Here is a 144179-nt window from a genome sequence, read left to right as displayed (position 1 = left end):
TGGCAAGCAAAATATGCCCCGGGTAGTCAATGGAAAGATCTTATCAGAATCAGTTCCACAACCCAAGGATCACCAATATGGAACACCGCAAAGCACCATATCAAGTTCATTCAAGAGCACAGTTTCTGGGAAATTCACTCAGGTACGACGGCAAGGTTCTGGGAGGATTCATGGCAGCAACTCCCAAAGCTGGCAACTTTATTTCAAAAGCCTCTTTGGCAAATGCATATGCAGCAGGCGAACCTTACTTGCGTTCATCAATTCTGGAAACAATCCTCAAATCATGACTTCCGAATCTGGAAGCAGGCCAGCCTCTGGCAGATGGACTGGCAGGGAGAAACGTACTCTGACATAGATCAAGAACTTATCTACAGAAGAATTTGTTACTCCAACCAGAAGGACCGATTAAGATGGGGTCACACGCCCAAAGGAACATTCACCACTAAAGAAGCTCACCAATTGCGCTATTCAGAAATCCAGATAGACAAGGACCGAATATGGGAAAAAGTCTGGCAACCAGGACTATGGCCCAAAATTTCAACTTTCTTATGGCTTCTTAGTAAAAGGCGCATACTCACTTGGGACAACCTGTTAAAGCGCGGATTCATTGGGCCATCAAGATGCCCAAATTGTAATCTCCACTCTGAGACCATCAGTCATTTAATGGAAACATGTCAGCTAGCTACGCAACTCTGGAAGAAAGTTGAAAAATGCAACATGAGATCGGAAGCAAGGATGGAGGATGTAACAGAAAATATAAGGAAATGGACTAAGAACCCTTTTAAAAGCCCGCTTCTCAATTCTCTGTGGAGTCTAATACCAGGCTTTCTATACTGGATTCTCTTGAAGGAAAGAAACTATAGAATCTTCAATAACACCTTCGGGTCAATAGATGCTCTCTGGCTCATCTTCAAAAAAAATCTACAAGAAACTCTTGCTATCAGAAGCTGGTCTGCTACAGATCTGCCAGACTCTCCAAAGGAATGCAACATTCTGAAAGAATGGAATTTGGACCTCTCCTTTTTAGCAAAGGTCAGCACCCGTCCCACAATTAGTACCACCTCTCCAGCAAGCTGGTCCCCTCCGGCAAACAACTCCTACAAGCTGAATTTTGATGGGGCTGCCAAAGGAAATCCCGGGCCTACGGGCTTTGGAGGAATCTTCAGAAGCCACACGGGAGCAATACTGCATATATTCTATGGATCAATTGGCAAAGATACTAACAACGCAGCAAAACTAGAAGGACTCTGGGAAGGCATCTGCATAGCAGAACAAAAACATTTCTTCCCTCTAGAGGTTGAAGGAGACTCTCTTATTCTTATAGCTGCTGCAAAAAGAATACAGGCAGGTTCTTCAGCTGTCAAGGTCGCATCAAGCTGGAGATTGTTGAGCAGGCTGGAATCACTGGAGGAAAAGCTACAAAATCCCCTAAGCATAGCCTTCCAGCATGTAAGAAGGACAGCTAACCAAGTAGCAGACAGACTAGCTAACCAGGGTGTATCTCAGCTAATTCCATACTTCTCAGGTTCACTTGATATGGTAGATGATGACCAACTCAAAAAGCACTGCATTTCTTTGGTGCAGAAAGATCTCTCCCTCCCGGATGCGGGTGCTTAAGGTGAGCGGCGGACAGATGGGGAGTCACATGGGCAGGGGTCAGCCCATGTGTGACACGCAGTACCTCGCGGGATGTAAGAGAGGTTCGCATGCTGGAATATCAACGAGGGCATTAATGCTGGTCTTGTCTTCCATAATTCGTCTCCTGGCTAACTGTGCGATGGCGATTAATAAACCGGGAGCTCCTGCTACACTTGCGCATTCTTCTGCAATCGTCTGGCATTCCGCTGCAACACTGGCGCATTACTCGGTGGAGTGGGGGAATGAGCAAGGGCATTCATGCTCTGTGGCCAATTCAGGGACTGTCACAAGCTTGAGAGCAATTCCCAGGCGTTGTGAGCCAAATTCGGCGGCCCCCGTCCTAATTAATCCCTCCTCTCTGGGTTTCTGCAAGCGGGTTCTTCTTTATCTAGCAATGCGGGGTGAGAGACTGAGAATGTGCAGTAGACGCGGAGGCTCTCGCGGACGGGCTACCACTCAGAGGCCTGCCCCCATTTCTCCTTCCTCCTCCGTCGAAGTTATGTTTGAGCAGCAGCACCTCCATGGTAACAGAGCCGGACGAGGCAGAGGGCTGGGGAGCGAATGCATAATTGATTGTGGACATGAGGCGCATCCTACGGTCAGGTATCAGATACCCTGCACACTCGCCAATTATACTTTTATTGTCTCTATAACTTTTGAGCATTGTGATATTTTCAGAGATCAGGCAGATGCAACTCTGGAAAACCCACCTCAAGTTCAAGGGACAGTGCCTATAATTGCCCTGCAACACCCTGTTAGGGAAAGCTCCCCCTTAGCTACTCCAGCAGCTCTTGCGGGTCCAAGCGAGCCTGTTCAGGGTCTCCCTTCCAGCGCGGTCGCCCCTCTCTCCGATTTTGATGACTCTCTGCAATTTGGGTGCCGAGTTGAGGAAGCGCCCGACACCACGGACGATGAATGATCAAGTCAAGCAGTTCGCTCTCGGTAGCCTAGGCCGCAAGAGCATCACTCTGTCTTTGAATCCTGTGTTTATGTATTAGTTCGGCAGTATGGGTCTGTATGTCTATGTGTCGGTAGTATGGGTCTATATGTTAGTCAGTCCATGTTTAAGCGGTGCTCATCATCGCCATGTTTGTCTATCTCAGCATGTCCCTGTTACGTACTGTTTAGAGTCACTGTTTCGAGTCTTAGGAGAAGACACAACAGAAGATAGTAATCCAAATTTTGACTGTGTTCAATTTTGGAAGGTGTAAATCTGGGCAAACTGTCAATTTCTGGGCAGGATTTACAAGGCCATGGCCTTGTTGTAACTCTGATGTAATTTTTGACCTTTTTGTACTATAATAGAATTAGCCTTATTCAGAAAAAAAATAAAAAAAAATAAAAATAAAAATAAAAATAAAAAATAAAAAAATAAAAATAAAAAAATAAAAAAATAAAAATAAAAATAAAAAATAAAAAATAAAAAATAAAAAATAAAAAATAAATAAATAAATAAATAAATAATTATAATATGATATTTTTTGATGATATCATTCTTGTTTATACTTTTTGTGTTTCATATATTTATGGGCACTCCAACACTTCATATAGTGCATACTCATTTTTTTTATCATTTGATAGTAAAATGCTATACTTTTGGACTTTGTTTCTCAAACATATTTTGAGAAATGTAGGAAATGCATCTACATAATGTAAGTTTTTCATACTTTAATAAAATGTTACGATATTTCCTAAGAAAAAAAAATATTTTATTTCTAATTTTGTAAATAATATATATTTGATATTTGTATAAGATGAAATAATTTGATGTATCTTCTTTTGGATTTGATAATATATATGGTAAAATAAAAAACATTAGCTTCATTATTATTTTAAGTGCATATTGATCATTTTTAATTTACTTATTGATAATTTTTAATTTAGGATTACCAATAACCTTTTATGCACATAGCATGTGGAAGACTGAGCAGCCTAGTCATGGCTCTTGCCATTGGTAATGTTATGCTCTTGACCTACGAGAAGATGCTAGAATACCAAATATACGAAGAAATACAACCTAAAACATAGAACAATATGAGAAAAATAGCAAGTATTTTATTATTCAAAGATGAAAGCAATGTTCACTTGCCTCTTCAAGGGGGCAATCTCTAGCAAAGCAGAGCTCAATTACAAAATAAGGCACGATGCTCCTCCATGGGGAGTCTCTATCCTTTATATAGGATTCATACATGTAATACCATGGGTCAATATCATGGTTCTCTCAATACCATCTATTTAATACCATGGCCTATTTGCAACTAACTATGGTCCCTTTCTTAAATGCGGGTCAACCACTTACAATTATTAATACAACCTTTATTGACTCTTTAACTAACTATAACTATGACTCAACCCTATTACATAAATAAAGGGGTTAGGGTTGGACCCTAACATGCCCTCCCCCATAAAAAGCAGCCTTGTCCTCAAGGATGAAGCTGCGGAAACTGTTGAAGAATAGTGGTAGGTTCCCAGGTCGCATCTTCTAGAGAGGTGTCTTTCCACTTGACAAGGACTTCCTTGATCATGCAATTATGCAGATGTCATTCTCGCATGTCGAGGACCTATTCAGGTCGGAGCCAGAGTGAACCTTCTTCATCCAATTAAAGTAGACTGGTTTGAATGCTGCAATTGTTCCCCACCACTTTCTTGAGGCATGATACATGGAAGACGGGATGGATTTTTGAAGTTAGTGGCAAGGCTAGCTTGTAGGCTACTTCTCCAATGTGTTGAAGAATTTGATAAGGTCGATAGAATTTTGGAGCTAATTTCTGACATCCCTTGTCTTTGAGTTATGTTTTCTTGTATGGTTGCAGCCTCAGGAATACCTGATCCCCTTCTTGAAACGTGAGCTCTGGATGATGTTGGTCTACCTGTTGCTTCATGTGATTCTAAGCTTGATGGAGATTATCTTTGAGATAGGCTAGCATGGTTGCACAGTTTTGTAGGAGTTGATCCACTTCTTGCACCTTAGAGGATATAGGGAGATAAGAAGTAGGTGAAGGTGGGAGTTGACCATACACTGCTTCATATGGAGTCATCTTGGTGGTTTCATGATAGTTAGTATTATACCACCATTCAGCTAGAGGTAACCACTGTACCCATTAATGTTGCTTTTCTGAAGTGAAGCACCTTAGGTAGGTCTTCAAACATTTTTTGACTGCTTCAGTTTGACCATCAGTTTGGGGATGATAGGAAGTACTTAGTTGGAGTTTGGTGCCTTGTAGCTTGAAAAGTTCTTGCCAAAAGTTACTGGTGAAGGTCGGGTCACGATCAGACACAATGGAGGTGGGCATGCCATGTGTTAGGTAAACTTGACTTAGGATAGAGTCAAAGATGACGAGGTTAAACAGTGATGGTTTTGGGGCACATGGTATTGTGCACCCATAGTATTCTGCCCGTGGTATTCTATGTAATGGAGATTATAAAAGGCTGGAAGGACTTCATTGTAATGCAAGGCCTGGAGGTGAGCGGTGAAGGCTCACTTGGCCGGATTGGCTAGGGTTTTGGCTAAGGATAATGAAATTTCATTATAGTTGGGTTTTTCCCTGGATTTGGGGTTTTCCCAGATAAACATTTGTGTTTATGTGTTTATGGTTGTTGTTGGTTATTTTTATATTTATTTCTCTCAGTAATTCTTCGTAATTATTGATGTTATGCAGTAAATTTCTTAACAACTGGTATCGGAGCCAAATGTTGGCCTCAAAGGGACGCTTTTGTTGCCAAGGGTTTTATTGGCCTGGTGTATGAAAGAAATTTGTTTCACTACACTCATGGAGGTCTCGATCTAAAGATTTGAGGCAGCTATATTACTAGTGGTCGAGCTGTGATGCAATGCTCACGTATGAGAGATCGATGTTGATCTGGGCACAGTTCAAATATAGGCACAAGTGGATGGAGAGTAGATCCATCATGTGGCAGTGGTTCCACTGTATGTGGCTATGATATTGGCCTACAGTTCTGTGAAATGGTGGAAGATCTTCATGCCGGATCAGTGCTCGGGGATCAATCGTTTTGTTGCCATATTCTTGGTGCCGTTGCTCTCTTTTCATTTCATTTCCACCAATGACCCATACATCATGAACTTCAAGTTCATAGCTACAGACATGTTGCAGAAGCTGATAATGCTAGTGGTGCTAGGGCTGTGGACCAACTTCACCAAGAGCAGGACCACCGAGTGGATGATCACAATTTTCTCGGTGTCCATTTTGCCCAACATGCTGGTGATGGGAATATCGTTGCTCAAGGCCATGTATGGAGAGTTCTTAGGGAACTTGATGGTGCAGGTTGTGGTTCTGCAGTGCATAATATGGTATACATTGCTCTTGTTTCTTTTTGAGTACGGTGGCGCCACCGCTGTTGTTGTTTTTATATTTTTGCAGGCATGTAAAGAAAAGTACGATGTGTTGTGGAGGCGGTTTAATGGTCATGTTAGTGAGAGTCCTGAGAATTCGAATGACGAACGGAACATCGTGCTGCTGGAAGTTTTGAGGGCGTGCAGGATTGCACAGTTGAAGATGCAAGAGATTCTGCTCAAGAATGATTCAATTGGGTCGCCTGAATCCGAGTTATGGAGGCTTAAGGCTAGAGAAGATTCAAAGGCGGGTTCGGAGAGATCCAAGGATCGATCCTCGGTGGGTAGTTTTACTGAAGTGGCTCCAGATGGTGCTGAGATGGTGGCCTAGTGCTTGCCGGCTAAGCATTAACGAATCGAAACTGTCTGCAAGAGCAAGGGAATTCAGAGCGACTAGATAGGACGACAGGATTAGGAATCGAACCTGTCACCTGTTGAGAGACGATCCCCAAAGAGAGATCCAGATCAAGGCCTCCTGGTGAAGTCACCCCAGGCAAGGGTTTCAAGGACTCATCTCAGAAATTAAAGGCAATTAAACTTCGCAAGAAGGCAGCGAAGAAACAAAACAAGGATGCCCGGAATTAAGAGAGGATGGATCAAAATCACAGCAGCAATAAACAAAAAAAAAATTAATGAAGTCAAAATTATTGCATGTAAATGTGCATACTACTATAAAACCTGGTAAGGCATGTGTACCCCTCGGTGATCACCAGTAAAGTCTAGGTTAGACCTAGGTGATAGGGGGGATGTCGGGTTAACAATACCCCAGGTAAAAACTCTGAGGGGGGTAAGGGCTAGAGTGAGCGGGATTGTCTCACTTAGCAGGTTTGGCTAGAGTTAGTCAAGGAACCCCAAGTCAAGTTTAAGGGGGGAATTGTTAGGTAAAATTGACTCGGGATAGAGTCAAAGCTGACGAGGTTAAACAGTGATGGTTTTGGGGCACATGGTATTGTGCACCCATAGTATTCTGCCCATGGTATTCTACGTAATGGAGCTTATAAAAGGCTGGAAGGACTTCATTGTAATGCAAGGCCTGGAGGTGAGCGGTGAAGGCTCACTTGGCTAGATTGGCCAGGGTTTTGGCCAAGGATAATGAAATTTCATTATAGTTGGGTTTTTCCTTGGATTTGGGGTTTTCCCAGATAAACATTTGTGTTTATGTGTTTATGGTTGTTGCTGGTTATTTTTATATTTATTTCTCTCAGTAATTCTCCGTAATTATTGATGTTATGCAGTAAATTTCTTAACAACATGCAGTTTGAATATTTGGTACATGAAAGCTTGAGCCACCAAAGTGGGGTTAAATGGGTGGGGTAGGGCACAAAAATGAGCATATTTAGAAATTTTGTCCACAACCACCATGATGACTGACTTGTTTCCTAACTTCGGAAGACCAGTGATGAAATCCATAGAAACATCCGTCCAAATTGAGGCAAGGATGGGAAATGGTTGTAAGGTGCCTACGGACTTGACTATTTCTCCTTTGTGGCATTGACAGACATCACATTCAGCTACAAAAGTAAGAATGTAATTTTTCATGCATGTCCAAAAGAAAGAACGATGAGTGTGAGCATAAGTCTTCTGAAAGCCTGCATGGCCTGTAGTAGGAGATGAGTGCAACTCTGCCAAAATGCGCTTTTTGACGGTGGATGTCCGCGATATCACTACTCTATCCTTGTAGCGAAGAATCTCATCCTTCCAAGAGTAGCCCACTGTGGAATTAGGATCTACTCTTAATTTATTAATGAGTTGGGAGAGAGAGGGATGTGAAAACCATTCCTTACGGGATTCTTCAATCCAATTTGGTATGGGGAGAGAAATTGATAGCAGGGTGCTTTCATCCTCAAATTGGCATGATAAAGCATCCGCTACTACATTTTTGCACCATTTCTTGTAAATTATCTCATAAACATATCCCAAAATTTTTGTCAATCATTTATTTTGTTAGGGCGAGGATAGACGTTGCTCCAAAAAATATTTGAGGCTTTGATGGTCTATGCAGATTTGGAAATGCCGCCCCAATAAGTATGGTCCCCGGGTATCTAGTACATGTAAGATTACCATCATCTCCTTCTCATAGGTAGATTGTCCTAGATTTTTCCCACTTGGTTGTTGGTTGGTGAAAGCCAAGGGTCGACCTTCCTGCATTAAGACAACACCAATACCAGTACCTGAAGCATCACATTCAATCACAAAAGATTTGGTGAAGTCGAGTAGTGCTAATACGGGAGTGGAACACATGGCCTGTTTGAGAGCCATAAACGCCTGTTGTGCTTCATCATTCCAGAGGAATGAATATTTCTTGAGAAGGTTAGTGAGGGGTATAGCAATGTGACCATAATTGAGGAAAAATTTGTGGTAGTAGCCTGTGAGACCCAAGAATCCCCTCAAACCCTTCAATATCTTTGATTGGGGCTAATCCTACATTACCTGGATCTTTTTGGGATCCACCTAGACACCCTTACTGTTATCGGGAATTGTGTCTATGCAGAGCTGCTAATCCCACTAAGGCTGGTAGCTACCTTAAAACAAACACACTAAAAACTACTTTTGTTTTCCTTTATGAGAAATAGATAAGATAAGAATAAGGAGACCAACCTCTGTCTTGCTCTTGGTTCCTTGCTCGATTCCTCTCTCTTCTGGTAGGTCTTTGCCACTCACTTCCTTGTCTACCCAGCTTCAAAGAGTACCTATAGAATCAAAGCAGCATAACACTATCCAAGAACATAGATCTATTATCATAAACAATATAGGATCAGATGTACATTGACCACACAAATGCATAAATCATCAATCATACAAGAATATGGAGGAAAGCTTGAATAGCTTTATTGATAATCAAGAAAGAGAAAAGAGAATTAAAGCCGATTGTTCTGACCCAACATCATCCTCTCAGCAAGTAAGCCCTTCTTCACCTCATGAAAAGCTTAGATCACCCAACACTATGATATTGCACCAAGAAACTAACAACACTTCCTTACAAGATACAAAATTCCAGTCTCTGGATCTCTGGGATGAGGGATCCATATATAGATGTCTGCAAGGGAGGTGAGTTAGCTTTTGAGATTTGATTAGTGTCTTCCCTCTAATAGTTCTTGATTCCACTTGGATATTGATGATCTCTTACTCATCCCTGGTCGAATTCAAAGAGGCAAGTGTCACAGGAGAAGTTTCTGGAAGATTCCATGCTTCTCCACCTTGTGGATTGACCCTGCCATTTGTGCCTTCTCACCCATCGCATCCCATAGAAGGGCTTTTTGACATGCATCACACCTACTATGTGTATTTAGGTGGGATGCAACACACTTTTCCTATGGAGCAGGTGAAATGGTCCAGTTTTGACCAGTTCTGAGTAGTTTTTCATGGAGAACTTCTAGGAGATGCTGTAATCAGTTGACCTTCTTTTTTTAGGGGTTGGAACAACACCTTTAGGGACTTAGGAGCCCTTGGTTTATGGACATTTATGCTTGGGGTTGCAGTGCCCAAAAATGTCTATAACAGTTGCCCCCTAAAGCATGAGGTCATTAATCTTTTGATGTCGGGTGAAATGCTTTATCATGAGGATCCGAAGTTTTTTCGAGCTTAAAGGCGACTTGTAATAAGATACAATACAACACATTATCTTCATTTTATTTTCATGATCTAGCTGAGGCGGGCATTCCCATGCTCAGCTTTATAAATTTATTTTCATGTACATAGGACAGACAATCGTCTGAGTGTAGCCTGATGATTCTGGTAGAGCCATCATCCCTTAGATTGGATGATTATCTGTGCAGCAATGATGTACATTTGATGTCTTTATTTTCCTGAATATATATCGCAGCCCGGATAGATGAAACTAGATCAGGGGTCTTCAATCTCGTTCGATCTTTACTCAAAGTACAAGTCGATCCATGTGAGAGATGTTCTGGAGTCGAACATGGAAAGACATCACCTGATTACCAGCCACTGATGTAAGCTGTTAACAGGAGCGAGAGGAATCACTGGTAATGATAATGATCCTCAAGGTACTGTTGTAAAATTCACGTGGTGTGAATAAGGGACTTGGCATCGAACACCATGCAAAATCTTTCGATCGAAGGCCATTGATGTAAACCTGTCACCGAAAGTGAGAAACTTGCCATTGAGGCATGCAAGCTTCAAAGTACTGAAAGGGCTGTTCCTAGATCGACTTCTTGGATAATGAGCTGATGTCGAAAAAAAGTGATCTGTCATAGGAGGGCCTTAGTGAATCCAACATCAATGAAACGGAACGGAGCAAATGATTTTAATGGAGGTGAAAACAATCTGGTGATATACGGTTCAGGGTGGCGGTCATGAAAGAATGGAGCGAAAATGTATTATAATGGGTGAGACATAGGTGAATTCTCTGAGTGACTTCTCTTGAACATATCAGCGACACTGACATGATGGATTGGTAGAATTAACCCCAAATGTGGATGGTGTGATGGAACCATGGTGATGTGACCAGTGAATGGAACAACCCAACCCGACTCAGATGCAGAGTGAAAGTGTCATGTTCAAGAGCGACTTGCTACCAACAAAGTTTCTTCAAGTTTTCTTCCCAATTTTTTCCCCAGTCATTGCTGACCAGTACCTCTTTATTTTTGTCAACCTTGAGGAGGATAACATATGCTTGTTCTATAATTTTCCCTTCGGGCAAACCCATCGCTATGTTTTAACGAGCCTAGCGATAGTGAAACACGTTCTTGTCTGTTATGGACAAGTTTTTCGCTATTAGGTTTTAACGAGTTTAACGACAAAGATAACTCGGTCCTTTTAAATTTTAGAGAGTCTGAAAAGGAACGTAAAGGAAACTCCAAAAATCCTTTTTCGTCATCTAATCCCTTAATTCCGAAAAAGTATAAAATAATACGAAAGGATGAATTTTCGGTAATTTTAACGAGCCGAACAAGACAAGCTCTCGATCTTTTTGTTTAATAATCCCTCAGGTCAAAAAAGATTAAAATCTAAAGAAGCGATAGCACTTCCAGTCACTTTAGCAAGCTAGAGAGGCCAATGGCTCGGCAATCTTTTCATATTTTACGAGTCAGTTGAAAAGAGCTTAAAGGAGACTTGTCTTTGAGGAACGAGTGATAAATTCGGGTAGCAGCTGATTCCAGGTAAGGTTTAGAATTTTCCAATCACGACAGTGTCACAAGGATGGCTAACAAGATCACTCTTCGCAACTGTTCCTCAAAAGGGGTAAACAATCAAGTGGAGGTGAATGATCAGCCAATACAGAGTGGAGGTGATGATGAGAACATGACCAAGGCTTGAAAGGCTGAAGTAATACATTCACGATGGTTATTTACCAGAAATTGGTTCATTTTTTAATGAGCTTAAACGTTGGGGAAAACACTTGCTCATTGCTTATGTTTATTTTTTAACGAGCTTGAATTTCGCGTTAAAACTACTCGACATAATGGTCATTTCTTGACTCTACCATTGATGACTTTGTTCCCTCAAAGGTTGCGCTACATGCTCAATTGCTTCATCAAACTAGTTAGAAATGAACAATACATGTTTGGAAAATGAGTTAAGACACTAATATTTTACTTGAATTACGTAAAAAGTAATTTAAAAGTGATTTTACCCCTCATTTTACCATTTCATTTGAACTTTGGCTTGTTGGAGCTTTGGAGGTGCTTTCCCCCTTGATTTTCACCAGCAGATTCCGGGAGATTATGTGGATGATTTTTGGCACCGTCTGGACCAGGTAGGAGCTAAACCTGAGCTCTTCCATTTCATCCTTTCCATTTTTCATTCTGAGCTTGATTTCTGGTTTTTCTGGTATGGACTTCCGGGGTGACCCAAATTTGGTACTGCCATCTGGCGAGCAGTGGGGTGCCATTGGTAAATTCTTTGACCATTTTTTTGTTTATCGTTTCTCTTTATAATGTCCTTGTGCTTTATTCGGTCAAGACTAATCAAAACTCATGTGCTCATGTAGATGTTGGTCCCGTCCGGCCAGTAGTACGCCTAAGAGTGCTAGTCGCCGCTCCAGCACGAGAGGCTGCGGGAAGGGCTATCCTTCGCGACCTCGATGTGGCCGAGACTCTTTCAACATTACAGGATTAGGTCGAGGGCCTCACTCTCGGTATTCCAGATGTGAGGACTGACGAGCTGCCTCTGAGGTTGCAGCGACATACCACTGGCATGCCAAGTCGATGGACTAGGCTTTTACGCATGATTGCACAGGCGGTGACTTGTTATCACCAGCATCATTAGACTAGGGTGCCCCCTAGCGTTTTGAGTTTTGGGTCATTTGACCAATTTTGTCTTGGTTACAGAACATTATGTGTAAACCATAAACAGTTATATATATATATATATTTTGATTTTCGGAGTTTTATTTTGGTTAAGTTACATGATCCGAATGCAAATATTGATGAAATGCTTCTTTTTATAAATGTTGCAAATGTCTATCTAACACATAATTTGCCAATGAGTCAGTTAATGTGTTTAAGCTTCTGGAAATATGCTGATATTGAATAAAATCAAATTGCCTTTCCAAAATCTTGACCCTTAGGAACATGCGATAGATAGCTGGATTTCGGACGGAGTAGATACTAGTGAGTTGTAGTATGACGAGCTGTGAGTCTAGCCTGATGACAAGTCGGCGTATGCCATGTGTGATGGCATCAGAGAGAATTTCTATCAACGCGCTATATTCAGCGATGTTATTCGTTTATCGACCAATACATACCCCTCTGAAACTTACTAACTCGCCGCTTGGATCAAAAATGGCCCAGGCCGCAGAAGATAGGTTCCGCGAACTACGACTTGCTCCGTCGGCATATCCAACAAAAGATTCCAATAGGTTCGACATCTACGACAAATGTAAAAAGTGGATTTACTTGACCAAAACGATTACCCTTAGTGAAAACAAAAATGCAACAAAAGCATATAGGTTACCATACTGAATTATGCATAGTAACGCTTAAGGTACAACCCGTTACGGGGTTGTGCCAGTGGAATTCCGTCGTAATCCATTAACTCGTAGGCTCCTTTTGCTAATACACGTTTAACAATATAGGGGCCCATCCATAAAGACTTGAATTTACCTGCTCCCAATTTATCTAATGCTTGGTCGTAAAGTAAGACCAGGTCACCTTCTGAGAAGACACGGGGTTTTACATTCTTGTCGAACTGCACCTTGACTCATTTCTTATGGGCTTCGTTAGCCAAAGCGGCATCACGACGGGTTTCATCCAATTGGATTAGTTCCAAGAAACGAGCCTCCTCTTCTGAAGTTCCAGGGAGAAGGTCGATTGCGAGTTTGAGGGACAAGATTTCACACTAAACTGGTAAGATTGCTTCTAGGCCATACACCAGTTGGAAGGGTGTAAACCCGGTTGCATTCCTTACCGACGTTTGGTATGCCCACAAGGCTGAGTACAGGATCAGGTGCCAACTCCTTTTGTGGACTCCAATCATCCTTTGCAGCATGCGCTTCAGGACTTTGTTGATTGCTTCAACTTGTCCGTTGGCCTGCGGGTAGTATGGAGTAGAGTTGTCGTGGGACAACCCTAATTTGGCAGCTAATTCGGCCATCATGTGATTACGAAAATGTGATCCATGATCTGTCACTATAGCCTGTGGAACGCCGAATCTGGCGACTACATGATTGAAAAGGAAAAGGGCAGCTGTTTCACCAGTGTTATCTAATATAGGCATCACCTCGGCCCATTTGGTAAAATAGTCCACTGTGACTATGATATATCCATGCCCCTCGGTCGAGGTGGGGTCACATGTCATGAAATTGATGCCCCATTTGGCGAATGGCCCAACAGCAACTATCGGCTATAGAGGTGCGGGTGGTCTTCTGGTTTTGCTATCGAAAATTTGACAGGCATGGCAACTTCTGACTGCGGTTATGCAATCTTTGAACATTGTTGGCCAGAAGTATCCTGCTCGTAAAAAATTTCGCATCGTAGCATAACCGAATTGATGCCCCCCACACGCGCCTGAATGGCAATCATTCAGGAATTTTTCGGCTTCCTCATGGGTGAGGCACCTCTTCAGAACTGTATCGACACCACGACGGTAAAGCGTGTCACCGACGATCATGTAGTCTTTTGATTGGTATCGAATACGTTTTTGTTTGGAGCGGGAGGTATTAGGCCTATATTTTTGGGTTTGGAGATAGATGATTATATCTCCATACCACGGATTGAAGATATCAGAAACAAAGATTCATCCACGATTGTTTCTTCGGATGTTTCATCGTTGGACGACGATGGGAGATCGCATAATAATTCTGCAAAAACCAGGGTTTTCTTTGACTTGGATTTTACAAATTCCATATCAAACTCTTGTAGAATTGCTATCCATTTTGAATATTTCCCCCCTAGCAACTGTCGCGAAAATATATAAGTCATGGGGTTGCAATATGACAGAATGGTAGTTTTTCGAAAGACGACATAGTGTCGAAATCTCTATATCGCTTGAATAGCTGCGAGCGCTAGCTTTTCAACATAGGAATATTTGCTCTCTGTATCATTTAAGTTTCTACTTAAATAATATATAGGATTTTCAATTCCATTGTCTTCTTGAACTAAAACCATTGCGATGGTTGTATCCGCTGCAACCAGATACAGGTTAAAGTCTTTTTGATAATCAGGAGCATACATTAATGATGCTTTCATTAGTGATTCTTTTAAGGCATCAAAGGAGGCTTGCACGACCTGATCCCAGATGAAGGGCACTTCCTTTTTCAATAGACGTGTATAACCTTTAGCAATTTTGGCATAATTTGGAATGAACCTCCTCAGAAAGTTTGCTTTCCCTTGGAGTTTCTGAATCTGAAGCAAATTTGAAGGCGGAGGCAAATTTATGATTGCCTAAACCTTACATGGGTCGAGACGAATCCCGTCCTTTGAGACTACAAAGCCAAGTAAACGACCAGAACTGACACAGAACACACATTTGTGTGGATTGAGTTGTATCTTGTAGTGTCGGCAACGTAGAAATATCGCTCTCAAATGTTGCAGATGATCAGTCCGCTTTCACAAATGAGCCGGAAGGTCGTCGAGATATGGTTGAATGATTCTTTTGATGTCATGGAAGGCATAATTCATTGCCCTCTTAAATGTTGCCCTTGCGTTCTTTAAACCAAAGGGTAATTTGCGATATGCGAATGTGCCCCACGGACAAATAAATGCAGTCTTTGACTGGTCCTGTGGGCGGATATTTATTTGATTATACTCGGAGAATCCATCCATGAATGAAAAGATTTCGCATCCGGTGCATTCATCAATTATCTGGTCAATAAAAGGTGTAGGGTAGTTGTCTTTTGGACAAGCTTGATTTACATCCCTATAATTGACGCACACTCTAATCGTTCCTTGCTTTTTCATAACAGGGACAATGTTCGATACCCAATCAGTTAGAGGAACCGAGTAAATGAAACTAGCATGGAGAAGCTTTTCAACTTCTGCCTTGATGGCAACGACTTTCTTTGGGTGCACCTGCCATAGCCGTTGTCGTACTGCTTTGACATCTGGATACATCTTGATATCGTGTTCAACTATACTCGAGTCAATGCCTGGCATTTCATCATATGACCTGTTATCTCAAAATCAGGCCCTGGAAGGCTGCTGACCAGGAAGACTTCAAGTAACTATTTCAGACCTACTTTAGGTTGAGGCTTAGCCTCCTCAACCTGAGAGGGCTCTCTCTAGAGGGGTTTATGATTTTGATTAAGATAAGATGGCTAACTCTTTGTGAAATAACTGTGACAAAAATGAATGCTGGAAATATATTAAACAAGTTTCCATTGGGCCTATGGAGTCACTAACATTTCAAGGTAACAGTGAACTTAATCTTACATGGCAGTCAGGGCATTCTACATTTGAAGTTCAGAACATAACACATATGGAACCACAGTTTATAGATGCATACAGGAAATCAGAGCACAATCAGTGAATTCTGAGTGATTATACATCTACACCACTGCAAAAAACATTAAGGGAAGGATAAAATCACACATTCTGAACATAGAAATCCTTCATGAATCCTGAGAAGTAAAATTGAAATTATATTACTGAAATGAGTGTTTACATAAGCCAAATACAAGCTGTGTCATAAAATTTTCCAACCCTCATTACATTGCTGTTTCAGCTATATATAGAGTCCTTATTCTAACTAATTCGAGCTTCCTCCTCCAGCATGAGGGGAATTTGATAACTACCTCTAATGACACCTATCAGCTATTTAACTAACTAATAAATACAATAAAGTACTGACTGGAGTTTTATAAGAGTTCTAAATTAAATATGACTCTAACTCCATTTTCCATGCATAATGGTTTCTCCTTGTTCTTTGACACCTGGTCCTCTTTCGATTTGGCTGAGCTGGATGTTTAATGCTCCATATTGACCTTGAACATTGAATCTTTTAACTGCTCAGAAGTATTAGGAGATTTCCCTTGCTTCTCGGCTTCAGTTTTCCTCAAAATGCTCGAATGTACAGAAGCATGTCTTCTATCCTTTAATAACCCAAAACATGGAACACTGCCACGTTCTTGATGTGTTGTAAGCTTCATCGATGGACATGTGTGCAAGAAAAATCTCATTGTATACAAATCGTTTGATACCTCTTGAACGGTGATAAAGGGGCTTTACAGCAGAAATTTGAGATTGGGTTGAAATATTCCACCTTTTTTAGAGCATCCACCTGTCTTGATCTGATTGAATATTGTTGCTCCAGCTGATGTCTTGCATACCATTTAGGTGTTTCTCTTTCAAAATTCCCTCTCATAATTCAAAACTGCCTATTTGCGTTAAAATCATCGCCTACAGCAGTTTTAGCGCGCTACGAAACTGCTGAATTATTTAAAACAGTTTGTCTCTGAACCGAGATCTTTATCACCCAAACATTTGATTGCCAAAAACTCCTTTCGACTTTTCATATGTAGAACAGGGATTTATATTTCTTCAGAACCATAAGACTAAGCAAATTTGACAAAAATTTGAAACAAAATCTTACTTGGCCTCAAAACTCATTTAGCAGGTAGCTGACCTAGCTGTGCCTTCAGATCTTCAATTTGTCTCTTCATAGCTTTATTCCCAGCTCTCAGTTGCATATTGATCCTTCTGATATACCTGGCCTCTCTGATTGCTGGTACTGTCCATGTGTGAAATTGTGCATGGCCATCAACCACTGAATTCAACTGGTTTTCTAGGGTTTCACTTCCTTTCCATAGAGCTTTACGATACTTTGCGTATATGACTGCATGCTTTCTAGCAGCTTTCTTCAATTTGGCAATCTCATATTTAGCTGCTTCTAATTAGCTCTTTATGACTGCTATATTATCTCCTTGAGATGTGATGACTGTTTTGCTTATGTCCTTTTGCGTTCCTTTCCCTGTTTCCTCTGTTCTTGGTAGTGCTTCCTTTACTTTCTGGAATTTCCTTGTTATAGGTCTTCTGGGCTTAAAAATGAATCCTTCAGCTGGCTCATCGAATTTAAGCCTTTTTGAGGCCTTAGACTTCTTGGTACCTTCTTGCGGTGACTGTGTCAAATCAATTGGACTAGTTCAGACTGCTCGAATTCAATGGCCTGTAATAAATCATTCAAACTTGCCTTAGACACTGGGCTGTCTTCAACTGCTATGGCTTTACCTTTTTCCTTATTTATCTGACTTCTTGTCCTTACCCTTGAAACTGCTTCAGATGTGCTTGTTTCAGGTATAGTCTTCTTATCATGAGTTTTTTCCTTTGTTGATTGCTGTGGTTGGTCTTGAATGATTAGTGGCTTCACTGGTTTTCTTAGCTGTGACTTGGTTTGCTTTTTAGCTTTTGCTTCTTTTTGGAGCTCAGCTATTGTGAATTCTCTGGCTGGTTGTGGAGTGAGGCCAGTCTTGCTTTGGAATCCAGCCATGAAAATAAAAGAATTCCAGTCTCTGTTTATCTTCTGGAGGCCATCTAAAACCAGCAATTTAATCAAACCATGATGAAACAAAGAGGTTTCACAGTCCTCTTTCCTCAGCTGCACCTTATCACACATCTTACTCAAGCTGCGAAACAAATAAAAAGGAAGGTCTATGGAGACTTTCCCAGTGAAATGCAGAAGCAGTTTGAAATGGTAAGAATAAACCTTGTTGTACCTTCCTTCACAAGTCAGATATTTTTGTATGCAGGTGAGTAGAAGAGCATAATGTTCCTTGACATAACTCCTAGGCACTGCTTTAGTTAAATCTTCATTTACATACGCCTCCTTTAAAAACTCCTTACAAGGATTCAGGTCAAACTTAAAATTTTTAAACCACTCCTCTCGTCCTCTTGGGATCTCTGTCACAGCAGATATTGCTTCTGGAGAAACCTGCACTTCTAACATGGCTATCTTTGAATTTAAACCAGTGAAGTTTAGCGCAAATTCTTTAGTTACCTACGCATGTCCTCCTTGTAGCTTCTTGCAAAAGTTCCAGCATCCAGCATCTTTAAATGCTTTCTTCACCCCTTCATCTCTCAGCGTTATGTCCAGGCCCTCAGGTTCAGTCCTCTGACATTTACCAGATCTGTGCTCTTTTTTCTCCATTCTTTCTTCGAGATCTTCACACACAAAGACTAACAGTTCCGGTTAAAACTGTGATTCAACTTCTTTTTAAGTCAGCCTCGCTTGAAATCAGCCTCGCTTGAAATATCAGCCTCGCTTGAAATTTAAACTCTTTCATTTAAAACCTTTCAATACATAATCCTGCGGATTTGTCACTCATGCAGAACTTATGACCATCATTAAGGTTTATGCACAGTATGATTTTTTGGAATGATACTTCATGCATATCAATCGATTTAGTGGTGGTGATAGTGGCAAGTGAGCGTTCAAACGTGATACGAGAGGTACATAAACTGACATGAGAGGACATAACTGATGACTCACCTAACGGACTTGACATTTCGGGAAAGATTTGCTGCGAAATGCACGAATCCATGATTTCGCAGCGCTGTTAGTTTTAAATTCTAATGATGCGCTGCGAAACTGCCTAATCATGACGCGCTGCGAAATTGCTTAACCATGATTGCGCTGCGAAACTGGCGAATGGGATTACGCTGCGAAATTACTAAAAGACACGGTGACTCAAATAAGACGAGATATGACTATAGAACAATGATGGTGGAGGAGAACCAATGGGAGTTGAGTATGGTTTGGATTAAAAACTTTTGAAAACTCCAAATCCTAAGTGAGAAAAAAAAATAAAACGAAATCAACTGAACACAGACCTTTGTCATCGGACTAGGACAGACAATGATAGGCATCAAATTTTTAGTTCTGAGTGATAACATGACCAAGCAAAGACATCTCTGAATTTGCGAAAAAGAGCGTTATATATTTCCAGTTTCGAAGGAGAACAACGTTTGCCAACATAAATATTCTCTACAACATCTATTTTTGTCGAGATATTTATGGCGATAGTCTCTTCAATGTTGGACAAGTTTCGCTCGGAATCCACCGTGTTTACAGTATTTGATAGGAAATCAAAAACCGATGGATGATGAAGGTCATCAGGAGTATCTTCTTTACAATTCGGAAGATGGGAACGATGGTGGTAATCTTCCCATGGCGCCCCTTCAATTACCATTGATTGAACAATTCCTTCGTCGGTGTAATGCACTTGCAACCAAGGATCTGAAGGGGTGCCATATTCCTTAGACCTATCTATCCAAACGCTTGATGAGCGTTGATTCTAGTCTGCCTCCCATGCTAAAAAAATTGATTGCTACAATATTTCTATTGGGCTTGGAGGCAATACCTGCGTATGATCCATGCTTATATCGTTTTATGAGATCTTTTGAATCAAAGATATCATATTGCAGGTTCCTACCGACGCTACTTCCGCCATATTGATTGGAGGCGGAAGGGTAAAAGGCCCCATTAATATAGGGTCTTTTAGTAGGCCTACTCCGATATTTTGAAGCGTATGGGGACTTCCATGGATCATCGGAATGCTTCCCGTAACTTGGGAACTATTCGGAAGAAATGTTTGTTGGTCGATGATCGTAATTCCTCCTTGAAAAGGAAATGCAATCTTCCTAAAGTAGGTCGACACAACTGCAGCCATAGCATATATCCACGATCTTCCCAGTAGGATGTTGTAATCGAGGTTTCTGTCGATTACTTCGACATCTATTTCTACTGTTTTCCCTCCTAGCTCAACTTGCAAGTTACTTAGAAGACCATATGGGGTATATGCTCATCTGTCAAATGCTTTTAATGTTGTCGAAGATCGTGACAAGGTTGGAGATCCTAAAGTTTTCCAGCAACTCATTGACATAATACATGTAGATGCTCCCTCATCAATAATTATTCGATGAACAGTTTTGTTGAGGGCTTTCACTTGAATGAGGAAAGCTAGTTGAGCTGGTAACTAAGGATCGTATCCTTTATGATTAAAGGACACAAGATTTGAATCCTTTGGGTCTATCCCACCGATAGCTGATAATAAAGCCTGCTTTTGGGATGGGCAATTCTGTAGTACCTCAAGTGTCGACATAGCGGATGGCGATTGGGCCAGATCTTCCACTATATTATAATGTTGTGCTGCTCTGGCACGAGGATTAAATGTCGACTTGTGTACTACTCCATTTGGCGGTTTTATTGTTAGCTCAAGAATGATGGGCGGCGCAACTTCTGTCGAAGTTGTTGTTGAACTACTAGGTTGATCTTTATCCTTGTTGTTCGACAGCTGTGGATTCCCGTAATCTTTGTTCCTTGTCGATATCAAAGCATCATTTTGCTGTTTCGAAACCAAAAAAATTAGTACTTGGGATGGGGAAGCATTTTCACTAGCAACCAGATTTGTTCCTGGATTTGGAAATGGATCAGTCAATACTGCCGAGGTTTTTGAATTCTTGATGAATCTTTTAAGCTCAGCCTTATGTGGACAATCTCTTGTCCAATGATCCTCATCACATATTACGCATGGATTTTTTGGTTTCCTATCTCCAGGAGGGTTTGCAGAAGATTTTTTAGGTGATGATTCCTCCTGTTTCTTCTCCTTCCCTTTGTTTTTCTTCTTGCCTCCCAGTTGCTTGGTTTCTTTGCCTTTATCTATTGAGATGGCATTTACTTCCGAGGCAAGAAGTTCTTCTTTTGCATTTTGACTGGAAATATTATAGGTCTTTTTAGATGTAGCCTTTGTCGATTTCATGTTTGTCATACCAATCACGCCATCGCCGACATGAGAGTCATTGTTCGATTTAGGAGGAGGGGGGACAGAAAATTCCGGTCTGGGAGCGTCAGGGATTTTATCGTAGAGCATGCCAGACTGAGTATAAATCAAGTCTAAATATTGTGCATGAGCAATAACTTGCTCTTCAGTGATGACTCCTCCTTTTGCCACATCTTCTGTAATGGAAGGTAATAAAGACTTAATAAACCATTCAGCTAAAAGCTGATCAGGAACATACATTTTTACCATTCTACGACGACGTCGCCACTCATGAATATGATTGGATATGTGAGTGGCCATTGTTTGCTTGAAGTTGGTAAGAAGTTCTGTTCCCGTTTCGTACCTTATCGATAACTAAAAATGGGTTAAAAAGGTTGTGGCTAGGGTACCAAAGTTGTCAAACGAAGCCCTGGGTAACTCGATATACCATTTTGCTACCGGACCAGTTAACGTCCTCTGGAAAAGGCGAAGTCTAATCGAATCATCATTTAGGGTGTTTGATGAACACCACAGATGAAATTTCATCACATGATTCGATGGGTCTTCACCTGGATTTCCATTAAATTTAGGAATATCTAACGGAAGTTTATGTGGAATCACTGGCCACCAAGGGGCGTAAGCAATTGGATCGTTTGTTAACCTATTTAGATCCGGTAACTCCAAAGTTGCCACGAAGGGTAACTGTTGATTCAGGTTTGGCGAAGCATACCCAGGATATGACGGAATTTCCTGAGCAGTTGGTCTTTGCATACCAGCATAATGCATTTGATGTTGGTAACTTTGGTAAGGTTGATGGGCATAACCATTGTAGAACAGTTGATTTTGACCGTTTTGAGTATATGATTGCCCACTATTTGCAAAGATTTGTTGCTCCGATCCTTGGCATATTTGTTGGAATTGCGGTTGTTGGTATTGCACCAGCCATGGTTGCGAAGCCATATGCTGTTGTCCAATACTGAGTGTTTGACCAAAATGAGGGGTAATTGTACCCGTCTGTGCCTGTGTCATCCCACCAGTTGGCGATTGTGGTTGAGTCGTAGGGACATGAGGCTGTTGCATTACCACCTGAGAAACCTGAGGTTGGCATACAACAGGCATCGCTTGTACTTGCGACACTGTCACAATAGCTAGCGTAGTCGGTATATTTGTCATAGGTAAGCATTGTTGCATCGAATATACAACTCTTGGTTGTTGAGGTAGTATTGGTACCCAACCGCTAGATGTAATTCCAGCATAACCGGAATTTTGTTGTGAACTCTCGTATGGTTGTCCTCTCGGAGGAGACAATGAAAGGGTATACTGCCCCCTATACGGCGGTAATCCGGTACATAAAGGAATTGTCTTCCCTTGAGGACCGGACTGCCCAAATTGACACCCTGAAGGATCAATCTGTTGAGACTCAACATAAGGGCTTGCAGATACTATTCCAGATGAACAAACAGGAGCGGACCATACTGTCGAAATAGCCCCTGAGTGTGCCCCGTCTAGCAATTGAGAGCTAGTTGGGACAGATGGTATGCCAGTGAATATTGTTGGAGTGATAGCAGGGAGTTCTGTCATCGTTGTGTCAGATGACACAGTCCTTGATGTCGATGGTTGTTCAGACATTTCTAGTCTATCCAAAATACTGCCTAGCGATTCTACAGGAGCTTCTGATGGCGGTAGACTAATTTCTGACGAAGAAGGATATAGAGTGATCCCAACTCCAAATCATGATGGAGTACTCGATGGAGGATCCTCCAAAATCTCTTCTATAGCAATCAGACCAGGTGGAAGAGGTAGACCGTCAGGTCCGTAAAATATTTCTGGTGCCGAAGAAGGTATAGAATCTGCAGCGACAGATGTTTGGGGAATAACACCTTCCGAATCAGCTGTAGATGGAGCTGGCTCAGTAAAACAGGTGTTTACCTTCACACTAGGATCAGTTCTACTGTCCTTTTGTGGCAGTTGAACTTCTTCTGTAAAGGCAGGGATATCAGAAATGTTTGGGGTAACTGGAGTCTTTGATGGTGTTGGAACACTTGTTATAACTTTACTAGGGGATTTGGAACCGGTTAAACGAGTTCACTTTGTCTGTAACAGTTTCCACTCTGGAGACAAAGACGGTTGACTCGTAAGCCTCTGTGAACGACGCGGTTTCAATTGAATTTCTTCCATGGTTGCGGATTACTCGATCAACTAAAAATCAAAGGGAAAGTATGTTTCCGAATTAGATGAATTTTAGATGCTTTGACACAACTTGTTTTTTCAATTTTTAAGAGTCGAGAAAAAACAAAAGATGACTCTAGTCACCTTCGATTTTTAATGAGCCTGAAGTGGCAAGTGCTCAGATGGACCTTTTCCGTTAAGGAGTCTGAAAAGGAAGGAAAGGGACTACTCTAGAAATCTAGACAGAGGGATTACCAAACCAATCGCAAAAATGCAGAATACTTTTTACGGTACGGCAGTCAATCTTCCTGAATGCTGTGTTCAGTGCATTGCGATCGATAGGGTGACAGACACGGCTTCCTATGGATAAAGGATAAAGCCTATTGTGGTCTCCCAAAATATACTTGACGGTACGTGGGAGCACAAGTTCGTACTGGCACTTATCGTCTCAAAGTGGAGGAATCACCCAACCAACAGTGAAAACAACAGTTACCAAGCTTTACGACGCCGGAGTACGTCTCTAACCTAGACTTCTATATGTTGTGCGTTAGGCTCCAAAGCATTTTTAGATTCATTAAATTTATTTTATAGTTGATCTAGCTTAAGAAATTTTCCTTTCAGGTTCACCGCGTGATGTAGATGTACAATTCCTAAAATGCAATCTAAGATGATAAGCAGTCGTTTAATATTCTTTCTACAATGAAAATCCTAGCTACTAAGGAAAGAGAGATGACGTTCTTTCAACAAAGATATAGAGCACACACTATGTGCACTGTCCTAAATCAAACCAAAAAACAGTCTAAATGCAAATGCACATGCATGTATTTGTTTTCAGCCTTCTTAATGTGTGAATGATAAAAAGAAAGCTAAGTGCAAATATGAATTATTTTCCAAAGCGACAATTACTAACAAGTTTATTTTCAAAACAAAATGAGGACAATGACAACACTTTGCAATTTGGAATTGAAAACTTGCTTTCGAAACTAGAAAAAACTACTAATTCAGATCAAATACAAGAGTAACAGTGTAATCGACTATCAAGAACAATCAGCTTCTCTTCTATGACTGAAAACGACACTTGCGACACTTTCAAATCAAGAAACGACAGTATAATTACGCTACTTCTTTGTAAAGGAGAACCGAAAATGACTCAAAAATACATAGAAACATTTACAGTTCTTTGCACAATGGAGGCGGAATAACAACAAGGAAAGGGGTTTCAAATAGAGGTGTACTGACTATAGGTAGCAAAACTCCTGAATAGAGCTGAAAAGAGTGAACATAGAAACCAAAATTTAGGAACAAGGCCTTGTCTGAACAGTGCACCTGTAACACAGTGAAATTGAAATGCAACGCACCTACTACACTCGGGAAGTGCGTTGCATTTGAAGTTCACAGAACAAACAATGCGCTGGACCTGGGATGAGACTTTGATTGGATTCTGGGTCATAGTTTGCAGTTCAGTTCAGGGATTTAGGCCAAGCAAGTGGTAATCAGTAAATCAATCACAGGGGTAGATCTAAGGAGGTTACTAGAGCCACCACGAGGGCAATTAGAAAGCTTGTAAATCAATCGTTTAATTCATAAACAAAACCCGGAGATTGACTGAAGCAGTGTTGATCTACTTTGTACTTGCATAGCAAATGCAGTTCGAAGGCTAGCTGGCTTGACTTCAAGCTCCATCTGTAAGTTTATAAAGTAAACAAATGTAGATGAACAAACAATCTACTTGCTCCCCAACGGAGTCGCCATTTTTGTTATCGGGAATAGTGTCTATGCAGAGCTGCTAATCCCACTAAGGCTGGTAGCTACCTTAGAAACAAACACACTAAAAACTACTTTCGTTTTCCTTTATGAGAAATAGATAATAGAAGAATAAGGAGACCAACCTCTGTCTTGCACTTGGTTCCTTGCTCGATTCCTCTCTCTTCTGGTAGGTCTTTGACACTCGCTTCCTTGTCTACCCAGCTTCAAAGAGTACCTGTAGAATCAAAGCAGCGTAACACTATCCAAGAACATAGATCTATTATCATAAACAATATAGGATCAGATGTACATTGACCACACAAATGCATAAATCATCAATCATACAAGAATATGGAGGAAAACTTGAATAGCTTTATTGATAATCAAGAAAGAGCAAAGAGAATTACAATCGATTGTTCTAACCCAACATCATCCTCTCAGCAAGTAAGCCCTTCTTCACCTCATGAAAAGCTTAGATCACCCAACACTATGATATTGCACCAAGAAACTAACAGCACTTCCTTACAAGATACAAAATTCCAGCCTCTAGATCTCTGGGATGAGGGATCCATATATAGATGTCTGCAAGGGAGGTGAGTCAGCTTTTGAGATTTGATTAGTGTCTTCCCTCTGATAATTCTTGATTCCACTTGAAGATTGATGATTTCTTACTCATCCCTGGTCAAATTCAGAGAGGCAAGTGTCACAGGAGAAGTTTCTGGAAGATTCCATGCTTCTCCACCTTGCGGATTGACCCTGCCATTTGTCCCTTCTCACCCATCGAACCCCATAGAAGGACTTTTTGACATGCATCGCACCTACTGTGTGTATTTAGGTGGGATGCAACGCACTTTGCCTATGGAGCAGGTGAAATGGTCCAGTTTTGACCAGTTCTGAGTAGTTTTTCATGGAGAACTTATGGGAGATGTTGTAATCAGTTGACCTTGTTCTTTTAGGGGTTGGAACAACACCTTTAGGGACTTAGGAGCCCTTGGTTTATGGACATTTATGCTTGGGGTTGCAGTGCCCAAAAATGTCTATAACACTTACGACCCACAATGTGGCCCAAATACTTGACTTCTTCCATGCCAAAAGAGCACTTGGACAATTTGACAAATAATTTATGCTTCCGGAGCAGTTGCAAGAGCAAGTCTATATATTGAATATGTTTTTCCCAAGTGAGGTTGTGGATGAGAATGCCATCAAAGAAAATGAGGACAAATTTTCTGAGATATGGTTTGAGCAGGTGATTCATGAGGCTTTGAAAAGTGGATGGGGCATTACCGAGACCAAATGGAATGACCAAGAATTCATAATGGCCTTCATGAGTTCGGAAAGCAGTCTTGGGAATGTCTACTTCATTCATGCATATTTGGTGATAGCCTGAGTGAAGATCTAGCTTAGTAAATAATTGAGCACCATGTAGTTCATCCAGCAAATCATCAACAACCGGGATAGGGAATTTGTCTTTGACCGTGAGTTTGTTGAGGGACCTAAAGTCTAGACACATGCATCATTCCCCATAATTCTTGAGCACCATGACCACTGGTGATGAATAAGGACTGAAGCTATGGCGAATGACACTGGATTCCAGGAGTTCCTTGATTATTTTTTCAATTTCATTCTTTTGGGCGAAAGGATATCTATATGGGCGCACATTCGGCGGTTGTGCCCTTGGGACCAAAGTGATGCTATGATCATGGTCCCCTTTAGAGTGTGGAAGCTCTTTGGTTTTTCAAAGATCTGTTGGTGGAATTTTAAGACCTGTTGCATCTTAGGATGAATTTGAAGAGCATTGGGCTCAATTCCCTATATGGCATTAAATTGGGCGATAACTCCATGATGGCCCTTTTTCAACAACTTTTCCATTCAATGTGAGTTGATGATAGAAGGAACACCTGCCAAAAGTCCACGAAGGGTATGCATGTGGTCATGCTACTTAAAACTCATATATAACTCCTGGAAATCCATTGTCATTGGGCCTAGTGTGCGAAGCCATTCAACACCCAAGACAATGTCACACCCATGTTGATTGCAAACATGTGGGTTTTTAGGTGGTAATCTCCCATCTAAAGTTGGATATTTTCGCAGCGGCCTTCACATTTCATTGTCCCCCCATCAACAATCTAAACCTGGAAATCAAAGACTTCCCTGACAAAACAATGAACAACTTCGGCGACTTTTTCTAATGGATAAAGTTATGAGTGCTTCCACTTGTTGAGTTACGAAATGGTTATGTATTTACTCTTAATTCCATCACCTTTTTCCTCTTTTCTTATCTCTTTCATATCTTGATACGCTATCATATTTATAGATTATGATAAGAAATGGATGAACTACTCTCGATTAAGATTTATCCACCGTAACTAACTCTTATTCCTTTTTATGCAGAGAAATGATGAAAGGGACAGTTGTTGTTCCCTAGAGACGGAACAACATAAACCAACAAAGGAATAATGGGGCGCGTCGGTTGCGAATAGATCGGAGGACGAATCAGGAGGATCAATGTTAAATATGAAGGGTGTCAAAAGATAGCATTCAATTGCGAATCCCTCAGGATCTCCTGATCCTGAGGGATCACATTTATCTTTTACCTCTTTCCGACTATAAAAGAAAAATTCTATAGGAGGAAAGGGGGATCGATCTTTGTTTATTTCCAATTGTAATTTTAATTTACAGACTCGTGTTGTTGGAGGAATAGAGTGTATTGTAATGAGACTTGATTTCAGCGGTTAATATATAATTTGCATTGTTGTTCATTCGTATTCTCTGAAGTAGCTCAATAGTATTCGTTGGTGGCTAAGGGCCCGATCTCTGGTGGATTAAACTGCTATCCTTTGTGTTATATATTTCTGATTCTCACAAGTTTGATTGGTTTGATATTTTCCCATTTTCTGTGAGTCTATCTTATTTGCTATTTACCGATTTCCTATATTGGAGTAGTACATTTTCTTTACATGTTTTGCAGCATTTTCATTTGATTCTATTTATGCTTATTGTAGATTAAATTAATTGGTCGTTAATACAACGAATCTTATTTATTTAATCAGTTGAAAGAGTTTGGTTACCACAATTGAAATCTCGGTTGACAACATTTCCATTTGGATTGCTTAATTGAGATTGAGTGTGATTTAGATAGAATCAGCTAGAAGAGATTGGTTAATGCTACTACGCTCTCAGTTGATGCTATTGTCAATTGAATTGCTTGTGTGAGATTTGATTACGATTTCAGCAGAGGATTAAGTTTTGATTATTAGATGTAATATTCCCTTTAACAGTTGCAATTTGAGTTGTATAAATGCATCCATTTACTCTTGTATCAAAGGTTTATACTTCATTCTAAGAAACATTACTCTCTAGATTCATATCATTCACATATTGTGTACACTCTTGGAATAAAAGGACTTGCCCGGGTTGATGATTAATGTGAGGTAATTAGGAGTTTTAAAAGACACCTTTTATCACCCAACATTTTGGCGCCGTTGCTGGGGAGAATGCCGCAATTTTACAAAGAGTGATGTATATCTGGTAATTGTTGTTGGGAAAGAATTGGGTATTAAAAACGGAAGGTAAGAACGTACATAACAAGCAAGTAAAGTTCTTACTCCTCTGCCCGCTTTTCAACACAATTACAGAAAAGTGAAGTAGGTGTTTGATGTTTGTCTATTGAGAGAGAACTGGGTATTAAAAACAGAAGTTAAGAACCTACGTATGGAGCAAGTAAAATGCCTGCTCCCCTGCCCGCTTTCTAGCAAAATTGCTAGGAATTTAAGGTAGAAATAAACATTTGAATTTTTGCATGAATGACTAAGAAGAAAAGACCAGAAAACAATACAATCCCACACCCCAAACCTAAAAAATCTAAGGGACCGATGACCCTTGGATAATCAACTTTTATCGACGACATCTTAAGAAAAGCTAAATCTCAGCCATCAGTAGGTCCCCGAACCGTTGCTTCTAGACAACCTACTGTCTCCCTTCGAGCCACAGGCTCACCATCTATAGCCTACGTTGAGGTCCACAGTAAAACTGAAGGGACTGAATAGAATTTTCAAGATATTGAAAATTCGTGACCAATTCCCTCACAAGAAGGAATTATTCCAACATTCGTGAAGGAGAAGGAGAAATAGGGGAATCCAAGGAACCAAGATCCCCTAAGGTAGTAATTAAGCAGAGGACACCCAGTGTCCCAGATCAAGGGAGTGTTGTTACGATCATTCTCACCTCTTCTAGACATCCTAGGGATAACTCTCTAGCTCCAGAGATCCCGGAAGGGTACTGGCATATCTTTGATCAAATGGCCAATAATCCACAAACACCCCAAACCTCTACATTACAGTATCCTATTGTTGACATAGCTGTCAACGCCCCCATGAAAGCTATCCCTCTACAAAATATTCCCACCTTTCATGGACTCACTTCAGAAGATCCAGATGCGTTCCTGTTTGAGTTCGACGTCCTATGTCAGGGTTATGATTACACCACCAACCCCCAAAAACTGAAGTTGTTTCCCTCCACTTTAAAGGGAGCAACCCTGTGTTGGTTTATGGGACTAGGTGGAGGCACCATCAATGATTGGGACCAAATGAAAACTGTCTTCCTTAAAAAATATCAAGATTATTGCAAATCTAGAGAACTAAAAGATGAGATATTCCAAATGGTAGCAAGGCCCAGTGAAACTTTGGAAGAGTATGTGGAGTGTTTCCAATATAACCTCCAAAGGTCTCCCTACGTAAATCTTCTTGATAATGTGCTAAAAACCACGATGATTAAGGGGATGAAAGACCAGTGGATAGAGACATTAAATATCATGGGTAAAGGTGATATCTATCAAGAAGACTATGCTAACATTATTGATTTGTGTATCAGGTGCTCGAGGGGCAGTACAAGACTGAAACCAGCTGAACATGATATGATCACCAGGGACAAAAAAATCTATGGCAGAAGCATTACTCGTACTGAAATCGACAACCTACTAGAAGATTTCAAAATGGATACCCTGGGAACCTTAACAAGACAATTAGACATCATGCAAGCCAAGCAGAAGCAGGTCGAAGCAGAACAGAACCTGCCTATTTTTTACCCTCGATGTAGGAAGAAACATAGTAATAAAGAATGCCCACTGGATATGGTATAGATCTATGCCATATGCACTAAAGAAAATTCCATAGAAAATTTCCCATCACTCCCAAGATTAAAAGCGGTCTTCAAAGAGGCAGAGGAAGAGGCAGAACCAGTCTACCTATTAAAACAACGTCGCCAATGGCAAGCACGACAAACAGGTATGCCTACCGACCCATCTTCATTCTTTCAACCTTCACAATATAATTCTCAGCAATATACAAGAGTTACATGGCAGAACTAGCCACCTTTTCCTAATTGGGCACCATAAGCATTTTCTATGCCACTTTGGTCCAATCATTCAAATCCGAACAATAGTTGGCCAAATTCCTCTTATTTTCCATCATTCTGGCAGAACAATCCATATCCATCTCAAAGGTCCCCCTCCACTTCACAAAACCGAAACTGGCAATCAAGCTAGCAAAGACCTATGAACCAACTAGCAGGGACAATCCCCCTACCTCAACCTATGCTACTAGTACCTTACACATTGTAGCAGAATCCTCAACCCAATCTATGACCGTAACTCCTAGCCTAGCCCAACCCAACCTAAATCCTAACAACAGACCAGTCCATTCGGTACAAATTATTGAAGGTATGGATCCAGAGACTGAGTTGAGAAAATGTAATAAACTCAAATTGAGGTCTGGACAAATAATCGAGCCAGGGGATGATAAAAATATACAATTGGAAGAATCACTACCTGTAGAACAAACACCTCAGAGGGAGAATATAGTCAAGCAGAAAAGCCACGAACAAACTATTACCTCTTCCCCACCATTCCCAGAAAGATTGATTATACCTCACCCAATCGAATATCCCGACTTTGATCTCCTGGGAGAATTAAAAAATCTTTGTGTAAAAATACCCCTCCTCCAGGTTATTCAGGACATTCCAATCTATGCAAAAACCATTAAGGAATTGTGTACCAAAAGGCCTACAAGGAAAATAAAAGTAACAGCAACTATCCACGCAGTCGGAACATTGTCTGATTTATTATTAGGTAGAGAGATATCGTGAAATATGAGGACCCAGGAAACCCTATTGTCACAGTGCAAATAAATGGATGCTCCTTTCCCAATGCGTTAGTCGATCTAAGGGCAGCCATTAATATTCTCACAACAACAACCTGTCAGAGACTTGGCATCACAGCCTTAGATCCAACTACAAACTTGCTAGAACTTATTGACCATTTAGTTATTAAACCAGAAGGGACATTACAGGATGTAATGATGTCTGTATATTCTTGGGAGTACCCAATAGATTTCTTGATTATTAATCCTAGAAACTGGCTAGATGGACATCCTCTAATATTAGGAAGACCTTGGCTAGAAACCGTAGATGCTTATATAAGTTATCGAACAGGCAGTATGACTATAGCGAGAGGAATTAATGTGAAGAACCTAGCTTTATATCCTCCAGCTAAACCGAGCCTAACTATAATAAAAACTAGGAAGCAACCTGTAACATATTTAACCAAAAATATTCGATCACCACTAACTGTAACAGATGCTCTTGAATTTAAGAATCAAACAAAAGATGACATTATTAACAATTACATTAACCACCCAGTTGACGTATCTCATCTAAAATGTCACATGATTAAAGCAACCCTAGATAACGAAATTGAAGAAGATCCTTTAAAAGATATCAATGACCAAACAATACCAACAACAACTGTCTATAACAACAAACCCATTGAAATTGAGCCAGGGAAAGTCCTTAACATTAACAAAAACCTGAGTGATGACCAACAACGGAAGCTTATTCAAATCCTTAGGAAATATAAAGGGGATTTTGCTTAGGATTACCCAGATATGAAAGGGATTGACCCCCAATTATGTCTGCACCACATCTACACTGAGAAAGATGCCAGACCCATTCGACAACCTCAATGAAGATTAAACCCTCACCTAAAGGATGTTGTTTAAGACGAACTATAGAAACTGTTAGATGTAAATTTCATCTATCCTATATCTGATAGCAAATGGGTTTCTCCATTAGTTGTGGTTCGTAAAAAGAATGGGAAATGGCGTATATGTGTCGATTACAGAGAGCTTAACAAAGCAACGCAAAAAGATCATTTTCCCTTTTGTTTATCGACCAGGTTCTAGACACATTGGCAGGTAAAAAATTCTTCTCTTTCCTGGATGGCTTCAGTGGCTACAACCAAATCCAAATTGCCCCTGAAGACCAAGATAAGACTACCTTCACCTACCCCTGGGGGACGTTTGCTTACAGGGTATTACCTTTCGGACTGTGCAATGCACCTGCTACATTCTAGAGAGCCATACTTAGAATTTTTGCGGACTTGATAAACAAGGGATTAGAGGTGTACATGGACGATTTTACACCCTATGGAGATGACTTAGAACAGGCATTACAGACATTGGAGAAAGTCCTGGAAAGATGCATTGCTACTAGGCTTTGCTTAAGCCACGAGAAATGACACATGATGATGACCGAAGGCCTAATCCTGGGTCATTACATCTCAACAGCTGGAATTCAGGTAGATCTAGTAAAAATTCAGGTAATCCTGTTACTACCTACCCCCTGCACTCAAACAGAGGTATGTAGCTTTTTGGAATTTTCTGGATATTATCGAAGATTTATAAAAAAACTTCTCCCAAATTATTGCACCATTATATGCTTTGACAGGAAATATTGATTTTATATGGATTGAAAAATGTGACATTGCCTTTGTAGAATTAAAATGGCTAGTATCAACAGCCCCAGTACTACGGGGCCAGAACTGGGATTTACCATTCCAGATTTCATCCGATGCATCAGATACGGCCATTGGAGCAGTTCTTGGCCAAGAGGAAGACAAGAAACCCTATGTGATATATTACATCAACAAAAATTTAACTCATGATGAGTTGAATTACACAGTGACTGAGAAAGAGTTTCTAGTTGTAATCTATGTTATTAATAAATTCAGACACTATATAACAGGATACCTTGTGGTCTTATATACTGATCACTCTACTATCAAATATTTAGCTAATAAACCTATTACGAATGGAAGAGTGACACAATGGTTAATCCTTTCGCAGGAATTTGACATAATGATCAAGGATAGACCAGGAAAGGAAAATCTGGTGGCAAACTTCCTCTCACGTGTGCCAAGAATAGACGATGCAGTGGTGGTAGAAGACCAGTTCCCCAATGAGAGCCTATTTACTGTGACTGTGAAAACATCGTGGTACATAGATGTTGCAAATTACCTAACAGTGGGAGAACTACCCAAACACCTGACACCCAGAGAAAGAAAATTAATAGTGCAACACAACACTCGGTTCTCTTGGATCGGAGGATACATCTTTCAAAAAGGAGCTGATATGCATATCTGCAGGTGTATCAGGGAAGACGAAATCTACAATATCCTAAAAGCTTGCCACGATGGACCTTGCGGTGGACACTTTGTAGACTGTAATATTGGACATAAAATCTTATAGATGAGCTATTATTGGCCCACAATTTTTAAGGATTTGTCTAGGCATGTGACAGTTGCCAAAGAATGGGCCGCCCTGGCCAGTCTGACGAGATGCCCCTACATTCACAGTTAGTAATCGAACCTTTTGAGCGTTGGGCATTAGATTTCATTGGCCCAATAAATCCATCATCTAATCAAAAGTCATATATACTGGTTGCAACAGAATATGTGAATAAATGGGTGGAGGCAGAAGCATTACCAAAGGCAACAGAGGACACAATAATCCACTTTCTTTTCCAAATTTTCGTGTAGTATGGCTTGCCCAGAGAAATAATTACGGATGGAGGGCCACAATTTGTAGGCCATAATATTGATGCTACACTAAAAAATCATCACATTTTGCATAGAATCACATCTCCATACCACCCGCAAGAAAACGGCCAGGTAGAAAGTACCAAGTAATCAAGGCCATTCTAATAAAGACAATCACCTCACATAGACGCGATTGGGCTACCCAATTGCTAGAAGCCCTGTGGGCATATCGCACGACTTGGAGGAATACCACAGGATACTCCCCATATCATCTAGTGTTTGGCAAGGAACCTATATTCCCCATAGAATTTGAAATTCAGACATTGAGGATAGCCCAAGAAGTAGGGCTGGATTTGAATGAAGCACAAATTAACAGATTACAACAAATAAATGAATTGGATGAAATTTGACTCTCAGCTCTTTAGCATACTGCACTTATTCAACAACAAAGAGCAAAATGGCATGATGCCCTCATCAAGAAAAAGATATTCCATGAAGGTGACTAGGCACTTCTGTACAATTCTAGGTTCCAGGATTTCCCGGGCAAACTCCAGACTAGATGGTTAGGTCCCTACGAGATAAAAGAGGTGCATGATAATGGCACCCTTACATTAGCCACCATTGATGGGTCTGGCTACTCTTTTAAAGCAAATGGGCATCGGGTATGCCTCTACCACAAATCGCTTACAAGGGAATCCTTTTGCAAACAGATACACAAAGATTCTACGATATAAATTCTCGTTGAAGAAGGCAACTCTTCGACAGCACTAGTCCAGTAAAGAATTTATTTTTGAAACCTGTACATAAAATTACTTTTCTATTTTCTTTCTATTCAATTGTATTTGCTTAGAACATTAGAGATGATTGTTTTTTGGTTTTTATTTGCTATTTTCCTTTGTTGTTCCCTACAGGGAATAACTGTTGTTCCCTATAGGGACCAACACTTTTCGTGTGCATTTTTCTTTTTTGTTCCCTACAAGGAACAGCTGTTGTTTCCTATAGGGAACAACACTTTTCGTGTGCATGTTTTTTGTTTACTGTTCCCTACAGGGAACAGCTGCTGTTCCTTATAGGGAACAATAGTTTTCATGTGTATTTTTCTTTGTTGTTCCCTACGGGGAACAGTTGTTGTTCCCTACAGGGAACAACACTTTTTTCATATATTTTTTCGTTTTTGTTCCCTACAGGGAACATCTACTGTTCCCTATAGGGAACAACACTTTTTGCGTGTTTTTCTTTGTTGTTCCCTCCAGGGAACAACACTTTTTGCATGTGTTTTTCTTTTGTTGTTCCCTTCCCTACAGGGAACATCTACTGTTCCCTATAGGGAACAACACTTTTTGCGTGTTTTTCTTTGTTGTTCCCTCCAAGGAACAACACTTTTTGCATGTGTTTTTCTTTTGTTGTTCCCTTTAGGGAAAAACGCCTTGTGAGTATTTTTGAGAACACCCTTCCTCCCCCTTGCATGATCATTCCTAGGCCATCCTAGTTCACTCTTTATGATCCTCTTTATGGCATAAAAGTACAATACATATCTAAGGACAACAAGTATGGAGTCTACTGAAGTAGGAAAATATCTTGAATATTATCATCTTTAACAAGATTTCTTTGTGATGATCGAAAAAGAAAGGACACAATTATCTATATCACTTCAGTGTCCTCATTTCCGTTATAAATGAAACTGATTGATTATCTTTACCATGCTGGTTCTCCCCCATCTCGTATAATTCTCTCTGTTTATTGTCAATAATATTATGGGTATATTCTTTTCTATTGATATGTTCAAACTTCTTCCGCCATCCCTACTCTTAAGGAGTACTGAGCCACCCTCTATATAAAAAATGGGGAGTGTTTTAAAAAAAGAATATATATATATATCTATATATATATATATATATATATATTCACTAACAATTTTATGATTTTTTTCCACAAATGGAGGATAGGGGGTCTCATCACGAGCCAACCTACCATGATCATAAGGAAGGAGCAAAGTGGCATTTCCACTATGGCCACCACACCAGGGATATGATCTAATTGATGCATCAAGAAACAAAGTCCTTGGAACAGGAGGTTTCATTACGAGTTGGCCTGACCACTTTTGCTACTTCCCAGTGAATGGCAATGTGTTCATCTGGTTACCATGCCAGCACATTGGTCTCTACTATGGACATCATAATGTACTTCCCCAATTATACATAGAGTACCATGGCTCCCAAGGGTTAGAAAGCAACTCTTTCGAGGCTATGGATGCCTGCAGGCAACAAAAGCTCTACCTATGGTATTGAAGTTTTATTTTCTACATCAATAATTATTATAATGCCCTCTTCTTATGTTTCTATTTTTTCTACGGAGAGATTATGTCCCTAACTTACCTTGAACCTTTTATGCGTGAGTTAATCTTTTAAAATCGATCACAACATTTTTAAGTGGAATAACAACTGTAAAGTATTATCTCTTGCGCACGCTGTCCTTTTTATTTATCGCATCACCTCACAGCATCTTATCACTTATTAATAATTCTCGTTACATGCCTTGTATTCATTACTCCAATATCCTTTATGATCCTTTCATTAATATACATACCTTTCCACTTTCATTACCCAATCCATCACCCCTGTACTTCACCACCAGCCCGTCATCTTTTCATCCATTTGGTCATAGGCATCATTCCAAGAGGGGGCGAGGACCTCCAGTATACTCATGCATGCATTGTCATCTTTTCATTTGATTTTGTAGAATAATATGACATCCCATAATCACAGAGTGTGTGGCATTATAATAGTCCTCGATAATGGTATTTATATTTATAAAGCATCACTTGATAGAGCCATTACAACCATTCGTTGTTCCATCTCTCAGCTCTTCTCGTTGCTGTGCTTTCTCCACTGCACTAATCATTTGCAGGAGTCAAGCATCATGGGAGGAAGAATAGTGCACCGAGAACCTTTAACACTGGCTGTCTCTGATGAAGCTAGGGAAATTCTAGCTCACACAGGATGGACAACATATTTTACAAGATTTCAACCCCCCAATGAGGAAATCGCCATTGAATTTTTACAGCATCTACAGAATGGAAAATTCTTGGTAAGAGGTAGAAAATAATTGTAATATATGTTGTGATAGCAGAAGTGTCTGAGTTGCTAGCAGAAGGACCAGTATGGGCTAACAAATGATTAAGGTTGCATGATGCTATGGAGGTTTTTAGGGACGAAGGACAAGAGCTAATCAAGAAGGGTAAAGGCATTCGACCATCTTCCCTCAGAGAGCCATGGGGAGAATTGGCACAAATTGTCTAGCACTATATTACCTGCGATGGGCGTAGAGATGTGGTAAGGCCATTACAACTCAAACTTTTAGCAGTTTTAAAACAAAAATTCTCTGTTAATTTGTCTGCACTGTTGAATTCTTGCATGACACTACCAAGAGGCTGAGACGGTCTCAACATCTAGAAACAGTAGTTAGCCACCATTGTCTGATCAGGTTAATAGTTAGTCACAACCTTGCCCAACAACAATCAACCTGGGATGATATCATATCAGCCCTCGAAAGAGGTGAAAACCTTCCAGCACCTAACCCTATTCCAAAAAGAAATATGACTACCCTTTCAGGAAGCATACCTCACAAACACAGACGATCTACAAGGTTGAAGTCAAAATAAGGAACGTTTGAAAATCCTCAAGGTAGTGCTAGTCAACCCATAGAAGTATCCAGCCCAGTAAATGAACAAGACTTGCAACTAGAGTCAGGAGGACAAGATAACCTTGAACCAAAACCTGAGGAAGGAGCAGGTTCATTCTGACGATGAACAAAGAAACGAGGTGGGACCTCCTCCAACACCAAATATGAGTTCTCAAGATGATCTGTTGCACAATTTTGAGACAGGGATGGCCCAGGTCCTAGCCAACTTGAAAGTTTACATGCAGCCTAAAGGACCGCTTAATCTTAACTTAGGAGAAACCCAATCTCTAGGGAATTCTGGCTATACCAGAGTTCTGTCTTCCTCAAAAGACACAAACTGTGAAGCAGAAATAGATACAGAGGCTATTCAGAAATTAGAGAACCAATCCGGTGACACACTCCTAGTGGAAAACATTCATGAAGGTCTAGATACAGAAAACATAGGCCAAGAAAAGGAAACAGAGATAGAGATTATTCGGGAGTCTGATAATAAATTTGGAGACACAGTCTTATTGGAACAAAGCTAGGGTGAAAAACCGGGCTCTTTAGAGACAGAAGCTATTAACAAGACTATTAGCAGACCAGTTACTCCTCAGAAAATGTATAGAGCGAGAACGAAATTGAAGAAGCTAAGAAAAGAACACCAGAAGCTTCATAAGATAGTCAAGAGGCTCTGAAGAAAAATAAAAGAAATCACAATGGGAAAGGTTCCGAACAATACCCCTGAGGTAGTAAATGTGGCCGTGCAAACGGAATTATATGAAGGCAGGGCTACAAGAACTCAAACTGAGCTCATACCTACTCAGACAATCATCACTCAAGAAGGACCGCATGCAGATTTAGTAGATGTAGCTACTTAGATGGAGGTTTGGACCTCCTACAATAAAGAAGTACAGACAGAAGATATCCCCTCTTATAGCATAGGCACTCAGACAGACATACAAGCCAAAGACATTATGATGCACCATGACCCCATTCTACTAAATCTTCAGGAGGAATTGGCACAAGCCCGGCTCGCATTGGAACGATTTGAACAAGAAACTGTTTCCCGACAGAAATATCAAGAGCTGCAGAAACAGCTTCGAGAAACGAATACAATAGAGAGCAAGACTTTTGATAGATGTAGAAAGGCAGAAGAAAAAATGGAGAAGATCAAGTTCAAGCTAGAAAGAGTCATAAGCTAGACAAACACCATCTACTCAATGTATTCGGATGTCCTGGCATGCAGGTCTCCCGCAACCAATTATGCCTTGTTTTCATTAGAATGGTACCTATTATTAAAAATCAAAGTCGTAAGAGCTGGTAAACCAATTGAATTAGGAACAATTGAAGATTTTATAAATTGTTGCAAGCAACATGGTGTACAGGTCCAAAGGCTTCTTTATGAGTTTTATCTACACAATTTTATATTAGAGAATGAGGTGGAAAAAAACCCTAACCATTTTGTAGGAGATGTTCAATTCCAAGCTTTTATTTCGTTTGCGGTTAACCAACTCAAATGGTTTAAAGCTTATAATGCATTTCAAAGACAGGAACATGGATTGGATCTTTGGGTGAGAAGTGAACTTAAGAAGTGAACCTAAGCACCCCTTACAAATGTTTGCCAACCATAAGAGTCTGATGACACGAGAAGGGGTCATTAAAACTTTAGGGCCCATACATAAGGAGATTGTGCAGAAAGGAATATCATATTTCCTCTCCATTAAAGAAAGATCTCTGACCGCATCTAAGCTCAGATGGGCAATCTCCACTAATAGTGTGAAAGATAGGGAACCTTTTAATTATAGAAATTTTAAAGTAGCTGTTATAGCTCCAAATCTCACTCTTATGGTTTGTGATGCTGCACTCATGGCCTAGGGCAACCCCTCCTTCCAGACCTGGTCCTAAAATTTAAAAAACAGTGTTTTATCCCCTATACGCGACATTGCCCTGAGTTAAACGCGTGTACACGCGGGTCTGTGTATACCCAACCCGCGTGTATGTATTAAAACACTTAAAAAAAATAAATAATTCCTTATTTTCGGGCGGAGATCGCGGGTTTTACCTGATGATCACCTGTTAGTGCCCGTGGCCCAATTGTTCCCAACCAACTCCTAACTAAAAAACTACTTTGGAGATGGTATAAAAAGACATCAAAGGGAAGGCCTAAGGGGAGAGAAAAGAAGAGCAAGATTATTATGCTGAGATTTTCCCCTTAGACCAGGTCTGAAGTCCTTGGTGCCTTCTGCACTTCCCCCATTTTGCATAGGAAACCCTTGTTTCCATGTGTATTGGTGATCATTCATCCTTTATATCACCATTGAGTAAGACTTGGAAGGAGCTCTTGTTGGAGGCTTGAGGCTGGAACGAATCCAGGAGGAAGCTTTTCTTGGAGCCTGTTGAAGGTGTTTCAGGTGAAATCTTTCCGTTATATGTACTTTACTTGCCTTTATATAAAGAAACACGTCTTGGTTCCCGAAACAATCTTTCTTTATGCTTATGAGATTCTTGTCTTGAATTCTTATGCAAGTAGTTACTTAAAGATTTTTATAACTAACTTTATAGCATGAAGATGGTTTTCATATAAGTATTTGTCCATGTACTGTTGTGTTCTTTGATTTGTTTGTTTTACAGGTCAAAGGAGAAGAAGGGAACTCCAAGAAGGGTTTGGACCCTAAAGGCCTTCTCGAACGTAGGACCTTAGGTACGTACCCTAAACATTAGAATTTGCTTACAGTAAAGATAATGGCTGTGTGTGTGTTTCTTTGAATAAGCAATTTTCAGTTTGGTAGAATCTTAACCCAAAGGACCCTAGGGGTACTTTCCCCTCAACCAGAATTGGCGACTCCACTGGGGAGCAACACTCTTGTTGTTCCTAGTTTGGGTAGTCTTCAAGCCAATCAAGGCTCAGCCTCTCTGTTTGCTGGCTCTGACTGTCTGATCTATTCTTGAACTCTAAGCTTTTCCAGTTTTTCAGTCTGTATTTTTTTATTTTTCTTGAAAATCTTCAGATACGTTGTTTTTCTGGATTATAGAAGCGTATATACGCAAGTTTAACTAAGTGAACCCGTGTATACGCAGGTTTCCTCAGTTACAGTCGCGTGTACACGCACTCTGCACATCACTGCAGGCGCGTACATTATATAATTTTCAAGATTTATAAATTTTCTTTTTGCTGAATGTTTGTCTGGTGGTTTGGGTCAGTTTGAAGCAGTCATTTTCCAGTAACAGTCCTCTATTTAACAGGGGGCATCTTGTTCTGAACTCTCTCTAGTTATAAGGAGTATTAGTCTTGTTTTCGTTGATTGCAAGCGTCATTGTTTTTTGACACACAAGATTTTCGGTTAAGAGTCTTGATTGCTCTGTTTTGGCAGAGTAGGAAGATTGGATTCAATCTTTGTGTTCATTTTGCTTTGGTGACCCTTTTTGTTTGCTTAACGAAACCATTTTTGTGACCATTTGCTCCTTCGTTTCGGGAAAGTTGTTTGTTATCGCTTTCTTGAGACTTGTCTTTTGATATTTTGGACTTTCATTGCTGCTTTTGATTGTCAAGAGCGATTTCAAACACATTTATTTTGGTTGGGTTTTCATCATTTGAAAGGTGTCAATTCGCAAAAGTGTTTGGTTGCCTATTCTTCAATCATTAGTGTCAGTATTTTTGAGAGCATTCTTTGAAAAAGACTTCTTTGCTTGTTGTTTGAAAGAAAATCTTTTGAAAGTTTTGAGTTTCGCTTTCTTAAACTTGCTTTTCATTTGATTTCCTTTTTTGCGAAGTGAAAGTTCTTTGTGTTTATCTTAGAACTTGTTTTTATTGTTTGGGCGAAATGATTGGTAACACATCATATTCTATCTAAGCATTTTAGTGGCAAGACAAATTTGATAAGTGAGCAACTTTCCTTCTTTGTTTGCAGAGTAGTCTTAAAACTTTGCATTCACATATAGTTGTTGCATTAGGATAGATTTGCATCCATTTTTATGCATACATAGCTTTGTTAGCTTTTGTGAGTGTGGAGTCTGAAAAGAAAGAAAAAAACTTTGTTTTATTTGAAGTTCCTCTAAACCCTGTAGAAATTGCTTTTCATCGAAAAACAAAAAGTGCATGTGCATGTAGCTAAGTTTTTTTGCGTCCATAAAAACACCACAAGTTTCATCTCCATTACCTTGTGACTTAAAGAACAGCCTAATAAAATCAAGCGCTAATTAAAATCCACTAGAACTTTTTGTTTTAGTCAGTTACACCAACAAGTTTAGGATTTTAGGGCCTTGGATTAGGCGAGTGGAGAGTTAACTCTCCAAGGCCACATAAAACGTCAAACATAAGAGTCTGAATAACGAGAGAAAATCCTATAGCGTTAGGAAGACCAGGAAAGCTCTGGATCTGGGAGTTAAGCACGAGGGTCTGTGAAGATAGGGGAGAGAGATACCCCCTCTCCTACTTGTCCAAATTTACCTCACGACTGTTCCGCCTAGCTTCTGCGACGAGTTGGTACCCATAGTTGCCTCTCCTAGGGATCTACACAGGTGGCTGCGGAGGGGAATCCTGTGGCACCTGAGGTTGACGTTGTATCACTCTCGACAGTACTACTGGAGGACACCCTTCGAAGCTTGGGGGCTTGCACCGGTGCAGGCTGTTGTTAGGAGGTCAGCGTAACTTCCTCTGTTACCTTCACTGATAGGACTGGGCCGTCATTATCCCAGACTATCTTCGGAAGGCCCCTGACTCCACTTTCTTGTATTTTGGTGTCCGGTCCTTATCACCTGGAGCAGAAATACTTGGAAGTTGTTTGATTGGTTGTATCTTTAGGGACTTTATAGTGTGTGCTCTTTGTTCCGTGTATATAGTTGGCTTTAGGTATTTTTGTCTAGTCGCGTTTGGACTTTGTGTTCTGAGTGACTGGCTTACCACTCTACCAATCTTGAAAGGCTTTTGGTCGTTCTTTCAGAAGTTGTAGAGTTGCCTCCTCAAGGGCAAAGGTTTTGATTGCTTATCCATATTCCTTGAAGAGTTATTTCTATATTCCCATAGGGGAAGGGTCTTTGGAACAGTTAGATATGGCTAATATTCCTGTGGAAACCAACCAAGGTGCCCTCCCAAAAGGGGATCCTTGTGCTTTTCCTTTCTTTGGAAACGTTGGTACTCCCTTGATGGCCACTTTGAATATTCCTGGGTTGAATGTTGGACTACCCGTTTGGCTGTGGTCCACTCCGAATATTCCAAATGCTCTTGAAGCCTCTCAGTTGAATGCTTTATTTCAAGGGCATCACATGGGTGCTAATTGTTCATCTTCTTTCAAAGAGAAATCTGGGGTTCCTTCTTCTCCTCCTTCTTGTCACAAGAAATCTAAGAAGAGGAGAAAAAAGAATTCAAAGAAGAAGAATAACACTAGCACTTCATCTTCAACCTCTGCGAGTCATGTTGGAGATGAGTCTTCAGCCACTGCAAGTCATGCTGGGGGCACAAGTCTAGTCACTCCAAGTCACACTAGCACTTCATCACCGACCTCTGCAAGTCATGTTGGAGATGAGCCTTCAGTCGCTGCTAGTCATGCTGGGGGCACAAGTCTAGTCACTACGAGTCACCATAACACTTCATCATCAACCTCTGCGAGTCATGTTGAACATGAGTCTTCAGCCGCTGCAAGTCATGCTGGGGGCATGAGTCTAGTCACTGCAAGTCATACTAGCAAAGACTCTCTGCAAACCACTGCTAGTCATGTTGGCGAAATGGAGGTTGGTAAGAAACCTGGACGTAGAAGTTTTAAACCTAAGTTCCCTTGTAAGATATGCAAGGGAGACCATCTTACTCATTTATGCCCTGGTATTCCAGAGGTTCAAAGGATATGGTTTGAGTCTGAAAGTACTTCTACTCCTACACTTGATATGGTTTCTCATCAATCCCATCAACCATTAGTTGATAATGTGGTAGAGCCAGTGAAATTGCTGGTCGATTACACTCCTCTTTTGGGGGGTGAAGTGCCCAATAAAAGAGTCTGTTTGATCTCTAGTACAGAGTCTTCTAGTATAGGGGGCATTCCGGTTATTTCGAATGTTCCCCCTCCAAGTTCTAAGAGTGTTTCCTTTGATTGGGATAGTCTTGTTGAGCCTCGTCTTCCTTCCGCTGCACCTTTCCAAATAAAGGTCAGGGTTAATTCCACAAATGTCTATCGATGTATGGTGGATGAAGGATCCTCTGCAAGTATTATATCCTCTTTGACTTGGAAAGCTTTGGGTTCCCCAACGTTGTTGACAGCTCAGAGTCAGTTGTTAGCCTATGATAGAAGGCCTGGTGAATCTATGGGTGTTCTTCCTCAAGTACCTATCACTTTAGGTGGAAAGACTGTCTTAATCGATATGATGGTGGTTGATAGCCCTTTAGACTTTAATATGCTACTTGGGCGTGATTATGTCTATGCTATGAATGCTGTGGTGTCTTCACTCTTTCGAGTAATGTGCTTTCCTCATAACGGGAATATTGTCACTATTGATCAACTTGCATCTGATAATCACCACCCTAATTCGACTTTACTGCAGAATGCCCCTTGGTTTGTTCCAAGTGTTCAAGTAGACTCTACCCCGCCACGGGTCAATTATGTGGCATTGAATCCTCAATGTTCAATCGCTTCTAAGAAGGATCCTTTGACTTATTATTCTCCTTCTTGGGACTTGGTCCCGGCAGTTGACCGAGAGATTCTTCCTATAGGGACATGGGACCCTTTAATTCCCTCTTTTAATCCTTGTAGTTCTCATGATTTCTCAGATCTTGCTTTGCCTTCACAGGAGGAACTCTTTGAAGCCATGAGTTATGACTACCAAAGGAGTCCTTGGTCCGATCGCTACAAAGGGTTTGTCCAGAAGAACTATTATGCGTAAGCCACAAGGCTGCGTGGTCCCTTGTACCATATTGTATATATGAGGTACACATTTTCAAGTTTCGTATTCTATAACACAAAGATTTTATATGAAGTTTATACGTGGGAAGTATTAACTTTGTGTCTAGTGTTCCTATTTATGTTCACAGAACTTGGAAGATTTCTCCTTTGGAAGTTTATGGTTGGTCCGTTCTGACAGGTATTGGTTCTCGAAACTGGCATATAGGTTAGGTTTTTCCGCCTGCATTGTGCATTTATCAGTTTCCTTTCCCATTTGGCCTTAGGATCGACCCCACCAAGTTATGGTGTGGAACCTTCTCATTGCTTAGAAGTATCATGACTTGTGTGGTAGAGCCTACCTTATCATGGGTGCCCTAGTTAGTACCTTTTTTTTGTTGCTTGGCACTCATGCTGATTTTTCATTCCTAGGCTCGGGAGTCCTCTGTAGTCCTGCCATGACTTATGCGTTGAATACTCATTCCTCTTAGCTTCTCCGCTTTGTTCTGGCCTTATACCCTAGAGGCTCCTATGTGTGTTGAGTTGTACTTCTGCATTGCATGTTGACCATTTGCACCTTTTGGCCTAGAGCCGGCTTCACTTGGACTCGTGTTTAAGCCAACTTTTGACCATGACATCTGCAAAATCAACCTTGCATACCTTTGACTTCTGCAGCTTGACATACCCTGATCCATGGAAGGAACATACCTCTGAGTGTCACTGACTAGTTTTCACCTCCCTGCATTGAGCATAGGAACGTTCCTTTCCCAGGAACTAGATCATCTGTTTCACCGACACTTGTTCTTTCCACTGTACCATAGCATTCTTTTATTCTTTTTCCGGCTTAACAGAAAAAGACAAAAAAATTAAATATTCCAAAAAAGAGCGGGAACAGGGACATTATTTCCATTTATTGTTGGCAGCTAGAGTCAGTCGTGTCGCCCTTGAACAAAGCACTCAAAACAAAGTCTCCTCCGCATGGGTGGGATTTAGTTTGACTTAGGTATGCCATAACCTTGTTATTGAGTCAGTTCTCCCCCGATTGGTTATCTCTTCCAATCATATGGAGGGTTCGTTCGTGCTTCCTGCATGGCGAACTTATACAGAGTCATCATATGCTGCCATATAGTCACATTGAGTCGTGCTTTTGTTCAAGGGAAGTTAGCCTGAGTCAGCCTTTCTGCGGTGTCTCTTAACTCATTTTTCAGTCGGCCATCCCTGGTTGTCAGTATCATGTCTATCATCACATCAGCTATATTGGTCCTTTACTCGTGCCGGTTTGAGAAGGTCCCCATTGACTTCTTACTGGCGGGTCTTGTCCTTATCGACGACGACACCTTGCTCTGAGGACAGGCCTAGAGCCGCACCCTGGCCCTATTTTCATTATTGATAGGTCACCTTGTGCTCAGCATCGATCAGTATCATGGGTCTTTGACTGAGTGGTTTCCCTTGTGTTCGACATCAGCATACATTATCACACATTGGGATTCGTGCAGTACCTTGGTTTCCATTTGACCCTATTGGTGGATACCTCGCCTCTGTGTCAGCTTTCATTATTGGTTGGTTCAGAGGGTTTCTGCCGTGCGCTAGCCACATCTTGTGTACGCCGGAAACGTGCTTCGGTTGGTTTACTACATCTTTTTCGTCCGATTCCTTCCACATTATTGGCCTACGGGTTACACTCGCGCTAGATTGATGGAGGATGCCTTAATGCCTTTCTTCTAGCGGATCTTTCCCTATCGACTCCGACTCATTGCTCTGGGGCAAATATCTAGAGTCCATTTGGCAGTACCTTGGGGTTTGCAGTCATTAGTGGCAGATTCCTCACTATCGACAGTGGGAAACCATCATTGTCTCCTGATCGATAGATTCTTACAGGTGTTCGACTTCAGCTCATCTATTCACACTTGTTAGATTGTACTAGGTACCTTGACGCTCATTATCATTATCGGTGAGTAGTCTCGCGTTTGTTAACGGTATACATCAATGACCGGTAATCAAACGATTTCTCGCATGGTCGACTTCAGATCATTTATTCCCATGGTGTAGACATGTACCACGGCAGTCGGTGAAGACCTCAGGTTGTATCAGCATTCATTGGTTCACTTGACAGTTGCTCCTGTTGCTGCTAGTTGACACCACTCCACCTTATATGTTGCAGTCAGTCATGGCGACATTCTATATGCTGGCACCTGAGTTTGCAGTGTAGTACCATCCTATTCCATCATGTTCAATTGGTACCTTTTGGGATCAGTCTTTGATATCAGTGATCCGTTGCATCTTTCAGCATCATTGACAGTCTTATATGTAATATTCAGACATGTACTTGCTCCTTATGATCAGATGATCCATTATGTATCTTCCAGTCATTTATACTTGTATATTTAGTGGATCCACTTGTACTTGATATGCGGACATGCTTTACTTTTTCTGAGCATGGGTATGCCCGCCTCAGACAGTGTTTCTTTCTGATCTCCTTTTGGTGGCTTGGCAGGCTGAATTTTGGTGAAGTCCTCCTCGGTTTCTCGACAAGACTTCCTTTCCATGTTCTTACATAATATATTTCGGCCATCATGTTCCCCTTCTGACCTCATACATTAGGGGGCATCTGTTATAGCTCCAAATCTCACTCTTATGGTTTGTGATGCTGCACTCATGGCCTAGGGCAACCCCTCCTTCCAGACCTGGTCCTAAAATTTAAAAAACAGTGTTTTATCCCCTAGACGCGACATTGCCCTGAGTTAAACATGTGTACACGCGGGTCTGTGTATACCCAACCTGCGTGTATGTATTAAAACACTTAAAAAAAATAAATAATTCCTTATTTTCAGGCGGAGATCGCGGGTTTTACCTGCTGATCACCTGTTAGTGCCCGTGGCCCAACTGTTCCCAACCAACTCCTAACTAAAAAACTACTTTGGAGATGGTATAAAAAGACATCAAAGGGAAGGCCTAAGGGGAGAGAAAAGAAGAGCAAGATTATTATGCTGAGATTTTCCCCTTAGACTAGGTCTGAAGTCCTTGGTGCCTTCTGCACTTCCCCCATTTTGCATAGGAAACCCTTGTTTCCATGTGTATTGGTGATCATTCATCCTTTATATCACCATTGAGTAAGACTTGGAAGGAGCTCTTGTTGGAGGCTTGAGGCTGGAACGAATCCGGGAGGAAGCTTTGCTTGGAGCCTGCTGAAGGTGTTTCAAGTGAAATCTTTCCGTTATATGTACTTTACTTGCCTTTATATAAAGAAACACGTCTTGGTTCCCGAAACAATCTTTCTTTATGCTTATGAGATTCTTGTCTTGAATTCTTATGCAAGTAGTTACTTAAAGATTTTTATAACTAACTTTATAGCATGAAGATGGTTTTCATATAAGTATTTGTCCATGTACTGTTGTGTTCTTTGATTTGTTTGTTTTACAGGTCAAAGGAGAAGAAGGGAACTCCAAGAAGGGTTTGGACCCTAAAGGCCTTCTCGAACATAGGACCTTAGGTACGTACCCTAAACATTAGAATTTGCTTACAGTAAAGATAATGGCTGTGTGTGTGTTTCTTTGAATAAGCAATTTTTAGTCTGGTAGAGTCTTAACCCAAAGGACCCTAGGGGTACTTTCCCCTCAACCAGAAGCTGCAGCCCGTATGGTCACCTATAGAAATCTTATTTTGAGAGAAGGACCTTATTGGTTAGGATGTCTGTTTCGGAGCCCCATTATTTGGTATCCCCCTGAAGGTTATCGGGTTGACTACGAATTGCCTAAAGGAAAGGAAGGGCCTGTCTTTGTGCTCCTGGCTCAACATCATGGTTTTAGACCAATTTTTGACACTTTCTCTCCAGCGTACTCTTTAACTGCACTACATAAGAACTACTTACTTTCGATGAGGACATGAAACAGGGTAAGCAGGGGAGTATGTTGAGTTACGAAATGGGTATGTATTTACTCTTAATTCCATCACCTTTTTCCTCTTTTCTTATCTCTTTCATATCTTGATACGCTAACATATTAATGGATTATGATAAGAAACATATGAACTACTCTCGATTAAGATTTAGCCACCATAACTAACTCTTATTCCTTTTTATGTAGAGAAACAACGAAAGGAATAATTTTTTTTCCCTAGAGACAGAATAGCATAAACCAACAAAGGAATAATGGGTTGCGTCGGTTGCGGACAAATCGAAGGATGAATCAGGAGGATCAACGCTAAATATGAAGGTGTCAGAAGATAGCATTAAGTTGTGAATCCCTTAGGATCTCCCAATCCTAAGGGATCACATTTATCTTTTACCTCTTTCCGACTATAAAAGCAAAAGGCTGTAGGAGGAAAGGGGGATCGATCTTTGTTTATTTCCAATTGTAATTTTAATTTACAGACTCATGCTGTTGGAGGAACAGAGCATATTGTAATGAGACTTGAGTTCAACGGTTAATATATAATTTACATTGCTGTTAATTCGTATTCTCTGAAGTAGCTCAACAGTATTTGCTAGTGGCTAAAGGCCCGGCCTTTGGTGGATTAAACTGCTATCCCTTGTGTTATATATTTTTTATTCTCACAAGTTTGATTGGTTTGATATTTTTCCCATTTTCTGTGAGTCTATATTATTTGCTATTTACCGATTTCCTATATTGAAGTAGTACATTTTCTTTACATGTTTTTCAGCATTGTCATTTGATTGTATTTACGCTTATTGTAGATTAAATTAATTAGCTATTAAGACAGTGAATCTTATTGATTTAATCAGCTGAAAGAGTTTGGTTACCGCTATTGAACTCTCGGTTGACATCATTTCCATTTGGATTGCTTAATTGAGATTGAGTGTAATTTAGATAGAATCAACTAGAAGAGATTGGTTAATGCTACTACACTCTCAGTTAATGCTATTCTCAATTGAATTGCTTGTGTGAGATTTGATTACGATTTCAGCAGAGGATTAAGTCTTGATGCTTATATGTAATATTTCCTTTAATAGTTGCAATTTGAGTTGTATAAATGCATTTGTTTACTCTTGTATCAAAGGTTTATACTTCATTCTAAGAAACATTACTCTATGGATTCATAGTGTGCACATATTGTGTACACTCTTGGAATAAAAGGACTTGCCTGGGTTGATGATTAATGTGAGGTAATTAGGAGTTTTAAAAGACACCTTTTATCACCCAACACCACTATCAATCAATACTACTATAGGGGCGATGTTTAATAAAACCTCTGATTTTGAGAGTTTGGGGCACATAAATGCCTGCCAAAGCATGTAGCAAGATAACTGGTTATTTTGGCATAGCTAGGAGCTCATTGTCCTATTGGGTGTCCTCATCTTCCTCATCTAGTCTCGCAAGGGGTGGGGCTTCCTCAGATGAGCTGTGAACAGTAACAACAATTTGAAAGAATTTGGGTTCCTTGCATTTATGCCCCGGGAGTATTTTTCATCACAGTAGTAGCACAATCCTTGTTTTCTTCTTTTGACCATTTCTGTTGGTGACACCTTTTGAAACTTAAGTGTTTGGGTAGTGCCCTAAGCTTGGGTGGGTCGTCCCTTGGCTATGAAATTTGGACGAGGTGACTGGGCAGCTAAAGCGCGTTCCACTTCGATAGCCTTTTTGCAAGTGTCCATCCATGTAGGTGGGTGGTGCATCCGGACATGGGCTTGGATGGCTTCTTTGAGACCACCTATAAAACATTCCAAGTAGAATTCATCTCCCAGACCTTCTGTACGGATGACCAATGTCTCAAAGGCTGAAATGTAGTCTTTTACTATGCCTATCTATCGGAGCTTGGTAAGATGACCCAAAAAATTAGATTCGTGGTCAAAGCGGTCACAAATGGATTTTGAGAACACATACCAAGTAATTTTCTCGGGTTAGCATTTCTGATGCCACTACCACCATTGCCATCTCTGTTGGTCCAAGTAAATGCCTCCCACATGTAGTTTAGTATCATCATCTAGGATATCATTCAAAGTGAAATATTGGTCCATTTGTGCTACCCATATTGTTGGATTAGAGCCATCAAATTTATACATGTCTAACTTGGGTGGTCAAGGGTGGGAATATTGGTGATTTCCATGGAAGTGAATATGATGGCTAGGTTCTCCTTCAAGGCCTTAATTAAAACCATGTGCCTTTGAATGCAACCCCAACGAGCTCCTTTCGAATGTGTCCAAGAATTTATGCATCTGAGCCGCTAAGCTCTGGAAAGAAGCCAACTATTTTTCAAGGCTCTCGATCTTCTCGTTGGCCATGGCTTGAGCTCTAGTTTCTACCATACATAGATCCTAGTCACCTCTTGTCACTTTGAAAAAATTTGGGACTGCCTGAAAATTGAAGTTGACAAGTGAATGGTACCACCGTGATTAGCTCATTGTCCTGATTCTTATGGGCTAAGCCTCTTATAAGCATCCCGAGAAGGCTTTAGACCTTTTTTTTTTACTCCGAATGGAGTTTTACTCCTCGCTTATCAATACTGCAGTGGCCAATTCCCAGAAAACGTAATCCTGCCCAATACCCTATGAGAATCGCCCCAGGGTATAGGAGCCACAAGCCTCACTGCAAAAATGGCTAGATCTACTTGCAAAACTCCCAACTGTTGATGTGAATTGGACTGTGACTGTGACAGAACCCCAGCTACTAGATCTGAATGGTACTGTGGAGATAGAACCTTAACTGGTGGATCGGATTGTTGTGGCGATGATAGAACCCCAACTGCTAGATCTGATCTGGAAAAGAAGATAATGGGCGATCTTCAGAGAGACGAGTGAACTATGGTCTCAAGGAGTGTCAGGTGCTATAGATCGCAATATACATAAGGGTCCAATAGTAGTACTTGGCCCAATCTTTCAGGGCACTAAGTAAGGAGGATCAATTGTACCCTTAGCCATATTACCCGACTACCCTATCATATGCATGAGTAATCTCCCAGAGTGTTGTTCTCGGTGTACTATAGTAGAAAGACGACCGACGGTTTATCTAAGGCGAGGTTTTAGGTGAGCCTAGGGGGCTTCTGATATACCCCAAGAGTATGTCGAAGATAGTGCGTGCACAGTTTTGTCTAATGTGCTACTAGTCGAAGGGGTACCCATAGGGGTTACAAGGGAGTCCAACAAGCGTGACCACCTCTTGTATTTCATGCATCCATGCCTCCCCAAATCTGCAGATTTATGCGCTCAACGACAGACACGGTGGTTTAAAGACACTGAAACACGTCTCTAGCCTAACAAAAAATTTTGCCCAAAAATGGAGATAGCACCGGGCCTGGAAAGCGCTCTGATACCACTTGTTATGCTCTTGACCTGCGAGAAGATGCCAGAATACCAAATATATGAAGAAATACAACCCAGAACACAGAACAATATGAGAAAAATAGCAAGTATTTTATTATTTAGATATGAAAGCAATGTTCACTTGCCTCTTTGAAGGGGCAACCTCCAGCAGAGTAGAGCTCAATTACAAAATAAGACACGATGCTCCTCCATAGGTGTTATAGATCCATTTGGGCATATCACTCCCCTCATCAAGATCAATGTTTTATGGCTCATCAAACCATAATTTCAGTTGCTACACGCCCTAAAGAAGTCAACCTTTTGAATGACTCCTTCCCAGATAGTTTCATGACTTGAAGACATCCTAAAATGATCTTTAAAGGGACCAGTGCAGGTAGGCCCATGTAAGGGTGCGCTGCAGAGTAGTTAAGTCCATGCCAGGGTGCTCTGCAGAGCACTTAGGCCCTCTTTAACCTGCGCTAGGCAAGATTGAGTGAAATTCACATAGAGTTTGGCGAATATTCTTATCTCTTGGAGTCTTCTAGAAGTTTCCCTCACTTATCAACTCTTATAAGCTTGAAAATGGATGAGGAATGAGTTAAGATGCATCCTATCCTCTCATCCCTTCCTCCATGGAACTAATTCTAAGTATGGAAGGCCATTCAATACATCCATTTATGACATAACGTTCTCCTTCTTCCTATAAATTGAGCACTCATCTAAGTGATCAAGGGCTAGACTTTGATGAATTGTAAGGAGATAATGTTGCTATGAGAATTGACTCTGAGACAAGTATTATTATGTTGCTGAAGTGTCATGCTTTTGATTTGATGTGGATGGGATCAAAGCTAGAGGAGTGACTTCGAATCAAACTTCATGGTTGTAATTCTTCCTTCTATTCAATAAAGTATTTGAACCTTTTTCCATATGCTTATCTTATTATATAATGCTTATATGTGTGAATGTATCTGATTCCATTTACTTGTAATCAATAGATCTTTTGCTTTGATTGGTTCTTTGTCTTCTGTTGATGTTTACAGGTACTTCTCGAGTGTGTTAAGTATGGGAAGGAGCGACATGACTGATACAAAGGAGATAAGAGGAAAGCGAAACTACAAGTTGGTCTTCTAATTCTCTTTGTCTTAGCTATTTCTTATAGGAAAAGGCTAAAGTGCTTTAAACTATTGTTTTAGATATGGCTACTTATCTAGGGAATTATTATCTATCCGTAGAGACCAAATTATCCAAAACAAATTATCGACCATACTAGGGAATGATCATCATTCCAAGTAGCTTACCTTCATCATAGTACACTCTAGTAAGCTTTGCTCACCTTCATTGATCTTATTTCATCATTTTGAAGTGCTTTTTGGTCAAAAAATTGAGGTTAGATGACTCTTGAGTGGCCTCTCAGGAATCAACGCAGGCTTGGTCAAGGGATAATGCTATGCAAAGAACCCTTGAGTGAGAGAAAGTGCTCTATAGCACAATTAGGCCCTCTATGACCTGCACTGATCCACCTTAGGTCAAATTTTTACCTTTGGATTGGGTTTTTTCTCCAAATTTCCTTCTGTTTATGCTTGCTGAAAGATCAATGATTGTAGTATCTCTGAAATCAACTTGTATTTCCTCTTTCCAACCCTACTTTGGCTTGATTGATTAATGTTTCTTAAATGATTTCTTTATCATTATCATTTCATTGCCAAAGTTAGATTATAGTTGATTAATCTTTGTTCAAAAGAAAGTGTCGTAAAATTCTTCATCTCTTTCGAAAAGGAACTGTCGTAAAGTCTTAATTCTTGCAAAAAGATTGATTGATTGTATGTGCATTAGTTTCCTTTTGTTCATTTTAACATTAAGGAAATTGAAAAGAAAAACATGCATTGTGCATATTAAAGTTTGTGAATGCTTGATAGGAATAGCTAGGGAAATTGCATTAGGTGTGCTCTTTGCTCTTTGTCAAAGGTCTGATTGCTCTATCCCTACTAGCTAAGGTTTTCATTGTTCAACTAAATGAAAATAATGCTTATCATATTAGTTGCATTCTAGGAATTGAAAACATACATCACGTGGTGAACCTTGAAAGGAAAATTGTTAAGAAGATCAACTTAAAATTCATCTGAATTAACCTAATGGAGCATTGTCACCTAATGGAAAACATTTAGAGGTTCTAGGCTAGAGACATGTTTCGACGTCATAAAACAAAGCAGTTGTCGCTAACTTGTCTGCAATACATCCTGAGTGTGATACCTCATTCCATGTACGTGAGTATATCATAGCTCGTCCATGTACCTTTGGGTATATAGGGCGGTGTTACAATACATAAAGTATATGGGAATGCTCTCACTGTGTGGTTTTGCATTAGACAATGCTTATATGGATTGGGCCTCCACGTACTTTCGAGTATATTTGGGAGGAAAACACTAGGTTGCTATCCATCCTTAGGTAACCGAGTCAGCTGCTTTGTACACTCTGGTACACTGAACACAACATTTGGGGAGATTGCCTTCCCATACTTCTCGGTTCGCCGGGAGGTATTCTACAGTTCGCAATTCCTTGGTAATCCTTTTTCCTAGATCATCCCTCTTTTGTTTTGATATGTTATTTTGATTAAAATAAAATTAATTGACCTCGGATAACATCCTCCATGCTCACTCCTTAGTTGATCTTAGGTTGAGACATATGGCGACAAATCTTGAGTTCACCGATCAAGGAATTCCTCTTGATGGGAATCCTAGTTCTTTTTCTCCTTTTGGAAATATTGGTGCTCCTTATATGGCTACATTGTCCCTTCTAGGACTTACCATTGGCTTGTTAGTATGGTTTTTTTCAACCTCCTTGGTTCAAAATGTCGTGATTTCTCCACAATCAAGGACTCCTCCAACTAGACAAAATCAACCTCCAGTTGATCCTAAAGTTGACCCTTTGCCTTCTTCCTCGGTTGTTTCTTCCTCGCCTTCTTCCTCTTCGCCTGGTGAAAGTATTGGTACTAGTAACCAAGTGGCTAAGAAGAAGAAGAAAATTCAATAGGGGGGAAACCAAGCAACCATTTCTTTGAATGCAACTTTTGATGAGAAACCATCCCATAAGCCTCACAAAGTTTGATATCCATGAAAAATTTGTACCGGAGACCATCTTCTTCAAAATTTTCCTGATATTCCTCAGATCTTAGAAGAATGGTCTTCTCGTTCACATCGTCCTGTGTCATCAACTTCTGGAGATCATGTTGGTGACACACCATCAACGAGTGGTAGTAAAGTTCATGGAAAGAAGGGTAAAGTTAAGTTTCCCTATAGGTTATGTGAAGGGAATCACCCCATTCACCTTTGTCCCTATCTGGATGAAGCCAAAAAAGTGTTGGATAACCATCTTGCTTCACCACAATGACTTCCATCTAGTTATAGGAGACTATCTCTTAATCCTTCACTAGTTGATAAAGTGACTGACCCAGATCAACCGTCGGTAAAACGCACTCTCTATAAATATGAATCCCATGAGTCTATACCTGAATAATCACAGGTCGAGGAAACAGTTGACCCGATTTCACCTTCAGTTAATCGTACCTTTCCCGAAGAGAGTGAGTATGATACCACTCAGGTTCTTTTCGTTTCTTCATATTCCAATGAGCTTGGGGGAAATCCTCCTATTCCATCAAGACAGGAGGAAAATCCCCCATTCTTGTAACTCAAGGGGTTAATTCTCCCATTTCTATGTTACCCCCTCCAAGTAGTCTGGTCACTTCCTTTGATTGGAATCAACGGACATAATTTTGTCTTCCTTCTTATGTGCATTTCTAGATCATAGTACAGGTTTGTAATATGATTGTATCTGGCACTATTATAGATGAAGGTGCATCTGTGAGTATCCTTTCCTCCACTGCTTGGAAAGCACTCAGCTCACCGCCACTTGTGCCTGTTACCCAGAATCTGTTGGCTTTTAACAGAGGAGCCAGTCAACCATTAGGGATCCTTCCTCAGTTGCCTATTACTTTGGGAGGAAAAATTGTTTATATCAATGTGATGGTAGTCCTAGGCCCTTTAGATTACAATTTAATTCCTGGGCACGACTATGTTTATGACATGGGAGATATTGTTTCAACACTCTTTTGAGTGATGTGTTTCCCGCATGAAGGAAGAATTGTCACCATTGACCAGCTTTCATTTCCCGATCCAAATATGGCTTCCAGTCAACCATATTCCATAAATGGTCCTTTTGTCCCATTGGTATCTTCCCTGCCACGGGTCAATTATGTGGCAACCCGTTCCATGCCTACATCAATTAATGATCAATTCCGTGATGTTGTGCATTATGTACTGAGGGCATTAGAACCAGATCTTGGATTCCTTACTACAAATCCCTTCCAGAGCATTTTTCTCCCATCTGATGAGAACCTCTTGGAAGTCATGACCTCTTATCCATCATGAACAAGGAATACGAGGATAGTTCCTGGTCTTTGTGTCAACCTTGTTAGAAAATGAAACAAAGGGCATGAACATAGTTCGTTGTCTTGAGTCAAGCTCATTAAAAAATGAAACAAGGAATATGAGCATAGTTCCTTGTCTTGAGTCAAGCTCGTTAAAAAATGAAACGAGGAATATGAGCATAGTTCCTTGTCTTGTGTCATGCTCGTTAAAAAATGAAACAAGGAATCTCAACAAAGGTCCTTGTCTTGTGTCAAGCTCATTAAAGAATGAAACAAGGTCCCCTAGAGAAAAGTTCCAAGTCAAGTCTTTGAGTAGATCTCATAAAATTCCAGTCGATTATTTCACTTGATCTCGTAAATGAAACTTCATTTCATCTACCGGATAGCCACGAGTAATCTACTTAGGTGAATGTAATGAAGCTTGGGGGGCATGCACCTAGAATCGAGTCATCATGCTGGGGGCATGTAAACCAGTTCCAAGCATAGTTTTTTGTTTCAAGCTTGAGTAAAAATGAAACTAAATTCAAGCATAGTTTTTCATTTCAAGCTTGTGTAAAAATGAAACTGAATTCAAGCATAGTTTTTCGTTTCAAGCTTGTGTAAAAATAAAACTAAATCCAAGCATATTTTTTCATTTCAAGCTTGTGTAAACATGAAAGTGAATCCAAGCATAGTTTTTGATGATTCAAGCTTGTGTAAAAATGAACCCATCTCCATTTTAACCCTCGTTATTTCCAAGCTATCAGCCTCTTTCGTCATATGAGCCTTGGTTTTTTTTCCTCCTTCCATCGTCACTATCTGCTTGGCTGATCATACGTTTTCACTTGGTTGCTTTACCCCTTTTTGAGGAACAGTTGCAATGAGTGGTCTTATTAGCCAACCTCTTCACATAAATCAACATTTTTTTAGAATTTCCAACATTACCGGAACTAGTTGCTATCCTAGACACCACTCGTTCCTCAAAGTGGAGTCCTCTTTAAGCTCTTTTCAGACTCTCTAAATATGAAAATATTGGCGAGTGCTTGTCCTTTTCAGCTTGTTAACGGATTGGAAACAACATCTACTCAGTATAAGTTTAACCATTTTTGAGTTGAGATAGATTATTTATGAAAAAGGAATACGTTGACTGAACATGGTCAGTAGGTTCTCTCTCGTATTGTTTTATGCTTTTTTGGACTTGAGAGACAAATCTACAAAAAATAACTTGTGGAGTTTTCTTTTTGTCCCTTTTCAAACTCTCTAAACATAAAAATGACCAAGTTATCTTTGTCGTTAAACTTGTTAAAACATCAAATAGCGATAAACTTGTCCATCTAGACAAGACCGAGTTTCACCTTCACTAGACTCGTTAAAACATCACATAGCGATGGATTCACCCGAAGGGTGGAATTATACAACAAGCATATGTTATCCTCCTCAAGCTTGATAAAAAATAAAGAGGTACTGGTCAGCAATGACTGGGGAAAATGGAAAAAGGGGTAAACCACTTTATGGTAGCAGGTCGCTCTTGAACATGACACTTTCACTTCATCACTGTGACTACTTGGGTTGGGTTATCAGCTTGATGGTTATCATACCATTGGTCTATCATACCATCCATCACTTTGTTTTGGGTCAATGCTACCAATTCATTTAAGTGTCGCTGACATGTTCATGATAAGTCATCTAGTAAAAATTCATCCTTTGCAATACCATAAACCTTCATTTTCATGACCACCATTCCTGAACCTTGTGTCGTCAGTCAAATTTCGTCTCCAAAATCATTACACTCGTTTCGTGTTATTGATGTGGGATACATCAAGGCCTTCCTGCGATGAGTTGCTTCTTGTCGAAATCAACGCATTATCCAAAAAGTTGACTTAGAAACACCCTTCTAGTACCTTTAGGCTTGCATACATCAATGGCAAGTTTCTCACTTCCGACGAAAGGTTGAAATCATTGGCCTTTGACCGAAAGAATTTGTATGGTGTTAGACTTCAAAACATAAATTCACACCATGCAAAATGTACTGCAGTACCTTAAGGATCATTATCATTATCGGTGATTTCTCTCATGTCTATTAACAATTTACATCATTGGCTGGTAATCAGATGATGTCTTCCCATGTTCGACTTCAGATCACATATTCACATGGTTAGACTCGTACTTGAGTGAATGATTGAGAGAGATAGAAGACCTCAGATCTAGTTTCATCCATCCAGGCTGTGATTTCAGGAGTACTAAATCATATGTGCAATGGCCTTACACTAATGGTTATCCATTCATGGGTCTATATCTATAGACGACTATCTATGTACATGTAACAAAAGTTTATATGTCGAGCATGGGTATGCCTTCCCTTAGTGATTCATGAATACAATCAAAATATCATGATATATGTATTGTAATTGATGCAAGTCACCTTCCACTTCGAAACGTCCTCATCACATCGTAAAGCATTTCATTCAACATTTACATTTTTTGACTTCATGCTTTAGGGGGCAGCTATTACAGATCCATTTGGGCATATCAATCCCATCATCCAGATCAATGTTTAGAGCTCATCAAACCCTAATTTCAGTTGCTACATGCCCTAAACAAGTCAACCTTTTGAATGCCTCCTTCCCAGACAGTTTCATGACTTGAAGACATCTTGAAATGATCTCTAAAGGGACTAGCACAGGTAGGCCCATGTAAGGGTGCACTACAGAGCAGTTAAGTCCATGCCAGGGTGCTCTGTAGAGCACTTAGGTCGTCTTTGACCTGCGTTGGGTGATATTGAGTGAAATTAACATAGTGTTTGGGGAATATTCTTATCTCCTGGAGTCTTCTAGAAGTTTCCCTCACTTATCAACTCCTAGGAGCTCAAAAATGGATGAGAAATGAGTTAAGATGCATCTTATCCTCTCATCCCTTCCTCCATGGAACTAATTCTAAGTATGGAAGGCCATTCAATACCCCCATTTATGACATAACCTTCTCCATCTTCCCATAAATTGAGCACTCATCTAAGTGATCAAGGGCTAGACTTTGATGAATTGTAAGGAGATAATGTTGCTATGAGAATTGAATTTGAGACAAGTATTGTTATGCTATCAGAGTTTCATGCTTTTGATGTGATGTGGATGGGATCAAAGTTGGAGGAGTGACTTCGAATCAGACTTAATGGTTGTAATTCTTCCTTCTATTCAATAAAGTATTTGAACCTTTTTCCATATGCTTATCTTGTTATATGTTGCTTATATGTGTGAATGTATCTGATTCCATTTACTTGTAATCAATAGATATTTTGCTTTGCTTGGTTCTTTATCTTCTATTGATGTTTACAGGTACTTCTCAAGCATGTTAAGTATGGGAAGGAGCGACAAGACAGATACAAAGGAGACAAGAGGAAAGAGAAATTACAAGTAGGTCTTCTCAATCTCTTTGTCCTATCTATTGCTAATAGGAAAAGGATAAAGTGCTTTAAACTATTGTTCTAGATATGGCTACTTATCTAGGGAATTAGTATTTATCCGTAGATACCAAATTCTCCAAAACAATGGGGAGTCTCTATCCTTTATATAGGATTCATACATGCAATGCCATGTGTCAGTACCATGGTTCTCTCAATACCATCTATCTAATACCATGTCCTGTTTGCAACTAACTGTGGTCCCTTTCTTAAATGCGGGTCAACCACTTACAAATATTAATACGGGCTTTATTGACTCTTTAACTAACTATAACTATGACTCGACCATATTACATAAATAAAGGGGTTAGGGTTGGACCCTAACAGGTAAATTATACACATTTTTTCTTTGTTCTTGGCCATAAATATCACACTGAACCCTCATTTCCAAACTACCCATGATCTTCTTTCATCATGTGTGGAGCAGATGGCAGGTCACTCAACCTTCCCCACCATGAGAGTCCTGACTAGGATGGTAAGCCTTAACCACTATTAGAGTTCCAATAAATATTGAAACTTGTAAGATTATGCAGTGATCTTATCAGCTGCATTTTCATTCTTATCCTTATCTATTGAGTCATCAACCTTATCTTCTAGCTATCGTTAGAAGCCTCTATTGTACCTATAAATTGGACTCATGTATAACTCATTTTCTCAAGCAATGAAGTGTGTTTATCTTCGTTCTTTATCTTGTGATCTCCTTGCAGAATGATTTTTTAGCTTTTCAGTTTGATCCTTGAGTATTTTAATACTCTTTCATTCTATCAGAGCTATAATGCGAGCTCCCTTATCATCTTTTTTGAGATCTATTTTAAGGTTTTTAAGATCAGGTTTTGGATCTAGATCTGTTGGGGTTTGAAGTTTGTTGTTCACTCGAAGATGCTAGAGAAGATCATGGAAGTTTTTGAGGCTTTGTTCAATGAATATATGAATTTACCATAATTTCTCAAAGGATCCATTCATATTTGACAGAATTTTCCATAATTAATTTTCCCATTTTTTAATTTTGCCTGCGATTTTCTTTAAAGAATAAAGGGTATTTAGAAGCGGAGAAAGGAATTTATGAATGCGTTGTTTTGGCTTTCAAAAGAGAAGAAATTTTGCCCTCAAATTTTAAAGGAGGAAATCCTATGGGTAAATTTCTTTTAAAAAGGTTTAATTTGCTTGGGCCCTCATTAAAATTATTTTGAAATTATTTGGATTTTTTTGGGCAAATCTTTCTAGGTTAAAAAAACCTCAAAATTATTGGAATTTTTTTCCCCTGGGTAAAGGAAGAATTGGGAAAAAATTATTGACTGGGGTAAAAAGGAGAATCTAGGAAAATATTATTAGCATTTCTTGGCATTTGTTTTATTGGTGTAAAAGGAAGTTTGGGAAAAAAAATGCCATTTTGCAGTAGTTGTAAAATTTTGAGTTTTGAAATTATGGCTTAGTTAAGGATAATAGATTACTTACTCTATACTACAATCTAAGGGGATGTGGCAAATGTTAAGTGAAAACCAACTGTATTTTACAAAAGAAGTTGAAATTTTTTCCTACAAGAACAAAGTAGATGAAGTAATGGGGTTGATTGGGTTGCATGTTTTAGACAACCTTTTATTTAATCTTGGAGAATGTGAGACTCCCAAAGAAAGTTGGGAAAAACTAGCTTCTCTATTTGGAGGTATCAATGAGTTCCATGCATAAGAATTGGAAACTAAATTATTAGCCCTAGTACCTGATGAGTATGCCTCTATTGAGGAGTATATTGCTCAATTCAAGTCTTTGTTGTCTTAGTTAAAAGCATGTAGCAAGGAGAAAATATATGTTGAGTGTATTTTCTTGACTTGATTTTGTCAAAATTAAAGGGTCCTTTTCAGGTTTTTGCATCTACCTTTTATGCATCAAGGGATGCCCTTGGTGACAAATTTCAAATGCCCAGCTTTGAGATATTTTGTGATAATCTCATACAAGAACAATCTAAGCTCAAGCAATTAGATGTTCTCTCTAGCTCTTCACATCAAGCTTTGGTGGCTCATAACTCCAAAGGTAAGCACAAAGCTTAGTTTCAACGAAAGAAAAATATGCACAAGCCCGTGAGTCTCCCTCCAAGTCTAAGCGGAATACTAAGTCTTCTCCTCCAATTTCTAAAAATGAAGGATCCTCCTCAAAGACAAACAAAAAATAGGAAAAGAAGAATACCCATACAAATGAAATTTGTACTTTTTGTGGCAAACAGGGGCATATTCAAGAAAGTTGTTAGATGAAGTTGAATGCCTTATAAGAGGCCATGAAGAAGCACACTATTTCAATAGGCAAGTGACATGCTCTGTCATCCCAAGCCATACGTAAATGTATAGACAATTGGATACTTGATTCAAGATCTTAACATCATATGACTCCTTGTTAAGACCTCCTTCCCTCTACATCTCATAGCAACATCTCACAAATTGTAGTTGGTGACTCTCCAGAGCTTGAAGTCTTGGAATCATGAACTGTATAGATGACTGCACTAAAAATGTGCTCATAGTCCCTGAAATTTCCACAAATTTATTGTCCATTTATCAGATTTGTCATTCTGTTGATGGGAAAACTATAGAATTTTATCCAAATGAAGTAGTCATTAGAGCTCTTCATGATCTTGCAGTTGTTGTTTCTATTGGAAAAGTTTATCATGCTTCTATAGTATATAAGTTTATCTTCTTCAAGCCTTACTCTGCTTCTTCTTTTATAGCTCATGCTGCTTCATTGAGTAAGCTTTCAAATGAAAGATTTGGTCATCTTAATTATAGATATTTGTAGCAAATGTACACTCAAAATTTGGTTTCAGTACTTCCTAAGGTTTCATGCATTGATGGAGTGTGTGCAGGTTGCTCCCTTGGCAAACAACACCAAGATCACTTTCCTAAAGGGAAAGACCCAAGGGAAAAATCACCCCTTGATTTGGTGCATAGTGATCTAATGACATTTTTGACTCCTCCTTTTTCAGGGGCCAAATATGCATTAACTTTTATTGATGACTTTTCACGGTACTCTTGGGTGTAGTTTCTCAAATACAAGAGTGAATTTTTTGCAACCTTCAAGACATTTAAAGATCTTGTTGTGAAATAATCTTCATGCTCCATTAAAAAGCTACGAATAGATAATGGGGGGGAATATGTCAGCAAGGCATTTCATTTTTTTTACAAAGAACATGGCATTCTTCATCAACATTTTGTTCCCTACGCCCCTTGGCAAAATAGCATAGTTGAACGAAAGAATAGAACACTTAAGGATATGGCTAATTGCATGATTCATTCCAAGAACTTGGCACCTACTTTTTGGGCTAAATCAATTAATTGTGCTAATTACATTCAAAATAGGATGCCTCATAAGACAATTCAAAATATGACTCCAATGGAAGCTTAGACACATGAGAAGCCTGATGTAACTTCTCTAAGAGTATTTAGTAGTCTTTCTTAGGCATTAATTTTAGATGAAAAATGCATAGCCATGGAAAGGAAAAGTCAACGATTGATATTTGTTGGTTATTGTGAGGACATGAAAGCTTATCGACTCTTTGATCCTAACTCTAAGGAAGTTTTGTTTTGAAGAGATGTTCATTTTGATGAAAATATCAGTCCAAGATCATCTTCCTCCCCTACTACCTCATCTTCAATTGTTGATTATGGTTCTAATAATTGTGATGCTTTTATAATTTACAAGAAGAAGAAAGCTCTACTGAAGTTCCTCAGCCAGAAGAAAATCTTCCATAAACACCACCAAAATCCATATAGGAGTAGTCTGTTCTGGATAATTCCTTAAGGATGAGTCTTTGTAAGAGAAAGCATCCTGGTAGACTTTCCTATGATGCAATTGATTTTAGTGATCTAGACTCAAATCAACCATCGTTTAAAGGAATCTCTCTTTTGAGTCATGCCATTTCAGAGGATCCATAACAATTTTCTGAGCTTGGAGTTTCCATCCCTTATCATTAGATCTCATCTTCCCATTAAGAGTGGATCTCAATCCTAAGATTGTTAAAAGGATAAGAACTCCCAACTTACCTCACTCCTCTATATAATTAGAGCCTTCCATATCCAAGGGGTTGGCTTTTGGAGAGTGATTCGACCCTTATGTTTTTGTTGTGAGAGTTATCCTTTCATGCATTTGGGGTGATTGGAGGTGATTGGAGGTACCATGAAAGAAGAGTATTCTTATTTGATGAAGAATCATACTTGGGATCTTGATCCTCTTCCAAAGGGACGCAATTTGGTTTGTTGCAAGTGTGTCTATAGAACCAAATGTGTAACAGATGGATTTGTAGACAAACATAAGGCGCTTCTTGTGGCTAAGGGATTTTCATAGGTTGAAGGAATTGACTATTTTGAGACTTTCGCTCCTGTCGCCAAAATGGATTCTATTTGTCTTGCAATTTCTCTTGTAGCCTCCCAAGGCTAGTCAATTTACCATATGGATGTTAAGAGTTCTTTTCTACATGGTGATCTACATGAGGAGATTTACATGGAGAAACCTCTTGGTTTTGTGCAGGATCCTTCACTTGTATACAGGCTTAGGTGATCTTTGTATGGTCTCAAACAAGATCCTAGATCTTGGTATGAGAAGATGGATAGTTTTTTGCTTTCCTCAAGGTTCAATCATTTTCACTCTAATCCAACAATCTACACTAAAAGACAGGGCTCTAATTTATTAATTCTAGTTTTGTATGTGGATGATCTGATCCTCATAGGAAGTTCTTCATCTATGATTCAGAATGTTAAGGAAGCATTGATGGGATAATTTTCTATGATAGATCTTGGTCTTCTACACTACTTTCTTGGCTTGCAGGTTCACCAATATTCAAATGGAATCACCATATTCCAATAGAAATATGCTCTTGATTTACTCCAATGTTTTGGCATGGCTAATTGTAAGCCTTCACCTACTCATTTTTAGTCTGGTGTTATTCTTACTGCTAGTTGCACCACTCCCAGGGTGGATCCTACATTGTATTGCCAACTTGTTGGCAGTCTACTTTATTTGACACACACCCGACCTAACATTTCTTATGTAGTTGGGTTGGTCTCTAGATTTTTTCAGGATCCTCATCAGAGTCATTGGAAAGCAACAAAGCATATTCTCAGATATATTCAAGGAACTTCCAATTTTGGCATTCAATATACTATTGGTTCTCCTGAGCTTGTAGGTTTCACTGATTCTGACTGGGCTGGATCAGTGGATGATCAGAAATCCACCTCTGGATTTGTTTTATGTCTTGGATCTGCTCCAATTACTTGGTTCTGCACGAAATAGTCAACAGTTGCATTATCTACAACAAAAGTTGAGTATAGAACTGCAATTCTTGCAAGTTAAGAAGTTCTTTGGCTGCAACAGTTATTGCTTGAGTTTGGCATTCAACAGGATCAACCTACTCTCTTATGGTGTGATAATCAAAGTGCAATACAAATTTCTAGCAATTCTGTGGAGCATCAATGGACAAAATACATTGAGATTCGTATGCACTTCATTCGTCAACTTATTCAAGATGTATGTACCAGGTATTGAAGAAAAAATAGCAGATATTTCTACAAAGTCCTTGGCATCACCAAGGTTTCTTCAGTTACGACATATGCTTCGAGTCAAGGAAGTTGACCTTGGGGGGTCATCTTGAGTCATCCTTCCTTTATCTCTTCATTTTCTTTCTTTCTTTCTTTCAGACGACATATGCTTGGAGTAAAGGAAGTTGACCATGGGGGGTCATCTTCAGTCATCCTTCCTTTATCTCTTCATTTTCTTTCTTTCTTCCTTTCAAATAAAACACTGTACATGGGTATCTAAAAAGGCCTGGTTTTCAGGACCCATTTTGTGTTCTTTTTTCTTTATTTTCCTTCCTAAGTTTCATTTATGGGGGGTGCTATAGTTTTATAAATATTTAAACTTGTAAGCTGCGTTGTCTTATACTTATCTATTGAGTCATTGATCTTATCTTCAAGCTATCATTAAAAGCCTCTATTGTTCCTATAAATCGGGCTCATGTATAGCTCATTTTCTTAAGCAATGAAGTGTGTTTCTCTTTGTTCTTCATCTTGTGATCTCTTGGTAGAAGGGTTGTTTAGATTTGCAATCTAATCCTTGGGTATTTGAATACTCTTTCAACCACCTTGTCTAAAGCAACAACATGAATGAACCTCAAAAGGGAGTTGATAGCGATCCTCGAGTATGAACATGGAAAGGGAGTTGATAGTGATCCTCTCGTTTGAAGAAATCAAGAATTAAACAGATATCAACTTTACTCAATGTTACTAGGTTTTTTAGAAGAACTAAGGAAGGATCATGCATTACCAACTTCTTTGTTACTAGTTTTGTTTTTGTTTAAACTTTGTTGTTTTCAAGTGTAGATTTTAGAATATTTTGGAAATTTGACCTACAATGAAAGGTTGACTTTACTCATGTTCAATTTGAAATAGAGCTAAAAATATTTTTTTATCAGTAACAAAATTCAATCAAAATAGAAGAAAAAAATGTCCATTAAATTTCAAGAATATTAAGGATATTCTCCAATCTATAATAGAATTAAGAACAACTTTTTATCAATACCAAAAGTAACTCAAAATACAACAAAGCAAAAGTTAATCAAAGTAGAAGAAAAAGTTGAAGTATTTGAGCTCAAGCTCAAAAAGTAGAGGCACAGATTGTGTTTCTAGTGTGGTGGGTTCAAATCTACATAAACATGTTTTACTTAGTGAAAAATGTAGGAAAAATTATATAAACAAATTCTATTGAGTAGTCCCATTTATTGAAAAGAAATTATCGCTATAGTCTAACCAGACTATTTTTTTGCCTTGAAAATCATGGAGATTCTAGTCATATTTTGATAAAATCCAGCAGAAATTTTTCTAAAACTTATTTATGGCTATCAATCATCAATATTTTGGATACCTTAAAGGTTTTTGATGGTGCTGAATCCATTTCCACCATCAAAAACATGATTCAAACACTACCACTGCATAATTTTTTGAAAATTTTTAAACTAGATTCTAACCACTTTTGACTATCATCTAGTCAATTCTTCCACCTCCATATACTAATTAAAAAAAAATTATATATAAAAAAGAAAATGAATGTGGAAGTATGAAAATAAATAAAAACTGCGAGCGGTGTAAGCGACTCTACGGTACTATAGGCCTTGATTTCATCGAGTATTGAATCATGAATCTTTGGGGTTGAATTCTCCATTTGGAAATCATTCACCCGATTTCCTCATTGCTTAAATCTGCGTCTCCATGCAAGCAGTTTTCCCCGCTGCTTCCTCCACTTGTGGCCTTTTCCACCCGGAAATCGTATTGGTAACGTGTCGTTACTGTACTCATTGAATTAATTGAATCTGGACTGCCTTTCCTAATGCGATTTGCTTTTTCCTTTGCACTTTCTTTCATAGTTGAAATTGGGATTCTTGACGACAAGAACGACGGCGACGGCGACGGCTGCGGTTACGGCAAACAGTTTTCGGTAGGTGTTTTTTAAGGAGTATAAATAAAATAAAATAAAAGGGCGTTGGTGGTTTCAAATTGACAGTTTTTTATATAGGTGGTATAGGTTGAGCAGTATACAAAGTTAACAGTTTCATGAGTATAAATAAAAAAATAGATAGCCTTTTTAAACAGGTGATATAGGTTGATCAATCTTGGAAAACAGGCCGGAAAAATTCTCTTCGTAATATGTATGATAAATGGTTTATAACTATTTAAGATTTTTAAATCAGCACCCTTTGATATTCATTTTAAAAATGGTTATCATATATATTCCAAAAAGTTATTTAGTATATATTATATAAGATTTAATTTAAAATAAATCTATATATTTTTATATAAAATTTAGATCTCTATACATTTTTTATCTCTAATTAAATATATCAATACAATTTTTTATGAAGTTGTTTTAAGTGCAATTTTTTAGAAGCTTTTCGTCAAATTTCTCTAAATCTGGTCAACAATTTATTGAAATCACAAGCTTGATGGGTAATCTCTGCACAATCAAAGTGTCTTAGGGGTTTTTCAGGGTGCTTAATCCAAATATGCAGTTAAAAAACCAGTTTAAATAATGCAACTCAAGATTTAACCTCACTTTTTTCAATTCTCTAAATCTGGTCAACAATTTATTGAAATCACAAGCTTGATGGGTAATCTCTGCACAATCAAAGCGTCTTAGGGGTTTTTCAGGGTGCTTAATCCAAATATGCAGTTAAAAAACCAGTTTAAATAATGCAACTCAAGATTTAACCTCAATTTTTTCAACCGGATTCCGGCCGGCACCAGAAAGTCCAATAAATCCACTAAAAACAACTCCTTTTTTATTCACAAACATATTAAAACCAATCCAATATTTAAATATTAAAAAACTTCATATTTATAACTAACTATACAAATACAAATCCTTTATTTAGAATTACATTAAATATATCAATACAAATTTTTTTATCCACAAACACATCAAAACCAATCCAATATTTAAATATTAAAACACTTCATATTTATAACTAACTATACAAATACAAATCCTTTATTCAAAATTACATTAACTATACAAATACAAATCCTTTATTCAAAATTACATTAAAATCAATGTAGTAAGTGCACAACGACCCTAAAATGTCATTTTATTTCTTATATATAATTATTATTTATAAATTTATAAAAATTAATATAATTTACATATAGCTCTAAAAAAAATTAGACTACATTAAAAAAATTATAAACATAATTTTTTTAATAATATCTTTAATATATAAACGTCAAAATGTACCAACATTAATAAAACTTATACACAACATTCCAAAAATTTATATCAACGTCATTACAAGGTTGTGGAAATATACAAATACAAAATAACTTCCTTAGTAATACAGTTAGATTATCAAAATAATTTGGTTTATATTTTCAAAACACTGATTTTGTAACTAATGAATGATAAAAATAAAGAATAAACCACATACAAATGTTTTCAAAAACATTAAAAGATGCAGAAATGTTTCTAACACTTTTTTTTAAAGCTAGGGTCATAGGGATTATGATTCAATTACGTATTAGGTTAATTTTCAAGAATTACTTTATTTTACTTTACTTTACCACAATCAAACTAGGATAAAGACTTGATTTATTGGTGTATTGTCAATATAAAATTAGTTATAAAGTTTTGTGAAAAGAAGTCAGCCATGAGTCGGGATAGAATGGAAAGAAAAGATTTCATACATGGAAATAGTTAGAAAAGAAACAATTGTGGATTGGCAGTTATTTGCCCAACTTCTGTTTCAAGAAAGAAAATTTTTGGAAAAAGAGGAAAGCCAAAACGGTAAGTGGAACATGAGGTGATGAAGAGAAGGACGGAAGGAAAACCTAGAGAAAACACGGTAAAGATTGATGTTATTGTACCAAGCTTTGAGTCTTTGCGCTGGTTGGTCAGTGGGACTCATTGAAAAACCTATGATTAAAGTTGGTTGGGACCAGGTCTAGGAATCAAAAGAAGCATAGTAAAATTGTTTCTTAGTATGAAATCAGTTCGGGGAAGTACCAAGGGTGATTCTAGTTCTCGTAGGTTAGGAGGAATGTTCGATTCCCCGTAATTTTGCGGTTGGTGACTCAAGAGAGTACATATAAGTATATGTTTTGTTGGTTATTTTGCTAGTTAGTAAGGAATTAAATGAATTCTGGTTTTAATAATGGAATGTCTGTAAGATGCTTGTTGAAGTATTGTAATCTTGTGAAAGTTGGTTGTATATGTGCAACAACCAGTAAATAAGACAGGGTACTGTAAAAATAAAAAAATAATTGATGAAGATGATGATGATGATGGTTAACATCCACTGAGACCAAATTGGTCTATTGGACCTATAATTTTCTTAGTTTTTAATTATCTAGCTCCTCGTCTTTCTTGGCGAGATTGGTGTTGTAGCTTTCTTTTTTTTCTCTACGGTCTTCCAACTTCCTTTATCTTGCATCCCCTTCATCTCTTCTGGTTCTTGGGACATTGGTGTCTTAGCTTGACGATCTATTGTGTTCATCGTGTTCATCCTTTTGAAGATATTCGAAGAAGAAGTTTGGTCTAGGAAATCTGCTTTGCTGTTAAATGAAGATTTATTTTGTGCGGTCGAATCCTCATAACTGTTGATTTGTTGGACGGGGCTTTCTCCCTGCCTGTCTTGAGAGTTGTTTCTTTCCTGCCCAATTTCTTGTGATTCAGAGTTTTCTCTAGAGTATTCTTCTTTGATGACATTGTAGTGTTCTTTTTGTGCTCCTTCCCACCATATAGATCTGTTGTGGTTGTTTCTAGCAGAATTTTTCTAGGAGGCTTTTGGGCAATTTTTGGCTAGATGCCCTCTCTCAAAACAGGATTGACATCTGAAAAGGACACTTTCGTAATCGAGTTTCTGGTTCCACACATAGTCTTTACTTGTTAGGTTTATTTCAGCTGGGAATCTGGCGCTGAAATCCATTTCCACACAGATGAGTGCATAGGTGGTTCTTGCATATTCCTCTGTTTTTGGACACCTGCAGTAAAATTTCCCAATTACATTTCCAATGGCTTTTAGCGAGGAGAGATTAAAGAACCCTTTGATAAACTCTATTAGTACATAAACTAGATATTCCAAACACTTAAAAATATTCGTTTATGGAAGGATTGAATTATTTTAAGAGTCGAAATAATTATTTCATTGACGAACAAGAAATGGTTCAAAGCAAAGAAAAAAAGAAGATAAAAATGAATTCTGTAATGGCAAAGGAAAAGGAAGTCACGACCTAAAGAAGTCAGGTTAGCTATGAGGGAGTCGGGTATGGCCACCCGTAAGCAGTCCCGCTCTTTTCTAGTAGTGATATACTTTTATATTCAAACCTTTGGTTTTGGGAGTAAATATAGACAAATTATAACAATAACAGGGTTGGAAAATTTTGTGAATAGAGATTTATTTCTTAGGCAAACTGAAAACGAAACAAAGAGAACAAACAAGTCTGTGGGTACTCTCATTCTGTAACCAGAGAAAACACAAAATTTCGAACACTGCATATTAAATAATTGCAAGATAATAATTCAACTAAAGGAACAAGTTTTGAATTATTTATAAAAATTCTGAGTTCTTTATGTAACCTCTGAGTTCTTCATACAAAATTTGAACAGTAGCTTAATTTGCAGAACACCCAAGAAAATTCATCACAACTGTAAACAACTACCAGCGCCATTGTTTGCACAAATATACCAACAAAATTAAACATGCTCGATTGCGCAAATTCTAAATATTAATCCAACAATAATAATATCAAAGGGTAAATATAAACTCATAAACAGGCAAGGAACTGCATGTACGCCATTAATACTAGTAAATAATTGTTGTAGAAGCTCAGCCAGGAGGAATTCCTTTCCTTCAGCAAGTTTTTCTTGTATGTTATCGTAGTGCCAATTAGGAAACTTAAAACCGAGAAGGGAAACCACACCTGGAAGCTGAAGATACGGTGGAAAAACCTTCAACATGTTGAATTTTTCAAAAAGATATGTAACACCATCCTCTCAGATCTACACAAGCAACCAACCATATAGGGTAAACATGTGATGAGATGCTACTATGATTAGATTCAGCCTCCTATGTGACCTCTAATGAAGTGGAATTGACAAAAACACAACATACAGACCTTCCACATCAGCGATAGGACTCCCAAGAACGATCCCAACCACTTAGGTAGCTAGCCCCTAGGTCCCACTGAGGTTTTAGACCACTTTACCCCTGGAAGCTCCCATGATATGGATCTGACCGCATCTAGGAGGCTTTGGACACTCTCATGCTAGCATCTAGGGACTATTTTTCCCAGTTTGTGCCAGCATCCCCAGGATTTGAGCGAATTTTAGGCCCAGATCCTAGGTCATTGCCCAGAATTGAATGACACCTTTAGAATAGAAAGATAACAGAAAAACAATGATGTAAATATAAATACTTGAACAAGCCCTTAACTAGACCCCTACTAGCCATGACAGACATTTCGTCAAACATGTCACAAATATGTAATCTACATGTGTAAACAAGAAATTTAAGCATAGGGGTCTCATACTTATATGAGAATTTCCATGAAGCATTGTTCCCTTATATCATTTGTTGCATTATCACTTATTAGGTCATAGATACAATGTTCATTCATTTACAAGTAAAAACGTGATGAGAGCCATATATAGCCACTATCAGAATACATATACATAACCAGCATAATAACAACATAAATAGAAAGGAAATCACAACCATATGATGCACATATAAACCAACGTAATACTCATAGAATAACAAGGAGAAATAACCTCACATTAATGGTGAAAAATCTAAACTCGGGATAGGACTACGACGTTCTACCTGACCATAGAATGGTTGAGCCAAATCTCTCTTTGATCATTTACCCTCGTGCCATATACCAAGCATGAATGTGGGACTCAAACCAAAAGAACCAATCAGGGCACCCAGAAGCTAAACCAACTCGCCCTCATCAATAGAAACCAAGCTTTACCATAAAACATCCTGGATCACTAGGCCAACGTAATGAATATGTAATAGCAATATTTGCAATGATCTCCACCTAATCACTAGGCCAAACAAACATGGATGCCACTGGATTTCTCCACCTACATCGTGAGGAATTTTCCTATCTCCTAGTCTCTCATGCTTTACCCCAATCCACACCAGATCACTAGGCCCTAAACTGAGACCCACTCTCTAGGTTTTATTGCATATCCCAACCCAAGATTATTAGGCCCAACGGAGAGAAATCCTTCTCTTGGCTTTATCGTATATCTTGCCATTCAACGGTAAGGATTCCTAGGGCCACTTGGGCAACACAATCCTAGCTTTACAACAACACATTGTCTGTCTCAGGGGTTACTAGGCTAGTGGCTTTACCATGATCCATAGTCTCGTTCAGGGACCACTAGGCCATGTGCTCTATCATTCGGAGATCCACCTCACCTAGTTTCAAATCCATCAAGCAATCCAGCTCAACCAAAACATGAGAACCCCATCACACCATGGCTATCCAGAAATGACAAGGCTAGGCTTAAACACTATCACACCTGGAAAAACCCATGACATAACAACAAAAGAACCACATGCAATACTATGCATGCAAAATCTAGCAAGAAAAATAGACATGCAAATTGATACCTACAAAGAATATTGTTGTAGTTTCTTGATCCTGCTCTTCCTTGCTTGATCTCTGCTTCCTCTTGCCTTCTCTGGCTTTCTTGATCCAAGCCAAAATGCTCCAAGAAAACTCTAAGTGTCCAAGAGTGAAAGAGAGAGAGAGACAGAATAATGAGAGAGCTCCAAAATTGAACTGACAAAAGGTTACAAACTTAACCTCAGAAGCCTTTTTATCAATTAGACCTCTATTTTCTTTCATTTTCCCCTATTTTCCTTCATTTTCCTCTTGACATGCAACCTGTGACCTTTCACCTTCATTTTCTCATAATTTCCATTATTTTCATAAATAAATGTGCCAAAAATGTGATTTTGCCTTTCCAAATCCTTAGCCATTGCCTTCGCTAATTTCCTTTAGTCATACTAAACCGATGAACACCTACACTATTGGGTTGTGTTATATTATTTCCATGAATAGCTCCTCTAGTTAACTCACGGCTTAGAGGGGGCGGTTAGCCCCCCTCTACGAGGTCTGGGCAACGCCTCGGGGAAATTTTTTTGGAACCTATATTAGGTGGGCGAACCTACCTATGGTTTTGTGCATGGTTTTCACACATGGTTTTGGGAGCGATGGTTTTTGGTCCATGGTATTGGATGCTTCGGCATTGTATATATATGTATTGTAACATTGAAAGGAACATAATTAAAAATCAATCTGGTAGTCCTGGTTTTGGGATCTAGGGGAAAATCTCTGTGTATATTTGTTTTATGTGTTATTATCTTGCTATTGTTTATTTCCTCTGTTTTAGAATTCGTATGCAGGTAATTTCTGTATGGGGTTAAAACCTACATTTGGTATGAGAGTTATTTTGGCTTCAAGAGGATTCCTTTGTTTCTGAGGCGTTTTGCTCAAGCCTGTGGTAGAACCTATTCAGTGGGAGATCTGCGGGATCAATTGTGGTGGTGAAAGAAGATGGAAAGTAGTGAAAAGATAAAGATTGAGAAATTTAATGGTCAAAATTTTGAGCTGTGGAAACTCAAGATGGAGGATCTGTTGGTGGATAAAGATCAGTGGTTCGCAGTAAATCTGGCTACTAAACCAATGGGAGTGTCCGATGAATAATGGAAGAAGTTGGATCAAAAGGAAAAGAGCACAATATGATTGTGTGTCTCATATTCAGTATTGTTGAACGTATCACGGAAAGCTACGACGAAGGCTTCATGGGACAAGTTAGGGACTTTGTATCAATCTAAGTCGCTGGTGAATAAACTGTTCCTACAAAAAAAGCTATATAACCTGAGGATGAAAGATGGATACTCAGTGACAGAGCATCTAAATGCATTTAATACCATGGCAAGTTAGTTATTACCTGTTGATATTAAAATTTCAAATGAAGATAAGTGCATCAGTTTGTTGTGTACTCTACCAGATTCGCGGGATAGTCTGGTTATTGCAATATGTAGCAATGCAACTGCCTTGCAGCTTGATGAAATACTCTCATCCTTACTGATAGAGGAGATGAGATGGAAAAATATGGAAAGACAGAATGGTGATGCCTTGTCTATATGAGGAGGTCATAGAACAAAAACAAAAATAAGTCATCGAGTGGAAGATCTAAATCTCTAGGAAAACCTGTAAAGGTGTTTTGGAAATGCGGAAAGGAAGGGCACTACAAAAGGGATTGTAAATCTAAAGCTCTTGACAAAGGAAAGGGATTTGATGATGCTCCCTCTGCAGAGGTGAAAACCACCTCAGATGAAGGTGGGGATGTGTACTTGGCTTCTTCAAGTACACATGTAGATCATGAGGCATGGTTTATTAACTCAGGCGCATCCTTTCACTTCACTCCCCATAGAGAGTGGTTCTGTGAGTATGATAAATATGATGGTGGTGATGTATTATTGGGGGATGACAAGAAGACTAAAATCATTGATCACGGAAAAGTTAAGTTGAATTTGCAAGGTTGAAAGATTAGAACACTTCTGGGTGTTCTGCATATTCCTGCATTAGCCAAAAATCTGATTTCTGTAAGAAAGCTAGATGACGCAAGTGTAAAAACAATGTTCGAGAAGGATACCAGCAAGATGGTTTGGGGAGCACTCGTATTGATGCGGGTAGTTTGGATTGGAACTGTGTACAAGCTGCAACGTAGCACTGTTGTTGATGGGTGCAACAGTTCTGTGGTTCTTGAAAGTGGAGCAGAAAATCTAGTGGTCTCTGGAGAAAATACCATGCTATGACATCAAAGGTTTGGACATATTGGAGAGAAGGGCCTTCAAGTACTTCATGGTAAAGGTATGGTAGAAGGTATGACTAATAGCTCTGTGGATTTTGATTTCTATGAAAATTCTGTATATGGGAAGCAGAATCGAGTGAGTTTCCCCTCTGGTGGTAAGAGGGAAAAACAAATATTAGAGTTTATGCATAGTGATGTGTTTGGACCTGTGAAGGTTCCATCAAAGGGTAAGTCTGTGTATTATGTATCATTTATAGATGACCTCTCAAGGAATATATGGATATATTTCTTTAATAAGAATCTAAAGTCTTTGACAGGTTTAAAGAATTTAAGGCTCTGGTGGAAAACCAGACAGAGAAGAAGACAAAGGTGCTGAGGACAGATAATGGTGGAGAGTTTTGCAAGAATGAATTTGAAGAATTCTGTAAGAAGTGTGGTATAGCATGGAAGAAGACTACTCCATACACACCTGATCAAAATGGAGTTGCAGAAAGAATGAACAATATGTTGATGGAAAAGGAAAGAAGCATGCTCAGTGGTGCTGAGATAGGATAGGAATTCTCGGTAGAGGCGGTGGAGACTACATGTTCCCTGGTCAACAGATCACCTTCATCAGCGTTGGAGGATAAGACTCCACAAGAGGTATGGACTGGTAAGAAACCCTCTCTTTCACATCTGAGGGTATTTGGATGTGATGCATATGTACATGTTCCAAAGGAGAAAATAACAAAGTTGGATAGTAAATCTAAAAAGTGCGTCTTTATTGGGTATAAGGATGGTTTAAGAGGTCATAAGCTTTGGAAACCAGGTATAAGGAAGGTTTTGTACAGCTAAGATGTGGTGTTCAGAGATGTGAAAGATGTTATTAAACATGAAGTCCCTTCAAAAAAACCTGAGAAGATAGAGTTTGAGCTAAAGGAGGAAGTATCAAACTCTACAGCAGAAGAGGAATCAAAAGATGAAGAGGCAAAAACTCCAGTTGTAAGAAGATCAGTTCGAGAAATAACGCAGCTAGAAAGGTATAGTCCATCTGCTTTCTGTTCAAATTTTGTTGTATCTATTACTGATGATGATCCCAGAACTGTGAAAGAAGCAATAGATTTAGAGGATGACAAACTCTGGAAAGAAGCCATGGTTGATGAAATGGCATCTTTGCACAAAAATGAGGCTTGGGATTTGGTGGCGTTGCCAGCTAGAAGGTAACCCATTGGAAGAAAATGGTTGTTCAAGAAGAAGATAAATGCAAAAGGAAAGGTGGAGAAATACAAAGCTCGGTTGGTAGAAAAAGGTTATTCCGAGGTGCTGGATATTGATTTTGGTGATATTTTTTCTCCTGTTTTCAAGGTAGCTTCTATTAGATTAGTTTTATCTATTGCTACTTATTTTGATTTTGAGGTAGAATAGATGGATGTGAAGACAACATTTCTTCATGGGGATCTAGAAGAAGAGATCTACATGAAGCAACTTGAAGGATTTGTGGTGAAGGATAAGAAAGAACTGGTATGCAAGTTAAAAAAGTCTCTGCATGGGTTAGAATAGTCACCAAGAATGTGGTATCAGAAATTTGATACATTTATATGGGGACTTGGCTTCACTAGAAGAAAAGCAGATCACTGTTTGTATTTTAAATTAATTGGTGACCATGTTATTTATCTGATCTTGTATGTGGATGATATATTGTTGGTTGAAAATGACAAAGAAATTATCCAGGATTTGAAGATCCAATTGCCCTCCAAATTCGACATGAAAGGTCTTGGTGCTACAAACTATATTTTGAGCATGGAAATTAAGAGAGATCAGGCAAAGAGGAAGCTTTGGTTAAACCAGAGGAAGTATGTGAAGGCAATACTGCAGAGGTTTAATATGCAGGATAGTAAACAGGTGAAGGTTCCTATTCTTGTAGGTGTAAATTTATCTGTTGAACAGTGTCCCAAGGCACAAGAAAAAGAAGAGGACATGTCCTATGTTCCATATGCAAGTGCATTCAGTAGGCTGATGTATGCGATGGTCTGTACTAGACCAGACATTGCACATGCAGTGGGAGTATTGAGTAGGTTTATGTCAAAAACCATGGAAGGAGCATTGGATAGCATTGAAGTGAGTTTTCAAGTATTTGCGTGACACTAGTGATTATGGTTTGTGCTACTAAGGAAGACCAGGATTGGACATAGTTTTGGACATCCATGGCTTTGTAGATGCAGACTGGGCTACACATCTAGATCAGAGAAGATCTAAAAGTGGGTATGTGTTTAACCTATTTGGAATTGCAGTCAGTTGGATGAGTAAGAAACAATCTATAGTGGAACTATCAACTACAGAGGCAGAATACATGGCAGCCACTCATGCAAGCAAGGAAGAATTTTGGTTGTAGAGATTGTGTTCAAGCATGGGGTTAGTACAGGGAACTATAAGGATAGAATGTGACAGCCAAAGTGCAATTTTCTTGGCAAAGAACCCTACTTACCATTCAAAGACAAAGCACATTGATGTTCAGTATCACTTTGTGAGGGATATGATAGAAGACAAAAAGGTATTGCTGGTAAAGGTGGACACTTTGAAGAATACTGCAAATGCATTGAAAAAAATTGTGAGCTTTGAGAAGTTCTATTGGTGTAGAGAAACAATGGGCGTTTCAGGGCTGAATAAATGAGTAAGCTCTCCTGGAAAGAAAACAACAAGTGGGAGAATATTGGGTTGTGTTATTTTCTTTCCATGACTAGCTCCTTTAGTTAACTAGGGGGTTAGAGGGGGGCCAGGGCCCCCCCTTCATTGCGCCGACTGCGCAGCCGGGGGGGTGTCATAGCGGGTTTGAGGGGGGTGATTAGCCCCCCTCTACAGGGTCTAGGGTAGCACCCCGAGGAAATTCTTTTTGGACCCTATATTACGTGGGCGAACCTACCTATGGTTTTGTGCATGGTTTTCGATCCATGGTATTGGATGCTTCGACATGTATATATATGTATTGTAACATTGAAAGGAACATAATGAAAAATCAATCTGGTAGTCCTGGTTTTGGGATCTAGGGGAAAATATCTGTGTATATTTGTTTTATGTGTTATGCTCTCGCTATTGTTTATTTCCTGTGTTTTAGAATTCGTATGCAGGTAATTGTTATACGGGGTTAAATCCTACATTCTATGATTTTTTTCCCAACATTCAGCTTGGAATAAGTGTCCCATCAACTGTAATAATTATTTTTTCCTTTATTAACTTTTATTACATGGAATTTTGACCAGGGCTATTACAGAACCCCCCCCCTCCCGCCCTTGAGAGACACTGTCCTCGGTGTTCAACCACACCTATACCTCAATAAAAATGTTGAAAACAAACATATTTCCCATGTAGCTTTATAGCATAGCTCGATACATTATTTACAATGATCACCCTACTGAGAAGCAAACCAACATGGCAACATAACAAGCACAACATCATAATGACATGCCACCCATACCACTTATTGAAGCTTTATAACATAGCTCATGGTGGTATTTACATCCATATACATATGTACATATACCAAAACATCACCAAACATGTACTAAAACATATACCAAAGACATATACCAAAACACCATACCAAAAATGTTTTCCCTCAACTAGAAAACAATCAAGGATACATAGCCAGTATCTAATCTACCATCTCCCATGTAGATTCATCGAGCCCAAAGTGCTTCCACTGCAATTTAACCTACTCGTTTGTTGAGTTCCGGAGCATGAGCACCTTTTTCTGCAATATAAACTAAGACTCTGGCTTAAATTCTCCATTTGGTTCCACCTGCAATACAAACTAGTAAATCACATGATCAAAATCTTTAACATACTTCTTAAGTAATGGCACATGGAAAACATGATAGGCTTTCACTATCGGAAGCAGTGCAAGTCAATAGGCTATTGGCCCAATCCTCTCAAAAATACTGAAGGGTCCACAAAACCATGGTTCCAGCTTGGCACATGATCCAATCTGTAAGGAGCCCTTCTTTGGTTTGATGCGCAAGTACACTTGTCCCCCAACCTAGAACCCCTTGAATAACCTGTTCTAACTTTCATAGCTCTTTTGCCTATCTTTTGTTGCCTATAGATTCTTCTTTATAACCTGCATTTCTTGTTCCATGTCCGCCAACATGTCTGGTCCAATCAACACCCTATTAATTGGATCGCTCCAACTGATGGGAGTATTGCAACTCTACCCATACAATGCCTCAAATGGAATCATCCCCAAATATTCCTGATACCCATTGTTGTAAGAGAACTCTACCAGTGGAAGATACTCTTCCCACTTGTATTGTTGATGCATCATGTACATCCTCAACATGTCCTCCAATATCCTGTTGACCCTCTCAGTCTATCCATCTGTATGTGGATGATAAGTTGTACTAAAGACCAACTTTGTGCCCAAACCTACAAACAATGCCATCCAAAACTTGGAAGTGAACTTTGCATCCCTGTCTGACACAATTTTCTTTGGAACACCATGCAATCTAACCACATCTCTAATGAATACCTGTGCTACATCGCTAGTTGAGAATGTAGACTTCACTATAATGAAGTGTGCAACATTTGTCAACCTATCCACAACAACCATGATGGAATCATATTGTCTCACTATCCTCGGAAACCATCTGATAAAGTCTATGGAAATGACCTCCCATTTCCACTCTAGAATCACAATCGGCTATAGCAGTCCACCTGGATGCTTACACTTTTCCTTCACACACTAATAATCGAAACACCTAGCCACAAACTCTGCCACATACTTCTTCAGATTTGGCCAATAATAAAATTTCTTCACTGTGTTCAACATATTCTGGTAGCCTCTGTGACCTGAATATGGTTTCACATGAAACTCCCTCAAGATCCCCTTCTTTAGCTCACTACTATCTGGCACATATATCCAATCTTTGAATCTAAACAATACTTCTATTGTAAGACATTAGTCCACATCCTATGCACTTGCACCTGTACCTGTATCTGTATCACTACCTGTACCTATACATGTACTACTACTTGTACCTATACCTGTACTACTATATGTACTTGTACTCTACTGCAACCTGTGCATAATCTCCATGTACCCGACATCCTGCTAACCTACCTACAAGATCCTATCTTGTAAGTCTATCCCATAGGAGCTCATAGCTGTTGAATGATTTACTTGTACCCGCTTGCTAAAAGAATCTTCCACCCTATTCTCTTTTTATTTGATGTACCTGATCTCAAAGTTAAACTCACCGAGTGTGGCCAACCATCTAGCATGTCGGGCATTCAGATTTGGCTGGTTAAACAAATACCTCAACCCAATGTGATCACTCATTAGCACAAACTTCTTGCCAAGAAGATAGTGCCTCCACATCTTCAATGCATGTATGCTCCCTGCTAACTCAAGATCATGTGTCAGGTAGTTATGCTCATGCTTGTATAGTTTTCGTGGTTCATAGCATACCACTTATCCATCCTACATAAGGACTCCACCAAGTCCTCTCTTGCAAGTATTTGTACATACTAAAAATTCCTTGTCTAGATCTGCAATCTTTAACACTAGGGCATGAGTCAACAACTACTTAATCTGCTCAAAACTAGCTACACACTCCCCTGCCCATTCAAAGTTCTTATATTGTCTCTGCAACTATGTAATAGGAAAGCAATATGCTAGAAGTTCTTGATGAACCTCCTATAATAGCCTACCAACCCCATGAAAGATCTCACCTCATCCACATTTTAGGAGCTGCCTGTTGATTTGGGGTATCATTGGATGTACTTTAAGCCTCACATTTGCAGGGAGGCTTGGGCACATGTATTCCAAAGAACCTAGAATTTTTTTTGGGAAATTCCACCCAGAAATTTTTGTATTAAAATAATTAATATTTTTTAATGGGACCCTAAGTCTAAACTTAGAAAATTAAAAATATTAACGGGTATTAATCTAATTGTGGGTGTAACTTCTAGAAGAAGACGAGGATGAAGATAAAATGATCTTAGCTATTGATTAGCTTTTAATATGGACCATTGAATGTCAACGAGAAAATTATTTAAGGGGGCTTGACGATCATTTGGAAAACACACAAAGATCAAGAGATAGAATTTATGAAGTGAGAAGTTCTCAGGAGGAAATTCTGATCGAGGATATTTCTTGTAGTTAATAGGCAGTGATAGCATCCAGAGAGAGACAAAGATTTTCTCAGCGAGAGAATCATCATCGGGGAGAGGCAAAGAGTGATCGAGCAACTCTGAAGCAGAGTTTGATGCAGGTTCATGCAAAGGCAGTGCAGAGTGTAAGAGAGAGTCAGGAATTTTGCAGTCGAGTCAATTTTAGAAGTCGGGAGTCCTGAGTCGAGGTGTGAGACCGGGAGGCTAAGAACAGTGACTCTGAGAAGCAAATCGATTAGTTGGCTGGGTAACACAGTGTCTAGAGGGGCTGACGCAAGGACTACATGAGGACTGCAGAGAGGTAGCATAGGGATTGCTAGAGGCACTACATCCAGTCTCTAGATCAACATGGATTTTTCTTAGTGATTGTGTGAGGTAATGTCACAAATATTTCTGCCAGTATTTCTCTCTCTATAACTGAATAACTCGAGAGGTATTCAGAGATGTATTTAGAATTTTCTACTACTTAATAATAACAAACCCTCAGATCTGTTGCACTGATTTTCCCGCATTGGGTTTTTTCGGGGACATTTGTCCAAAAATAACGATGTCATTTGTGTTGTATTTTATTTCTTGCTCAGCCTCCTGTTTCTTCATAATATTTAATTAAGTGAAGGTTGCAATGTATATGTTTCGATATTTTTCGTAGGAAACTACAAATAATTTGGTTGATTAATTTAACAAATAGAAGAAACATTATCAGTTTTTGCAGTGGGGATTTTGGTTGAGGAATTTTCACATGGTATTAGAGGTGCAGTTGAAGCAAGAAGAGCAGAGCCGGTAGATCCAATGCTGAGCAAAAGAGGGAAATCAAAAAGCTGCAGGAGGTAGCATTTCGAAGCCCCAGGGGGTTTGTGTAGTTCTTAGTCGGAGGGCTAAGATTTCGAGGTAGTCTCTCGCTGAGTGAGTCGACGGAGAGAAGTAATCCCATTTCGATTTCTTTTCGGGATAGACAGAGTAGCACTGAAGCCTCAGTGTGAGGAGAGATGGTGGGACGCAGATTTTTTCTGTAGGCAGTTTGTTGGTCAAAATATCATTAGAAGAGAGAAAATAAGCACGAATTAGGGAATTTATTCCTCACAGAATTCCTAGCCAAGGAATTCGAATTCTCTAGAGTTAAGAAACAGTAAGGGGCAAAAGTTTTACCAACTCCAGTAGGGAGTGTGTAGGTTAGCCTAGCAGCAGCATAGATGAGAGGAGATTTTCAACATTCGTAATAGAAATGGAAACCAGTGGCTTGAGGGATCAGGACAGGTTGGATGGATCATCCAACTATGTCATCTGGAAGGCTAGAATGTCATTCCTTCTAGATGATCATGCCCTAAAGACATATGTCAACAACGTGGTGGTTGTGCATGTAGATCCAGATCCATTGAATAAGTACTAAACAGAAAGGGAAAAGGCCAAGAGGATGATCCTAGATTGAGTAAATGATCGCGTGGTTTTTCAAATTACTAGTAGAGGGACTGCTAAGGAGATGTGGAATGCCTTGGCTACGTTATATCATGGATCTTTCGAGTAGCGGAAGATGTACTTGGAGCAGAAGTTGAGATCCGCTTAGATACAAAAGGGAGAGTGTGTAGATCCATTCCTCACAAAGCTTAAGGAGACCTATGATGAGTTGTCTATTGCGGGGCATACGCCTCAAAATTCAAAGTTGGTTAGATTGGCCCTCAATTCTATCTCAGATGAGTGGCAAGTTTTTGTCCAAAGTATCCTAGGTAGAGCAGCATTGCCAAATTGGGATGAGATGTGGGTAGCTCTAAAACAAGAGGAGTTGAGGAGAGACTTAGTCAAGGTTAAACTTGATGAAAACAACAGCAATCGGTCGAAGCCCAAGGAGGAGGAGGATAATGCAACCCTTACATCAAAGGGATAGTAGGAGCAACAAAGATGTAAAAAGGATGTCTCCAAGATCAAGTGTTTCAGGTGTGGTGAGATGGGTCACTACGCTATTGAGTGTCCTCTCAAGAAGAAGGAAAAGGATGAGAAGCATGATCCAAAGGATTGGCCCATGAAGATCAAGGAAGAGGAGTTTGCCATGACAACCTAGATACCTCTAAGAGGGAGGTGGGTTGATTTGGAGTTGTAGTTTGAAAGAGCTACAGATGGGCAGGATCCTTGAGGAGTCCACCTCTAGGATCATTTCCTTGCTACGAGAGCCGAGATCAGAAGTAGCAAGATAGACTAGCGTTGGATGGTGCCAAGGAGTGTTGGGGAGACAGTTGCAGTGGCTAGGAGTGCTAGAGACTAAACAACATAGAGTAGAGTTAGCAATAGTGCATATGACACAAAGTAGAGGTCAACAACAATGCAATAGATTCAGAGGGTTAGTTCAAATACTAGGAGCAGTCAGGCTCCAACATTCACATAGTATCATACTGAACACAGTTAGTTCAATAATTTTGGGTGTTTTTTTGTTGATGATAGAGTAGCAGCAACAGTTTGTAGTGCAGTGGGAATTGATAGTGGTAGTACTAGCAACAAAACAAATGCAGCACTTGAGAGGGAGATGTAGTACATATGCAGTGTTGATAGTGGCAATGTCAGCAACAGTACAATTGCAGCATCAACGCATTAGTTGGTGGAAAACATGTTAGACATTAACATAGAGGATGATGCTTCATAGTGACAGCAGTATGCAACAATATATATTGGTAGAGCACATTCCTCGCTAAGAGGGAGTATTGATTTGGGGTAACATCATATGTGCTCTAGGCCTAAAATTTTGTAGGGAGGCTTGGGAACATGTATTCCAAAGAAATCAGAAAGAATTTTGGGAAATTCCACTCAAAAATAGTTTTATTAAAATAATTAATATTTGTTAATGGGACCCTATGTCTAAACTTAGGAAATTTAAAATATTAATGGGTATTAATCTAATTATGTGTGTAAGTTATAAAGAAGACAAGGATCAAGCTAAAATGATCTTAACCATTGATTATCTTTTAATCTGGGTCATTGAACATGAACGAGAAGATTATTTAAGGGAGCTTGAGGGTCATTTGGAAAACACACCAAGAGATCAAGAGATCGAATTTCTGAATGAGAAGTTCTCAGGAGGAAATTTTGATAGAGGAGATTTCTTGCAGTTGAGAGGTGGGGATAGAATCCACAAAGAGAGAGATATTTCCTCAACCAGAGAATCATAATCATAGAGAGACAGATAGTGATCTAGCATCTATCAAGGGGAGGTTAACGCAAGGCCACGTAGAGGCAGTGCAAAGGGTAAGAGAGAGTCTGAAATTTTGTAGCAGAGTCAGTTTCAGAAGTTGGGAGCCTGGGTGTGAGACTAGGAGGCTGAGACCAGTGACTCTAGACAGAAAATTGATTAGCTGACTGGGTGACGTAGTTTCTAGAGGGGTTGATGCAGGGATTGTGTGAGGACTGTGCACAGGCAACGGAGGGCCTATGAGAGGCACTCCATCTAGTGTCTGGATTAGCCGGGATTTTTCTCAGTGATTGTGTGAGGTAATCTCATAAATATTTCTACCAGTATTTCTCTCTCTATAACTGAATAAACAAAGAGGTATTTAGAGATGTATTCAGAATTTGTTATTGCTTAATAATAATAAACCCTCAGATCTGCTACACCGGTTTTCTCGCATTGGATTTTCTGGGGACATTTGACCAAAAATAACTGTGTCATTTGTGTTGTATATTCTTTCCTACTCAGTCTCTTGTTTCCTCATAATATTTAATTAAGTGAAGACCGTAGTGTATATCTTTCTATATTTTCCATAGGAAACTACAAATAATTTGGTTGATTAATTTAACAATTAGAAGAAACATTATCAGTTGTTGCAGTAGGGATTTCAGTTAAGGAATTTTCACACTACCCACTCCATGATGGCCCTTATCTTTTCTGGATTTACTACAATTCCCTCCTTGAAGACAACATGTCCCAAGTAATGTACCTTAATCTGAAAGAAATTTCACTTGCTGAGCTTAGCATACAATTGATTCTCTCTCAACAACCTCAACATTGTTGCTAAATGCTCGTCATTCTCTTCCTCATTTTTAGAATATACCAATATGTCATCAATGAACACAATAAAAAAATTATCCAAATACAGACGTAACACATTATTCATCAATCACATAAATTTATTTGAAGCATTAGTCAAACCGAGTGGAACTACAACAAACTCATAATGCCCAGACCTGGTTCAGAAAGTTGTCTTGTAAATGTCCTCTTCTTTGATGTGTACCTGATAGTATCTAAATCTCAAGTCAATCTTTGAGAACACTATTTCTCCCTTCAACTGATCGAACAAGTCATCAATCCTCGACAATGAATATCTATTGTTGATAGTCAGTTTGTTCATTGACTGCATGTAGTCAATGCATAATATGAGAGTACCATCTTTCTTCACATACCGATGCGCCCCATGGCGATACAATTGGCCTAATGTATCCCTTGTCCAACATTTCCTTCAATTGCAAGTTCAACTCTACCAACACAAGTGTGCTAATGTTATAAGGTGATTTTGATGTTGGAGTTGCCCCTGGCATTAAATGAATAGAAAATTCTACTTCCCTTTGAGGTGGAAACTCTAAAATCTCCTCGGGAAACACATCCTGAAATTTCTATAGAAACGAGTACCTGCTCAAAACATCTGCACCCTCAACATCCTTACCTTTGTCACTAGAAATTTTTATGGCAAATAACATACACCCTTTCCTACGACTATGCTTTGCCTACATAACTGTCACCATCCTAACTAATGTGGCTTTCTTCTTTCTCTGCAAGACTCTTGGTTCCCCATTGTCATCCACACACTTAATTGCTTTGTCATAACAATCCACCTTGGTTCTATGAAGATACAACCAATCCATGCCCAACAACATATTGTATGATCCCAATGGTAATACATTCAAATGTGTTGAGGTAGGCATACTATTATCATGAAAAATTGATCATCTAGACATAATTTACTAGATGGATCGAAGTACACCATGTAGGGCCAATTTTACCATAGTAAAATTGCTTTCACTGCGAGAAATTACTTAATAAACCACATTTGTTAAGTGATTCATAATTAAACCCATGAAGAATAATTAAATAAATCACTATTTATTTAATTATCTTCTAGGAATAATTAATTAAACTATTGTTCAATTAATATTCCTTGTCACATTTGACCCAGTTATGATAAATAAATAGATAAATCATTAATTATCTTATTTTTCTCTAGGAATAATTAATTAATCACTAATTAGTTATTATTCCTTGTCAAGTTTGACTAAATCCCTTAGGAATAATTAAATAAATCATTATTTTTTTATTATTCCTTAACCATATTTTTTGAGATGATAAATAAATCATTTATTTATTTATTATTTCTAAATAAAATTTTAAATACTTTTTCCCTCCAAACCAAATATAATAAAATATTCCAAATGGTTAATTCTAGAATGGGGTTAATAATATTTTATTATTTCTCATTATTCGAGGATAACCTAATATTTTGTTATAAATAGAAGGGTTTTACATTCATTCTTCACTTTTGATTATTTTCATTGTTGCACTCATTGTTGTAACTCTGATTATTATCACTATTGCACACCATTTTTCTTTTCCATTTGAGTTCTCATTGAGCTCAAACATTTTGTTTACTAGGTTTTACACATTATAGAGGAGAGAGACTCTACAAAAGCTGAAGACATTGAGGATAGCCAAGAACCCATCCCATAGAAGGGGATTGGTAACATTATTTGTTCGCTTCACAGGTGTCATTTATAAAATATATTCTTTATATATCTGGTTTCCATTGGATTATTGGAGTTATTTGTGCTTATTTTACTATTCCATTCTGTTGTCTAACTATTTCTGTTGCATAGATAAGGGCTTCGGTAGATTTTGTTTATATCTTTTGTTGCAGATCTACATTGTTTAATAGCCATTTTTATTGTTAGGGTTGCTTTTCATCCACAGCCTAAAGTAGTTTCTTTTCGTACACCTTCAAGAAGAATTCTACATAACAAATTGGTGACTCCACTAGGGAATTAGTTACGCATTTGTCGTCTAACAAATTGGCGACTCCATTGTGTTTTAATTCTGATTCAGAAACCTGGGTGACCTTCAGTTATCAACGTATGGTTTTTCTTTTTCAGTCTCTTAATGTTGTTTACTATCATTCTAACCCTAGATCAGTCAAATTTCTAACTTTCGTAAGTTTTTTCGTCATTTCCATAGGTCACAGGAACCAGCCATGACAAAGACGACAATTTTTTCTGAGACTTTCCATCTGATAACTGAGGAGCAGAAATCACACTTTTCTACCCCAAAGGTGTGATCTGGAGGTCCAAAATGCACTTTCTGGCCCAAAAAGTACGATATCCCCTTAAACAAGTCAATACCTGCAATTTTGGGCTTTCTGGGACTTTTTCTAATCTGTTTCGGGGTTTTGCTGACAACTGTCTGCTAGGTTGGTTGACCACTATCTTAGCCCACTTAGGCCTTCATCTACTATGTTTCACTCGTTGAAGTGGAATTTAGCCCCTTGGGTCTTCTAGTACACTTCCACCTTTATAGGAGGACTTTGGCTGAGTAAGAAGTCTGAGTTTTTGCAAAGCTTTCAGCCATATTTTCGAGATCTATACCTTCCTTTGTCAAATCTTCATAGATAGATTGTTTCCATCCAAAGTTCCATCTTGAACCTTGTATTGTAGCAGCTACAACACCCTCCAAAATTTTGGCCTGCATTTAATTTCAGAGCCTCCCTTGAGTTTTAACTTGATGTTTGCACGTGCTTGGGCTCACTCTGTGGGCTCGTGTGAGTCTTTGCATCCACCTTGCTTGACCATTCAACAGGTAGATTTTGCATGGTGGTAACAATGTCTCGCTTGCGACCATGTTCTGGTCGTACACGAGGTCTTCACTTTGTGTGTACATGTTGTGTTCGCTATGTAAACATCCTTCGTGCTCACACACAAAGTCGTATACAATGTCGTGCAAGTGTCATCGTGGTCATCCAACGATTCATCACAAGCATCGCGCTTGTCAACTCGCACCATCGATCAGTCATGTTGAGCATGTTTGTTTGGATGGGTTGATTCGTCTCGTCGTCAAGTCATGTGAGTGTGTGTTTGCAAGGTCGCGTATGCACATTTTCACTCACTCACACACTTAGTCTTTTTACGGAAGTTCTAATGACCATATCTCCCTCTAACAATTGGACCTTCACCCCTCCATTGACTCGACCATGTCACCTAGAACAACGCAGAAGCACCAAGCAAGCGATTTCAAGTTGTGCTGCCTACAAGCTGATCAAACAACCATCCTGCTAGTCAACTAAAGAATTTTATTGGGCAGTCCCCTGGGACTGACTCCCCTCAAAAATTGCACAAAGGATGCAAACCATTGATCTGAATGTTGGGCAAACTTGTTAATGCTATGCAATCTCCCTCATCAGTATTAAAAATATGTGTTTAGGATTGTCTCAAATTAACCAATATGTGAAGGATTATGTGTCAAGTATTGAGTGTCTTTTATAAGAATTTTATGAGATTAATTAGTTGTTTAAAACACATATAAAACAAGTAAATTGTAGAGAAATAAAACATAGCAAACTCATAACACAAAGTTGATAAAGGAGTTCACCCCTCCTCGGCTACATCTCCTTGGACCTGCTTAAGTGGCTAGGCCCTCTTTGGATTAATGGTAAATTATTTGATTACATGCACCTAAAGTGCTCCAATGGCTTTGAAACCTACTCCATTAGATTCAGAAGACCCAAAAACCCCAAAAATGACCTTCCAAGCTCTGCAATTGGACTTCAACTGATCTAGGCTTGACCTCCTATCCTGGTGGCCCTAAGCTTCCTTAAAATTCAACGTAGAAAAATCACGTAAAAAAGTGCCTTTTTGCCTCTGAAACCTATTTCATTATTTCCAAAGCATCCAATTCATCTAGGAATGACTCTTTCTGAGCCAAAATTGGTCGAAATATGCCAAAGTTATGGCCTCTTACCAAATATGGAGAAACTCCGCCAAAAATGGAGGAATTGCCAAATTTATCAGACCTGCCAAACTTCCACCAAGTTAAACTGTGGGCTAATTAATGGATAAGTATGGATTAATTAATTTTAATCCTTCTTAATCCGCGCGGTTAGCATTAATGCTGGTGGCTGATTTGCAGTGTTGGTCACATGCTAATGGTTAATGCTAGCCTTACCTCCCAACTTCGTCAGCATAAAATTTAAATACAACATGTGACCATTGTATGGTAAGAGACATGTTGTGTTATAGAGGTAAAGTGTTGGTCTTGTGCAGGCAAGATCATGGGTTTGACTCCCCGGCCTACCAATAGAATTTTATATGAACTTTGAGAGGGCACGTGGCAGCCTCTCATTGGTCCACCCAAAATTCCATAGACCAATCCGATGTTGACAAGTGTCAAAATCCCCATTGAGCCTTATGTCAGAATATTCTAGGAATATTATTTAAAATATTCTTTTTGCTGACTGGGCTGTATAGAGCCTAGTCAAGATCCTAGTCACAAAATTTTGCCTATTTAACAAAACGAACTTTTTTTTGAGTGAAATGAGTTTCTTTGGGATCGTATCATAGATACGGACGCGGTCATTTAGGTTTTGAGCAATCTTGAGCACTTTTATTTTTGAGCAATTTTTTTGCCCCTAATCCATATTCTAATCGCTCCTTCCCACTGACAGGATTTTGGACCCATAGAAGTTTGTTATCTTATGAGAGCTCAATACTCTTCTCCTTCCCAAGTTCTATCAATTGATTCTACTTGGAAAAATATCCATGATAACCACTTTGGTTCACTAACATGCCTTGCCTTGCAAATGGTTTGGCACTTCAATGTTCTCCTTTTGCTGCTGACCCAATCCAAAACTTGCTGGCTACTTGCTGATTAAACACCCTGTTGTACCAAAGTGATCCCTCGGTGATTGGAAAGCTAACTAATGGACTTCCCACTGAAAATCATGTTCCTCCTTTGCAACGTATGCATTCGATGCATGGAAACCACCTTTCCAAGCTAAGCCCATCTGAGAGAACTACATCAACGAGTTCCAATATCAGTAATAACAAGAAAAGAAATGACCATTCTTTTACCTCCATGTTTCCAAATTCCACATTTGGAAGAATGCATTTGCCATCTCTTTCATTTCTTGGCATCAACACATCAAATCACATTGTAGACCATTTGATATTTTACAAGGGCTGCAATTTTTTTTTGGCATTTTTGTCCACTTTCACTTCTTGATTCCATCATCCTCCAGTATTAACATTCTTCTCATTTCATGATTTGAGAATGAAGGCTAATCATGAGCCTCTTTCTCAAGCGTGGTCCTTCCAAAATCCTTTGACATCTTGTCACAAGAAACACCATTAACCTTGAAAAATACTCATGCAAGAATATAACTTGATGACCTCTTCCTTTTGCTTCTTCAAAGCAACAAATGTCACATCATGTGAACATTTCCATTTACTCTTACATCTTAGTGCATAAACCATCGACTAAAAACAATTTGACAAAAGATGTTTCTTCAAACAACTGACTTTCAAGTCAAGCAAAACCATGAACAACAGCTTGACAATTTACAACAAGAATTCCACATTCTCATGAAACAATTCGTCACATATCCCTTTCATGTTTGGAGACAAAATCAACTCTTCCCAGACGATATAACATACATGTAACAATCAATGAACCACATAAGACGACACTCATGCATATGCAAATGATCAACATTCTTAGGTTGACTAGATACATGTTAACAAAGAAATCAACCAACACAAGTCAATCACTCATACATGTTCAAACACAATGAAACTATTAAAAATTCCATTGTTCACACACACAAACTCTCATGCATGTATAACAATTCTCAATTCTCTCACAATTACAAGAACCCCATTAGGATGTACGAGTAATTAAAGAGCTGAAATGAACAAATTTGTTGCAATAAAGTGAGTCAACATACTCCACTTTCGAACACCTTCCTAGAGTAATCATGCAAGCTCAAGAATGCAACATGCATGAAAATTTGTAGTTGCAAGTTGTCATCTTTGTTGCATCTAAGTGAGTCAACATAACTCTACTTTTCTAACATCTTGCTTCATGCAATATGTAACATACTTTTAGGAGAAAGAAATGCATCCAAATAACAACTAAATGCATCAATAAGGTAATATTTGCATCAATTATCAAAAGAAATGCAAGGCCTTAATTGGTTAAGAAATCTAACCATCTCTTTCTAAACCATTTCAATGGTTCTTCTTTCAACTACACTTCATCATGTGTATCATCCTGACCCACATCAATTATGGAATCCTCTTTTCCATTCTTGCCAAAAACATTCTCCACCTTCTTCAAATGTCGTGGATGACTTGTTGGATGCAAAGTCCAACACTTGTCTACAAGATGGCCCTGCTTATGGCAATGAGTACAAAATAATTGCATCTTCTTTTCAACATGGTTTCCATTATCCAATGAACCTTTGGCTTTCTGTCTCTTTTGTTTTGAAAGTTTCCTGTGTATGGCTATCCTCTTCCAACACCTCGAAGATAATTCTCATCTTTCAGCTGCCTGTTAGCATCCTAGTCACAAAATTTTGCCTGTTCGACAAAACAGACAGGAGGTTCTAACTTTCTCATGTGAACTCTATTTTGAGTGAAACGAGTTGCGTTGGGATCATATTGTTGAGATGGATGTGGTCGTTCTAGTTTTGAGTGATTCCAAAAACTTTTATTTTTGACCAAATGTTTTGCCCCTAATCCAAATTACGATCAACCATGCCCACTCTGTTGATTGAAAAAATTGCATAGACAGGTCGAACAGACACCCAGTGCCCGTCCCTGTCTCCCTTAGAAAATTGCGCAGTTTTCCTAGTCAACCCACCAGTTAGCTGACCAACTACTCACCTGGAAAACTATGCAGATTTCATGAGCATGCCCTCTACTGCCCAATAGTATGCTTAGCTCAGAAACTACGTAGAGGTGGTCAACAGCTCATCCTCCTAGCATCAGCGCAGTTTTTCTCACCATCTTCCTCGAGGAATTACACAGTTTTTGCTGCCAAGTTGCCAGTAGCTCGCTCCCTCCAGAAATTATGCAAATTTTATCTGCTTAGACTTCCTGTAGCATGGACTGCTCCTCCCAAAATTTGTGCAGATTTTTCCTCCAGTCGAGCTAGATCCCACGGACAGTCACTGCCAATCTAGATTTCCCATCACGATCTCCTAGTGACTTCTATGCAGTTTTCACCAGCAGTGCCCAGAGCCCATATCCCAATTCGAAACTTGCCTCGTGTAGTTTTGTAACCTTGTCTTCTCTCCTGATCACCTGCATCTGAAAGGATCATGCATCATGGTAGAGTAGAAGATTTTATGGATTTCAAGACATCTCGTCTTGACTGACTACAGATACAGGAACACGAATGAGCATGGCGTGACAATGAATGGGATGAACAAGGGGAGTAAATGGAAAAAGACATGTTCGCGGATGGATGAAAAAACGATGCATGAAAAGAGATGTGTTGGCAAGTGAGCGATCGTGCAAAGATGTGTTCACGAATGGACAGACGAACGAACATGCGAAGATGTGTTTGCGGACAGATTGACGGATGAACACACACTTTTTTAGAATGGTCGAACCTGTCAAGCATGCAAACATACAAGTAAGGAGAAACATGTGAATGAAACATCAAGTGAATCCAACAACCATTGAAGACACAACGCACTTTGCCATGCGGAGGTGAAGCTGTGACACACCATGATGACATCCATCACCCTGCATCACTGTAGCTCGAAATGCACACCAGTAGCAGCATGAATGTACCAGCATTGTCATGTTGAGTCTTGCCATCAGTCATGTCATCCACATCACTACTGTCAGCCATATTGTTGATCAATGTAATGTAATGTGGAAGTCCAAGAGACCCACTTGTAATCTTAAGAGTCAAGAAATTTGAAAATTCATGGAAGTCAAATGGTCATGAGGGAAGTCGAATAGTCACAAAGGCTAGTTTCACCCTTGGCTATAAATACCCCCTCATTTGTACATACAAAATGACTTTTCACCTTAGCTCCTCCCACATAGCCTTGAGAGTTTGTAATCTTTTCTTTGAGGAGTAAGCAATGGCTCCAACACCCCTTCCATGTGGTTAGTGATGTATGATGTATCGATGTGTCTTGGAACTTTCTCTTAATTCAGAAGCCTACTAACAAGCCAACACATTTTCACACATGTGTTGTAATTGTTTGTAAGATTCATCTTGAACACTTGTAATACATGTTGCTTTAACCTGTGTTTAACACTTGGATTCATTCAACTGTTCTAATACATATATATTAATGAAAATGTGTTGTATAAGCTGTTAAAATTGTCTTTCCCTTGTTGGTTAACTCCTAGAAATCAGATAGAACCATTCACTTAAACTTGCTATAATGATCGTCGCGTTCGTGCAGATTTCCCACTGCTTGTTGTACGTGTTATCTTCCCTTCTGTGTTGTGACTACTGCATCTGTGTGGATTCCCCCTCTAAAAGTTGTGCATGTCCTATTGTGTTCTATGTTCCTAACAGAGTTGGGTTTCCTCCCATTCGACTTGGGACTCACTCCCACCCTCTATCTTTGCGGCGAAAGAGCCTTGACACAAGTAACAATATCAATCACTAGGCATGCGAACCTCCCTACTCGAAGAAAAAGTAGACCGCTCTCCTATGCAGAAAGGCAAGAGATAAGGAAAACATTTAAGATAATGGCAATCGGGCCATACCAGATGGGACTCCCACAACAAATGGTGTGAGGTCTAGTTGGGACTTCATATAGGGGTGATCCTCTAAATGTTGGCAGGTCCAGAATGGTCAACATTTCTAGTGCTAGAAGGAGGGCCACCAGTTGTTTATGGTTGAACGTCCTCTCACACTCACTCATCAACCATCTAGTCAAGGCAGTAACTCACACTCCCTCTCACCTACATGCGACTCTGAAGTTGGTTACTCCTCACCCTCGCATGTGAACACGAAATTCCATATCACCACCTTTACTCTGTCCATCCCATCACCTGTCAGTTTGTGAAATCAGTCGAACTGATTCCAGGAATACAACATCTTCCATACACATCAAGGAAGCAAAAAACCACTCCCACAGAGGTTGTTGTATCATCAGTGGAAGAATCAGTTCTTGCCACACTTGAAGGTCTGGTAGAAGTTTTTGAAGATAGAGAGGAGTCTCCAATCTTCCGACAGGGAGAAAGAGACACCCTCATGATCTTGGGCTCAGACTCCGGTACAAGAGGCTGAGGGGAAGGTAGTGGAGGAGGTGGAGGCAAAGACGAACCAACATACTCAGAGCCATAACCATCAAATTATGAAGAAGAGGAGGAGGATGAAGAAGAAGAAGACATAGCTGACCAAAATATAGAATGGATGACTCAAGGACCATTGGCCCTCCCGGGTGCTTTGCATAATATGCAAAAGTTGTCGAAGAGGATGATCACAAAGTTAGACCCTGATAACACAGTGAAGGTAGAAGATAATTTGGAAAATTTCTACCTACATTTGCAAACCCTTGAGGTACAGTACAACGACATAGCATGTAGATTGTTTCCATGTACCTTAGAGGGTCACGCATTTGCATGGTATCATAGCCTTCTGGCCAACTAGTCCGGATAGCTGAGGAAGACAAAAGGAAAACGACTTTCACGATAGATTGCGGGTCGTACGCCTATAATGTAATGCCATTCGGATTAAAGAATGCACCAACAGTCTTCTCAAGGATTGTAATAGCCACATTCTAGGATTACATTCACAAATTCATAGAAGTTTACATGGACTACTTGATAGTATAGAGCCTACTAAAAAAGCATACCAGCTTATTGAGAGTGATGTTGGAGAGGTGCAGACAGCTGCAGATCTCCTTAAATTTAAAAAAATATATTTTTGCAGTCCCCTTTGGAACTCTACTAGGCCATATTGTCTACAAAGATGGAGTCTGCATGGACCCCACCAAGGTAGCAGAAATTTTCCACATGGAACCACCATGCAACGTGAAACAACTAAGGGAAACTCTGGGCCACACAGGGTACTACAGATGATTCATCAGGAACTACGCAGCCATAACAGCCCCAATGGAGAAATTACTAAGGAAGACGGAAGAATTTATCTAGACTATAGACTATCAAGAAGCACTGAATAAATTGAAAGAAAGGTTAGTAAGTGCCCCCATATTAGTGTACCCCGACTGGAACAAAATGTTCCACGTACACATCGACACGTTTGGAATAGCACTAGGAGTAGTTTTAGCGCAATCGGGAGAAAAGATGGACCATCTAGTATACTATGCTAGTAGAAAGCTTTCTATGGCAGAAAAGAACTACACACCAATAGAATGAGAAGCTCTAGCAATGGTCTAATCTCTCCAAAATTTCAGGCACTACCTACTAGGTGCACAATTCAAATTCTTTACAGACCATTCGGCTTTGAAGTACTTAGTAAACAAACCGGTACTAGAAGGAAGAATATGCAGGTGGTTGTTACTATTTAAAAATTCACGTTTGAAGTGGTTGTTAAGCCAGGAAGATTGAATATAGGGCCAGATCACCTGTCACACTTGGAAACAGGGGAGAATGACAGAGCAATAGATGATTGGTTGCTCGATGCTGACCTATTCGGGATAGAAGCCATTACCAATCACCTAGAAGAGATTGCTACTTTGCTAACAATAGGTCGTTTCCCAGAGGGATACATGGCAACACAGAGGCGGTACTTAGTGGTTAGAGCAGCAGATTACCAGCTCATCGCGGGAAACCTTTACAAAATGGGTTTGGATCAAATACTTAGACGTTGTGTCATGCGGCATGAAAGAAAGGTCGTCCTATGGGAGTGCCACATAGGGGTCACGGGAGGCCATGTAGGAGGCAAGGCCACCACAATGAAGATACTACACGCGGGATTATGGTGGCCCACTATCCATAAGGGTTTTAAATAATTTTCCAAACAATGTGACATCTATCAGAGAGTCGGTAAGCCTTCCTGATGCGATGAGCTACCACTACACCTGGTCCATTCAGTGCAGATCTTTGATAAGTGGGTAGTAGACTTCATTGGGCCTATTTCTCCACTAGCAAGACACTCATGAGCCCAATACATAATCACAGTGACAAAATACCTCACAAGATGGGCAGAGGCTATGCCAGTAAAAGATTGCACTGCAGAAACAGTGGCAAGATTCATTTTTGAAAATATTATTTCAAGGTTTGGATGCCCAAGGAGCCTCACAAGTGACTAGGGCACCCACTTTTTGAATGAAACAATTGAAGCTCTGCTAACGACTTTTATGGTCCAGCATAATAAGAGTAGTCCTTATCATCCACAAGCAAATGGTGCAGTAGAAGCATTTAACAAAATACTGGAGAAAGGGCTAATAAAAGTCGTATCTGCCAACCGACACGACTGGGACGAAAGAATTCCAGCGAGTTTGTGGGGATACATGAAAATAGTAAAATGACTCCACAAACAAACTCCATTTTAGCTCGTGTACAGTAGAGAGGCAGTGGTACTAGCGGAATTTACACTGCCCATCATACTAATCTCGGAGGCTACAGGAATGATGAATAGCAGTGCCTTGCAAAACAGGCTGAGCCAGCTGATGGAACTCGATGAAACCTGGTTCCTAGCAGAATTCCATCAATCAGTCAAGCAACGAAGACAAAAGGCTTGGCACGATAGGCACATCAAGAAGAAATCGTTTGAAGTCGGAGACTAAGTGCTCCTTTATGACAGCAAGTTCCTGAAGTTCCCAGGAAAACTACAGATGCACTGGTTAGGCCCATTCATAATCACAAAAATAAAAGAATCAAGCACGGTAAGACTCGTGCAACTAGATGGACTCCTACTGCAGGGATGGGTGAATGGCATACGCTTGAAACTCTTCCGCAAGTAAAAAAAAAAATATATTAGTTCAAATAATAAGGTTGCGGCCATGTTTGGAATACCGCAACCCATTTGTGGTCGGGGGGGTAGTGTTCAGCGGTCATATAAGGAGGCCAAGTCACCAGAGGGTGGATAGTGCCAGGGGTCACATTGGTAGGCCTAGTCAGCGAGACAATAGCCACACATGTCACCCTCGTCAGCAGAAGACACGTAGGCCCGAACATTTTCCATAATTGATGGCTGCACAAGTACCTATTCCATCCACCATACCAGTACTTATTTCCTGATTAAGTAATCAATAAGGCAATTGTCAAGATAGGGTAGCAAAATCTTTCCCGTTAAGCATAGAATTAGTTAATAAATAAACCCATCACGGCCAAATAAAGACACCATGTAGCCCACTCTGTACCTTCTAGACCACGTCATAGTTGTCACGTACCAGTCGGCCGACGGCAGAAAAATATAGCTAGAATACATGGAAAGGTCACTAGAGTAATTAGTTGATTAAAGCCTCATCAGTCAGGGGACGTCATGTCAGAGTTGGCTACATAAATCATAGGAGGATGCAGGGAATGCTAGAGTTTCAAACCACAGAAGAATTCCAGGATCACTCAGAAGAACAAGAGCAGAAGAAGAGAAGCAAGAAACCTCTAGTACAGATTGTTTACCGCAGAAGAGAAGAAATGGCAAAAGGAATAATATCAGTCCCACAAAACGCTCTTGATGCACGAATTGAAGCAGTGGATGATCTATATGGGAAGTATGACAGGTCAAATTTAATCGACAATGACTTCACAGATGTATTCCAGTTTCCAGCCATGAAGAGGGAGGTGTATGCAGAAGAATTTCAAAGGGAGGATGGCACTAGGGCCTCCAAAATCAGAGATGACTTCAGAGGGATACAGAGGTCCATGTTGTTCCACCTACGAAATTTGCTCGTATTCAGCACCCATTTTGCTACCATGCAGTGCACAAAACTACTAGCAAGCAGGATGCATGGTGGGTCGCTATGGTTGGACAAGGAATACCCCATTCATGTCGACAAAATATATCAAATCACTAGGTTGGTAGAAGTTGGTAATGCAGTCAGCACAGTGTTCCAGGCTAGGGTCAAGCGGGGAAAGAAGCAGATGAAGGAAAACATCTACACCAGATACGAGACAGAGCGAGGTGAGAGGGGCACAAAGCTAGAAAAAATCAACAAGGATAATATCAGGTTTTCTTGCTATCTTATCGCAGGAAAAACAATGAGGCATTTCATGAGGAACAAGTGCACCTTGGACATCGTTTTGATTGTGGAACACTATTGCCAAGGAGAAGCTTACCTACTTAATGAACTATTCGAGACCTGTGAAGATGTCTATAGGAGGAGCATTGGCTTTGTGTTCAGAAAATTGGTAATGGCACTGGTAATGGGGAAATGGAGGCCACCACCAGAAAGGAAAATGGCAACCATTATTAAAGACCAGCTAATTGCACTCAGGTACAAACCATGGAATGCATCGGGGGATCCCAACCCAAAGGAAATCAACGAGAGGGTTTTCAAGAGCTAGTACAAGCAGATGGTGGGCATCATTCAGTCCACTGAGAGGATACCCAAGGCTCTCTTAGATGAGTTCTCAGGTGACCTCTGGTTTGGCACCTCCCACGCGCACACTTATCTAAGACCGCAGTGTGTCAACCCGAGCACATTCAAATTAAGGTCGCAGAGGTTTAGCTTGGTGGAGGAAGCCTTACGCAGAGAAGTGGAGTCCTGGTCGGGAGTGGCCTACGAGGTAAGAGAAGCGAAGCCAAGGTACCTTTTCGAAGCTCTGATGCCACAAGATCGAGAGGGAGATGGGATAGAAAGCAGTCAGAAGCAGGCAGCTGATGAAGTACAGTACTCCAACCAATGCTGCTCCAAATGGAAGAAAAAATGTTCGAAGCAAGAAGGACAGTCGCCAATGTCGAGCTAGGTGAGAGTGACTATCCTAAGAACTTTCAAGGTTCCACCATGCTTTTCCCCATTGTAACACCACCACTCACTATGGCACTTCCCGCGGAATCCGCACAGGCTCCTTCCCAGATGATAGTCCCTAAACTGCAGAAGAAGCGAGTCATCCGCACCCCACAAGTCAAAAAGTCGGCTACTAAAAACCTGAAAATTAACCCGCCAGCTCTAGTCCTCGACCTCACTATTGAGGTCAAACAGCCAATTCCCACAACCACCATAGTCTAATAGATCCTTGCCACTACATCCACTGCAATACAGTCATTGTGGGGGTCATCCTAGCAAACCACTTCCACTTCCACGACCCTGTCCGAGATCCTCCCGTTTGGCCACCGAAGGACTACTGCAGAAGTAGAAGTTCAGTCGGCTGGCTGGGTAGAGGGCACCACATTGACCATAGGGATGCCACCAGCAGATAGTACAACACCAATGCTTGGGTTGGACCCACCAGCAGGGAGATGCCTGGATACCATTTGGCAGAGAGAAAGGATTAACCCATACTTACCCGCTCTCCCTATAAAGCTCGCAGTCCCTCCAAACCCTAGCATTACTCCAGCCACACCACAGTTCACTCCACCATCCCAGCAAGAACACTCACATGCCTCCCATTCAGATAAGTCCATTGCAAGCAACCTACCCCTACAACAACAATTCCCAGAACCAAGCACAATGCAGGTTGATACACTCCATCACCAGTCATCAACCCAATTATTTTCTTTTATTCAGCAAGCAGTCCACAAGGCCGAGAGCCTCCATGAATACTTGGCCAAAGAACATGAGCAGCAGAAGATGCAATTTCTTCTAGTGACGGAAGAGCGAGATCGCTTATGGGAAGAAAACACAGGATTGCAAGCCCAGGTGGATCAGATTACATAACGGTTCCAATCCATATGGCCAACCATCACCAAAGACAACATTGAAGCACCAACGGACATGTCCACCTGCATGTTAATCGACTGTTGTGATCACATACAGATGGCGTGCATGCACCTGGCAACCACAAATGTTGAGATGAGGTAGAAGCTAAAGACAGTAAGGTCCGCACTACTAGATCTCGTGGAAATCTATGTGCGAAAGGTTGAAGGAGAGGTCAGGGAACTGGAAGTAAAGAAGAAAGCCTTTCTCGAAGCCCTCACTGACAGATACGCCCTAATGGGAAAGTTCCATGACTGGTTAGGCAGTTTAGCACTCAAGAACCACCAGGTTTACCCATTAAGAGAACAAATTCAGTCATTGTTTGCCAGCACAACGGATTGCACAGACCATTCTTAGCTACAGCAAATCAATGAGAAATCGACATCCTTCAAGCCCAGGTTGACAGAATTGAAGAGGAATTAGCAAGGAAGAAATGGATAATCAAAGACCTGTGGCCCCCGATTCGTATGTAGGTTCTACTCTTAAAGGAGGCACGTGATTGAAGCGACGAACAATGGGACGACCTGCAGAGATAGTGACCAACAACTCTAACATCACAATATGTCGAGGTGTTCACTCAAGGCACTAATGAAATCCTTGCCAACTGGGACATGGCAGTTCAAAAATACACTGAGTGTAGGCAGCAAACAACAACCTCAATCACAAAGTTGGAGCCTTCGTTTGGAACAGAGGAGACACAAGGGCAAGAAAGGGCCACAGGAACAAATGCCATGCCACAAGCTAGGATTGAGACAAAAGAGGTGCCTACTCCGCAAGTAAGTATCGAAGCAGCAGAAGTGTCGGCACAACAGACAGCGGAGACAGTGCTGGTAGTAATGCAACCACCACCCGTAGAGCACATGGAAGTAACAGCAGGACTGCTAGAGGTCGAAATGACTTGACTTGGGGATGAGTCAAGAAATTGTGGTTGGGGCTTGTTGGGGCCTTCATTAATTTTGAATGATTTTGACCAGTTTTGACTTACCAAAGGGTGGGAAAGAGACATATGGAAGCAACGGTTGGGTGGCGGAATGAATAGTTGTAGAGGAGTGATAGTAAGGTGGCAGCGGAAGGAAAAGGCAACCAAGGAGATGGGAAGGCACAGAAGCAACCAAGAGAGAAAGCAGTTGATCGAGAACTAGCAGTCCAAGCAGATGGGAAGGACATAAAAGGGGAATACCATAAAGGAATAATTTTGTTGTTGAACCCACCAGAGGAAGAAGGAGTTGGTTGCAGAAGAGGTGCATGGGCGCAGATGATGAAGGGGGAAGGGTTGGGATCCGAGGGACTTGGTTGCGAAACTGATCTAACCTGAGCAATTGAGCCAGGTATTTTATGTAATGTTATGGGGAATGTTGGATGATGATGTATTATGTTATGTTAAGTTAATGTAAGATAGGGTTGATGGTTATTGAGACTTCTAATGTATTGAGTATCGTGCTTAGTGGGTCCATTAAAATTTTAAATAGTCTATCTGATTGCATGTAGATGGTAATTCATAGATTGATGCAAGGATGATGTTAGTTATGTGTTCTTTATAATGGATCTATGCATATGATTTAAGGATACTGTTATCATTGTTTCACATATTATGGATACATATGTGCATGATCGCCTGTGCCCGGTTGATATTCCCTCGACCCTATGCTAAATCATTCTCCCTTTTGGTCGCAGTGTGCCTCGAGTGAGACTCCTTGCCCTTCGGGGTGAGGTGAAAATGCCAGCGCTGTCCTAGACTACAACGGACCACTGTTGGCCTCCTGTGCCTAAACCCAGGGTCTTTTCCCTGATGACTCTTTCGAGCCAACAGAAGGCTACAACCTTCACTTGTTCTCCAGCTACTAATGAAAGGGAGCTACAACCCCCTAGCTCTTGTATTGGATGATATGTTTACCAGTACATAGGCGTTGGCCTAAAGAAGGATACCACCTTCACTCTTTCTCTAGGGACCACGTTTCATAAATTTTTAGATTGGATATTCTTGGTACAAATCAACACAATATGTAGGCCACATTTCATCAAATTTTCATACTAGACCCATTAGTAACATTGAAGCTAAAAATCAATCACCACTGCAATAAAACCATTAAATACAACTGCATCAACCAATCATTGAAACCCATCAACTTTGAAGCAAAACACAATCAATCAATCTGAACAGTCAGATCATTTTCACCAGAACACAGAGCTGAAACAAGAATACTACGGCCATAACCAGGACCCACTGCAACCTCAAAAATCATATGTCAGAATGTATACGCTACTTCAATGAGGACAACCTGTGTGTATATGCCACTTTCTATAACCCAACCTATGTATACCTCTAAAGATACTGAATCATAAAACTTCTGAACCAAAATTGTACTAACCAAAGACATTCTGAAGATCTACTGTCATATTACAGAGTTCTAAACATATAGTAGCAAAGATCACCCTTCTTACTCAATCAATCAATCAGCCAGACTCAATCTCCTTATAAAATCAGTTTTACTTCAGATCTAATGAAGACATCATTGAAAAACAACAGTAATACAACAACACTGATCAGATATATCAGTCATTTCTAAACAACAAGCCCTTTCTCTACATACGCTCCTTGGAAGTGTCGAACTTGCATGTATATGCACCTTCACCGAGGCAAACCTCCGTGTATATCTGCAAATAATGACTTATAACTTCACAGCTTTTCAAGACTTCAGATATACACAGATCATATTATTTAAAGGACAAAACATGCATTATAATTCAGATCTAGTGTATCCATTATCATATAATACAATGATAATTCATTTCAAGTCTCATGATCATAATCCATTATTAGATCCCATCATCATCAAACACTCAGGTACATACTTAGTTCAGATCAAGAAAAGCATCAAAAACCCATAACATGCGTATTTTCTTTTGATCTAACTCTTCATAATATTTTCATCACTGCACACTTATCCCTTTGATCTTCTCTTCCTTATATACTTTTAGCCTTTTTCAATACCTCGGGTCAAAACCATAGTTATGTCGATGGTATTCTTTAACGGGATCAATATTGTTTTCCGCACTCATTATTATGGGTCAATACCATGGTAGGAACCCTTGGTATTCTTTAACCTTAATTCTCCATCCCATACATGCTTTTCCTTCTATGAAACTGCGTGCATAGTGTTATCGGGAAATATAGTGTCCACTCAGAGCTACTAGTCCCACTAAGACTGGTAGCTATCTTAGAAACAAACAAACTAAAACTACTTTCGCTTTCCTTTATGAGAAGTAGATAAGAGGGGAACAAAGAACACCAACCTTAGTCTTGTGCTTAGTTCCTTGCTTGGTTCCTCCCCCTTCTGACAGAACCTTACCGCTTCACCTTCGCCTTCCCAGCTTCAAAGAGCACCTGTGGAATCAAAGCAGCATAATACTATCGAAGAACATAGATTTACAATCATAAAAAATATAGGACCAGATATATATTGACCACACAAATGCATATATCATCAAACATACAAGAATGTGGAGGAAAACTTGAATAGCTTTATTAATATCAAGAATAGCAAAGAGGATTACAACCTTGTTCTAACCCAACGTCATCCTCCCAGCATGAAAGCCCTTCTTCACCTCATGAAAAGCTTAGATCACCCAACACCATGATATTCCACCAAGAAACCAACAAATACAAAATTCCAGCCTCTGGATCTCTAGGATGAGGGATCCATATATAGTTGATTGCAGGGGGGTGAGTCAGCTTCTGGGATTTTAATTAGTGTACTCTCTCTGATATTTCTTGATTCCACTTGGAGATTGATGATCTCTTACTCATCCTTGGGCGAATTCAGAGAGGAAAGTGTCACAGGAGAAGTTTCTGGAAGATTCCATGACAATCCACCTTGCAAACTGTCTCTGCAATTTGTCTACTCTCGCTCATCTCACCCTACAGAAGGGCTTTCTAGTATGCATCACACCCTTTACACTGGGCAGGTGAGATGCATTGCACCGTCTGCACTAGGCAGTCTGTATGGTCCAGATTTGACCAGTTCTGAACAGTTTTCTGTGGATAACTTCTGGGAGATGATGTAATCAGCTGACCTTGTTCATTTATGGTGTGAAGCAACACTTTTAGGGACTTAGGAGCCCTTGGTTTATGGACATGTATGATTGGGGTTGCAGTGCCCAAAAATGTCTATAACAGTTGCCCCCTAAAGCATGAGGTCGTTAATCTTTTGATGTCGGCTGAAATGATTTATCATGAGGATCCGAAGTTTTTTCAAGCTGGAAGGCAACCTGTAATAAGATACAATACAATAAATTATCTTCATAATATTTTTCATGATCTAGCTGAGGCGGGCATTCCCATGCTCAGCTTTATAAATTCATTTTCATGTACATAAGACAGACAATTGTCTGTGTGGCAGACTGATGACTCTGATAGAGTCATCATCCTTTTATTTGGATGATCATCTATGTAGCAATGATGTACATTTGATTTCTTTATTTTCCTGAATATATCGCAGCCTGGATGGATGAAACTAGATCTGGGGTCTTCAAACTCATTCAATCTTCACTCGGAGTACAAGTTGATCCATGTGAAAGATGTTCTGGAGTCGAACATGGAAAGACATTGCCTGATTACCAGCCAATGATGTAAGCTATTAACAAGCGCGAGAGGAATCACTGATAATGATGATGACCCTCAAGGTACTATAGTACAATTCGCGTGGTGTGAAAAGGGACTTGGTGTTGAACACCACGCAAAATCTTTCGGTCAAAGGCCATTGATGTAAACCTGTCGCTGGAAGTGAGAAACTTGCCATTGAGGCATGCAAGCTTCAAAGTACCGAAAGGGTTGTTCCTAAGTCGACTTCTTGGATAATGAGATGATGTCGACAAGAAGCGACCCATCGTAGGAGGGCCTTAATGAATCCCACATCTACGACACGGAATGGAGTAAATGATTTTGGAGATGAAAATGATCTGATGATACAGGGTTCAGGGTGGCGATCATGAAAGAATGGAGCGTGAATGTATTGCAGTGGATGAGACACAGGTGAATTCTCTGAGCAACTTCTCTTGAACATACCGGAGATACTGACATGGATTTGTAGCATTAACCCCAAATATTGATGGTGCGATGGACCAATCACGATATGACTGGTGAACGGAACAACCCAACCCGACTCGGATGTGGAGTGAAAGTGTCATGTTCAAGAGCGACTTGCTACCAATAAAGTTTCTTCAAGTTTTCTTCCCAATTTTTCCCCAGTCATTGCTGACCAATACCTCTTTATTTTTGTCAACCTTGAGGAGGATAACATATGCTTGTTCTATAGTTTGCCCTTCGGGCAAACCCATCGCTATGTTTTAATGAGCCTAGCGACAATGAAACTCGTTCTTGTCTGAATGGACAAGTTTGTCGCTATTTGGTTTTAACGAGTTTAACGACAAAGATAACTCGATACTTTTCAATTTTAGAGAGTCTAAAAGGGACGTAAAGGAAAATCCAATAATCCTTTTCTGTCACATAATCCCTTAAGTCCGAAAAAGTATAAAATAATACGAAAGGGATGAATTTTCGGTAATTTTAACAAGCCGAACAAAACAAGCGCTCGATCTTTTTGTGTAATAATCCCTCAGGTCCAAAAAGATTAAAATCTAGAGGAGGGATAACACTTCTGGTAGTTTTAACAAGCTGGAGAGGCCAATTGCTCAGCAATCGTTTCATATTTTACGAGTCAGGTGAAAAGAGCTTAAAGGAGACTCGTCTTTTGGGGAACGAGTGATAATTTTGGGTAGCAACTGATTCTAGGTAAGGTTTGGAATTTTCCAATCATGGCAGTGTCACAAGGATGGCTAACAGGATCACTCTTCGCTACTGTTCCTCAAAAGGGGTAAACAATCAAATGGAGGTGAATGATCAGCTAAAACAGAGATGAGGTGATGATGAGAACACGACCAGGGCTCAAAAGCTGATGATAATGCATTCACAATGTTTATTTACCGGAAATTGGTTCATTTTTTAATGAGCTTAAACTCTGGGGGAACATTTGCTCATTGCTAAGGTTTAATTTTTAATGAGCTTGAACTTCGCATAAAAACTACTCGTGCCAGTTGTATAATGAGGATGTCTCATCGATAGGTTCAATTTTTAAGGAGCTTGCTCCATTCGAAACTTTGATCCCAATCCTTTCATTATGCAAGCTAGGAACGACCACTCCTACGAGTTTAAAGGGTTGAGAAACTACAAACTAAGAAAATAAATGGTCACTCTTTACTTGCAAGCAAAAAGGTTTGCATGCCCCCAGGTATAGTGAAGTAAAGTTCCCAGGTTACCATTTAGAAGTTCTCGCATTCGCAAGATAGTTTCCAACCGCACAGCAGACAGAAACACTTCCTCGGCTTAGTCCATCTAGATAAAGGCTCCAATCACCTAACTTTGACGAAAGAATATTATCCTAGTCTAACTCCCTCTTCCTATACGGACGGGTGTCAGACCAGTCTTAAATCCTTTGTGGAAACTTACCCTATACCCAAGGTTTTCCTGCCGAAATAGACCAGGGTGCATGCCCCCTGGGTTTCAGTCATGTCCTCCCGAATCACTCGCACTCTTCAGGTGGACGGACTGGAGATTGATGAGATATTCTTTGCGTGAAAAGACCATTTAGGGATGCAATTGACTATTAGCTATGTGTGAGCCGGGGAACGAAAGCTGGTCTACGAGCTGGACCACTCAGCCTTCATGCGGAAAACACATTACTCTAAATAGTGAGGAGGCGAAGGCTCCCATGCTATAAATATAGTCGCGCCCAAGGAGCAGATTATAACCTAGAGGTCCTTGGACTACCATTGCATTCATATAAATGGTCTTCCTTCTCAACATTATGGGCACATTGGGAAGGATCCCTAACGGTCGACTGGTTCCTTTGTCAAAGCCTATCATATTTCTCATTTCAGGCAGAAACGATGGCAAACCAAGCGCTTCCCAAGCAGTTGAGGAAAGGATACTCACAAAAGTCCCTTCATCTATGATGGTACCGACCATGATCATTTTGTAAGCTTGCACAATGATTCAGAATGGTACATTAGCCGGTAAACGGGGTCTGCCTAGTAGATTCCAATCGAAGGAAATGATTAGGTTGCTTGAAGGTGGCACCGAATAGACGGCCGGATATGACTCTAATGAACTTCCTTCCTATGGTAAAGGAATGGGTAGATTTCCCCCATTTTCATCGGAGTCTGTATTTAAGAAAAGAATTTGAACGGTGTCATTCTCATTCTCTTCGGTGATTGTATCATCTGAAGATGGACCTTCCGAAGACAAGACCGGGTCGACTGCCACCTCAGCCTTTTGAATTTCACCTGGTATGGACTCAGCAGGTTTATCTTCAATGATAGATGCTTCGACCGACCACAATGACGTGTCAGTTGGGTTTTCAACTAGTGATGGACTCGGGAAGAGTTTCTTGTATCTCGGAGGAAGCTGTAGCAGTGAAGTAGGACGGTTATCCAAGACTCTTTTAGCTTCGTCTAGGAAGGGACAATGGTGGATGACGTGATCGCATTCACACAATTTACAAGGAAATTTACATTTCCTCCTCTATCCAAATGCTTCACTTTCACTAGTTGATGGTGTACTTTCAACATGATCTTCAGAGGTTGATGACACTGGATTGTGCAAACGAGGAGACCAGTCCCCTAAGATCCAAGGGATGAAAGGGTAATCTCGATGATAGTGGTCTCCTTTGCAAATGACACATGGAGATTTAGGCTTGGACAGTGCAGTGCATGGATTTTCACTAGACGATGCCCAATTACCCCTTTTTGCCTTTGGCTCCTTCTTCTTCTTCTCTTTCTTCTCCTTCCCCTTCTTCTCCTTCTTAGTTACTTGATTTTTGGCTTTACCAGCTTTATCAAGTGAAGAGAAAGGAGGAGAGGGAGAATCGGATGAAGTAGAAGGTTGGGGGGTAACTTTAGTATCATCCAGTTGCTTACTCGATTATTCAGGAATCACGATGTTCTGAATGACGGAGGTCGAGAAGAGCCATATTGGCAAGCCAATCGTCAATCCTGGAAGTGACAATGTGGCCATATGAGGTGCACCAACATCTATCCAAGAGGAGAAAGGACTAGGATTTCCTCCAAGGGGAAATCCTTGGTTGGTGGACTCCATTTTTCTCAACCTAAGACCAACGCAGGAATGGTGATATTATTCCGATTAAAATAAATTTTAGACGCTTGACACAACTTGTTTATTCAATTTTTAAGAGTCGAGAAAAAACAAAAGATGACTCTAGTCGCCTTCAATTTTTAATGAGCTTGAAGTGACAAGTGCTCAGATGGACCTTTTCTTTTAAGGAGTCTGAAAAGGAACTAAAGAGATTACTCTGGAAATCTAGGTAGAGGGATTACCAAACCAATCGCAAAACTGCAGAATACTTTTTACGGTACGTCAGTCAATCTTCCCGAATGCTGTGTTTAGTGCATTGCGATCGATAGGGCGGTAGACACGGCTTCCTATCGATAAAGGATATAGCCTATTGTGGTCTCCCAATATATACTCGACGGTACGTGGGAGTACAAGTCAGTACTAGCACTTGTCATCTTAAAGAGGAGGAATCACCCAACCAACAGTGAAAGCGACAGTTACTAGGCTTTACGACGCCGGAATACGTCTCTAGCCTAGACTTCTAGATGTTGTGCGTTAGGTTCCAAAGCGTTTTTATGTTCATTTAATTTATTTTACAGTTGATCTTTCTTAAGAAATTTTCCTTTCAGGTTCACCGCATGATGTAGATATACAATTCCTAAAATGCAATCTAAGATGATAAACAATCTTTTAATCTTCTTTTTGCAATGAAAATCCTAGCTACTAAAGAAAGAGAGATGATATTCTTTCAACATAGATTAGAGAGAACACACTAGATGCACTGTCCTAAATCAAACCAAAAAGCAGTCTAAATGAAAATGCACATGCATGTATTTGTTTTCAGCTTTCTTAATGTGTGAATGACAAGAAGAATGCTAAGTACAAATCTGAATTATCTTTTCAAAGTGACAGTACTAACAAATTTCTCTTCAAAAACGAAAGGAAGATAACGACGACACTTTGCTATTTTGAATTGAAAACTACTTTCGACACTTGAAAAACTACTAATTCAAATCAAATACAAGAGTAACTATATAATCGACCATCAAGAACAATAGAATTCTTTTCTTTGACTGAAAACGAAACTTGCGAAACTTTCAAATCAAAAGACGATAGTTTGATTATGCTACTTTTTGTAAAAGAGATCTATAAATGGCGCACAATACATAAAAACATTCACAATTCTTTGTACTATGGAGGTGGAATCATGCAAAAGAAGGGAGTTTCTACAGTAGTATACTGATCACGGACAACAAAACTCCTGAATAAAGCTAAAGAGAGTGAACACAGAAACCAAAATCTAAGAGCAGAAGAGGTCTTGTCTGATCAGCGCACCTGCAACACAGGGAAAGTGTGATGCAGCGCACCTACTGCACACGGGAGGTGCGATGCATCCAGATTCCCAAGAGGAGAAAGTGCAATGGTTATTATAGACATTTTTTGGCACTGCAACCCCAAGCATAAAATGTCCATAAACCAAGGGCTCCTAAGTCCCTAAAAGTGTTGTTCCAACCCCTAAAGGAACAAGGTCAACTGATTACAGCTTCTCCCAGAAGTTCTCCATGAAAAACTACTCAGAACTGGTCAAAACTGGATCATTTCATCTGCTCCATAGGCAAAGTGCATTTCATTTCACCTAAGTACACTCAGTGGGTGCATTGCATTTCAAAAAGCCCTTCTATGGGGTGCGATGGGCGAGAAGAGACAAATGGCAGTGTCAATCTGCGAGGTGGAGAAGCATGGAATCTTCCAGAAACTTCTCCTGTGACACTTGCCTCTCTGAATTCGACCAAGGATGAGTAAGAGATCATCAATCTCCAAGTGGAAGCAAGAACTATCAGAGGGAAGAAACTAATCAAATCACAAGCTGACTCATCTCCCTTACAGACATCTATATATGGATCCCTCATCCCAAAGATCCAGAGGCTGGAATTTTGCATCTTGTAAGGAATTGTTGTTGGTTTCTTGAGGTAACATTATAGTGTTGGGTGATCTAAGCTTTGCATGAGGTGAAGAAGGGCTTACTTGCTGAGAGGATGATGTTGGGTCAGAACAACTGGTTGTAACTCTCTTGGCTCTTTCTTGATTATCAATAAAGCTATTCAAGTTTTACTCCATACTCTTGTGTCATTTATGTTTCATGCATTTGTATGGTCAATTTACATATGATCCTAAATTGTTTATGATAATAGATCCATGTTCTTGTATAGTGTTATGCTGCTTTGATTCCACAGGTACTCTGTGAAGCTGGGTATACAAGAAAGCAAGTAGCAAAGGACTATCAGAAGAGAGAGGAATCAAACAAGGAACCAAGCGCAAGACAGAGGTTGGTCTCCTTTATTCTTCTCTCATCTATCTTTCATAAAGGAAAATGAAAGTAGTTTTACTTTGTTTGTTTCTAAGGTAGCTACCCGCCTTAGTGGGATTAGCAGTTCTGCATAGACACTTTTCCCTGTAACAAAATGGCGACTCCGTTGGGGAGCGACTAGGTTGTTTGTTTATCTACATTTGTTTACTTTATAAACTTACAGAAGGAGCCTGAAGTCGGGCCAGGTAGCCTTCGAACTGCGTTTGCTATGCAAATGCAAAGTAGATAAATGCCACTTCAGGCAATCTCCGGGTTTTTTTTATAAATTAAACAACTGATTTACAGACTCTCTAATTGCCCTTGTGGTGGCTCTAGTAACCTCCTTGGATCTACCCCTGTGCTTGATTTACTGATTACCACTTGCTCGGCCAAAATCCCTGAATTGAACTGCAAACTGTGACCCGGAACCCAATCAAAGTCTCGTCCTTAGCCCAGCGCACTGTCTGTTGTGTGAATCTCAAATTCAACGCACTTTCCGAGTGTAGTAGGTGCGTTGCATTTCAAATTCTCTGTGTTACAGGTGCGCTGATCAGATTAGGCATTGTTCCTAAATTTTGGTTTCTGTGTTCACTCTTTTCAGATCTATTCAAGAGTTTTGCTGCTTGTAGTCAGTACACCTCTATTTGAAACCCCTTTCCTTGCTGTTATTCCACCTCCATTGTGCAAAGAACTATAAATGTTTTTGTGTATTTGTTGAGTCATTTTCAGTTCTCCTTTGCAAAAAGTAACGTAATTGTACTGTCGTTTCTTGATTTGAAAGTGTCGCACGTGTCTTTTTCAGTCATAGAAGAGAGTCTGATTGCTCTTGATAGTCGGTTACCCTGTTACTATTGTATTTGATCTGTATTAGTAGTTTTTCTAGTGTCGAAAGCAAGTTTTCATTTCCAAATCGCAAAGTGTCGTCATTGTCTTCATTTTGATTTTGAAAAGAAACTTGTTAGTAATTGTCGCTTTGAAAAGTAATTCAGATTTGCACATTAGCTTTCCTTTTATCATTCACATATTAAGAAGCCTGAAAACAAATACATGCATGTGCATTTGCATTTAGACTGTTTGATTGGTTTGATTTAGGACAGTGCATATAGTGTGTGCTCTTTGCTCTTTGTTGAAAGAATACTGTCTCTCTTTCCTTAGTAGCAAAGGACTATCAAAAGAGAGAGGAATCGAACAAGGAACCAAGTGCAAGACAGAGATTGGTCTCCTTTATTCTTCTCTCATCTATCTTTCATAAAGGAAAACGAAAGTAGTTTTACTTTGTTTGTTTCTAAGGTAGCTACCCGCCTTAGTGGGATTAGTAGTTCTGCATAGACACTTTTCCCTGTAACAAAATGGCGACTCCAGGGTATGGATTACTCGCGCTCATCAGGTGGATAGACTGGAGATTGATGAGACATTCCTTGTATGAAAAGACCATTCAGGGATGGTATATGACTATTTTCTATGCGTGAACCGGGGAATGAAAGCTGGTCTACGAGCTTGACCACTCTTCCTTCGTGTGGAAAACACATTACTCTAAAGAGTGATGAGACAATGGCTCCCATGCAATAAATATAGTCTCGGCCAAGGAGTAGATTATAATCCAAGGGTCCTTGGACCACCATTATGTTCATGTGAACGGTTTTCCCTCTTAATGTTATGGGCACATTGGGAAGGATCCTTAACGGTCGACTGGTTCCTTTGTCAAAGCCTGTTAGATTTCTCATATCAGGCAAAAGCGATGGCGAACCAAGCGCTTTCCAAGAAGTCGAGGAAAGGATACTCACAAAAGCCCCTTCATCTATGATGGTACCAGACATAACCATTCTATATACTTGAGCAATGATTCGGAATGGTACACTAACTGGTAAACGGGGTCTGCCTAGTTGATTCCAGTCGAAGGAGACAACTAGGTTGCTTGGAGGTGGGACCGAATAGATGGTCAGGTACGACTCTGATGAACTTCCTTCCTGCGGTAAAGGAATGGGTAAATTTCCCCCATGTTCATCGGAGTCTGTGTTTACGAAAAGAATTTGGACAGTGTCATCCTTGTTCTCTTCGGTGATTGTATCATCTGAAGATGGAACCTCTGAAGGCAAGACCGGGTCAACTACCGCCTCAACCTTTTGACTTTCGTCTGGTATGGGTTCAGATGGTTTATCTTTAATGATAGATGCTTCGGCTAACCACCTGGGCAGGTCAGCCGGATTTTCAACTAGCGACGGACTCGGCAAGAGTTTCTTATATCCAGGAGGAAGTCGTAACGGTGAAATCGGACGATCGTCCAAAACTCTTTTAGCCTCATCTAAGAAGGGACAATGGTGGACGGCATGATCGCCTTCACATAGTTTACAAGGAAATTTTCACTTTCCTTTTTGTCCAGGGGCTTTACTTTCACTAGTCGACGGTGTGTTTTCAACATGATCATCAGAGGTTGACGACACCGGGTTGTGCAAACGAGGAGACTAGTCCCTTAAGATCCGAGGGATGCAGGGACAATCTCTATGATAGTGGTCTCCTCTACAAATGACACATGGAGATTTAGGTCTGGTCGGTGTAGTAGCTAGGATTTTCATTGCACAAAGAAGATAAAATGACTGTTTATCATCTTAGATTGCATTTTAGGAATTGTACATATACATCACGCGGTGAACCTAAAAGGCAAATTTCTTAAGCAAGATCAACTATAAAATAAATTTAATGAATCTAACAATGCTTTGGAACCTAATGCACAACATCTAGAAGTCTAGGCTAGAGACGTATTCGTGCGTCGTAAAGCCTGGTAACTGTTGTTCTCATTATTGGTTGGGTGATTCCTCTACTTTGAGATGATAAGTGCCAGTACGGACTTGTGCTCCCACGTACCGTCAATTATATTTTGGGAGACCACAATAGGCTTAATCCTTTATCCATAGGAAGCCGTGCCTGCCGCCCTATCAATCGCAATGCACTAAACACAACATTTGGGAAGATTGATTGTCGTACCGTAAAAAGTATTCTGCAGTTTTGCAATGGGTTTGGTAATCCCTCTGCCTAGATTTCCATAGCAGTCCCTTTCGTTCCTTTTCAGACTCCTTAACGGAAAAGGTCCATCTAAGCACTTGTCACTTCAGGCTCATTAAAAATTGAAGGCAACTAGAGTCATCTTTTGTTTTTTCTCGACTCTTTAAAATTGAAAAACAAGTTGTGTCAAAGTGTCTAAAATTTATTTTAAACGGAATAATCACCACCTTTCCTATGTTGGTCTTAGGTTGAGAGAATGGAGTCCACCAACCAAGGAGTTCCCCTTGGCGGAAATCCTAGTCCCTTCTCCTCTTGGGGAGATGTTGGTGCACCCCACATGGCCACATTGTCACTTCCAGGATTGACGATTGGCTTGCCCGTATGGCTTTTCTCAACCTCCGTCGTTCAAAACACCACAATTCCTGAACAATCGAGTCAGCAACTAGACAATTCCAGAGTTACCCCCCAACCCTCTACTTCGTCCAATTCTTACTCTCCTCCTTCCTCTTCACTTGATGAGGCTGATAAAGCCAAAAATCAAGTACTAGAGAAGAAGAAGGAAAAGAAGAAGGAGCCAAAGGCGAAAAGGGGCAACCAAGCATCATCTAACGAAAATCCACACACTGCACCGACCAGGCCTTTATCGACATGTGTCATTTGCAAAGGAGACCACTATCATAGAGATTTTCCCTGAATCCCTCAGACCTTAAGGGATTGGTCTCCTCGTTTGCACAACCCGGTGTCGTCAACCTCTAATGATCATGTTGAAAACACACCATCGACTAGTGAAAGTGAAGCCCCTAGACAAAAATGAAAGTGCAAATTTCCTTGTAAACTGTGTGAAGGCGATCACGCTGTCCACCGTTGTCCCTTCTTAGACGAGGCTAAAAGAGTTTTGGAAGATTGTCCGGTTTCACCGTTACGACTTCCTCCTGGATATAAGAAACTCTTGCCTAGTCCGTCGCTAGTTGAAAATCCGGCTGACCCACCCAGGTGGTCGACCGAAGCATCTATCATTGAAGATAAACCATCTGAACCCATACTAGAAAAAATTCAAAAGGTCAAGGCGGCAGTTGACCCGGTCTTTCCTTCAGAGGTACCATCTTCAGATGATATAATCACCGAAGAGAACAAGGATGACACCATCCAAATTCTTTTCATAAACACAGACTCCGATGAACATGGGGGAAATTTACCCATTCCTTTACTGCAAGAAGGAAGTTCATCAGAGTCATACCCGGTCGTCTATTCGGTCCCACCTCCAAGTAACCTGGTTGTCTCCTTCGACTGGAATCAACTAGGCAGACCCTGTTTACCGGCTAGTGTACCATTCCAAATCATTGCTCAAGTATATAGAATGGTTATGGCTGGTACCATCATAGATGAAGTGGCTTCTATGAGTATCCTTTCCTCGACTACTTGGAAAGCGCTTGGTTCGCCATCGCTTTTTCCTAAGATGAGAAATCTAACAGGCTTTGACAAAGGAACCAGTCGTCTGTTAGGGATCCTACCCAATGTTCCCATAACATTGAAAGGGAAAACCGTTCACATGAATGTAATGGTAGTCCAAGGACGCCTGGATTATAATCTACTCCTTGGGCGAGACTATATTTATTGCATGGGAGCCATTGTCTCATCACTCTTTAGAGTAATGTGTTTTCCGCATGAAAAAAGAGTGGTCAAGCTCGTAGACCAACTTTCATTCCCTGGTTCACGCATAGCAAATAGTCATATACCATCCCTGAATGGTCTTTTCACGCAAGGAATGTCTCATCAATCTCCAGTCTGTCCACCTAATGAGCGAGAGTAATTCAAGGGACATGACTGAAACCCAGGGGGCATGCACCCTGGTCTGCTTCGGCAGGAAAAATTCAGGTATAGGATAGGTTTCCGCGAGAGATATATGACTAGTCTGACACTCTCGTCCATGATTGGAAAAAGGGGTTGGATTGGAATAAGATTCCCTTGTCAAAGTTATGTGGGTGGAGGCATCTGCGCCACTCACCTTTTTCTATTTCGGTAGGCATTGCCGAAGAAGTGTTTGTTTGCGGTGCAGATAAAACAATCTTTGGTAGCTTGAAAGAGGTAAACCTTTCTCGATAAAACAAATTTTTTTTTCGGTAGATTGAAGGGTGACCTTGAAACTCTATTTTATACCTGGGGGCATGCAAACCTTTTGGCGTGCAAGCGAAGAGCGACCATTTATTTTTTTAAATTTGTAGGTCCTCTAACCCTTTAAACTCGTAGGATTGGTCGTTTCCTAACTTGCATAAAGAAAGGATGTGGGGCAAAGATTTGAAAAATTGTCGTTTTTATATATGAGACATCCTTATTATATGACTGGATATATCGAGAAGTTTTAACGCGGACTTCATGCTCATTAAAAAATAAACATAAGCAATGAGCAAATGTTTCCCCCAGCATTTAAGCTCAATAAAAAATGAACCAATTTCCAGTAAATAACCATCGTGAATGTAGTACTTCAGCCTTTGAAGCCTTGGTCATGTTCTCATCATCACCTCCACTTTGTATTGGCTGATCATTCACCTCCATTTGATTTTTTACCCCTTTTGAGGAACAGCTGCGAAGAGTGATCCTGTTAGCCATCCTTGTAACACTGCCATGATTGGGAAATTCCAAACCTTACCTGGAATCAACTGCTACCCAAATTTATCACTCGTTCCTCAAAGACGAGTCTCCTTTAAGCTCTTTTCAACTGACTCGTAAAATATGAAAGGATTGCCGAGCCATTGGCCTCTCCAGCTTGTTAAAGGGATCAAAAGTGCTATCCCTCCTTTAGATTTTAATCTTTTTGGACCTGAGGGATTATTACACAAAAAGATCGAGCGCTTGTTTTGTTTGGCTCGTTAAAAGTATTGAAAATTCATCCCTTCTGTATTGTTTTATACTTTTTCGACTTAAGGGATTAGATGACGAAAAAGGATTTTTGGAGTTTCCTTTACGTCCCTTTTCAGACTCTCTAAAATTGAAAAGGACCAAGTTATCTTTGTTGTTAAACTCGTTAAAACCTAATAGCGACAAACTTGTCCATAACAGACAAGAACGAGTTTCACTATCGCTAGGCTCGTTAAAACATAGCGATGGGTTTGCCCGAAGGGAAAATTATAGAACAATCATATGTTATCCTCATCAAGCTTGACAAAAATAAAGAGGTACTGGTCAGCAATGACTGGGGAAAATTTGGGAAGAAAACTTGAAGAAACTTTGTTGGTAGCAAGTCGCTCTTGAACATGACACTTTCACTCCGCATCCAAGTCGGGTTGGGTTGTTTCATTCACCGGTCACGTCACCATGGTCACATTACACCATCCACATTGGGGTTAATGCTACCAATCCATCATGTCAGTGTCGCCGATATGTTCAAGAGAAGTCACTCAGAGAATTCACATGTGTCTCGCCCACTGCAATACATTTACGCTCCATTCTTTCATGACCGCCACCCTGAACCTTATATCGCCAGATCGTTTTCACCTCCATTAAAATCATTTGCTCTGTTCCGTGTCATTGATGTGGGATTTATTAAGGCCCTCCTATGACGGATCGCTTCTTGTCGACATCAGCTCATTATCCAAGAAGTCGATCTAGGAACACCCCTTTTAGTACTTTGAAGCTTACATGCCTCAATGGCAAGTTTCTCACTTCCGGCGACAGGTTTACATCAATGACCTTCGACCGAAAGATTTTGCATGGTGTTCGACGCCAAGTCCTTTATTCACACCATGTGAATTGTACTGCAGTACCTTGAGGATCATTATCATTATCGGTGATTCCTCTCGCGCCTGTTAATAGCTTACATCATTGGCTGGTAATCAGGCGATGTTTTTCCATGTTCGACTCCAGAACATCTCTCACATGGATCGACTTGTACTTTGAGTGAAGATCGAACGAGATTGAAGACCCTGGATCTAGTTTCATCCATCCAGGCTGCGATATATGTTCAGGAAAATAAAGACATCAAATGTACATCATTAATGCACTGATAATCATCCAATCAAAGGGATGATGGCTCTACCAGAATCATCAGTCTACACTCAGACGATTGTCTGTCCTATGTACGTGAAAATGAATTTATAAAGCTGAGCATGGGAATGCCCGACTCAGCTAGATCATGAAAATATTATGAAGATAATTTATTGTATTGTATCTTATTACAGGTCTCCTTCTAGCTTGAAAGAACTTCGGATCCTCATGATAAAGCATTTCACCCGACATAAAAAAAGATTAACGACCTCATGCTTTAGGGGGCAACTGTTATAGACATTTTTGGGCACTGCAACCCCAAGCATAAAATGTCCATAAACCAAGGGCTCCTAAGTCCCTAAAAGTTTTGTTCCAACCCCTAAAGGAACAAGGTCAACTGATTACAGCTTCTCCGATAAGTTCTCCATGAAAAACTACTCAGGACTGGTCAAAACTGGATCATTTCACCTGCTCCATAGGAAAAGTGCATTGCATCTCACCTAAGTACACTCAGTGGGTGCGTTGCATTTCAAAAATCCCTTCTATGGGGTGCGATGGGCGAGAAGAGACAAATGGCAGTGTCAATCCGCGAGGTGGAGAAGCATGGAATATTCCAGAAACTTCTCCTGTGACACTTGCCTCTCTGAATTCGACCAAGGATGAGTAAGAGATCATCAATCTCCAAGTGGAAGCAAGAACTATCAGAGGGAAGAAACTAATCAAATCACAAGTTGACTCATCTGCCTTATAGACATCTATATATGGATCCCTCATCCCAGAGATCTAGAGGCTGGAATTTTGCATCTTGTAAGGAATTGTTGTTGGTTTCTTGAGGTAACATCATAGTGTTGGGTGATCTAAGCTTTGCATGAGGTGAAGAAGGGCTTACTTGCTGAGAGGATGATGCTGGGTCAGAACAACTGGTTGTAACTCTCTTGGCTCTTTCTTGATTATCAATAAAGCTATTCAAGTTTTACTCCATACTCTTGTGTCATTTATGTTTCATGCATTTGTATGGTCAATTTACATCTGATCCTAGATTGTCTATGATAATAGATACATGTTCTTGTATAGTGTTATGCTGCTTTTATTCCATAGGTACTCTGTGAAGCTGGGTATACAAGAAAGCAAGTAGCAAAGGACTATCGGAAGAGAGAGGAATCGAACAAGGAACCAAGCGCAAGACAGAGGTTGGTCTCCTTTATTCTTCTCTCATCTATCTTTCATAAAGGAAAACAAAAGTAGTTTTACTTTGTTTGTTTCTAAGGTAGCTACCCGCCTTAGTGGGATTAGGTGTTCTGCATAGACACTTTTCCTTGTAAAAATGGTCCAGGGACAAGACTTCAACTCGGTTCTGGCTCACAGTTTGCAGCTTAGTTCAAGGATTTAGGCTGAGCTAATGAAGTTTAGTAAATATAAATCACAGGGGTTGATCTATTGAAGTTACTAGAGCTACCACTAGGGCAATTAGAAGGTTTTCAAATCGATTGTTCAGTTTATAAACAAAACCCGGAGATAGACTGAAGCAACATTGATCTACTTTGCACTTGCATAGCAAATGCAGTTCGAAGGCTAGCTGGCTTGACTTCAAGCTCCGTCTGTAAGTTTATAAAACAAACAAATATAGACAAGCAAACAATTTATTCACTCCCCAGTGGAGTCGCTATTTTTTTATCAAGAAATCTAGTGTCCACTCGGAGCTACTAGTCCCACTAAGACTGGTAGCTATCTTAGAAACAAACAAACTAAAACTACTTTCGCTTTCCTTTATGAGAAGTAGATAAGAGGGGAACAAAGGACACCAACCTCAGTCTTGCCTTAGTTCCTTGCTTGGTTCCTCTCCCTTCTGACAGATCCTTGCTGCTTCGCCTTCGCCTTCCCAGCTTCAAAGAGTACCTGTGGAATCAAAGCAGCATAATGCTATCAAAGAACAGTGATCTACAATCATAAACAATATAGGACCAGATATATATTGACCCCACAAATGCAGTGGAGGAAAAATTGAATAGCTTTATTAATATCAAGAATAGCAAAGAGGATTACAACCAATTGTTCTGAACCAGCGTCATCCTCCCATCATGAAAGCCCTTCTTCACCTCATGAAAAGCTTAGATCACCCAAAACCATGATATTCCACCAAGAAACCAACAACACTTCCTTACAAAATACAAAATTTCAGCCTCTGGATCTCTAGGATCAGGGATTCATATATAGATGATTATAGGGGGGTGAGTCAACTTCTGGGATTTTGATTAGTGTCCTCTCTCTGATATTTCTTGATTCCACTTGGAGATTGATGATTTTTTACTCATCCTTGGGCGAATTCAGAGAGGCAAGTTTCACAGGAGAAGTTTCTGGAAGATTCCATGACGATCCACCTTGCAAACTGTCTTTGCCATTTGTCTACTCTCACTCATCGCACCCTACAGAAGGGATTTCCAGTATGTATCACACCCTTTACACTGGGCAGGTGAGATGCATTGCACCCTCTACACTGGGCAGTCTGTATGGTCCATCTTTGACTAGTTCTGAGCAGTTTTCTATGGAGAACTTCTAGGAGATGATGTAATTAGTTGACCTTGTTCATTTAGGGTGTGAAGCAACACTTTTAGGGACTTAGGAGCCCTTGGTTTATGGACATGTATGATTGGGGTTGCAATGCCCAAAAATGTCTATAACACATAGGTATACACTCCTTTTATTCTATGTACCCATGTGTATACGCTACTTGGACTAGGTTAAACATCGTATACAACTTAAAACATTCTCTTTCCTCAATTTTTTGATTATGATCTATAATCCTTTGTCCCATCATCCTCTTCTTCTATGCTAGTGCTTTTTTACCTCAAAATTGAACTGTTTCAATGTGATTTTCCCTCACACATCACTTCTGAACTGATTCCTCTGAACTGCCCTGCATTTTGTCACATTTGTAAACACAACTACCATGCATTTTGTCACATCATATTTATACCTTTATCAAGTAGTCCATTCATCAAGTAGGTTGTCATTAAGGACAACTCACCAGGTAGGTTGCTATCAAGGACAAAAACAACAATCTCCCTGTCTATCAAGGACAACACTAAAAATATCCCTGTATCAAACTTATGATTCTGAGTTGTAAACCTTTGACCATCATTCTGTCACCTCTGATATCTTTGTTCCATCATTTTGTCTCCTCTGATTTTACCTATAGATTAATCTCTGTTCTGTCACCTCTGATATTTTGATTTCATCATATACTTGTTCTGTTACCAATGAGTTACCATCAAGGACAACACATGCATCATAATGAAAACAATCTCCCCCTTTGGACTTGATGGAAACCACTTTGGTGTTTGGTCACCACAACTTGTAAATAACATCAAGACAAGCACCAAACCTCAAGATACTCTCCAAACACCAAGCTACTCTTCCCCTTTAACATCAAGGGAAAAGGGTTGACCAATGTTAAGTGAAGAATTCCATATCTAAACTGTTGAATATGAACATTGATCATGCTCCCCCTAGGCACATGTTGAATTATCTAATCAAACTCCCCCTTAGTACATGCTAAGATGCACTATATTGTCCATGCTCCCCTAAGAACATGCAGAGTCTGCAGAAATATTTTTCAAAAGAATAACATGACTTTATAACTCAACTATGTGAGTATGACCTTCTTATCACCAATGACTCATACATACATCAATCACCCAACCAAGTGGGGATACAATTTTGACACAACCACCAAACCAAGTGGGATTACATATTTGACATGATCTCAAAAGTCCATACATGACTGAATATGACAATTATTATATTGTATGTCTTTTCACAATCTTTACATCAAGTGATATACATGACATTTATAATAAAGACTAAAGACCTAAACAAGGTCATTGTAGTTATCATCAACTATCATACATCATACATGATCTACATCATAAGCATCTATCAGCAGCATCAATAACAACAACCTGTATATGTCCATCATCGATTCGCGAGATAAGACAATGTGTTGGGAACATGTCCCCTAGGGTCAATTTTGGGGTTAAAAGCCCAAGTTTTGTGGCTAAAGGCCCAATTTTTGTATAAAGAATGTAAAGTCCCTGCATTTTTTGGTTGCAGAGCGCGAAGATGTAGACAGTCAAAAGGGGTTTCTGCCCTTAGTTTAGATAGCTTATGTTGTCTTGATGAGATTCACCCTTGGTTCGTGGACCATGGGAATGTATAAAAAGAAGTCGTAGAAGAGTCTAAGGCAGTTCCGTTCTAAGTAAGTTTTGGGCAATTGATCAAGGTAATGGGTCTGTGAGAGCTAAGAGCGAAGAGTCTTAGCATAGGAAGAGGCTCTGTAGCTGAGTGAGCAGAGGCCTATGGTAGAAGTCCGCAACTGAGTGCATGGACCACTGCAGCTATGTGCGCAAGGAAGTTAGAGTCTGTACTGGAGATCTGAACCATCAATAAAAGGAATTGCTCTGGAGATATCTGTGTATGAGCTATTTTACTTCTACTATGAATGTATGAAGTTATGTTATGTTGAATACTGGGTTTATGATTTAATGCTATATTGATGCGTGAGTCTATGTATTTTACTTTGTCATATGAATGCAAGTAAGAATATATGTTTACGTGAAGATAATCATAATGCATGTTGAATTTAACCAATACTTAAGCTAATCTAGATAGACATAGAAGTAAGAGTAATTACAAAGGTACGTAACCATATGAACTGACTATTTAGGGTCTGTGAAAGATGATCAGAGACCTTCCAGAAGGTTTCAAAGCCAAATAAGAGAAGTACATTGATAATCCCTAAAGGGCTTATAGATCTATGTGAAGGAAGGTTTAGGGTATAAAACGACATCACAACTATCTTAGGGTATGGAAACTTGGTTCCTGCATCCCCCCATACTGCTTCGGGTGAGACTTTAAGCTGCGCTACGTGGATTGATGCCAAAAGTGCCAGTAGTGTAGGAATTTGCTTGGCTAATTAACATTGAACCTGGGTTAGGGCCCATCAAGCCAACACATGGTTCTGTTGTCAGGACTGGGATCTACATAACGAGATGTGTGATGTTGCATCACTAGAATCCAACTAAGAAGGAGATCGAAGAGTGGTTGGATAGAAAGATCCATGAATTCGTGGCGCAAGAAAAAAGGAACCCGCGATTGACAAAAGAATATTGGTTGGATAGATACCTGTACATAGAAATACACAAGATCTTCTTCTGTTCCTTCCCGGTCGAGTTGTATGAGTGGATCGTGAAATTTGTAGACAGCCAAGGAAGGTGGAGGCTTAACGATCTAATAGTCTGGACCCCAAAGTAAGTGTGGAGATTAGAAGCCTATGAAGATAAGATTGTGCACGTTGTCGATCATTGGCTCGATTGTATCATAGGAGGGTTCGTGACAAAGTTCGTGGTCGATACCTCAGTCAGTACAATGAAGCAGAGCGCCACTTCTTCAAGGGGCCACAAGGTAAGTATTTAAAATTATTTAATACTTGGATTAAGATGCTCTTGTGTGAAAAGCAGGTTATGCAGCTACCTTGATGTTTGGGGCTACACGAAGTGGAAGGACATTTAGGAACAAGGGAAAAATATGCCCTGAATATAACCCGCTAATTGAACCCACTCTGAGTGATGACAAGGAAGAAACATAGGCATCATCGCAGAGTGTTGTTTAGTTGATAAAGCAAGGGTTCCCATGAATACCCCATCCACCAACACAGCCTCCATCCTCACCTCCACCGCATACGCCTTCGCCTACACCACCATCACCTCCACCATCGTTCAATATGGTGAACTCCGTAAAGCTACCTGTGTTCAAGGGCATGGGAAATGAAGATCTGAACCAGTTTTGGTTTGTTGCGAAGGTTGTATGGGAAGCTCAGCATATCACAAATGATCAAATGAAGAAAGAAACGTTGGTTAGTGCTTTCCAAGATCGCGCGCTTACATGGTACATTAAGTATTACACTGATAATCCAATTTTTGTGTTGGAAGATATCCAGATTGCGTTGAATAAGGAATTCATTAGACCTAAGTCTGAAGCGCAATCAATTGTGGGATTCAAATAAATCATGATGAAGCCTGTTGAGACAACCTAGGATCTAGATCATAGATTGAAGTGTATGATCCACGAGGTTAACAGGAATCTGACTGATGGGTAGCACCATGAATGGTTTGTGACTTCACTCCTACCTCATCTAAGGGTTGATATATCACAACAAAAGATTAGGACCCAGGCGGAAGCTCTAGAAATTGCAATGAGATTGCATGAGACACCAATGCAAGAAGCTAATCTGGGGGTTCAATAGATTCATGTGCAGTTGCATAACCTTTGCCTAGAAATGCAGAGTTTGATGAAATATAGAACAGCTCGGCCTGAGGTGCACGAAGAAGTTTGGTGCCTGAAGTGCAAAAGCCACGGGCATGATAAAGATCATTGTCCAGTTTTCGTAAATTATGTTGCAACAGGTGGACCAATGCCTCTGAGGCCGGAAGTGTAGAAATTCCCACCTGTAGAACACCTGATAATGTAATATACTAAAGCAAAATACTTGATCTACTTCTACAACCAATTTAGCGGAAGCTTAATCGAACATGAGCAACATCAATAAGAACACATATAACTGATATGGAGAAATCAATCACACATAACGCACAAGATATAACGAGGGGAAAGCCTCAGCCTAAAACCCCAACTTTGTATTATCATACAAGTGGAAAAATAGCTAGTATTACAAAAAGAATCAGCTCAAAAGCTATCTTGCTCTCTCTACAATACCTCTGCTACTCATAGACAGTCAAAGGCCTCTCTCAAACCTCCTGATCTGCCCTCCAAGCCTCCTATTTCTTTGCGCAATTTTGATTGGGGTCTAGTGCAGCCACTTGTGTGAATTGGCCTCTTCACACACTCACTAACCTCTGATCCAACTATGCAATCCTAATGGAGATAAATCATTCTCCATGGATGAGCTTCCTTTATAGGAAATAATTCATCCAACTGATAGTACACTGTCCCTTCTTTGATCTCAATTGGGTCTCTGTCTGAACTGACATGCATGAGTTATTCATGAGAGAATATTCAATTATCTAAAGTGCAACAGTTATATGCAAGCATGCATTAACTAACTAAACTCACATTAATTTATACAAACTATTTAAATCAATCTAACTAGACTTGACTCAGTTAATCGAGCCAAATAATTACAACTCAAATTAGAACTCATCCTTATCTCTTTAACTGATGGATAAATTCCTCAATTAATAGAGAAACTATTGCATGTCCTCACATAGACTTCATGTTTGATTTTTCATAACTAATTAACTCATGGTGAATTCATTAATTTATTTTCAAATAGCTGTTAAGTTCAAATTCGAATTTTACTTCCTATTTTTAGTCTTGGGACTGACTAAAATAGGAATCCATCTTGAATTGCTAAAAATAGCGATTCTATTTTTAGCACTTCCATTTTTCATTCCCTGTTGCTCAATCCAGCACTGATACCCAAACTGCTATTTATAGCAGTGCTATTTTTAGCATTTCTTGTTGCTATTTTCAATAGGAAGCTCTAGTGGGGCCAAGTACAGGGCCTGCGCTATGGTCTGCTATCTGTCAGGTAGCTGGAAAACATGTGACAACCAATTGCCATCTACTGCAGAAATTCGTACAGACACCGCAACAACTCTTTTGTAGCTTCTGTGAATCGGTGGGTCATGATGAGCGCAATTACCGCAGTTATGAATTAATGATGGATAAAACACCTGCATACAGGGTGCAGGCATAAACCTGGCCTCTAGACCAAGGCACTGGGGGAGCCCGAGGCGAGTATCAAGGGCACGGATGAGGCCGAGCCAGAGGGGGACCTAGTAGAGGTCGAGGGAAGGTCATTTATTTCAACTATGGGGGGACTAGGACACTATGCACGAGACTGCCCGAATCTGATGCGTCTTTCATGCCGCTATTGTACTCAGTTTGACCATGCGACAGAGGATTCCCCTATATTGTTAGCTAAGATATGCGAAAAGGGGGCACAGCCTTAGCAGCCAACTCAGAACCTGCAGATGATGAGGGCTGAGCCTCACAAGGAAGATCCTAAGGTAAATATTGTGTTGCGGAGTGGAGAGATGACTAGTGAAGATAAGCGGAAGCAGCATGAAGAAGGTGAGTGGGTCCACAAAGTGCCAGACTAGGTTTGATCTAGAAAACGCAAAAGAAATGTTTATGGAAGCGAAGAAAAGCTTCGTTGAGGCCTCTACCTCAGGGAGTCGGGAGAAGCCAGCTGAAGAAATGGACATCTCCATGATTACCATGTTCTTGGAAACCTGCATGAAAATGCTACGCGATAGCAGGGTTGTGAAGGGACTGCACGAGCTGATCAATAGCTGCATTGGGAAGGAAAAATATACCGACAGACCGCACGTAGTCAAAAATATTGGCAGGCATAAGACAAGAACAGGGCATGAGATGAGGCATACTTCACAGATAGGAGAATATGAGATGGATCAAGTTATTTTAGATTTGGGGTCAGACACGAATGTTTTGCCGAAACAAACATGGGAGAGGATGGGGAGACCTGCACTATAGTGGTCTCCGATTAAGTTAAGGATAGCGAATCAGCAGAAAATTATCCCAATGGGGAGGTTGCAGGGGGTAACAGTTGATATTGAAGGTGCGAGTGCACTAGCTGATTTTCAAGTGATAGAGATTATGGATGACAGCAATCCCTACCCCGCGCTCCTTGGGATCGATAGGGCCACTCACATGGATTGGGTAATCAATTTGAAGAAGTGGAATATGATATTTGAGAAGAAATCACTTTGCGTAGTGGTGCCCCTGGACCCTGCAGAAGGACCACGCTATACTAAACTCGTCCGCGATTATGAAAGTGATGACGATTTGGACTAGATTTACAAGATAATGGCGCAAGAACAGGATTGGTTGAATCCGATAGTATATGGACATATTGCATGGGAACACAAAAGTTCCTGCACATTAGATTCAGGCGAAGAACTTGAGCACTAGCAAAATCGACTACATCAATTATCTACACTGCGATGTAATATGATGACCAAGTTGTTGCACTGTGTATCATCAGAGGTAAGAAATATACCTTACTATGATGGTTTAACTGATGTTGATCACTTTTTGGATGCATTTGTGAGAGAAGTGCTAGAGTAGCATTGTTTCCAGGCCCTGGACTAGACATTGTGCACTCTGCCTGCAAGATGGTGGGGCACACACAAGGACAATTTTGATGATTAGCGCGTATACAAAAAAATGATGAGAGCATGATTTGGTCACCCACAAGTGAGGCTAACAGAAAAATATGAATGGAGGAATGACCTGTGTGACCATTTGGCAAAATGGACTGAAGTGTATGGAGCGGAGCCTCAGCCAGAGTGGGTACATATGTTTTTTCATACCTTGGATGTTATACCGATGAATTGGTACTTGGAGACAGAACTCTGCCATGGCACTGAAGAATGGGATGTTTTGCGCTAAGAAATTTTTATGACGTTCAACTTTGAGGATGGGTTTGAATGTATCGATGAAGCGTTATAGGAGGTTCAAGCAGCGATCTTCAGGATACCACAGGACCCTCTAGATTTGATTCAAATTGATTGGACTACCCAGTTGAGCCACGCATTGGAGTGCTACAATGTAACAACGGAAGAAGAAGATGAATAAATGAGGAGGATTAATATTCCAGAGACTGAAGGTCACCGCGAAGTTGAAGGATCGCAACTAGAGAATCCAGACATCACTGAACTGCTCAAAACTAGACAGGTGAACATTGGCACAGAGGTAGAGCCAAAGTTTGCAAATATTGGGGACTATTGGGATGACGCAACAGTAGACAAGGTTGCCAAATTACTCTGTGAATATCAGGATCTATTCCCAACGAAGTTTTTAGATCTGAAAGGGATAATAGAGTACTTGGGTTTCATGAAGATCTGATATGAAAATCACCCTATGAGTGATCTCAGTTAAATATTTATTAAATGAAGGTATTACAGACTCATGTGCTGGTGTGTGTCTATGTTATTTAGGCAACGGATCGATTAGATTGCAAATACACAGACACTTGAAATGGAAAACAATACAGAAATACAATAAGAAAATACAAGAACATAAGAATTAAATAAGGAGTTCACCCTATCCTCCAGGGCTACATCTCCGGTCTAGCTCTCAGTGATGGCCTTCTTCTATTGTGTCTTAAAGCAGAGAATTACAATGAAGGAGCTCAATATGAGTCTCCTGAAATAGAATTTGCTTGGCAGGGTGGTTCTTGGATGCCCCAAGCCACTAGAGTGCATAGACTCTTTCCCTTACCAGCTCTTTGACCTTTCTGGTCTTTAATGGAAGGATCCCAATGTGGTGCTCAGTCCTGACAGATCCTCTCAGGGATGGCTTGAATCTCTCAAGCTCTTTGGTGCTCGATGCTGCCTTTGGTCAGCTCGGCCCTCTGTCTTCTTTCTGATTTTTTTTGCTTCACTGCCTTTTCTTCGTTTTCTCTGTCTTCTTTCCTTTCCGTGTCTTCTGCTTTGTCTGTTCATGGCTTTAAAGCCATTCGAGCTCATGGCTATTTTATTCCCCTTCCACTTCCATCGAATCGCCTGCTGCAGCTTCACTTGGAGTTCCCTATTTTGGTGTCATCATCAGGCTCACAAGGAGTGGCCACTTGTCCTCCTGCGAACTGCGCCAGCTTTTTCCTCATCAGTTCAATTCTTCGGTTACTTCATGGAATGTGTCCTTTGCCACCTTGGTGGTCAAATTAGACCTCAAATTCTTATAGATCGCGGCTTATTCCCCTGTCAATTCTGGTTTCCCCATCGAGTGTAATCTTAGCCATTAGATATGGGGCCTCCAGATCCGACGCCATTCGCTCATTTCGCGCGGTTGACTTGCTCGACCATTAGCACGCGATGAGCAATAGTTTTCTCTCTCCTCCGCTTGCCACGCGTCAGGAACTGAGTGGAATCACTCTGTTTTCGCCAAATTTTCTTACCGCCCAAGGGTGCCCCCAATAAATACCGCTAGTTTTTGGAGTGCAGGTCCCACCTTAGCCTTTAGCCTTTTCCCCACGTTTTTCCTGGCTCCCATGTGATCGAGCGCTTGGGGCCTCTCCTTCTCAAGGGGTTTTGCCTAGCGATGCGCGATTAGCACTAAGCGCTTCAAAAACTTCCTCCTTTTCCGATTCGAGCTTCCTAGGGGCCAGTTTCACCTCCTGCATAGTCTCCATGGGCATCGGTCAGTGCGCTTTGATCGAGGTCCTCGTCGTTCCACGCTGGCTACTAACTGCCACTATTTAGAGGTGTTTCTAATCTCTGCTCTTAATTCTTTGAAGCCTGTCCTGACCTGATACAGTCATGGTTCTCTGATAACTCTTCTTGGATCCAATTCGAATCACGGCCTTCCCACTGAAAAAGCTTTTGGACACCAAAAGTTGGTTTTTCAAGCATCGACTAAGTGAGGGTACTGTTTTCTCACTTGTCCAATCTCAATCCAATTTGCATTGCTCGGTTTTGAACATTTGAGCCCTACTCTGAGGTACTCAACATCTCCTCTGTGCATCTTCCTCACCTTCCTATCTAGCACTATGTCTTCTTGCAATTCATTAAGATATTTAGGTAGCAGTTCATCAATAGAAGGCAATTGACTTTGCTCTTCAGGATCCTCAATCATTGAAGGTTCAAACAATCTCAAGCAATCTTCATTTACGACTGAATAGATGTGCATGTAAGCTAGTAGATCAAGGTGAAAAGCATTCTCACCAATCTTCTCGAGTATTTTGAAAGGTCCATACCTGATAGGTTTTAGCTTTTTACCTTCACCTTGCATCCTGTCCTTGCTAATATACAACCAGACCTGTTCACCAACTTGGAAACTATGCTCCATCCAATGCTTGTCATACTTAGCCTTGTATTTTGCTTGGCTCTTTTCCAGTTGTTCCTATACTACCTGGTGGATCTCCTGGATTTGTTCAATGAACCTAGTTGCCTTGTCCATATCATTGTGTCCCTCAACTATGGTATATTTACCAAAGACAAAATCCAAAGGAGACCTTGGTGTGAAACCAAAACAGTTCTCAAAAGGAGATCTCTGTGTAGAAGAATGTTTTGCTATGTTGTAAGCATGCTACACATAACACAAATGTTCATCCCAAAGCTTAGGATGTTTGTTGCAATATCCTTTGAGTAACTGGATCACTACCCTATTAACTACTTATGTCTGGCCATCAATTTGTGGATGAAAATTTGTTCTTTTCTTCAGTTTGGTGTCCATCAGTTCCCACAGACTTGACCAAAACTTTCCCACAAATCGGGTGTCTCGATCAGATACAATAGAAGTGGGTAATCCAAAATGAACCCATACATGTTCAAAGAACAGTTTTGCAGTTTGTTCAGCTATAATCTATTTATTACAAGGTATCAAAATACACATTTTTCTGAACCTATCCACAACAACATATAGATAATCATGACCTTTCCTAGATTTCGGTAGTCCTCCAACAAAGTCCATGGAAACACTTTCCCAAGGGTGAGAAGGAACTGGCAGTGGAGTGTACAAGCCTATTTTTATGTTGCTAGGCTTGATTTTAGCACACATAGCACACGCTCTTACATATCTAGAAACTATCTCATTCATTTTTGGCCAATAACAAAATCTTTGCAGTTGTGCAACTGTTTTAATTACCCCAAAGTGACCTGATATAAGAGAAGTGTGTGCTTCTCTAATTATCTTTACTCTCTCAGTTTGTGGAATGTAGAGTTTCCCACAATGGTATAAGAGTCAGTCCTTCACATGGTAATCCAATTCTTCTACCCATTTGCCTTGACTCAAAGTTTCATATACATCTTTAAAGTCTATATCTTGAGCATATTGTTCAATGTAACTCTCATGTAACACAGAATTATGCTTAAGTATAGTGGATGCATTTATAATGGGTCTAGATAACATGTCTGCAACTTTGTTATGTATGCCCTTTTTATATCTGATGACTAAATGAAACTGTTGTAGAAAACCCATACATCTATAGTGTCTTGATTGCTGCAACTTAGTTTGGGAGTGTAGATATTGAAGTGGTTGATGATCAGTATGTATTACTGTCTCTTTGCCGATTAAGTAATGTTTCCACTTTTTCACACTCTGAACTAATGAATACAATTCTTTATCGTATGTAGGATAGTTAACTACTGCAGGATTAAAAGTCTCATAATGATAACATATGGGTTTACTGTGATGTGTCAACACTGCTCCCATGGCATAGTCGCTGTCATCTGTTTGGATCTCAAATGGTCTTTTAATATCAGGCAGTGCTAGTACAGGTGTTGTACTAATCTTTTCTTTCAAGGTGTCGAAGTCTTTTTGATATTTTCCTCCCCAATGAAACACCTTGTTTAATCCTGTTAAAGCATGTAAAGGAGCTGCAATTGGGGAAAATTTAGAAATTAACTTCCTCCAATATTGTGCTACTCCTAAGAAGCTTCTCACCTCTGTAGCAGACTTGGGTTTAGGCCAGAATGCCACTTTAGAGGGATCTATTTTCAATTCACCACCCCCTACTATATGACCCAAATAATTTAGAGATGTTTTTCCAAATTCACATTTTGAGAGTTTAACACAAATTTTTTCTCTTTTGAAAAAATCTAATGTCTGCTTAACATGCTTTAAGTGCTCTTCCCACATTTTACTAAAAATCAGAATGTCATCCAGATACACAATAACAAAATCATCAAGAAAAGGTCTGAGTACATCATTCATTAATCTCATGAAAGTAGCAGAAGCATTAGTTAAGCCAAAAGGCATAACTAGCCACTCATACAATCCCTACTTTGTTTTGAAAGCAGTCTTCCATGCATCTTGTTCTGCAACTTTGACCTAATGGTATCCATTGTGCAAGTCTAGCTTGGTGAAATAAACGACTTCTTTCAATTTATCCAAAAGATCATCTATGCGAGGAAGGGGATAATGATTTTTGAGTGTTATCTTATTCAGTGCTCGATAGTCAATGCACATTCTCCATGAGCCATCTTTCTTTCTCACCAAAATGATTGGTGACCCACATGGTGACGTGCTAGGCCTGATGAACCCTTTCTTGGAGCAACTCCTGCACCTGCTTCTTGATTTCAGCATTCTCTAAAGCAGACAACCTATACATTCCAATGTTAGGCAATGGAACATCTTGCTACAAAATAATATCATGTACTATTTCATTTTTGGGTGGCAGACCTTTAGGTTCTCGAAACAAGATATCATACTCTGAAACAACCTTTTCTAAATCAGCTTGCTTTTTAGCATTACAACCCTCAAATACATTGGTTTTATCAGATTCCTTTTCCTTTACAGCCATCAGTAAGAATTGTTTGCATGAATTTATCATTCTTTTCATCTACCCTGAGTTTATGAGTGTATAATTATTCTTGATCTTATGAGCTCTTACAAAGTATTAGATTCCATCTTTAACAAGTAGATACTTTTTCTCAGCTCTATAGAAAATAGCCTTTTGATCATACAAGTAAGGACTTCCTAAAGCAATTCCACATATATCCAAAGGAATTATGTCTAACTCCACCTCATCTACAAATGCTAACCCAAAAGAAAACTTGAGTTTGCACTGTCTAGTCACTTGTAGTTGTGCTTTATCATTCAACCATCCTAATGGGTATGGCTTCTTGTGAGGTGTAGTTGCTAATCCCAATTTCTTTACAATTGCTTCAAAAATTAAATTTACTTTTGAGCCACTATCAAACAAAGTATCAATTTTTTGATATTTGGAAACAACTCCAATATGGAAAAGCTCATGTCTTTTTCTCTCATTTTCTTCATCAATAACAGATTGAGCAGAATTACTAGTAGATTCCTCAGAATTCTTACCTTTTATACCTGTGGCTGCAATAGTTGTTTCAACTCCTAAGTCTGACCCCAAATCTTGCTAAATAGCTGCAGCAGTCTTCTTCTTCTTTCCCTTGAACTTCTTAGGTCTCAACTCTGGATGCATAATCCAACAATGCTCATCATCATGCCCATCCTTTTTATAGTGAGTGCATGAACCTTTGCTTTTCCATGCAGTGTTAGCCTTCCTTGCTCTTGCTTACAGTGGGTTGGGATGGTCCCCCAACTTCTAGATTTCCATTCTTTCCTCTAACTTCTAGATGAGTAGCTTGTACAGATACCTCATCTATACTAGTGGGATTAAACATGAGGATGGTATGCCTCATGTAGCTGTGTAGACCACCAAAGTACTTCAAAAGAGTCTCTGGTGAGTCTAATGAGATTCCTAGAATCAATGCCCTCTTTCTAAATTCTTGAGTGTACCCTTGCACACTTTGCCCTTTCAACTGCCAAAGAGTTTGCCAACTCATCATGGCTTGTTGCATGTAGGCTAATGGATAGAACTACTTTTTGATTGCGGAAACAAATTCACTCCAGACAGATATAGCCTTACCATGTCTTTTCATATCAGCTTAGGTTCTGCCTTCCTGTTATCACTGAAAATTCTGTTGCCAAAATTGCTCAGACTAGCTTAAGGACAAAGTGTTTTCGCAGCGCATAAATCCTTTAGCAGTTTCGCAGCGCAACCTGTTTTAGGTGATTTCGTAGCGCATAATTCATATTTTGCACTGGCTGCGCTACGAAATTGGGAAATGACAGATATTTAAAGCGGATTGATGGAAATACTGCAGGAAACGAGGTTTGTCAAGCTTGTCATATTTTGATGGTGATTATTGGCCAGGCGCTGCAAAAGATATGATAATGCAACTTCAACAAGCGAAAGGAAAGACCAAGAAAGCTGCAACCAAAAGAGCATCACAAGCTGCATCACAAGCTGAGCTTGCAAGCAATACCTCAAAGGATGCTTTATTAATGCAAAAGCTCGGGGAGTCCATATCTCCAATGAAAGAAGACTTTATTATGGTTCGTTTGCAATATGCATGTTCTCATTGTTGTCACTTCATTGTTTCTGGCAAACGCTGGGCTTGCAGCCAATGTAAGAGTTGACAATTATGTGATATTTGTTACGAGGCACAAAAAAAGCTTGATGAAAGGGAGTGACATCCTGTCAACATTAGGGAAAAAGCATTTATTTAATTCTGTTGAAGTCACAGATGTTCCTGCAGATACTAGGGACAAAGATGAAATTGTGGAGAGTGAATCCTTTGATACCCGTCAGGCCTTTCTTAGCTTTTGTCAAGGAAATCACTACCAATATGATACCTTGCCACATGCCAAGCATTCTTCCATGATGGTTCTTTATCACTTACATAATCCTACAACACCTGCATTTGTAACCACATGCAATACCTGTCATCATGATATTGAAACAAGGCAAATAAGGCATATTTCTCTGTTTTAAGTTGTCAACTTCCAGGAGGTATTTAGAGCAGCTGAAAGAATATTTTCGAAAATTGAAAGAGGTTTTTATTCCTAACATACTGAAATAGAAAAACCTCTTTCAGTTTATTCAAATTGATTATGATCTGGGAGAAACGAGTGACTAAAGTTGCGCTACGAAACTGCTGTAGGTGCAGTTTTTAATTTCCTGTTTTACACATCTTCTTCAAAGACAGATTCTGGGCAGCTGGAGTAGTTTTTTAAAAAACCAAAAGAAGTTTTTGTTAAGTACTGATTTTTTCACAAAAACCTCCTTCAGTTTTTCCAAATACATCTTCTGTGAGAAATTACGAGCTCTGTCTCAAGACATATTTTTCAGCCAGAACATATGGGAGTAGTTGGTTCGATTGCAGATTTATGGGTTAAATATGAAGCTGAAGTGAAGGAAGTTTTCTCAAATGATAGTGCTACTAAAGCTGTTGTTGAAGATACCCTTGATGACAATGAACGTGAGCCTGAGAGCTGAAAACAAAGCCTTGAAGAAGGAGGTTGTAAATTTGAAGATACAGCTAGGTCAACTAGCTCACTGACTTGAAGAAAAAGGTGCCATTCTTAGTTTTGGGTCAATTTTGTTTAAGCTCCATTATTTTGAAGTCATATAAGTCTTTGATACCTGTGGAAGAAGTCTAAAGAGTCAGAAATTCAAGCAAAGAATGCCTTAAGACAAATGCACTCTGTTTTAGCAAAAACAGCAGTTTCGTAGCGCGCTACGAAACTGCTGTAGGTGCTGTTTTATAAGAAAAACAAAGAGTTTAATGATGGGGTCAGTGAATTTTTGAATGAAATGCCTCAAGAACGTAAGGGAGACCATACAAGACTCTCCTAGCTATTCAGAGAGTGACAAGTGTACTTTTTGGAGAAAAGGTGAAATATTTTGTCTTTAGCTAAAGCTTTGTTAAAGGTACTTTATGACCGAATTGTTAGGGTTCTGGTTATGGTTTCCGGTGATTTGGTTTGTACACTTGTTCAGTCCACAAGGCTTCCAGCTCATGGGAAATATGGTGATATGCGTTGTTTTTGAAGAATTAAAGAGCTGGGAACATGTTCTTTAAGTAGTGAAGAATGATGGGAGACAAGGACCGTGGAAACAGGGCACTTATCTTAATTGATTAATGAGCCATCTACGCAGCCAGTATCCAAAGCCAGCTCGTTCAGTGTATTCTCCTCCAACATATCTCGGCCAAAACAGAAAATATACAGGTGTCAAGGATCAGAAAGTCATCATGCTACGAGGAGGACAGATTTGAGTTTTGAATTAAGTAGGATCTTTTGTAATTACAGTTCAGCACTTATGTAATTAATAAATTAGTTAAACAACAGATAGGAGTAGTTAATAGCAGCCTTCGAGCTCGCTCTAGGTGGTTAATAGTGTATTCCTATATATGGATCAGACTTGGATGTAATTGGGGTTGGAGATTTTGATAAAGAACAAGTCTATTTTGGTTTATGTAAAAAAAACAGATTTCAGTAATACAAACAGCTGTTGTTTCTTCTCAAGATTCTCAATAGATCTTATTGTTCAAATGTATGGTGGTTTATTCTCTTAGTGTTCTTTTACAGTCTTGTTACAGCATAATCACTCAGAATTCATGTTTCATGCTCTGACTTCCTGTATGCTTTGCAAGCTGTGTTTTATGTAAAGTATGTTTGAACATCTGATGTAAAGAGCCTTGATTTCCATGAAAAGATAGTGTTTTTGTTTGCTGAGATGTGTGAGACTCCATAAGCCCAATGGAGATTAATTTGATATTTGTCCAACCAGCTTATTTTTCATGTGTTGTTTAAAGAGTTAGCCATCTTTCCTTGTCATTAATCCATATTCATAATCTGTGAGAGAGCCCTCTCTGACTAAGGAGGCTAAGCCTTAGTCTAAAGCCTGGTTTGAAATAGTTACATAAGATCTTGCTAAGTGGCAGCCCTTAGTACCTGATTTTGTGATAACACTTCCCACCAAACCAAGGTAGTGCCTCCTAGGCATAGGCTTGCCAGTTGAATCTTGCTCTTGTCTGAGTTGATGTTCTGTACTCTGCAATAAACATCAATTTTTCTAATCTAATTGTCCAACTTTTCTACATTTAGCCCTCCATCATATATAGGCAAATCAAATTTAACATCTAGCTTGATCAAAGATGCTTTCTTGTTATGCACAGGGCTATTAGGAGGTGTGAGGAAGATTTCCTCTTTCCCTTTTCATTTGGAGTGGTCATGGAAGTGAGACTCATCTTCTTCTTTGTCTTGTTTAGAGCCTAATGAGTCTTCATCCTTATGTTTTCTAAAGTCCCTATACATTTCTTCTACCATGGAATTTATGGCTAGGAAACTTTCTATGAATTGAGGGCCTGGCCCCACAGAACCTTCCTCTGACATTGTCTTCCCAGGATAGACTCTCCCAATTTCAGGATTAGTTTCGACCAACTCTCCTTCTCCTAATTTGAGCTTTGATCTAGTGAATTCAACAGCTAAACCAACACAAGCTTGTCTAACCCTAATAGCCTAAAGCTTTGATACCACTTGATCTAAAAATCACCCTATGAGTGATCTCAGTTAAAGATTTACTAAATGAAGGTATTACAGACTCATGTGCTGGTGTGTGTCTATGTTATTTAGGTAACGGATCGATCAGATTTCAAATACACACACTTGAAGTGGAAAACAACAGAGAAATATAGTAAGCAAATATAAGAACACAAGAATTTAATAAGGAGTTCACCCTATCCTCCAGGGCTACATCTCCGGTCCAATTCTCAGTGGTAGCCTTCTTTTATTGTGTCTTAAAGCAGAGAATTACAATGAAGGAGCTCAATATGAGTCTCCTGAAACAAAATTTGCTTGGCAGGGTGGTTCTTGGATGCCCCAACCCACTAGAGTTCATGACTCTTTTCCTTACCAGCTCTTTGACCTCTCCGATCTTTAATGGAAGGAGCCCAATGTGGTGCTCAGTCTTGATAGATCCTCTCAGGGATGGCTTGAATCTCTCAAGCTCTCTGGTGCTCGACGCTACCTTTGGTCAACTCGACCCTCTATCTTCTTTTTGCTTTTTTTTTGCTTCACTGTCTTTTCTTCATTTTCTCTGTCTTATTTCCTTTCCGTGTCTTCTTCTTTGTCGGTTCATGGATTTAAAGCCATTCGAGCTCATGGCTGTTCGATCCCCCTTCCACTTTCATTGGATCGCCTGCTGTAGCTTCACTTGGAGTTCCCTGTTTCGACGTCATCATCAGGCTCATAGGGAGTGACCACTTGTCCTCCTATGAACTGCGCCAGCTTTTTCCTCGACAGTTCAATTCTTCAGTTATGTCATGGAATGCGTCCTATGCCACCTTGGCAGTCAAATCAGACCTAAAATTCTTATAGATCGCAGCTTATTCCCCTGTCAATTCTGATTTCCCCATCAAGCGCGATCTCAGCTGTTAGATCTAGGGCCTCCAGATCCGATGCCATTCACTCATTTCGTATAGTTGACTTGCTTGACCGTTAGCGCGCGATGAGTGGCGGTTTTATCTCTCCTCCGCTTGCCACGTGTTAGGCACTAAGTGGAATCGCTCTGTTTTCGCCAAATCTGCTTACCACCCATGCGTGCCCCCGATAAATATAGCCGGTTTTTGGAGTGTGGGTCCCGCCTTAGCTTTTAGCTTTTCCCCACGATTTTCTCAGCTCCCATGCTACTGAGTGCTCGAGGACTCTCCTTCACGAGGGGTTTTTCCCAGCGATGCGCAATTAGCACTAATCGCGCATCAAAAACTGCCTCCTTTTCCCGATCCGGGCTTCCCAGGGTCTAGTTTCGCCTCCTGCTCAGTCTCCATGGACCTCGATCAGTGCGCTTTGACCGAGGTCTTTGTCGTTCCATGATGGCTGTTAACTGCCACTGTTTAGAGGTGTTTCTGATCACTACTCTTAATTCTTTGAAGCCTGTCCTGACCTGATACATTCATGGTTCTCTGATAACTCTTCTTGGATCCAATTTGGATCAAGATCACTCTAAAATTGGATGTGAAGCTAGTTAAGCAAATACCGTATCGCCTCAATCCAAAGTACAAAGAAAGGGTTCACTTGGAACTGGATAAAATGCTTACAGCTGGGATCATTGAACCAATAGAAGAGTCTGATTGGGTAAGCCCAATGGTAGTTCAGGATGAGATATGGATATGCGTAGATCTCAGGAAGTTGAATGACACTTTTGTGCATGATCCTTTCCCAACTCCGTTCACCAATGAGGTACTAGACAATGTTGGCGGCCAAGAAGCATATTCATTTACTGATGGGTTCTCAGGGTACCATCAGATCAAGATCATGCCATAAGATAGGAGTAAGACAACCTTCATGACTGAATGGGGATGCTTCCAGTATACTGTGATGCCTTTTGGGTTGAAGAATGCGTCGGAAATCTTCTCACTCATAGTCATCGCAGTGTTCAAATATTTCATTCACAAATTTCTGGAGGTATACTTTGATGATTGGATAGTGTTTGGACTAGTAAAGCACCATGTAGCAAATTTGTTCTTGATGCTAGATACATGCCGGAGGTACTATATTGCATTCAATCTGAATAAATGTTTGTTCTATGTCCTTTTTGGGATCTTGCTGGGTCACGTGTTATGCAAACAGGGCTTGATGGTAGCCCCTGCGAAGATTGTGGTTATAATCAATTTGGAGGCACCAAGAAGTGTGAAACATTTGCGCACAACGTTGGGGCATACAGGGTACTATAGAAAGTTCATCAAAATCTATGCCCAGATCACCACGCCGATGGAGAAACTGTTAAACAAGGATGCTACATTCTGCTGGAATAAGAAATGTCAAAAGAGCTTGGATGTGCTCAAAGAGAAAATGGTCACTGCGCCGATCCTAGTCTTCCTAGATTGGAAGAAGGAATTTCATGTGCATGTGGATGTGTCATGTATTGCGCTGGGAGTAGTACTAACATAGGCTGATGAGGGAGAATTGGATCATCCCATAGCATTCGCAAGTAGGAAGCTATCTAAAGCTGAGAAGAATTATTCAACAACAAAGTGTGAAGGTCTGGCTATGGTATATGCGCTCCAAAAGTTTAGGCACTACTTGCTAGGTTGACACTTCAATATGTATATAGACCATTCTGCAATGAAGTACTTGGTGAACAAGCCAATGTTGTGGGGGGAGGATATGTAGATGGTTGTTGTTGTTTCAAGAAAATGATTTTGAAGTTATTATGAAACCAGGATTATTGAATGCTAGACCGGATCATCTGTTGTGCATTGAAACAGGAGAGGAGCCTACTAATTTGGAGGACGGACTACCTAACATGTAGCTCTTTGTGGTGCATATCGTGGAAAATCACTTTGAAGATATTATACACTTCATGACGATGGGAACGGCTCCAGAAGGATATACTAGCCAACAAAAGAAGGAATTGGTGGTGCACGTGGCAGACTTTTCTGTCATTGCAGATCACTTGTATAAAATGGGGTCAAATGAAATACTATGACGTTATGTGCCAGAATTTGAAAGAAACAACATCCTCGTTGAGGCTCATGGAGGAGCTGTGGGAGGACATTATGCGGGCAATGCAACAACACAAAAGATTTTATGTGTTGGGTTGTGGTGGCCGACACTGCATAAGGATTCAAAAGCATATTATAGGGCATGCGATGTATGCCAAAGGACTGAAAGACCCTCCCGGAGGGATGAGCTACCATTGAATCCGTAGATAACGTTATAGCCCTTTGAGAAGTGGGTGATTGACTTTGTGGGACCAATTCAACCTCCAGGAAAGAAGATGGGTGCATGGTACATCATCACCACAACTGAGTATTTAACCAGATGGGCAGAGGTGCAGCCTGTGAAGGACTGTACAAGTGGGCAGCAACAAAATTCATCTTTGAGTATGTGCTGACAAGGTTTGTTTGTCCAAAAATTTTAACGAGCGATCGCAGTACACATTTTCTTAATAAAATGATCAGCGCGTTGACAGAGGAATTTCAAGTTTACTATCAGAAGAGCATGCCATATCACCCACAGGCTAATGGCACGATAGAAGCATTTAATAAGATACTAGAGAACATGTTGATGAAGGTTTGCAATACACAAAGAAATGACTGGGATGTGCGCATACCTGCGGTGCTATGGGCTTATAGAACAACTTGTAAGAAACTAACTGGACAAACACCTTTCAGGCTGGTTTATTGCATTAAAGCTGTGATTCCAATGGAATACATTGTACTTAGTCTGTGAATAGCGTCATTCACAAGAATGGCAGATCGCGGAGCCCTAGAAGAAAGGCTTGCATAGCTAACAGAACTGGAAGAAGATAGTTTTATGGTTGCATTCCTTCAGCAAGTTCAAAAGGAACACGAAAAGGCATGGCACGATCGGCACATCAAACTGTGCACCTTCAAGGTAAATGATTTAGTGTTATTATATGACAACAAGTTTGATAAATTTCCAGGAAAATTTCGGATGCATTGGCTGGGGCCCTATGTCATCAAGGAGATTACTGATGGTGGAGCAGTTCAATTGGTGAAGTTGAATGGAGAGCCATTCCCAGGCAAGGTGAATGGTAGCTGATTGAAGCCATACACTAGGGATCTAGCCAGATGACTATATGGAGGAAGCACAGTCTTAGCACTCCAAGCAGCTAAAAGGAGGCGCGGGACTATAAACTACACTTCCTGGGTTATAGAGCTACACAGTTGGGGTACTGCATGGAATGGAGGATTGTCACAGTGTCAGCAGAAGTGCAAGGTGACCTGCGCTATTGAAGGAGAGACCGCGCAAGGAAGCCAAAAAGTGACCGTTAGGGTCATTGTCTATGACTTGGCAGTCTGAAAATGGCTAAATGGAGCAGGGGGATGGGGGGGGGGGGGGGGGCAGCAATTAAGTCAGAATTTAAGAGTAAGATCTTTGAAAATCTGTCGCCACTCTAGCATGTATGAACCCATTTTGGGGGGAAAGGCTGGATTTAAATTCAAAATTTCCTATAACTTACAGATGCCCGACCAATGAAAAACACTTAACATTTTAAGAATTGAGGTGTTGAGCTATCAGACGTGCATGAACCTTGACTACTTCCAGGCTTTAGTAGCAAGTTCAGTGTTTGAGAAATTGCCAAAGGAAACTTAGGAGCTTTTAACTAGAATTATGTCGGCACCCGTGGAAACATCAAGTGTTGAAGAAGCGATGCAGTTGAGGGAGCTGCCCAAAGGTAGCGAGTGTAGAGGTACCTACAGAGGTACCCAAATTTCCAAGGTTGCCCAGGCCGAGGCCTACGCTGCCCTAAGAGGGTCCCAAGACAAAGAAGGATAAGAAGAAAGCAACACAGCCATTGTGTGAGTCATCAAGGAAACACTAGAAGAAAGAAAATCCTACTGCATAGGAGAAGGGCAAGGTAGTAGACCTCGAACCTGACGAGGAGATAGAGGATGTCGGTGTGGGAATGGAAGATGTTGACATGGGAGCATAATACATTGATGTTGAGGGGGAAAACCCTATTTCCAAGTTGCCACCATATGTCCCTTCGTGCCAAGGCAAGGCGAAGGTACCAAAGGACATCGATGAGAACAAAATCACACTTTTCACCCCATTTCTGCTAGACAAAATCACATTCAAAGGACCACGCTTGGCATGCATCCCCATTTTGAAGCTAGAGGTTTGGGATTTGGAAAATACATATCACTTTCCTCACTTGGCGAATGATACATTCATGCAACGCATCTTCTATAAAGACTTTGGTGTGACCGCACTGGAGCTGAGACAGTGGATAAAAGGGGTAGACAAGGCAGGACTGTTGAACCTGCTATGGGTGCCACATTACAACTGCGTGCCCATAACACTGATAGTGATCAAGCAACTGTTATGCTTCGTGCATGATGGGTGCCTGTGATTAGGAGACTCGATACTGATCACTGACATGCTGATCCACAGGATCACTTTTCTCCCACATTCAAGCTTGAATCTAGCCATGGTGTTTGGCAGAAAGACAAGTGAGCGTGACCTCGCTGAGTGAATGAATGATAAGTTCAAGCTTGCCAAGAAGCCATGAGACTACTCCATCTCCAGCATAACCAACCCTACAGTTAAATTAGCCACCCAGATCTTAGTAGGGAAAATCATGAGGTAGTGTCGCAAAAATGAAGTGTCAGCACCGGTGGTATCTTTAGCGGCCTAGTGTGTGGAGGGCATACAATTTAACTGGGACACTACCTCTGCAGCAAGTTCCTTGTGAACTACAAAGAAGTGCAATACCAAAGTAAGACATTCCACTATGCATGGCTGCTGCTGTCGATTGTATTGGTTGCGTGGGACTTACCGGAGGATAGTCAATTTCCTCCAATTACACTAGAGCTGCCAGAAGAAGCGAAGTTCGCTTCACTCTAGGCCACCAAGGACCCCCAAAGGGTCAAGGATAACAAGATATTTTGGATTCTCATGTAATCAAGCATCTGTGCCGTAATAAACCACAAGTTGTGACTCTCACTGACTATTTTTGAATAGTTTTCTAAATATGTGGAGTTCAAGGTGAAGTTCCACTACATTTCCATCAGAGCAAGGAAGGACCTCGCACAAAAATGGTATGATCTTCCATACCTGGTGACGGATGATGCAATTTTTGTGCTTTTGGAGAGTTGGCCAGAAGAATGGCACATGACCTCATACTTATCATTTGGGTCTAGTAAGTCTATCACGAAGCAAAAGAAGGAAGAGACCAGGTTAAATATGGAGTAGTTGGCTGAAAAATGGAGGAAGGAAGCTGAGGGCAAAGCTAAAGTAGAGCACACGACCAAAATGTAGGTAGAAGGGGAGGAGGAAGAGGATGACTGTGACTCTAGTAAGAGTTAGAAGTCTCCTTCTCCATAGACAGGCGAGGAGGAGCAATGCTTAGAGCAGGGAGGAGCGGAACTGGAGACTACTCCATTCCAGGTTAAGCGCACAAGGGAGCAGGAGAAAGTAGGGCCGCAGAAGAAGTCCAGGGCCAACAAATTGTCCTTGGACCCAATCACCTTGACAGAGGGTTATTTGAATGATATTGGTGATATAGTGAGGGACGCGACTATGGAACTACTGCAGCAGTTCGAGTAGTAGCAGAAACAAGCCTTGGTCACCATTCAAATAGGTCTACATGAGCCGCAGATCTAGGATACTCAGGTGCAAACCACTGCAGGATGGGGAAATGCAGCGTCATGCAGTAGAGATGATCTGTTCAATGGATCCCTAGGTGGCTACACTGCCATATGGAGCATTGACCATAGAAGCAGAGGCTAACAGGGCCACTATCAGCACCATCAAGAAAGTCGGGTTAAACTTGACCAAGCTTCCAAGTGAAGCCCTTCACACCCTGCTGGATGGTGTGATCACAGAAATACAGACTCGAGAACAACACAACTTGAACATTATCAATGAGCAGAAGGTGAAAAATGCACAGATGTTTGTCGAAAAATCATCCGCAATTGGTATTGTTTAGAAGATCACAGAGAAGATTGAGCGCACAATATTTGTAGTGGTTGAGGCATGCCAAACTATTCTAGAGCTAAACATCCCAGAAGACGTGCCAATTGACACATGAATCAGAAATCTTGCTACAGGTGTACATGAGGCACGAAAAGAGCTAGCTAAGGTTCATTTTGAACTGAACCTTAGGATCACAGAAATTGAGTTGAGGGCCTAGCCTTTGACTCCACTAGAAGCTAGAGATCAATACGAGACCACTGTCAAAGATGTCATTACCACTATCTGAACTCTTTGACTAGGTGCTTGAAGTCATTACCAGTCTACATGAAAACCTCAACCTACAAAGGCTAGAAACTCAAGCACGGGAGTTGTAGCAGAGGTACGACGAGGTCAAAGCAACAACGCACGCCATTGCCATCACGCGGAGGCTGGAAAAGCTATAGGAAGTAAAGGTGCTAAAGGAACAGGTGGATGCAGCTCATCACAAGGAGGCAATACTGAAGGCTAGATTGGGCCCTTAGCTAGAGGAAGCCTATGTAATCACTACCTCCATTGAAGGGAAATTAGCCAGTTTGTAGGTGACTCAGCAGAAAATACAGGCAAATAGCGTAGAACCAGCGACAGAGTAGTTGGTCGAGTAGGCTAAGCAGAAATCGACGTAGTGTACCGCTGAGGTTGCAGTCATACAGGTGGAGCTGGGAGGTCTTCGCAACAACATCTCCACACTAGCCGAGTGACTCGGGGTGAGTCACCAAATTTGTGCCTGCTGGGAATGGGTCCCATAGATTCAATTTTTGTGTTAAAAGCCCAAGTTTTGGGGCTAAATACCCAAGTTTTGTATAAAGAATATAAATTCTCCACATTTTGTGGTCACAGAGCGTGAATATGTAAATAGTCAAAAAGGGTTTCCACCTTATTTTGGATAGCTTGTGTTAGCTTGATGAGATTCACCCTTGGTCCGTGGACATTGGGAATGTATAAAAATGAGTCTTAGAAGAGTCTAAGGAATTTTCAGTTCAAAGTAAGTTTTGGGCAATTGA

This window comes from Pinus tabuliformis, chromosome X (assembly GCF_031772625.1).
Source record: "Pinus tabuliformis cultivar Carrire ecotype Pingquan chromosome X, CPIR1, whole genome shotgun sequence".
Classification (NCBI taxonomy): Eukaryota; Viridiplantae; Streptophyta; class Pinopsida; order Pinales; family Pinaceae; genus Pinus; species Pinus tabuliformis.
The sequence above is the reverse complement of the archived record's forward strand: the minus strand, read 5'-3'. Positions refer to the sequence as shown.